Here is a 144,179-nt window from a genome sequence, read left to right on the forward strand (position 1 = left end):
CACAGGACAAAAAAAAGCAAGTCTCTGCCCTCAAGGAAACAACATATACACATGAAGCATGGCACCACCTTGTCAGGGTGAGCATGCGCGGGATTCCCTGAAGCACAACCCTGAGAACAGGAATGAGACATGATTTCTGACTAGTTAATAAATGTTGAGAGTGAGGCCTCATAGCAGCCAAAAATTCATTCAGTTGGTTCTAGATAGTCATGGAAGAAAATATGTGAAGAAAGGAATTTTTGAAATATGTGGAGGAAGGAGAATGACAGTAAAAGGAGATATCGGACTGACGCCCACCAAACCATGGATATATAGGGGAGCGAGACCCATCATGTTCCTGAACTTCAGGTCCTATTGTTCTGAGACTGATGAGAGAGGACCTTCCCTTGGTGGGTGAGACTCCCTCTCTCTACTGATTTGAACTGAGATATAATATTGCTCCCAGCAGAAGAGCTTGTTTAACTCTTGCATTCTGAGGTATTCTAAAACCAAATTGTATTCTAATGTGTAGAGAACATTTTCCGAATACTGTTTACAATTTTGCTTGAATAATAGTTTACTCACCATTGTAATTTATGAAAGGCTTTTGTGTAGCTATTGTTTGCTGAGAAAGGGCTTAAGTTGGTGAGTGTAAGCTAAGGGCTACCCTGTCCCATATGGAGTGGATCGGGGAAGCAGCTTTTCTTTTGCATCCACTCATTCTTAGACCAGAGATATCTGAGGGGTGGCAGATAGATATAATTCCAGTCTGATAACACTCTTGGAAACTGGAAGAGAGATCACTGAGCCTTGACATTCCAAGGCCTTTCCTTCCCTTCCCCTTGCTTATCATGCTGCTGGTATGGGCACAGTCTTTCTCCTACTGTCCATAAAGGTAGACTAGACCACAGACCCTATCTACCCTACTGCTACTACTAGTAGTACCCTTGAGTTAGTCTACATATTTATACAAACCATACTAATACATCTTATATAAGGAAAACACTATATATGTGTGTACATACATGTGCCTAATAAATACCCAAAAAAATGTGGGGGAGGGGACAGATAGGACCAAAAAACTAGAACAATCAGGAGGAAAAAAAAACTTCTATGGAATATAGCACTTCAGACAAACCCTGAAGGAAGTTACAGAATTTAAGGGGTAGAAATGAGGAAGGAATAAAATCCAGGGATGAGGAGGGTACAAAAATATATTTTGGGGGTCCAGGGCCTCCCATTCTTTTGTTCTGCCTGCCCCCAGCAGGATGCCAAGATCCATAATTATTGGGTTTTTTGATAGATGCTGGTAACTCATATTTAATGCTTTATCATTTGCATAATGATTTTTCTTAATAATCCCCCTGTGAAATATCATTTTCCCCATCTCATAAAGAAACAGTAAGACTCAAATAAAATGTAAGTGGCTTCCTCTTCATTTACCAGCTATTAAGTGTCAGAACCAAGACTTGAAACAAAGTTTGAGTCAACCTGACACCAAGCTGCCTCATTGTTAGAGTTGGGAGGAATTCTAGAGATCACTGAGGAGAAGCTCTTCATTATAAAGAGGAGGAAACAGAATTCAGAGGGAGCAAGTGACATCAAAATATATTTGTTCCACATGCCATCCCTTCAGGACCTTCTCTTAAGAGAGCTAATAACTAATCTGATAAATGCCATCATGTCAATGGGACAGAGGTAGCCCCTGTCACCCTTTTCTCCAGGTAACATATGTGTGTTTCAATAGGTTGCCCTTGGGAACAAAATATCTTCTAGCATTGTTGCTTAGAGCAAAAAAAAAAAAATGAATCTAATCAAGCCAAGTAGATACTGGTGCCACCCTGACTCCAGGGGCATCTTAGGTCTTGTGATATGGAATTTGAATATAAAAAAATTAAGAAATTTAATTAATTAATTAAATTAAAGAAAGAGAAGCAAAGTATAGCTTATATATAACTCTTTTCTTTCATTTTTCAAAAACAGCAGCAGAAATAAATGGCCATTCTTAATTAAATGAAACAGGAGGTAGCTTAGTGAATAGAGTATGGAATGGGAGTCATTAAAACCAGTGGAATTCCTGACTCTGACATTAGCTGTGTGACTTTGGGCACTTCTCTCAGATTCAGTTTCCTCATCTATAAAATGGGGATAACAATGTTACCATCCCCACAGGGTGGTTGTCAGTATCAAATGAGACAACACATGGAAAGTATATTGCGAGCATTAAAGCAATATCTAAATGGTAATGATTACTACATAAATGTTAGCCATTCATTAACAGTCAAAGAGCAATGCACATAAATATGGCATGTATGGCACGTAAATTTGTCACTACTATGACAAAATTAGTTTTGCTCAAATTTATTGAACTTTGAATCAAATTTGAGTCAACCAGAGATTCAGAGCTAGAAGGAACCTTAGAGGCTGCCTACTCTAATCCTCTTGGTCTTACAGGTCAGGTGAGTGAGGTCTAGAAAGGTTGAATTATTTGCCCAAGGTCAGGCAAGTAGTAAACTGGGATTTAAACTAAGGTCATCTGAGAATTCTGGAGGTAGACCCAAGATGGTGGAGTGAAGCCAGCAAGCTGCCTGAGCTCTCCCAAATTTCCCTCAGAAACAATGTTAAATTAAGCTTCTCATGGATTCTGGAGCTGCAAAATCTACAAAGATGGAGTGAAACAGTCTTCTGTCTTAAGATAACCTATAAGGTCTTCAGGAAAGGTGTGTCTCATCTGGGTAAAGGAGAGCACAGACACTTGACACTTACTAGCTGTGTGACCCTGGGCAAGTCACTTAAGCCTCATTGCCCCCCGCAATAAAAAAAGAAGAAGTTTGGACAGTGACAATGTACCCCAGGAGCAGAACCTCAACTTTCAAAGGCATGAAAGGGATACAATATGACTAAGAAACAGAAAAAACCCTCACCATAGATAATTACTATGACAACAGGGAGGATCAAGACATAAACTCAGAGGAGGACATAAAATGTCAAACACGTACATGTGAAGCCTCAAAGGGGAAAGAAGAATATATTAGTCTTAAGACCAAAAAGCCTTCTTGGAAGAGCTCAAAAGGAATTTTATAAATCAAATTTGAGAGGTAGAAGAAAAATTGGGAAAAGAAATTAGAATTATGCAAGAGAAAGTCAATAGCTCAGGAAAGAAAAAAAATGCCTTAAAATGCACTTGGACAAATGGAAAAGGAAGTGCAAAAGATGACTGGGGAAAATAATCCTTAAGAATCAGAATCGGGTAGATGGAAGCTAATGACTCAATGAGACAACAGGACAAAGTAAAGCAGAATAAAAAAATATAAAAGTAGAAGAAAACATAAAATACCATTTCAGAAAAACAACAGACCTGAAAAATAGGTCCAGGAGGGAAAATTTAAGAATAACTGGATTACCTGAGGACCATGATCAAAAAAAGAGCTGGACAGAATATTTCATATCATTATGAAGAACTGCCCCCAATGTCTTAGAACCAAAGGGAAAAAATTGTCATTGAAAGAATCCACTAGTCACCTCCTGAAAGAGACCCCCCCAAAAGGAAAACTCCAAGGAACATCATAGCAAATTCAGAATTATCACATAAAAGAGAAAACACTGCAAGCAGACAGAAAGAAACAATTTAAATATCAAGGAGCAAAAATCAGAATTACACAGGACCTGGAATCTTCAACATTAAAGGATCAGAGGGCTTGGAATATAATATTCCAGAAGGCAAAGGAAGTTGGATTAATAACAAAAATGTACTTCCCGCAAAATTAATCATAAACTTTCAAGGGAAAAGATGGGCATTCAACAAAATTGGGACACTTTGAAACTTTCTTGATGAAAGGCCCAGATTTAAACAGAAAATTCAATCTACAAATACAAGACCCTAAGAGAAGCATAAAAAGGTAAAACAGGAGGGGAAAATATGTTATTCAATAAAGTTTAAATGTCTACATCCCTTGTATCTCTTGAGAACTGTATCTTTATTGGGGACAGATGGGAGGAGTACACATAGACAGAGGGTGAAGATATAAGTTTATTTTGATGTGATGATACTAAAAAAACATTAAGGATGACACAAAGGGATAGGGAAGGCAGAATGGAATAAATCACATCACATGAAGAGACACAAAAGACCTATTACAATACAGGGAAAGGAGGGAGGGGTAAGCATCATGTCAACCTTACTCTCATCTGACTTGGCTCAAGGAGGGAATAACATACACACTTACTTGACTATAGAATTTTATCTTTCTCTATAGGGTAGTAAAAAGGAAAAGGGGAAAGAAAAGGATGGGGTGCTAATAGAAGGTAGGGTAAAAGTAGGAGACAAAAAAAGAGAGATGGGGCTGATAGAAGGGAGGGTAGATTGAGGGAGGTGGTGGTTAGAAACAAAACACTAGGGAGAAAGAACAAGGGAAAGAGAAAAGTATAAAAAAGGGGAAAAACAGGATGTAGGGAAATCATAACTGTGAATGTGAATGGGATGAACCTTCCCATAAAACAGAAGCAGATAGCAGAGTGGATTAAAAAACAGAATCCTACAACATATTGTTCTATGGAGAGGGGAAGAATCTGTGACCAAAAATGAGAAAAAGAACATTATGAAATCCTAAATGGATCATTTTGACTACATTAAAATTAAAAAAAAAAAACCTTGCACAAACAAAACTAATGCAAACAAAGATTGGAAGGAAAGCAGAAAGCTGGGAAAATTTTTACAGCCAGTGTTTCTGATCAAGGCCTCATTTCCAAAATATAAAGAGAACTGAATCAAATATATAATACAAGTCATTCTTCAGTTGAGAAATGGTCAAAAGATATGAATAAGCAGTTTTCAGATGAAGAAATTAAAGCTATATATAGCCCTATGAAAAAATGTTCTCAATCACTACTGATTAGAGAAATGCAATTTAAACTACTCTGAGGTACTATCTCACACCTATCCAACTGGCTAATATGACAAGAAAGGAAAATGATAAATGTTAGAGGAGATGTGGGAAAATTAGAACCCTAATTGCACTGTTGGTGGAGTCCTGAGCTGATCCAATCATTCTTGGAGAACAATTTGGAACCATACCCCAAAGCCTACTTTTGCTTAACCTTATACCCAGCAATACCACTAATAGGTCTATATCCAAAGAGATCATTAAAAAGGGGAAAGGACCCACAAGTACAAAAATATTTATAGCTGCTCTTTTGTGGTGGCAAGAATTGGAAATTTAGGGGATACCCATCAATTGGGGAATGGCTGAACAGGTTATGGTATATGAATGTAATGGAATATTATTGTGCTGTAAGAAATGGTAAGCAGGCAGATTTCAGAAAAACCAGGAAAGACTTACATGAATTGATGCTGAATGAAAGAGCAGAACCAAGAGAACATTTACACAATATCAACAACATTGTGTGATGATCAACTATGATAGACTTAGTCTTCTCAGCAATAGAATGATCCAAGACAATGCCAAAAGACTCATGATGGGAAATGCTCTCCATACATAGAAAAAGAACTATGGAGTCTGAATGCAAATTGAAGCATACCATTTTCACTTTTGTTGTTCTTGTTTCTTTCTTGTGTTTTTTCTCTTTTGTTCTGATTCTTCTTTTACAAACATGGACCTAATATGTAAATATGTTTAACATGATTGTAATGTATAACCTATATCAGATTGTTTGCTGGCTTCAGGAGGGGGGAGGGAAAGGAGAATGGGAGAAAAATTTGGAACTCAAGATCTTACAAAAGTGAATGTTGAAAACTACCTTTACATGTATTTGGAAAAAAATTAAGGACTGGAAAAATAAACTAAGGCCATCTGATTCCAAATCCTATACCCTTTTCCCTGACTCTTCACTTTAGGAAAACAGCAGAACACTAGTTGATGTTCAGTCATTTCAAATATGTTTGGCTTTTCATGACCCCATTTGGGGTTTTCTTGGCAAAGATACCGGAGTGGTTTGCCATTTCCTTCTCCAGATCACGTTACAAATGAGGAAACTGAGGCAAATAAGGGTAAGTGACTTACCCAGGGTCACACTGCTAGTAAATATCTGAGGCCAGGTTTTAATTCAGGAAGATGAGTCTTTATGTACTTTATCCACTGTGCTACCTTGCTACCCTAGAACATTAAATTGAGAATCAAAAGGACACTGGATTCTAGTCCTTCCTTGAGAATTTTTATCTGTATGACTCTGGACAAGTCAATTAACCTCTCTGAATATTTAGTTTCCTTATCTTCAATGAAATACCTTTTCTCCTTCACAGGTTATTAGGAGAATCACGTTTAAATCATATGAAAAGTGCTCTGTAAACTCTAAAGCACTATATTCATGTATTATCTTCCTCATAATTTTATTGACATATTTTGTTTTAATGTCACTTTCATTTCTGAATATACCATTCCATGCCTTTCCTCCTACATACATATCTATTCAGCAAGTCATCCATTATGCTGTCGGTAATTCAGATGTGTCTGACTTCTTCATCACTCTATTGACCATACTGTCTATAAGGTCTTCTTGGCAAAGAGACTGGAGTGGTTTGTCATTTCCTTCTCCAGTGGATTAAGGCAAACAGAGGTTAAGTGACTTACCTAGGGTCATACAGCTAGCTAATAAATGTCTAAGGCCAGATTTGATTCAGGTCTTCCTGCCTCTAGGACCAGCACTCTATCCACTGAGGCATCTAGTTGTCCCTCGTCCTTTAAAGTAAAGGATAAAAGAGAAATAGAAAAAAAAAAAAGACTTCAGAGAAAAATAAACTTCAGGCAGTTGGAGAGGCAATGGAAATTCAGACATTAATGCACTATTGGTAGAGGTGTGAATGGTCCAACTATTCTGAAAAGCAATTTGGGAGCATCTAGGTGGTGGCAGTGGATAAAGCACCAGCCCTGGATTCAGGAGGACCTGAGTTCAAATCCGGCCTGGCCTCAGACACTTGACACTTACTAGCTGTGTGACCCTGGGCAAGTCACTTAACCCTAATTGCCCTTCAAACAACAACAACAACAACAAAGCAATTTGGAAATACATCTCAAAAGTCACTATACTACATATCCTTTGACCCAGCAATACCACTAATTGGCATATATACCAAGAAGTGAAAGAAGTAGAAGCTAGAGAGAAAAGAGGCATATGTACCAAAGTATTTATAGTAAGAATTTTTGTTTAGTGGAGAAGAGGTAGGTTTTAAAGAGTTTTCCTATAAATTAGAAAAGCAAAGAAGAAATTCCTCAATCAACCTGATGATACTATAAATTGTAGGCCATCAGATGAAAACAACGAATACCTAGGGTCCTTCAAATGAATGGCTTCCTGACGGATGAGCCACACACTTGCGGCCCTTAAAAAGTGACAGCTGGCTCTGTGGGCTGGGAATAATAGAGAAAAGAGTCAGATGTAGAGGAGGAATTCATCAACCGAGGCTGCGTGTACCTTTCCCTTTGTGAGTCTCACATAGTGTAACATGGTGGGGAATGAGATTATCATCAGCAATGATGTCTTGCAAACAGAAGCACAAACAGAGTCTGACTATGGAGATGAGATGAGCAAGTAAGTGAGAAGAGTTGGGAGTCCTGTGCTCAGGCCTTGGATTCTCCTTAGGAGATGATAGGCCCTCATTTCTCAAAAATGTAGGCAACCGGGGGAGCTAGATGGCGCAGTGGTTAAGCACCGGCCCTGGATTCAGGAGTACCTGAGTTCAAATCCGGCCTCAGACACTTGACACTTACTAGCTGTGTGACCGTGGGCAAGTCACTTTACCTCCGTTGCCTGCAAAAAAAAAAAAAAAATGTAGGCAACCGAGTCAAATTTATAAGAGTACAAGTCATTCCCCAATTGATCAATGGTCAAAGGATATGAATAGGCAATTTTCAATTGAAAGATATCTATTACTATATAAAAATGCTCTAAACCACTATTGATTAAAGAAATACACATTAAAATAATTCTGAGGGGAAGCTAGGTGGTGCAGTGGATAAAGCACTGGCCCTGGATTCAGGAGTACCTGAGTTCAAATCTGGCCTGAAACACTTACTAGCTGTGTGGGCAAGTCACTTAACCTTCATTGCCCCATCCCACACACACACACACACACACACACACACACACAAAAAAAACCAACTCTGAGGTACCACCTCATGCCTATCAGATTGGCTAATATGACAAACAAGGAAAATGATAAATGTTGGAGAGCATGTGGGAAATTAGGACACATGCTCTGTTGGTAGAGTTGTGAACTGATTCAACCATTCTGAAGAGGAACTTGGAACTATGCCCAGAGGGCCTTTTGATCCAGCAATATTACTACTAAGTCTGTATCTCAAAGAGATCATAAAATGGAAAATGACCCACAAGCACAAAAATACTTATAGTAGCTCTTTTGTGGTGGCAAAAAATTAGAAATTGAGGGGATATCCATCAACTGGGGAATGGCTGAACAAGTTGTGATATATGAATGTAATGAAATACTATTGTGCCTATAAGAAATAACAAGCAGGAAAATTTCAGAAAAACCTGGAAAGACTTACATGAACCATGCAAAGTGAACCGAGTAGAACCAGGAGAACACTGTACACAATAAAAGCAACATTGTGTGATGATCAATGATGAAAGACTTAACTCTTCTTAGCAATACAAGGATCTATGACAATTCAAAGGACTCATGATGGAAAATGCTATCCATATCAGAGAAAGAACTAATGCAATCTAAAAGCAGATCAAAGCTTACTATCTTCACTTTCTTGTGTTGTTTTTTTTCTTTTGGTCTGTTTCTTCTTTTCAGAACATAACTAACATGGAAATATGGGCAGCTAGGTGGCACAGTGGACAGTGCACTGGCCCTGAAGTTGGGAGGACCTGAGTTCAAATCTCACCTCAGACATTTGCTAGCTGTGTGACCCTGTGCAAGACATTTAATCCAATTTGCCTTAAAAAATCCAGGGCCATTTCCCAGTTGTCCTGATATATATCTTGCCACTGGACTCAGATGGCTCTGGAGGAGAGAGTGAGGTTGGTGACTTTGGACAGCCTTCTCCACAAAATCCAATTCACTGCAAGTCATGACATTACCCAATGTCATGGTCTTCTTTGAGAACGAAGGACAAACAAACAACAATATGGAAATATGTCTTACATGATCATACATATATAAGCTATATCAAATTGATTTCCATCTTACAGAGTGTGTAATTTAAGATTCTAAATGTGGATTCTAATCTGTTCCCCCAGTTTGGGGGGAAACTGACTAAAATCACTGATAAAACGAGTTTAGGTTTTTAAGGGTTTATTGGAAAATAGAAAAGAAAAAGATTGAGAACAGAATTCCAACAGCCTGGCATTCCTATCTTTCCTCAAATTTCCTGTGAAGTCCTCTGCCGCCACCACCATCGAGTCAGGAACCCAAAAAGCCCCAGAGCTCTCTGTGCAGGCTCCCTTTCCTCCTTCCCTGTCTCCTCCCAGACCATAGGAGGCTCCTCAAGTTGATTGGCTGGTAGCCTTGATAGACAGCACCCATGAGCAAACGTCATTTCCTGACGCCAGGAAAAGCCACATGCCTCTGAGGCATTTTCCTCATGGCAAGAGCTTTTCCCACAGTGAGTCTCCAGAGGTGGCATCATTCCAATCATTACAAGAGGGAGGAAGGGGAGAGAGGGAGAAGAACATTTGGAACTCAAAATTTTTAAATGAACGTTAAAATGTGTTTTTACTGTAATTGGAAAAATTTTAATACTGTTTAAAAAGATTTTTTTAAAATCTTTCATTTATATCATTATATCCATTTGCATGTTTGTTCACTTCTTTCTGTTTACTTCACTCTGCATCAGTTCATATAGGTCTTCCCCATACCTTTCTAAAATAATGATACTATAAATGTTGTTGTTAACACAGCTTAACAGGAAACAAGGAAAATGTGCGGCCCTTTCCCAATGCTGATAGTTTCAAAGGAAACTATACTGTGAGATAGGGCAGCTAGGTAGCACAGTGGATAATATTGGGGCCTGAAGTCAGGAAGACTTATCTTCATGAGTTCAAGTCCAACCTCAAACACTAGCTGCATGACCTTGGATAAGTCACTTAGCCTGTTTGCCTCAGTTTCTCATCTTTAAAATGAGCTGGGAAGGAAATGGAAAACCACTTCAGTATCTTTGCCAAGAAGACCCCAAAGGTGGTCATGAACAGTCAACCACAAGAAAAATGCATTGCATACTTCAGCAGACTCTATGGATTGTCATTGTAATCATGTACCATAGTACACTGAAGACAAGTCTAATAGTACAAGTTGGCAGTCTGGGAATAGACAGGGGCAAGCCAAGCCAAATCCAGTAGTATAGTGGCTTTGGATTTGACAAGTGATTTCTCAGGCCTGAAGGTCAAGAAGCTGAAAATTCATCTTTCCATCTTTGAGAACCAAGCATATGACCAAAATACAAACTGACATCAAGAATTTTTTTTTCTGGAAAGCAAATTCTGAGGAGTCCATGACCATGCAGTTGTAGTTATGTTAGAGTAGCAAATATAAAAGGTAGTGAAGGTATAAGCGAAGAGCATTAAATTGAAGTCAGAGGATCTGAGTTCAAATCCTGACTCTGCTGCTTTATTATCGTACCTAGGCAAGTCACTTGACAAACTCTATGAGTTTCAGTCTCCTTACATATAAAATTGAAGGTTGATCTAGATGACTACTAAGTTCTCTCTCTACTTCTAAACCCTCTGAGTAGATGTTCAAAATTATAGAATGTTTGAGTTATAAGGGAATGAAGAGATTATTGGAGACTAATTCTCTCATTAAAAATAGCAATAAAATACACATTAAATGGGGTTCAGTATACTTTGTTTAAGAAGGCAGGTGAAGGAGTTTGGGGACTGGCAGGAATGTAAGGAAAAAACTTCTAGTTCCCCTGCAGTATTGCTAAATTAAGCTCTGGGAGGGTAATTTGTATGATATTCCATGGGGGATGCAGGGCAGAAATAACAATATTTAAAAGACAATGTCTTATAGGAGCAGCTAGGTGGCACAGCAGATAGAGGGCCAGGCCTGGAGTCAGGAAGACTCATTTTTCTGAGTTCAACATACTTCCTAGCTGTGTGACCCTGGGCAAGTCACAGAACCTGTTTGCCTCAGTTTCCTCATCTGTAAAATGAGCTGGAGAAGGAAATGGCAAACCACTCATATCTTTGCTAAGAAAACCAAGAACAGGGTCACTGCAGAACTGAAAACCCCTGAACAACAACCATATCTTAGAATTTCTCAGATTGAGCTAATCCACTGTTGGTGGAGTTATGAATTGATCCAACTATTCTGGAGAGCAATTTGGAACTATGCCCAAAGGGCTATAAGACTGTGCATCCTGTTTGATCTAGCAATACCACTGCTAGGTTTATATCCCAAAAATTCCCAAAAAAGAGAAAAATACTTATTTGTACAAAAAATATTTATAGCAGATCTTTTTGCGGTGGCTAAGAACTGGAAATCAAAGGAATGCTCATCAATTAGGGAATGGCTAAAAACAAGATGTGATGAAATATTATTGTGACATAAGAAATGACAAGCAGGACAATTTCAGAAAAACCTGAAAAGACTTATATGAACTGATGTATAGTGAAGTGAACAGAACCAGGAGAACTTTGTGCTCAGTGACAGCAATATTGTTCAATGAAGACTGTGAATGATTTAACTATTCTCAGCAATACAATGAATGATCCAAGACAATCTCAAAGGACTAATGATAAAGCATACTATCACCTCCCAAGAAAAAACTGATATTGATAGAAGACAGACTGAAACATGCTACTTTTCATTTTCTTTCATTTTTCTCTTTTATTCAAGTTTCTTATAAAAATGACTAACATGGTAATGTTTTACATAATTGTACATGTATAACCTATATCTGATTGCTTACTGCCTCAGGGAGGGATAGAATTTGGAACTCAAAACTTTAAAAATGTTATTATTATTAAAAAACAACCCTCAAATTGGCTTTGGAAATGAATCACAAAGAGTTGACACCTCCCCAGAGGGTTAACTAGCTGATTGACTTCTCTCCTATAGGAAAAGGCTTCAATTAAGTAGCTAACCAGCAGAGAAGCACCAAGCTAACAGAGAACAACTCAGCCAAGACAGCTTCACAGCAGAATAGATAGACCAGAAGATGCCAATAGTGTGCAGCAGGGGAGAAAGCTGCTCACAGCCTAATGATGTCACCAGATGAGAACTGGGAACAAAGGCATATTCTAATGAAGAGGCAGAGGGCTGCTCCAGTGTGGATGCCAAACAAGAAATATTATTGCCTGGTTATGTGAATTCCCAGCTTTACATGTTCCCTTGCTCCATATGTTCTCTACACTTATTCCCTCTCTGACATGTCATCTATACATATATTTTCTCCAAGTATGTTCTAATATAGTGCCTAGCCAGAGAAGTTACCTGTGTATTTTTCCCTTCACTGTAACTTGTAAAAGAGTAGATCCCTGTGTGGAGGGAGAACTTTTCCTAGTCATGTATTTTGCTATGCTATTTAAGTAAATGTTTTTTGCCTTGAACTAGTAGGACTAGTAAAAGAAATGGCATTAGGGAGCAGGGTGGGAAGGGGGTGAGGGGGGAGTGATGGAAATGAGCTAAGATGCTTCCTCAAAGCATGCATTCAACCTGGGGTAGTTTCTCTTTGTGACCCAGGTTATGCAAGAGATTGTTGATACAAGACTTCCATTAAAAAAAAGGGGAAAAAAATCAGTATTAAAATGGTTAAATTCTAGCTATTAAGGAAACCAACAGAGGAACTTACCATTCCTAAGCAATTCTGGATAATTAAGCTTTTAATGCGCTTAGTTTTGTTATTCTATTGGTTTCTTTTTTGTCTGTTTTCAAGTGGGGCGTGTTCAAAGGCTTTGCATTATTTTAGTTTTACATTACTCTCCTAAGGCTAGCAGCCCACTCGGAAAGGCAAAAAGAGCAGGAATACTGAGTCTCAGTTCCCTCTCTTACACTTGGACAACTTATTTGCCCTCTTTAAACAATGAGTTTCCTCACTTGCAAAATGAGAAAAATAGCATTTGAAATGCCCACACCTCACAGAATTATTGTGAGGGAAAAAATTATAAATCATAGAGCCAGTATTTAAACCTTAATCTTCTAATCTAGCATGCTTTCCATTATCTCTGCCAAACGCCAGATGCCTTTTCTCACTGAATGGCAGAAACTTTATGGCTGAAGTAGACGTCTTAACTGTGATCTGGTTTTCCGCTGTTTCTCTAGCACCTTTTAACAATGGTACATAGGAAGCAGTAAGAAGTGTTTAATAAATGTTTGTTGATTGATCAGGTAGAAAACCTTGTTAAAATTGCCTCAAAAATAAACTACAACTAGTAGATAAAAACAGGAAACGACTCAGTTATACAGAAATTCAATGGAATTCAAAAGGCATTTACATCATTATAGGGGGATAATTGATCAAGACAGTTTCCTAGTCAACTTGATGAGTTTACAGGGTAGTAAACCTTGGAGATTAATTGTATCTTCCTACAGAGAGTAAGAGCAAGTCTGTAGATACCTACTAGGGGACGTTTTTTCACTGATGGAGGTTGCCTCCAAGGCTCAGACAGCTGTGGATTGAGCATTCTGTGAGGAACCACCCAATCCAATCCAATAAACACTTATAAGTACCTACAGTGTGCTAGGCCATGGTGCCAAGTACTGGGGGGGGTGGGGGGCTACAATTATTAAAAAACAGTCCTTCCTTGCTCTCAAAGAGCTTACCATCCACTTGGGAAGGAGAAAGTCTTCTAACCATGTAACAACCACAAAGAGTAAATAGCATGATCTGGAGAGTTCCCTCAGTGTCTGACAAAGAGGTGGTCCTTCTTGCCAAGGACCAACTTGTCTAGACATGCTGAATCCTCCTACCCATGCTCCGTGTTCTCCCAGCAGGGGGAGTACAGAATTCATTCATCTCCTTTATCTCTTGAATCTTCAATCTTGATCTACTGACTTCCTTCCCCTACTGTCTTTCAATATGTTCACTTCTGTCCCACTTAAAAAAAACCCTCGGGGCAGCTAGGTGGGCAGTGGTGATAAAGCACCAGCCTGGATTCAGGACTCCTGAGTTCAATCCAGCCTCAGACACTTGACACTTAACTAGCTGTGTGGACCCTGGGCAAGTCATTAACCCTCATTGCCCTGCCCCACAAAAAAAAAAACCAAACCAAAACAAAAAACCCCTACTAGACCCTACCATCCCTTCTCAACTCCTTGAAATAACAGCCTATACTCACTGCCTTCCTTCTCCTCTCCTCACTCCTCACTCCTTTTCAATCTGGCTTGTATTCAATTGAAATTATCCTCTCCAACAGTTATCAGCAATCTCTCTGTTGCCAGATGGGATGGTTTTTCCTCAGTCCTCACCCATTTGGACTTTTAGCACTATTGACTACCTTCTCCTCCTGGATATTTCTCCTATCTGGTTTATGGTTCTCCTACCTGTCTGCTATTCCTCAGTTTCCTTTGCTCATCATCATCCATCTCATATCCCTAACTGTGGTTGTTTCCAAGGTTCTGTCTTGGCCTTCTTCTCTTTCCCCCCCCCCCCCATGGTCTCTCTTAGTAACCTCATCACTCCCATGGATTTAACTATCATCTCCATGCAGATGACTTCCAGACTCACTTTTCAGCTCTATTCAGCTCTACCCTCTCCTTCAGACCCACATAACTCATTGCATAATGGATACTTCAAAATGGATCTTCTAGAGACCTCTACATCTCAACATGTCCCAAAATGAACTCTTTATCCTTATTCCAAAGGAAGATCCATTTTCTAAATGCCCTCATTTTGGTCAAAGGTGCCACCATCTTTCCAGTTTTCTAGGTTCAAAATCTTGGCATTATCCTTGAATCTTCATTCTCCCCTCCCCACCCACCCACCCCGCAACACACACACTTAGGAAATAAGTTTTCAAACTGTATTGTTTCTACCACCATAACATCTCTCACATTTGATCCCTTCTTGCTACTCACACAGTTCCCACCTTGGTTCAAATGTTCATCAATCTTAACCCAGATTATTGCAACGCTTCCTAATTGGTTTCCTTGTTTCAAGTGTCTCAAAACTCCATCATATACATGTCTACCAACGTAATGTTCTTTTTTTTTTTTTTTTGCGGGGCTATGGGAGTTAAGTGACTTGCCCAGGGTCACACAGCTAGTCAAGTGTCTGAGGCCGGATTTGAACTCAGGTACTCCTGAATCCAGGGCTAGTGCTTTATCCACTGTGCTACCTAGCTGCCCCCCCAAAGTAATGTTCTTTAAGCATATATCTGTCCATGTGACTCCCCTTCTCCATCAACTCCAGTGACTCCCTATTACCTCTAGGATAAAATATAAAAATATAATATGATATAGAAATACATAAAATTTAAATTCTTTTGTTTAGATTTTCAAGTTATTAATAACCAGATGTCTCTCATTCTACAAGTCTTTGATAAAGCCAAGTTGGTCTTCTTCCCGTCCTCACATACAACAGTCCACTTCTAGTCTCCATGCCTTTGTAATAGTTGTTCCACGTTCCCGGAAAGAAGACCCTCTCTCATCTTCACCTTTACCTTATGGAGTCCCTGTACCTGTAAAAAGCACCTTAAATCCATCTTCTGCATGAAACCTTTCCTGATTTCTCTAACAGTGAATACCCTCTTTCAAACTACCTTGTATTGAACTATTTTGCATATTTTCATATTATATTATGTGTGTGTGTGTCGGGATTGTTTCATTTCTTTGTACTTGTATCCCGGTGCCTAACATAGTGCTGATACATACTTATAATGCTTGTTGATTGATTGATTAATTAATTGTTCTTTTGTAGTAAACACAGCAGGAATACAGGACTATATTTTGATAATCTGGTAAAATGAGAGATTTAAAAATTTCATTTTAACAATGATACTAGCATTCTAAAAAACAGCAAAGCAAAACTTTCTATATCCCAAGCCCCTAGATATTTATAGCTTAGGTTATAGATAGCTTAATGCCATCCACAATCAGGGGTTATGATAACCATCACGGTAACCATAGGAGCAAGCGGAGCAGCATGGGACATCAGACCCTGAAGTACCGCTTCTCCTATTTGCTCAGTGCTGCCATTTGAAAGAAACCACAAGAAAACATTTATTTTTAAATGTCAAAAGTCCTTTTTTACCTCTTTTCAGTTGCTTTCCTCCTTTCAGTTTGTTAGAGGAAACCCCAAAAACCCTGGAGTTTTAAAAGATGACAAAAACAACTATTTCTGGTTTTCTTTTTATAGAGGAGAAAGCAATGAGAAACAATCATGAAGCAAATAAAAATACACATCCCTTATTTACACGTAGTACCTCCTCAAAGCTGTCTTCCAACTTGTACTTGAATTCATGGGTTACGTCTCCAGAGTATCATCTACTCTTGATGGAGGAGGCTAAAGGGTTAACAGATAACATATCAATAGTAGCTAAAAGGAGTTAACAGATAACCTAAGATCAATAGTACCTAAAAGGGTTAACAAAGAAACTTAGGTTTGTGTTCTTACAGTAACCCAGAGGGTTTGTCCCTATCAACCCTCACCATCAACAGAGACAGTAACCAGGGACCATTAACCATTAATAGCCATCAATATTCTAGATGACAGGACACCTAGAAACCAAATCTTAAGAGATATCATAAACACAGAGCCCTCTGGATCTGACAAGTTTAAGCATATCTTTAGGAACATGCGCAGAAAGACCAAATGTGTCCTTAGGTTCACCTTATGACATGTATACCCAAAAATATACCTCCAAGAAAAAAAGGGACCCTCCCTGGAGGTTGTTTTAGGACCCCAGGAAGTCCAAATTAGGATAATACCTCCCATGAACCTCCCACAAGGAGGAGATTATGATAATGAAGAAAGAATAAATTTTTCCTTGCTCTAAATATAACCATCTTTCTTTTTTCAATTGAGATACCTTTCCTATTTTCCTATGGTATTCTCCATGTGGCCTCACAGTATTCTAATAAAATTTAGGAAACTGAGTCACTGAGTCTTGTAATTCTTTGGGGATGCCTCACAATCAATCTGATCAATTAAACCTATCCCCTACATCACTCTCAAGGGAAATGGGTTGCTGTGGAAGGAGCAGTGGCACCATCCTTCTAAATCTTCTCCTGAAGAATGGGGCTCTTAAGTTACAAAATATCACTCCGAAGCCTGGAACACATTCTCCAGTACTACTAATAGTAACAATCCATAGGAAACACTCATGGGCAAGTCATTTCATCATTCTAAACAGCCATAAGACATCCTTTGTCTTTGCAGAATCTCTGTGAAGGGTCTCTCTCCTCTGCAGTGGGCTATGACCTCCAGCCTCAAGCTCATCTGCTTACCCACAGCTCTTCAGACAAAGCTCTTCTAGCAACTAGAAGTGGTAGCGTCTCCAGTTTTTTCAGGGTTAGGGTTCCTGAGGCTTGTCATCTCCCAGGAAGGAAGGAAGAGAGCATCCTTATATTAGCATTACTTTGACAGTTCTTCCTGTTTTAAGTCTGGGCCCTTTTGATGAGAGACTTCACCCTAATTTATGGTGACCATCCAGTACATTTCTCAATTCTGTATCTCTGTAGGCTGGTAGATTACCAGGCAATGGATATTTTGCCCAATAATAACCAGCTTTAGGATTCAGGGTTGGCTTTTTTATTTTAACTTTCAGGTTCTCTTTTCATCTCTGCAAATTGATGGGTTAATAAAAAGGTACAGAAGCCCAGGGACAAATCTCTACCCTAGGGACAAATTATTGTCCCAGTTGTTCTTTTTACATGCAAATAAGACACTCAAAATGTCTTATCCCTTACTGGAATAGAATAATCTGCTCACAAAATAAAGAAGTTCTCTAGTGACACTGTACAAATTTAGTCAGTGGAATCTACTCTTACATCTCATTAATCTCAGCAAATTTTCTGAAATCTAAAAGGATCATCCTTTTAATATTTGTAAAGGCCTTAGCACAGTGTCCTAACACATAGTAAAAGCTTAATAAATAACTTCCCTGTCCTGCCCTTCTTCCCCTCCCTTTCTCTGACACACGACGAACGAGGGTTCCAAAAGTTTTCTCTCTTGTCTTATTTAGACACAAGTCACATCACCGAACCGAAAGAAAAATTTACACAATATCCATAATGTCAAGGAAACCAATCCTTAGAGTGCCCACTATATGCAGGCACTGGGTTGAGCACTGGGATACAATAGAAAAGATATTCTCTGCCTTCAAAGAGCTAATGGTGAGGAAGTGATATGCAAAAGGAAACTACAAGACCAAGCCGAGTAGATGATGGAACATGCAGTTAGTTGGAAAATTCTGAGCTTTTTATAAAGGAAGGTTATTGGGAGGAGTTTATATGTTCTACCCCTGTTATGGTTATTCAGTCCTATCTGACTCTTTGTGACCCTGTTTGGGGTTTTCTTGGCAAAGATATTGGAGTGGTTTGCCCATTCCTTCTCTAGTTCCATTTACAGATGAGGAAACCTGAGGCAAACAGGGTTGAATGATTTAGCTCAGGGTCACACAGCTAGGGTAGTGTCTGAGGCCAGATTTGAACTCAAGTCCTCCAGACTCCAGGGCAGGCAATCTATCCACTGTGCCACCTTGCTGCTTCACTTCTATCTACTCTGTATATATCTTGTACATACCTAGTTGTTAGTATATCATTTTCCCCTTTATACTGTAAGCTCCTTAAGGGGAGGAATTATTTTCATTTTTCCTTGGTACAGTGCCTGGCACATAATAATCAATAAAATGCTTATAGATTTATTGAACTGAATCTTTTGAAAGGATCACTAGATTTGTTATCTTGACTATTTTATTTTATTATTTTTTTTTTGCAGGCAATGGGGGTTAAGTGACTTGCCCAGGGTCACAAAGCTAGTAAGTGTCAAGTGTCTGAAGCTGCATTTGAACTCAGGTACTCCTGAATCCAGGGCCGGTGCTTTAACCACTGTGCCATCTAGCTGCCCCTTATCTTGACTATTTTAAAAGGATCTATCCTTAGTGAAGGGTCATGGATAACCGAGAAAGCTAACAATTCAGGTATAATTGAGCATTAGTCTCTGCTATCACCACCTCTGTTCATATCCAGTTATCATAGTCTAATCTGTTAGGAAAACAAACTCCTTTTTCCACCCACACCCCCCTCATATAAGAGAAACCAGCAACTTCAGTCTGGGTCAGAGTTTTGTGCATATCAGAAGTCCCTTTTACTGATTCTTGATGGTAAGCTGAATGTCCAGCATAATTTTTAAGATGTTTCTATAAAGGAGATTTCTTCCAAGTTAATAGAAGGATCTTTCGAGGACTGGTGGGAAAAGAGCAGCTGTAATGGGGATATCAGAGGAGCCCAGGGGATGGTTAATAGGAAGGTAAGGTGGGACATAAAGGACACAGTAGAGTTCAGATAGGAATGGATGATAAATAATAAAAGCCAGTGAGATTGATGTTAGACTTCTATTCATGTTGTGATTTTTAAAAATGTTAATAAATGCTTTAGGGCAGCTAGATGGCTCAGTGGATAGAGCACTGGTGCTGGAGTCAGGAGTACCTGAGTTCAAATCCAGCCTCAGATACTTAATACTTAACTAGTTGTGTGACCCTGGGCAAGTCACTTAACCCCAATTGCCTCACTAAAAAAAAAAAAAAGAAAGAAAGAAAGAAAGAATAAATGCTTTACAGATTTTTTTGTTTTTGTTTTTCAGGGCAATGAGAGTTAAGTGACTTGCCCAGTGTCACACTGCTAGTGTCAAGTGTCTAAGGCCAAATTTGAACTCAGGTCCTCCTGAATCAAGGGTCGGTGCTTTATCCACTGTACCATCTAGCTGCCCCCAATGAGACAATACTTGTAAAGAGCTTTGCAATAACAATGGAAAAGCTAGCTATTGTTGCTTATTTCATGGGCTATAAGTCTCACAGTAGAGTTAGTGGGCTACAATATATGGACAGTTTAGTCACTTTTCTTTTAATTCAAGTTGATTTTCAGAGCAGTGTAGAAGAAGGCACTGAGTGTATTAGAAAAGGCACTGGGTTTTGAATCAGGAAGGCAGGGTCCTCAAATGTTCTCTACCTCTACATTTCTGGGAAAAGAACAACTTAAAAATAAGTTTGAGAAATTCAATAGATCAGGTGCATAGTATACAAAAGAAAATGATTATAGTAACCATGGGTTCAATAAATCCAAAGACCCCAAGTATGGGGCCAGGATGCTGGGGCATCTAGGTGCCTCAGTTGGATAGAGTGCCAGTTTAGGAGTCAGGAGGATCTTCAAGTGTGGCCTCAGACACTGGCTGGGTAACCCTAGGCAAATTACTTAACCCTGTTTGCCTCAGTTTCCTAATCTGTCAAATAAGCAGGACAAGGATATTGAAAACCACTCCAGTAAACTTCATTAAGACTATGGGAAGGGGCAGCTAGGTGATGCAGTGGATAGAGCACTTGTCCTGGATTCAGGAGGACCTGATTCAAATCCAGCCTCAGACACTTGACACCTACTAGCTGTGTGAGCCTGGGCAAATCACTTAACCCCAATTGCCTCACAAAAAAAAAAAGTTAAATAAAAAAGACTGGGGAGAAGATAATGAGTTCAGTTCTGGATATATTCAGTATAAAATGCCTACAAGACATCCAGTTCAATATATCTAAAAGATGGGAGACTGGAACTCAGGAGAGAGGTTAGAGAAGATACATAGATCTGGGAACCATTTGCACAAAGATGGTAATTGACTCTAATAGACTTGATGAGTTTACCAAGCAAGATAGTATGGAGGGAGAAGAGAAAAGAGCTCAGAACAGTCTTGGGGTATACCCACAGTTAGTAGGTGCACCCTGGATGAAGATACATCAAAAGAGACCAAAAAGTGGTTAGACCGGTTAGAGAAGAACCAAGAGAGAGTGCAGTGTCATGAAAACCTAATATGAGGAAGCATCCCAGAAATACAAGGTGTTCAGCAGCATCAAATGCTATAGAAGTTGAGAAGGATGAGGATTTGGGGGGAAAATACTTGGCAATTAAAAGTAGGGAAATGAGGAAGGGAATAAGCACTTTTATAGTGCCTACCATAATGTCATGCACTGTGCTAAGCACTTCACAAATATTATTTCATCTATTCCTCATAACAAGCCTGTTGTAAAGTAGGGACTGAACAATGATAACTTTGGGAGACAGACTATAGAGTGTTAGAAGTGTTAGAAGAGAATGAAAAGGGAGAATTTAGAGGTACCTGGTATGGATAGATCACTTTCTCAAGGAGTTTAACCGCAAAGGGGTAGAGAAATAAAAGATGAGGGATAGCAGGGGTGTTATGATTTGCTGACGGTTTTTAAGGATGTGGAGACAGGGGCATATTTGTAGGAAGCAGGAAAGGAGCCAGTAGAAAAGGGAGAGATTGAAGATAAGAATGGGGATAGTGGGGACAATCTGCTGGAAGTCAGAGGGGTTGGAATCAAGGGTGCATGTGGAACAGTTGGTTTTGGCAAGTAGAAGGACCTCCTCTTTATCAGAGGGCAGAGTAAAGGAGATTGTGGGTGAAAATGTTTGAAATGATGTGATTGGAGGAAGAGGGGATAAGAGGGAACTTACAGTAAATGGCCACAGTTATTTTTGGTGAAGTATGAAGTAATAACTTCAATTGAGTATAAGAAGAGAGGGGGAGGTTTAGAAGAGCTATTGTGGGGAGTGGGATATTGTTGTTGGGTCAGTCATGCCCCCACCATTTAAGGTTTCCTTGGCAAAGACACTGGAGTGGTTTGCCATTTCCTTTTCTTGTTCATTTTACAGACAAGGAACCAAGGCAAAGAAAGTTAAGTGACTTGCCCAGGTCTTTCTGACTCCCAAGTCCAATCTTCAAGCAAGTGCATCAACACAGATCACCCACCTGGGTGGGTGGAAATGGACCTGCCTAGGCTCTCCCAGATACCTTGCCTAAGTGGAAAGGAAAGACTGCTTTAGGGCAGACAGTAAAATACTATTTTTATTGACTTTTTACAAAGACAGAAATGGATTCTTTAAAAAAAATACACCCTCTTTATGACAGATGGTATGTTAAAAAATTGTTTTCACTGAGTTTAAAAACAATACCATGCCAGTGACAATTGTGTAATGTGCTGCTTAATTGGTAAGTTGGCAAACGAGATGAGTTTCAACATATATAAGTGAAAGCACTTCCCAGCAGAGAAGTGCCTGGAGGATTGTTTTCTTTATTTCGGCGACTTTGATAACTTTGCAGCATTAAAGAAAGACGTTTGTATTTAGTAGTGTAATACTCCTCCTAGTGGAGCAATCGGTAATTCTACAAAAAGTTGGGTTTTTAAAAAAAAATCCCTTTTAATTCAAACGATTTTAAGGTTTAGAAAAGATCTTACACATCATCTAGTCCAGGACTTCTTAAACTTTTGCTACTTGCAACCCCTTTTTGCCCGAGAAATTTTTATGCGAGCCAGGGTATATAAACAGGTATACATAGCCTTTTACTGTTGCCAAATTTTTCGTGACCCCCACATTCCATTATGTGACCCTGCAAACCACAGTTTAAGAAGCTAGAAATCTAGTTCACTTCCCTTACTTTGCAGATGGATAACTGAGCCTCATAGAGGTCAAGGAATTTGTCTTCATTATCTCTCACCTGGACTTTTGCATTAGCTTTTCTAATTGTTCTCCCATGTGTGGAAATGGGATGTTGCATAGCTCCACTCTCCAGTTCGTTTTCTATCAAAGCTGCCAAAGTGATTTTCCTAAAGCACAGGTCTGATCACGTTGCTCCCATTACAGGATCCTTTATTACTTCTACAATCAAATACAAATGCCTCTGTTTGGCCTTGAAAGCCCTTCACAAACTGGGTCCAATCTGTTTTAAGAGTCTTATACTTTATTTCTCTTGTACTCCATGGTTTATCCAAACTGGATTTCTTGCTGTTCAACACACATGGCATTGCATCTCTCATCTCCCATGCCTTGGTATAGACTGTCCCCCAAGCTTAGAATTCATTCCTTCCCTATCTCCACCCTTAAAATCCTTTAGCTATCGTCAAAGTTCAGTTTAAAAGTCACTTTCTGAGGCAGCTAGGTGGCACAGTGAATAAAACACTGGCCCTAAATTCAGGAAGATCTGACTTCAAATCCAACCTCAGACACTTGACACACACTACCTGTGTGCCCCTGGGCAAGTCACTTAACCCTCATTGCCCTGTTTAAAAAAAAAAAGTCACTTTCTACACCAGGCTGATTTCCTTAGCTGCTATGGCCTCTACACAAATTACCCTGTCTTTACATTTCATATATTTTGAACTTATGTATGCATGTATATATTCATTCATATAAGTCTTTCCAGGCTTCTTTGTATTTATCATAATCATAATTTCTTACATCACTGTAAAATTCCATCACATTCATTTACCACAATTTGTCTAGCCATTCCCTAACTGAAAGGCACCTACTTTGTTTCCAGAACTTTTATGCCACAAAAAGTGCTGCTATAAATATTTTGGTGTTTTCTCATTGATCTCTCTGAGGTACATGCCTAACTGTGAAATATAGGGAACAAAGGGTATTGACATTTTAAGTCACTTTCTTTGCATAATTCCAAATTACTTTTCATAATGGTATATAATCATGATAATGAATATACTGAACTTACCCATAAAATAACAGTGATAAAAGACAGAAAATGAAATATAAAACAGAACTCAACTGTGATAGGGCCACTATCTACAAGGGTACCTCCTTCACCCCCACAATATGAATTAGGCTAGTTGTTTCCAGAAGGGCAATAAGCTGCCCCTGAGACTTGCTTGGCCCAAAAAACTAAGACTCAAATGGCTCCTCCCTTGACCCAGCTTCCTGGTAGCCTCTGGCTGTGTTGACATGGCTTCCTGATAACATAAGGATATAAAAGACCTACCCACGGGGAGCCAGGGCCCATCAGACATGACAGATGTCCCAAGATTATTCAAGTTATCACACCGTACCTGACTCTGTGTGTGTGTGTGTGTGTGTGTGTGTGTGTGTGTATGTGGAGGGGGGAGGGTTGACAATTTCTACCCAAACTAAGTAGTGTCCTTATTGAATATTCTTTCTTTGGCATAGCTAAGCAAAAACATATTTTTGTTAATTATTGAATGCTACCTGTCTTGTTTTGTTCTAATATTAATGAACCTAAACTGAACAGGGTACCAGCTTGCTCATCAAACCAAAAATTTTCTGCAAACAAGAAACACACCCAAAACAAAAACACGTTAAAGAGTTTAAATGATTGTAATGTGGAAAAGATTATGATGCTTCTGGTGAATTAAAAAAAAAGTAGAAGTATCAATCATGATTTGGGATAAGGCAAGTAAAAATAAATTTCACCAAGAGAGAAAAGCACTATGCTTAAAGACAACATAGATAATGGATATTCATATTCAATATTAAGTTTATTGTACCAAATGGCACAGTACTTAATTAGATAAAAATAAAGTTAAGAAATAGAATTTTTTTTTAAAAAGGACCATGATAATAGCAACAGCCCTCACCCCATCCTATAACATGCAAGCTCAGTGATCATTCATGATGACAGTGTGGAAGCTTAGGGTGAGCCAGCTTCCAGCTTCTCATTACTGAGAATCCCCTAACTGGCTACTAAGTCAGATGTGGCAAAACAATGGAATTTGGTAGATGCTCAGGGGTCCAACTTGATTGATTTAGTAGTGTTTGAATTGGGTGTGAATGAGAAAGCACTAAGTACCCACTTAAGATGATTAGATCTTGAGCCACACCTGGCCCACCCTGTCAGACCTTAGTCTAAATTTAGCCAAGCCTGAGAAGGAGTGTCCTCAGAGGCTGTGGACTGCATTATCAACAGAGAACCAGTCTCAGTCACGACTACTTGAAGGACCTCCCCTTTGGGGGAGGGAGAAAAGGTAGAAAAGAGGACCCCAACAGGAAGTAAGAGACTCTCACACTTTTTCTCCCTCTGGCTTCAGAGCTGACTAGGGACTGGCTGCTGACTCCCATAGAAACTACAGACCCCTGGTAGTGAGTTAAATCCAGCCCTTTGAATTAGCTGAGCTGGAATTGAGTTTGGGGATTGTATAGGTTTTTATTAGAGCCAGGAAGATTATCCATTTTCCTTTTTCTCTATTAATTTCACCTTTGCTGTGTATTTTATTCCCATTAATAAAACCTGATTCCATTGTGGAAAAGAGGCTGTTAAGCTCCTTTATTATTGGCCTGGGAGAAATAACTAAAAAGGCAGTTCGGAGGGGAGGAAGTTTTGGACCTAGAGGTCCCTCATTATTTTCTGAACCCCAATATTATGGCAAGCCACCCAATGAACTCTCCACATATTAAATTTGGCCCCTACACAGAGGAGCTGATTATTCTGGGGACTTGTTAAATGAAGAGACAGTTTCTAGTTGGAGCCTCTTGTTAGTGGCTTTCCAGGTAATAAGATGAAATTCCATTAAGAAGTGAAGGAGAGGGGGCAGCTAGGTGACACAGTGGATAGAGCACCGGCCCTGGATTCAGGAGGACCTGAGTTCAAATCCTCAGACACTTGACACTTACTAGTTGTGTGACCCTGGGCAAGTCACTTAACCCTCATTGCCCCACAAAAAACCAAAATCAAACAAACAAACAAAAAAAAAGAAGTGAATGAGTATATGGAGTAATGGCTTTCCAAGAGGGCTTGTCACATGGACTGTTGGCAGCTTTTGCCTTTTTGTGTCTGTTTTCTCCTGATTATAAATGAGTGAGTTTTCTGAGGGTCTTAAGAGTTTGGAATATCCTGAGGCCTCATCAGAGGTCACCAAATGGCAGCAACAGTGATATCCAAAGTGACAATGACCAGGTGTAGCACCTACATAAGAGAGAAAGGCCACCAGAAAAAGGAGAGAAAAAAAAAACTACCAAAAAACTTGACTGTTTGATCAAACAGTAAGCAGTGACTGGGTGAAATGTGAAATGACTACTTCTAGGTTACAGTCAATTTGAGTTCAATTAGGACAATAATTGTAGATGACTTTGACATTGTCCTCTAAGAACAAGAACAAATATGGGAAAAGGAAAAACCCAGAATACTGGAAAAATAAATCCGATATATCTGTGGTGACTATTGAATGGAAAATTGGACTATATTTATTTTAAAGAATTAATCAAACATTTATTAAGCACCTATCATATGTCAGGTGCTGAAGATACAAAAAGAGTCACTAGGGATACAAAAAGAATCAATGATATGTTTATAAAAATTGATTATACACTAAGGCTTTAGGAACTGAGAAATAAATAAATTGGAAAATATTAAACACCATCTTTGTATAAAAATCAATGAAGGACATATAAGCAAAAAATAGAGTCATGTAGTCTGACCCACACATTTTGCAGAAGAGAAAACAGAGGCCCAGAGAGGTTGTTATTTATCCAAAGTCACATAGGCAGTAAGTTGTAGAACTAGGATTCTTACTTGGTTCTTATAAACCCAAGCTAAGCACTCTGTAGGGGAATACAACCTGAAAGTGTTACAAAAACAACAAACATAAAGAGCTATATGTTAAAGATTTTCAGTGCAACATTGTATTTAATTTGCAACAAAAACAACTTACATGTTTACTAATGGGGACATAGTTAAACAAATTGTAGTATATCAATGTAATGTAATACTCTAATGAAATTAAGATCACAGTCTTGAGAAATATAAAGCTTTTTAAAATAATGCAAAATGAATTTGGAACTATGTCCAAAGGATTATAAAATTGTGCATACCCTTTCATCCAGCAATACTACTGCTAGGTCTCTATACCAAAAAGATTTTGAAAAAAAAGGAAAAAAAGGGAAAAGGACCTATTTGTGCACAAATATTTATAGCAGCTCTTTTTGTGATGGTTAAGAATTAGAAATTGAGAGGATGCTCATCAATTGGTAAATGACTAAACAAACTGTGGTATATGATTATAATGGAATATTACTATGCTATAAAAAATGACAAGCAGTACACAATACCAGCAATAGTGTTCAATAAACAACTGTGGATGACTTAGCTATCCTCAGCAATACAATGATCCAAAACAATCCCAAAGGACTTCATTGTTATGAAGCATACCATCAGCCACCAGAGAAAGAACTGATATTGTTTGAACAGAAACTGATGCATGTTATTTTTCACTTTCTCTCTTTTATTCTTTTTTATTTGTCTTCTTGTACAAAATTACTAATATGGAAATGTTTTATGTGATTGCATACCTATCACCTATATATGATTGCTTACCATCTCAGGGAAGAGGGAAGGGAGGGATAGAATTTGAAACTCAAAACTTTTTTAAAATGTTAGGAATTTGTTTTAATGTGAAATTGGGGAGATTATTTATAGATTATGTTATAGATTATATATAATATATTGTTACATTATTTTAAAGTATGTATTATAGATAATACAATCTATAATGTTGTATGATATTATATATCATATATATGTCATATATATATCAAAATGAAAAAAGTAGAACTAGAAAGATGGGATATATACTAACTGCTCATATAAGAGGAAAAGTGAATGACAATGATTGGATTAAAAATACTCAGGATGAGTAGGGTCAACTAAAAAATTGTTTTGGTACTTTTTGCACTGAAATTTATTTGCATATAATTATTACTAATAATAGGATTTTTACTAAGTTAAGTCAATGATAATTATTTAATAAAATAATTTGTTTTAAAACATAATAAATTGAAGGGAAATATTTCTGTAGAAAACTCAGATTTAGATTCAGAATTTAAATTCATGAAGAATATATGATAATTTACATTACTAGAGTCCTTTAAGGTTTATAAAACTCCTTCCTCACAATAACCCTTTAAGACAGAGATTGAAAGTATTATCATCTATACTTGCCTCTTCTCAGCAGTGCAACAATCCAAAACCGTTTCAAAGAACTTATGATAGAAAATGTTCTCAACATCCAGAAAAAGGAACTGTGGATTATGAATGCAGATGGAACCATACTGTTTCTACTTTGGGGCTGTTTTTTTTCCTTCTTTTTTGAGGTTTTTCCTTTGTGCTCTGATTCTTCTTTCACAAGATGACTAAAGCAGAAATATGTTTAATGTGATTGTACATATATAACCTATATCAGACTGCTTTCTGTCTAGGGGAGGAGGGAGGAAAGGGAGAGTGGGAGAAAAATTTGGAACTAAAAATCCTATGAAAACAAATGTTGAAAACTATCCTTATATGTAACTGGAAAATAATAAAATACTTTTTTTTTAAAAAAAGAAAGTATTATCATCTTCATTTTAAAGATGAGGAAACCGGGATTGAGGATGCCAAGATGGGGGAGGAGAGGCTGTGACTCCCACAAACTCCAGATAAGCCCATCCATTCATGCCCAAATAATGCGGTAAAAAATCAAAACCCAGAACAGCCTAATGCACATAAGAACAGAGTGAGACTATTTCTCTGCAAAAGAGGGCAATTCTGATCACCTACTAATCAGGCTGAACAGCTCAGCACGTGGTCTGGACCCAGCCAGGGACACTGCTTCCAGAGCATGTCAGTCTTCAGCACCAGCAGCTTCTGAGGCTCTGATCACGGAATGGTGAGGGGGTTCAGTGGTGGGCCGGGGTGAAGTGGAGGCAGTATCTACTGGAGTTGGGGCAAAGGGCCCTGGGTCTGAACCAGTGGTGGTGGCCCAGTGGGGGAGGGGAAAAGCACACCAAGCTTCCGACCATAGAGAATCAGAGTTCAATCAGACTTCTGTTTCCGGGTCAAAGAGAAAGCAGCTGTGATTACTCACAAGCCAGGCAGGCTGAGAAGAAGCCCAATCACCCCCTGGGCCACGCTGTAGCATGAACAGTGTGTCCTGGAAGCAGCACTACACTTTAAGGAGTAAAAAACCAAGAAATAGTAAGCCAGGATGAGTAGGCAGAGAAAGCAGAAGACCATCGAAAACTTCTTTGGGGGAAAGGTAGACCACAATATATCCTCAGAAGAAGAAGATAATAACAGGGTCAAAGCTCCAACATCCAAAGCTTCCAAGAAAAATATGAACTGGTCTCAGGCCATGGAAGCTCTCAAAAGGGACTTTGAAGAGAAAGTAGGAGAGATAGAATGAAGATGTAGAGAAAGAGAGGAAGGAATGGAAAGAGAAATGAGAGCAATGCAGAAGAGTCATGAGAAAAAAGTCAACAGTTTGAAAAGCCAAATGGAAAAGGAGATTAAAAAACTGTCTGATGAAAATAACTGCCTAAGAATTAGGATTGAACAAATAGAAGCTAGTGACCTTATGAGAAACCAAGACACAGTAAAGCAAATCCAATTAAATGAAAAAATAGAGGGCAATGTGAAATATCTCCTTGGAAAAACAGCTGACCTAGAAAATAAATCTAGGAGAGAGAATTTGAAAATCATTGGACTACCTGAAAACCATGACCAAAACAAGAGCTTAGACACCATCCTCCAAGAGATTGTGAGGGAAAATTGCCCTGACATTCTAGAAGCAGAAGCTAAAATAGAAATTGAAAGAATCCACCGATCACCTCCTGAAAGAGATCCCAAAAGGAAAACCTCCAGGAATATTATAGCCAAATTCCAGAACTCCCAGGTCAAGGAGAAAATATTGCAGGCAGCTAGAAAAAAGGAATTCAAATACTGTGGAGCTCCAATAAGGATAAAGCAAGATCTAGCAGCTTCTACATTAAAGGACCTAAGGGCATGGAATATGATATTGCAGAGGGCAAAGGAAGTGGGACTTCAGCCAAAAATCACCTACCCAGCAAAACTGAGTATAATTTTTCAGAGGCAAAAATGGGATTTCAATGAGAAAGAGGTCTTTCAAGCATTTGTGATGAAAAGACCTGAACTGAATAGAAAATTTGACTTTCAAATACAAGATCCTGGAGAAGCATAAAAAGGTAAACAGGAAAAAAGACTTCATGAGGGATATTAAAAGATCAAACTGTTTATATTCCTACATGGGAAGATAATACTTCGAACTCATAAGAACTATCTCAGTAAGGAATTAACAGAGGACACAGGTCTGAACTGAATACAAAGGGATGATATCTGTAAAGCATTTATGTTTTGTTCTTTGTGGGGTGTCTTATGTCTGGGGCTAGATTTGGGCTCCTGGGTCCAGGGCTGGTGCATTGTCCACTGTGCCACCTAACTAACCCATAATGACATCTTTAAAATAGGGTTGAGGTGTAGGAGAAATAGACTGGGGGAGGGGGAAGGGGAAAGATGGTTTGGGGAGAGGTTGTTCACATGAAGGAAACAAGAAAAAAGCTTATGGAAGGGAGGGGAAGAGGGGGAAGGAATTGGGGAGTGAGTGAACCTTAGTATCATCAGAATTGACTCAAAGAAGGACTAACATACATACTTAAGTGGGTATAGTAATATATTTTTGCCCTGAGGGAGGGGAGGGAGATAAGGGGGGAGGGGAGAGGGGAAGGAGGGAAGGGCAGACTGGGGGAGAGAGCAGTAAAAAAAGCAAAATACTTTCAAGGAAGGTAAATATGTTCTGCATAACTGTACAAGTATGACATAGTGAACTGCTTGATTTCATAGGGAGGATTGAGGAGAGAGGGAGGAAGAAAATTTGGAACACAGAATTAGCTCAAAGACCTTAAACTCATCAGAGTTGGCTCATGGAGGGAATAACATTCACACCCAGATGGGAGGAGTAATGTATTTAACCCTACAGGAAAGTATGAGGGGAAGAGGATAAGGAAGAGTGAAAAAAAAGGGAGTGCAGAGTAGGGGAGGGGACAGTCAGGAGTAAAACACTTTTGAGGAGGAATAGTTTAAAAGAAGATAGAAAATTGAGTAAATACCATGGGAAGGGAATAGGATGGAGGGAAATAGTTATGATGATTGAATATAATGGCAAAACATATGGTACCTACTTTGCTGGACTAATATGAAGAAAATTCTTTGTCAAGTTTAAGGTACTTTATTTAGATTATGATGAACAGGATACTATCAGAAAAACCTGGAAAGACCTACATGAACTGCAGCAGAGTGAAAGGTACTGTATACAAAATAACAGCAATCGTGTAAGATGATCTGCTGGGAAGCATGTGGTTATTTTCAGCAAGGCAATGATCCAATATAACACTGAAGGACTTATGAAAATGGCAACCCATCTACAGAGAAAGAAGTGATAGTATCTGAAAATAGATGGAAACACAATTTTTTTATTTTATTATTTTTGTTGTTGAGGCATTTGGGGTTGGGTGGCTTGCCCAGGGTCACGCAGCTAGTGAGTGTTGAGTGTCTGAGGCCAGATTTGAACTCAGGTACTCTTGGTTCCAGGGCCGGAATTCTGTCCACTGCGCCACCTAGCTGCCCCATGAAACACATTTTTAAGAATTTTTTTTTTCTCTGACAATTCCTCAATCTGAAGTTTTTGGAAATTTTTGACTGTTTTCTCTCACAATCTTGCTAATGTGGGAATGTTTTCCATGACTACTCATGTATAACTTATTTTGAAATGCTTGAGTTCTAGTGGGTGGGGGGTAGGAATGGAGGAGCAAGAGAATTTGGAACGCAAATTTTTTAAAAACTGATGTTAAAATTTTTTTATATATATTTTGGAAAATAAAATTCTATTCAATAAATTTTTTTTAAAAAGATGAGGAAACTGAAGCACAAAAAGGTTGAATTACTTACTCAGGGTCACAAAGCTAGGAAGTACTAGAGCCTGAATTTTAACTCAAGTTATCTGCGTGTTTTCTTTAACAGCCAAGCAGCTGCCACATTGATTCAAATCAAAAGACATTTAATTAAGAAGCATAGCAAAATAAATGAAAAGACAGATTGCTCCCTCACCACAGAGATGCAGTGGTAATACAGGTTTTTACTGAATTTACAATGGGAAAAGGGACAAAAATTGGGAATGCACATAGGCAGGGCAACTCATGCTGCCAAAGTAGTATAGCTGTCTTTTTGCTGCCTTTCGTGCTGATGCTTGTTCCTGGTAGAATTGTCAATGGTCCTATGATACAAGCTGCTTTCTTTAAAGACCTTGCTAGGGTCCTTGGCAGTTCCATCCTTTCCCTTGCATTCAGCCAGTATTTCCACTGAGCTGCTCTCTGCTGCCATCTGTTGGCAGCTGAATTCAGCACAGTCAGGATCTTACCACCAATTTTAGCTCAAGTCAGGGAGGGACATTCCAACTCTTCGGTGAGTCCAGACTACAGTCAGCTGCACCCAAAAAACTAGTTAGAAAAGAAGAACTCCAATGCTCCAGGTTTAGACCTCTCAATTTAAAATCTTATTTGAATTATGATCAACAAAGTCCTTTTAACTCCTGTAGTATCTCTGGTTTCTTGCAAATCATGCTAGAATTATGTTGAGCAAAACAACCAAGGAGACAGGTGGAACCACAGTATTCATCAAGTGTCTATTATGTGACCAAACATAATTCTAGATACTAGAGATGGACAATGGGCTATCCAAAGAGGGCAAGTCCTGTGGGCAATTGGTGATTTGCTACAGGAACTCAGAAGAGAGATGAGAAATGAATATGCAGATTTGGGAGTAATCTGGAAGAGAATGTTAATGAAACCCATGACAGCTGATGAGAGTACATAAAGAAGAAGACCCAGGAAGAACCTTCAGAGTATCCATACATAGGGAGCAAAATATGGATAATTCAGCAAAGGAGATAGAGAAGGAGTTGATATAGAATAAAGATGGAGGTAAGGGAGTAAGGAAGCTGATGAACTGGGAAGCCAAGGGACATCAAGCTTGAAGGGATAGAAATTCATACATTGAAGTCCCCTATATGAGTCCCCACAATATCTCACTGTGACATCTCATCCTAGTAAGGAAGTAACAATTCAGGGGCAGCTATACTGCTGAAGAAATAAACTGATTCATATCACTCTTAACGAATATCCTCAATATAAATGAAACTAGAAGGATATTGTAGCCATATGAAATGATGGAGTTAATTAAATTGTTTTTTTCATATGCCTGAAGACAACATGAAACACTATTCCTGGGAGCATTTTGGTCATTTCATATCGCAGTACTCTTAATCATTAACAAAAAGACCACCATGAAAATAATTGTAGCACAAGACACCAACATTGGTTGCATAAAATGAAAAGAAAGAGAAACTCTATGAAGAATTCAAAAAAATACCTCAAATATACATAGATTTTTATATTTAATAATTTCAAGGCAGAAGTGAGAAGAAGTATTGATGGTGAGAAATATACTGGAAAATACAATTCAAGGAAAAGGAAAGTGAGAGGCCAAAGACTTTGTTGGCTACACAGAAGTCTCACATATTTACATCATGAATATCTCCTTTGATGCTGGACATGGTGAAAACCAAATATCATTTTGAAAATGGAATTGGATTATATTTTAACAGACAAGAAAAGACATTATTGATGAGTAGTTATCTCCTAATCAGCTATCTTTGTAGTTACAGCACCAATTTGTTAGAACAAAGATTGGAAATAGTAAAAACAGAAAAAAATTAGAAAAAGATATGTCCCACAACTGAAACAAACTCAATTCCAAATAATTTAAATGTACAATTGATTATGAAAATGAGTGATTGGCAATGGTGTGCTTAATAACTGACTCTGGGGAAAATGTATACACAACACACTTTTAAGGTTAATCATTATTAACATTTTCCCATTGCTTAACCATAAATAATCAGAAAAACAATAAATTAGCACTGATTTTTATCAATTTCAGAGGTGTAAGTTCTGAAGTTGAATTTAAATCAGCTTTTGCAAGATGGGTTGAGCTGGATCCAGCACATCCAACAGCAGAAATGACAATTAGTAATTATAATAATTTTAATACAGAAATTTAACCCATGTAAATCAATTGCTAAACAAGACCAAAAGAGCCCAAAGAGTACCTTAGTTAGTAAGCGCTTGACTAATTTGCAAAGAGAGAATGGTGGTACCCAAAGGAAGTATCAATTTAGAAAATAGACTCATTTGTAACATCTTATAGAGATGATTATAGGCAGTATGATCTCATAAGGCAGAAAGAATCAGTGGAGGGTAAACCAACTGACCAGAGTGACCCAAAGGGTCACAGAAGAGAAAGTAAACAGTAAGAAAATAGAAATTATCCAGAAACTATTTTCACCATGAAGAACAGAGTTCCAAGTGCTCACAGAAGAGGTAGAAATTGTACTCAAGAGAACCGAAATAGGAAAAGCAGATAGATGAGACCAAGTCTACATGGAGGAGACATAGCTGGGAGGGCATTAAGAGACTAGTTTATAAGGTGGGGAAAGAGGAAAGATAATCAGGTTGTGGAAAATTCACATTTTATTAATACTGGGGAGGGGTAAAAGGTGATTGAGAGAACATCAACAACCAATTGCCTCTATGTCTACTTTCCCATTTATACAAAATCTTTTTTTAGAGTCCTCTCTCTCTCTCTCTCTCTCTCTCTCTCTCTCTCTCTCTCTCTCTCTCTCTCTCTCTCTCTCTCGGTATCCTCAGAGAGCATAGATACAGAACAAGCAAAGTTTTTCATGTAATATTCTGCAACATACTACATCTTTACCATCACATATTGACTAAGAGACAAAACACTGCTATACTTATTTTTAGTTGATTATGAAAAAAGTATTTGGTTCAACATAGCAAAATATCACCTTTAAAAGCTCTCTTCCAAAAAGACATCTTCCAATCCATGTCAAAATCACTGAAGATTCTTTAACAACAGAAATAGCCTTGTTTAACCATTCCCTGATTATAAACATCAGGTACTACATTAAACAGGAAAATGTATGCTTGCCAAAGGCATTTGCTATTATGATGAAGGAGATCTAATGCAGGCTTCAACCTGAAGAGGGATTCCTTGTGGACAGTGAGTTTGCCCTAAAACCACCCTTTGTGAATGACATTGTCCTGGTTGCAGCAAGTCCTAGAACATGAGAGAGGCTTCCAGAAGAGATCTGCAACACTCAAAAAAGTCTGGCTTGACATACACTGGAAAGAGCAAATGGATAAGGAATGCCTTTTGCCTATGTAATAACATTCTATTGGAAGAACAAACCATTGATCTTAACCATTAATTTCTCTCTCTTTCTGTCTCTCCTCTATCTCTCTCTCTTCCTCCTTTTCTCTCCATCTCTCTGGCAGACATAGTAAATGGACAATGAGTTGGGTCCAGAATTAAACAGGAGGAAAAGTAGATTGAACTGTCTTCAGAAAATGGCAGTTTCTTTAATGACTCTAAACTTCTTGAAAAAAAAGTCCAGTCATTTTAATATTACTATTCCATCAATGTTGTATGGCTAAGAGTCATGGAGCACTACAATTTTGGAAGAATTAAAAATGCATTGCATTCAGAGGGCAATGGAGAGGCACATGTATAATATGAGTAGGCTCTAACAAAAAATAAAAAGGGAATTTTGAAGTAGAGTAAGAGATATCATCAAAGAAATATATGATCAAAAAATTTGCTAGCCACATGGCAAGAGCAAGGGATAATCAACTCATGTACTTCCCATTTAGAAAATTAGCTCCTTGAAAATAGGCATCATTTTAATCTTTGTATCCATATCCCTAGTGGGATGTGGAACGATAGCTAGTGGGTTGAATGGATCTCAAGCAAGGAGTTTTTAAGGATAGGAAAGACTTGGGCATGTTTGTAGAATGTGGGAAAATTGCTAGTGGACAGAGAGATTAAAGATGAGTGAGAGAATAAGGATGATAGAGGGGTCAATCTGTTGGGGAAGATGGTTTGGAATGGGATCACTTGTTCACATTTGCCATGGTAAAGAGAAGGGTCACCTTATTATGTGAGACAGGAATAAAGGTGGAAATATTTGCAGAAGCTATCTGGGAAGTTGTCATTTGAGGAGGAACAGGAAAGAGGAAGCTCTTATCAAATTACCTCCATTTTTTTCAGTAAAATATGAGGAAAGGCTCTTACCTGAGAAGTTAGGTCAAGGGGAAAGCATGGAAGGTTTGAGGAGAGATGAAGATTCTGAAAAACTACTCTGGTGAGTGGGACAATGAGTCAACTAAGGATTGCCTTGCCACAATGAAGGCACAGGTGAGATTATGTAACATTTGTACCATATTCAGTTAGCATGATTTTGCCATGTTTTGAAGCTTCATTCAGCAGCAAGTGAGAAGGAACAAAGGTAGCAAATGGTGGGAGTTATCCAAGCATAAGATTTGGTGGTTCAGTGATAGCATAAAAGTACAAAGGACTAGAGAGAAGAGGACAGAACAGAGTCTAACTGGTTCATCTAGGGTTCAAGATGGGGAAGGAAGAAGAATGCAGACAGTGCAGAGGTAATGGGTTCCTGGGAAGGAACTAAGGGATGAATAGGAACTAGGGGATAGGCAGAGAGAGAAGAGGAATGACAATAGGCTATAATGAGGTGGAGTGGAAAGGAGATTAGGGTGTTTGAGGGATTATCAATATATGTGTTGAAGTAAGGTTTCCAGGAGAAGCTAGAGATACTGAATTTGTTGAGGAAAGAAGGGTGACATTCTGGGGGGTCAATAGACAAGAGTTATCAGAAATTTGATCGGTGATACGGTTAGAATGAATTTCAAAGGAGCTCGGTGAGAGTCCTAAAATAGACAGATTGGAAAAGTAAAAGATTTAAGATACAGGCAAATTTGTTACTTATGGAATGGGCATTCCAGAAAACAGTGGAAAGGGTGTATAACTTTAAACTGGGACATTGGAGGGTTTGAGATTGGAATAACTAAGAGGGTAGTGAGATTTAAAACTGAGTTTGAATAAGGATAGCTGTGAGTTCCTAATCACAGTAATGGGGAAGGTGTGAGAGGGTGGGTCTTTGTTAATTTTGAGAAATGAGTTCAGGTAGGTTATCAATAGCCCTAGGAGTTCGGCCTCAGCGTAAAAACCTTTCAGGATTAGGTAGTTCAAAGGAAGGGGACTAGTAGGGGGCTGAATGGGTCACTGCACAGGGAAAGAAGTTTTTCTCCACAAGAGAGGCAGGAACAGGCCTCACCTGGAGATAGGCATGGAGGGAGGCAAGATGGGAGGCAGTTTCTCTGTCACCCACAAGGAAGAGGAGGGCAAGTGTGAAGATTTCCTTTATCACTAAAAACAATGTCCTTTTTCTACCCAGACCTCCATACTGACCACTCTGGATTGACATTGTTAACCATTATTTGACTTTGTTTTTTGAAATTCTTCTCCCTTGGTTTCCATAACATGTTCTCTACCTCAGACATTCTACTTTGGCCAGTTCCTGATCCTCTTCCTGCCTTTTAAACATTGGTGTCTTCTGTTGTTTGGCCTCCCCCCTCTTACTTCCCCATTTAGTGATTTTATTAACTCCCATGGTTTCAATCATCACATTCATTTAAATGACTCCCAAATCAATCCATAATCTCTAGTCTATTTTCAAGAGCCTGCTGAATATTTCCACTTGAATGTTCCAAACTGGTCTCATTCTTGCTCCACTCACTACTCCTAAACCTACTGGCTATATTCTAATGTTTACACCATTTCCCCATCAACCAAATTCATTATCTCAATTATCTTTAACCCTTCCCTCTCTCCCCTCATCCAATCTGTGGTCTAGTCCTATTGATTCTATGTCAACATCTCTCATACCAACTCTGTCTTTCTATTGTCATTAGAAGTCTTAGTTCAACCCATCATCTCTTCTCTATTACCTCATCTATAAAATGAGATTGAAACAGGACTCTGAGGTCCCTCTAAGCTGTGGACCAAAAGTTCTTAATCTTTTTTTGTATCATGGACCTCAGTAGAGTTCTAGTGAAGCCTATAGATTACTTCTCCGAATATTTTTTAAATGAATAAAAATATATATGAAAACCAATTATATCGAAATAATTTTTTCTCTTAATTTCATGCCCCTCCCCTGGCCAAATCCACAGACTTCTTTAAGATTCATATACTCGATCTAGATTTATGATTCTATGATATAAGAATAAAAAAGGAAGCTGCCAATGTCCAGGGGCCAGGCACACAAATCTTTGCATAAAAAATATATAAGGGTTTGACATCTTAGATATATAAGAAATTGACATAAGTACATAAAACCAAAAGCCATTCTCATTCCAGAATGGATAAGTGGTAAAAGAAAATGAAAAAATATTTCCCAAATGAACTGCAAGCAATAGCTAAGTAGAAGAATGCAGCAAAGGAGTCATAGGAGAAAGTGCAAATCAAACTAACTCTGACATTTCTTCACACTGAGCACACACTGGCAAAGTTGGTTGGGGTTTGGAGACAAATGTCACTGTTGGAGCTGCTAACTGGATAAGCAAAGGAATTGGAGTAAAAAAAAAAAAACTAACTAAAATATTCATGCCCTTTGAGCTACAGATGCCACTAGTAAACAAATATCCCCAAGAGGGAAAGGTTTGATATATAAGATGCCCATAGATTTTGGAATGGATAAAAATTATGGCACACAAATGTAAATGAATCTTACTGTTATATGAAATAATGAATGTAGAAAAAAAAAGAATTATGGGAACTTATATGGACTGATATAAAGTGAATAGAGAGAAAACAATATAATCCAAATGTAAATGGAAAAAAACAAACTAAAATAAGAACCGAACAATTATGATGACCCAGGATGTTCCATTCTTCACATAGATGGGAGGCAGCCCACACCCATCAGACTTGATGCTTTTTATTTTTTTTGGGGGGGGGTGAGGGGGCAGCTACAAGAGATGCCTCACTATGTATCACTGAGTTGAGGAGGCAGGAAGGATATATTTGGAAAAGTTAATACTAGAACAAAAGATGTTCATACAAAATTTTAAAAATATGAAAAATGAAATCTGAAGGGTATATTAGTCTATTGGTCAATATTATAATGAATGATTCTAGAATTAAAACTGAATTCAGTCTTCACTTTATTATCCGGGGGAAAGGAAAATAAAAGATAAAGAATATAATGCTTTTGAAAAGTTTTTATTGTGAAATATTGGATTTAGAAAAAAGTACAAAATGTCAACAGTCAGATGTGTGCAAGTACAGTATTTCAAGAGTCTATACATGTGAACAGCTCAACAGCTTCACTGCAAAATGCATATTTAGACCAATACTATCTAAAAAGGACTGCAATATTAACAGGCTTAAAGTACATAAATAACTTGAGCCAAAGTGGCTATCACTGGTCAATACTAATGAACAGCTGAAAACAAGCTAAAAAGCACAATACAGCACACAATAGTATCTCCTTACAGATCCACAGTTAAAGAACATCAGGCCATTTTGTCAATATACTACAGATCCAGGACATGAGGGTCTAGAACTCAATGTACTTTACAATCTTAAAAATTTAGATTTTAAAAAGAGGTCATGGAATTTAAAAAAAAAAGGTATATTTAAATTAGGACTAAAGACTGTGAAGCCCCTAAAGGTTTTAGCATTAGGATTTACAAAGCTGACATATTTCAATTGAATTTCAAGGTGTTCCTTAAAACAAAAACAAAAATAAAATAATTTTAAATTGCAGCAACTTCCAGAAGTTTGAATGATTATTACTAAAATGGATGCTTTGCTTAAAATCCATAATGACCACTGGAGAATGAAAAATATATATGAAATTGGAAAAATACCAGGTATGAAAGATTTAAAATGAAAATAAAGGTCTTTTGATTTAGTAAATTTCTTCAGCATTAAAATGCACTACAGCATAGTACAACTAGGGCAGAAAATGCTAATTAAAAGCATAGCATGTTTACTAAATGTATGAAGACTACTAAACTTAGTGTAGCTATATATATGTATATATACATACATACATATACATATACTTTTTTAAACTTGACGAAAATAAATTGATGCTTTTTTTTCCCAAGTTAGATATATTCGAGCTACGTTTTACTTGAAAACTACCATAACTTTGTACTTCTAAATAGGGTATCAAAGAATGAGTGTGATCCCATACTGAACAGCTGTAGGAATAAGCTACTAAAACACACGCCATTTCAAAAAGAATAGCACCACCCACAACCGTACTTGAGAAAGCCATCCTTACCAAGGGCAATGAAATTCAAATGTTGGTTTAGATCATACTTTTAAAACATGAAAAACTTTTACAATGATATGTCCAGTAATAAAAATGTGGTGGGCAGAAGTAGTTTGCCCAGAGCAGAGTTAAGCTGGTTTAACCTGTAAGATGTTGGGGGAAAACTGTCGATTTCATTCTATGTAAACAGTGAACCCAATTTGGTACTTGATTATTTTTTATGTTTATGAACTAAAAGGTTGAAATGATACTTTTTTTTTTTTTTTGTGGGGCAATTGGGGTTAAGTGACTTGCCCAGGGTCACACAGCTAGTAAGTGTTAAGTGTCTGAGGCCAGATTTGAACTCAGGTACTCCTGAATCCAGGGCCGGTGCTCTATCCACTGCGCCATCTAGCTGCCCTGAAATGATACATTTTTAAAGCAGACCAATTCCATTAAAGCCTCAAAATCACTTTTTTTAAAAAAGGCGCTCTCTCTCTCTATATATATGTGTTACACTAACATCATACATACCTCAATCATCCTATACTATCCTTTAGAGAACAATGATTTAAGATGTTGGGACAGTTTGCTTTGTAAACACCACTGGAATCTACTAGTAGTTCCAATTTATTCAAAGAAAAATATACAATAGTTTCAAAGGAAATTTAACGCAAATTTAGAAAACTTTAGAATTCATCCAATTATGCAATGGTGACCAGTGAAATGAACAGTATTAGTAAGATAAAAGTAGGGAAAGTAGTAAAGATGTTTTGAAAATATTAATATTCAACCAAGAATAAATATGTAGAACTATATATATGTATATATAGCTATACATGCATATTTCTGCACGCAAATACTAAGATTCATTGTGGCAGAATTAAAATATAGTATTGTCAAGAGATTTAAAATGAAATCTTTTGGGAAACGATTGACAAAATACTAGGACCAATACCATCCCTATCCTACAGACACAAATCACAATGACCTAAAAAATGTATATATTCGCTAGTTGTTGCTAGTTCTTAATGCAACCTCAAGCATCTCACTAGCAGTTTACATTTCCTTTTTAATGTCTCCTGTACATATGCATTTATATACAAACATTTATTAAACATGATATTAAAAACAAAACCTATGTACAAAAGACCAGCATTCCTATAAATAAAAACATTAGGTGGCAAAAAGGCACTTGTAAGTAAAAATCTACAGTAGTCTTTACAAAACAAAAACACATATTTTACCTTGGATATTGTACAATAAGTGTTAAATCCTATCACAATAATGAAAATACTAGGCTAGTCATTGACCACTACTAATGATGCAACTATTAAAACATATTTACATATATTTCTGAATTTCATTTAATAAAAGCACCATGATTTCCCTCCTAATTTTACCATGTTTTAATAGAAAGTAAAAGAACAGTTGCCAAAAACTTAAGTGTTCATTATATTCCTTATTTCAAAAATTACATATTCCTAAATTTGAAAACAGATCATCTGAAGTTAGCAGTGTCAAAGAAATCATTGCCTTTAGCTCTTAAAAATGACATCTATTCTATTATTGCATGTTGCGTTTTTAAAAAGAGCAGTTTTCTGTCCTTTTACAACTGTTTTAATACTATTGCTGGCAAAAAAAGTTCTTGGATATCAAAAAATTAAAAAGGTTCTTCAAGCCAGTTGAAGTATTTTATTTGAATACTTTGACAACTAAAAAAAAATGCTGCATTAATTACAAAAGTGAATAGGAAACACGCCAATTCATTGGGTGTGTAAAAATATGTTTTCTACTACACAGAATTTTAAGGGCTTCACAGAATTATTCAAATTTACATTTTAAGCAGAACACTAAATATGAATAATTAATTCCTCAAGGAGATGTTAATATATTTCCACTTTTATCAAACTTTTTACCCTTCGACAGTGCCGCAACCTGTTTGAGTAGTTCTCTATTTTTGGCCTGTAGTAGACAAAAAACACTTGTGATTAAAAATAAGGCTTTTGTAATTAAAAAAAAGAAAGGATAATTCCATTAATACTACATAAACAATAGCATTATTACAATTCACTTAACAAAAGATTACATTAAGAGTATAAGCTAACAAATTTAGATGAATGGATGATAAAAGTTCAAAAGCAATGTAGAAACTCATAGCTCACTAAACATAAGAATGGAACTAGGGAAATGCAGACTATTTTCCTACTCTCTTTGTGTCACTGTTATTCTTAATAATAAATACTATTTTATTCCATATTACACTTTATGATTCACAAAGGCCATTCATATACATCATTTCATTTGTTCCTTACAAGAAATCTTTGGGTAGCCAAGGCAAGTCTTGTTTTATGCCAACTCAGTGTGGCATTTACATTTCTACTATATCACATGTTTTCAAAACACAAATGAATAAATCCTGGCTATGAAGACTAGATCCAAACAAAATGTACTATTTCATACACTTTTTTGGATGCTGAAAACTTTAAAACCAAAATCCATATCCTAATCAATACAAACTCTTCCTGTTTAATGGCTCCAACCCTCATCTTTATCTGATATTACCCAATTTAAATGGCCTCATCTTGTTCTCACAAACTGACATTTTTTTCCTCTTCAAGTACATTCATCCTTCTATCATCTTAAAGCTATTCATAAAAATATTTACTATACCTCAACAACCCAGTTTTTCTTTAGGGAAACTCTGTTTATTTCCTACAAGAAACCTTCTATGACTAATAGGGAACCATTTACTATTTTTGAAATCTTATCACTTCTGGTACTCCTCCCTTTCAATACTTCAAAACTCTTTCTTTCAATATTATCTTTTCAATATTGTTTTTTCTTACTTCTCAATGGTGATAAGCAAAGAGGGCCAAGATCTTGTCAATTTAAACTTTGCAAAATTAAAAATCCCAGAGAGTTCTATGTGTCTTCTCTTTCTGTATGGGGGTGTGTGGGAAATGGGGTAAGAGGGAAACCAACAATTTTAAGATGATGATTGAAAAATAACTAGAAAGCCATCAGCAAACTGGAATTTCATATTATTTAACTAAATTTCTTACTAGCTTATTCTGAGACATTAACTTATTTAAAACTTTAAAAAAAAGCTTCATTGGAAAGTATTGACATAAAACACTGGAAGGTAGGAAATATTTTAATAATAACCATCTCAATGATAAGTAATAGTTTAACCATACAGAAATAGTCAGAAAGTCTAGCAAAGAAGTTTGGCTATAAGGATGCAACACTGGAAAGTTAGCAACCAAGAAAATAGGACAAAGGACTATTAGAACTTTCAGGGTTCTCCAGGAGAAAAAGCTCCATAATAAGACTCTAACTTAAAATAAAACAATCTCTTGCAATTTTTACAACAGGTTGAACAAGAAGCTGCTTGATTCAAGTGAGGTTAATATGAAAATGAATTATCTTAACCTGAATTTGACTCATTTTTATTTCTATTGGGTTTAATTACTGAGTACCTTGCAAAATATTTAGAAACCAGGTAAGAACTCAACATACAAATCCAAGGGATAAAAAAACAGAACCACTATGGTTTTTATTTAAAAAAAATACTCTCTCTCCAAATGTAATTAAAAAAAAAAGGTAAGAAAAGACATCATAAACAAATCTCGATGGGGAGCTTCTTCAGGACAGAGAGAAAGCATTTAGTTTTAAGAGTTGCCCAAATGGTAAAGGGTAAAGACAGCTACTGGAGGAAGACCTGGAATAAGGACCTGATAGTAAATTATTTATCACTTGTTTTCTTCTGTGTTGAAATCTTACCTAGACCATTCTGGAATGAACTCTGGGTTTAGTTTTCTCTCTAGGCAACCTGCTTTATAAATGAACATTATCATGGAATGGATCCTGGAGTTCGAACACCCTTCTTCCCTGCCCTCCATGTTCTTTACCTACAATAAACACTGCTCACTCTTATGGTTGTGGAATAAGGAAAAACAATGGACAAAGAAAGAAAAGAGAGACAGAGACTGGGGAAGGAGAGGAAGTGCATGTGTGTGCCTAGAGCCAATACTTACAAAAGATTTACTCAATGAATATTACAATTTGTACTTTTTGCTCTCTGCTACTCATAGTTTAAGTAAACCATACACTAAAAAATATTTACCTGTAATTGTTCCACAGTTTCCTTGTGAGCTTTCTCCATACTGTTCATTTTTGTTCTCAAATTAGATTCCTGGTACTGGAAGTCTGCTTTCAGTTCGGTTAACTAAAAAAAAATACATCAATATATATGACCTGCATTTACAATTTCTCTACAGCATCATTCACAATTCTATGATCAAAGTGTGCATGTTAAAAGCAATTTCATGAGTTCCATGATCTAATTAATTATACTTTTTCCAAGTAATAATTTGTCAGATCACAAATACTTAGTTTTAATAATCAATTTTAGTGTTACTAAATAGTACATTAGTATGGATTTTAGTTTCAAGGCAGCAACTGAATATGTATAAGGCTTAAAAATAAAACGCCTGCTTTTTGGGGGCCTTATATGGATACAGAAATCTGATAGCACCTACTCTGGCATTTTTTACAAGGAGGAAAGATTATGCAGTATTCTTGAGTTGTGTGATGTACACTGGGAAACACTTCAAATGTTTTTGTTTTTTTAAATAACATATTTTATGTAGCCAGTGACTTATATAACAGATTTTACTTTAAAATAACTGGAAACCTAAAAAAAAAAAAAAGACTTTTAGCTAAAAGCATAACCCGAGAAAAAGAATCTTGTCAAGGTAATTTTTTCAAATATAATAAAATAATGACCTTAGATTTCCTTGCTCATTTTAAAAGATAAAAACAAAGGAACTATCCCCCTAACCCCGCCCCCCAAACCCCAAAGTTTTAAAATAAGCACAGAAAGGAACATTTTAATTAAAAATTGTTTTCCAAATAATCTGAAAAGTTCTATTTTTAAATTTACTCATCACTACTTGATATTCCTTCTTGAACCTGAGATTAGAAATAAGAGTATAGAAGCAGTACTAAAAAGTATATGGATTAATAAAGGGAAGCAGCAAATTTCAAAACTCTTTTTTGAGGTTACTTGATAAAACCATATTTATAAGTCATATATTTGGTTTCTTGTAAGAGCTAGATACTTCTAGCTTAATCAAACGGACAAAAGTCATAAATGTCTACCTGTAAGTATTATCGCATATATAAATATATATATATAAAAGAGAGATTTGGGATAACATTAAACATCTACAAGATTGAAGGAAGCTAGCTACAGGTGAGATTTCAACTATAACACTATTATAACTATGGAATTTTCATCCACACAAAATTAAGTATATCCTAATATACAAATCCTAGCCTTAAAATACAGTCCCTTATGCTATATAATACAGCACAATCATTTAATTACCAAAAAGCTGATAAACTGATGAAAATTAATAGAGAAACGGACAGTCAAAGAGAATTGCTGTGTCCTACATTCTACCTAGTTAAAATCTTTGCCTCTGTTGTAGATTCGAACAGTTCATGTCTTCATCAATTAAAAAAGACTTCTGATCTACTAGTTCAAACCACCTAAGATTGTTAATCTATTCATAGTTAATGAACAGCTGCCATTGAATCAGGTATACATACACTGGTGAATCATGTTTGATATACATGGTTTAGTATTGATGATTTGTAAATCACCAATCACTTTGTTAAATTCTGAAAAAAAATTAAAAACAAAATCAACTAAGTTATCTGCACTGATGTGATGTTATAATGGTGTAAAAATGCAAACAGTAATTAAAAATTCATTTCCATTTTTCTTTGGAGTTACATATTTCTTCAAATGGAAACCTCTTAATTCATGTTCTACATAAACTTATAACAAGTATTGCCCTGTTTTCAATAAAAAAAATATGTAAGGGATTATATAATTTAAAAACTATACAGTTAGTTTAAAATTGGCTATCAAATAACCAATAACCATCCTATATTTATTTTTGCTTAACTACAATTTTTTAATAAAATGGCTCAGTGAGCTCAGAGAGCTGGGCTGGGAGTCAGGAAGACCTGAGTTCAAATCTGGCCTCAGACACTTACTAGCTGTGACCCTGGACAAGTCACTTAACCCTGTTTGCCTCAGTTTCCTCAACTGTAAAATATGCTGGAGAAGGAAATGTCAAACCACTAGTTATCTTTGCCAAGAAACCCCCAAATGGGGTCACAAAGAGCTGAACATGACTTGAAACAACTGTACAATGAAAAGTAGTTTAAACTTGGTGATCAAATAACCAATAACCAATCTATATTTGTTTTTGGTCACATATGAATTTTTATATACTAAGTTTGCAAGGTATCTATATTAAAATGAGCTTTCCCTTTCAGGAAACATAGAATAATGAAGATTCATTAGGATTACAAGAAAAAGAATTCACATAAACACAATTATATGTTAAATTAAATGTACACTTTTTAAAACCAGAGTACTAGAAAACCGGAATAGGTTGAAATGTAATACAGATTTTAAAGAATGTAAATTCATCTAAATATGATTAAGGCACATGATGCATGAACTAAAGAGAATGAGGCTGCCTTAAGATGCTATTCTAATTTCACTGCTAAACAACATTTTCATGTTGTATTATTTATAGCAGAACAACCTGAATCTACAACCCAGTTTGCTAAATGTTGACTCTCATACAGAAGTCTCATGATTATGATTTCTACTATTGATCCTCATTGGCCAGATTAAGAAATGTGACTAATTGAAAAGTAAAGGCTTTAAATTACTTCCCTAAATCACTAACATTCACATAACACTCTTTCTCCACCCACAGAATGAGAGACATTCAAACGAAAATGAGACATTTATAATATATGTCAATAAGTGTATGTGTGTGTGCGTGCATGTGTGTTGAAAGCTAACATTCAAAAATCAATAAAATTCTAACTGGTTACTTCCTTAGAAGGACAAGCTTCTCTACTACTGTTGGTTCCAAGAAAAACTATCATAAGCATTTCTATTTCATACAGAACCACATACAATGACCAGCAAATAATATTATAAACACTATAAAAGAATGGCTAGTCTCCTATTTGCAACTGTCAAGTAAGAGTTAAGACACAACACTGCACCAGACTTCAATGGTCTATGTTCTCACCTTTTTATCTTTTTCTAAAATGGTTTGGTCTCTTTGTTGTAAGAGACGTTTAAGTGACATCACTTCTTCTTTCAGCTGGCTTATAAGGACAAAATTGTCAGTTCCTCCACTATCTGCTGACTGATTTATAGAGCTACTAAAAATAAGAAGTAAAATATAATTAACAAAAGTCCAAGAAAAACAGCATGTGTTCAAAATGCATAAATTAGACAATTCCACAAACATCCTTAAGGCTAATGCAAAAAAATATGTACCTGACAGAAATGGATGCAACTGGCAAATTACCTTACTAATGGCACACATTACAAATACCTGCAGAAATATAATTCAGTATTAGCTTTTAGGGGGTCAATATTTCTAGTGTAAAGCAATAGGCAGCCAATTTGTACAGTAATATCAGTAAATGTTTGGCTAATGTAATATATAATACTTCTAACAAAACTTACAAGTTTAAAAATACTTGAGTCCAAACTTGCATTTCTCTGAAGTGTATCAAAGTAAGAAAATGTTCTTTGAAAGTATGTGGCCTTTTCCAAATTATTTATACTCAAAAAAGACTTTTTGTCTAAACAAAGTAGTAGAACAGAGCAGTTTTCATACTGTTAAATTTTCATTTTAAAATAATCAAACTGATTATAGTCACTGTCCTATGTGATACAAAGAAATTAACAGGAGGATATCAATTTATTTTCCTTTATCGCATAGTTGCAACTATCAACCATCATTGCTCTCTTAGTCTGAAATTTCATAGCACTAAAGACATCCAATTTTACCTATCTCCATTGGATGGCTTGGATTCCAGTTTAGGTTTTTTCTTTGGAGTTTCATTCTGAATTGTTGCAGAGGTTTTATGGCTGAAAACAAAGAACAAACATTAAATACAGTGTAATAGCTACCACAGTATTAACAGTCAATTTAAAAATAAATATAATTTATAATCAATCAATAATAATTTTTAAGTGCATACTATATGCCATGCACTGTGAAAAGTGCTGGTGATAAAAGGCAAAAATACAGTCCCTGTTGTCACAAATGCATTCAAATGGGGAGACAATTGAAAAAAATTACTCTGAGAGCAGAGAAGAAAATAAATCTGGGAAAGGTCTCCTGAAGAAGGTATAAATTTGAGCTGACACTTGAAGGCAGTCATTATATAATCTTAAAAAAAAAAAATCTAACTACTACAGAAGTGGGGGGCTTGGGGGGACGGAGAAAAGGAGAAAGGAGAAGGGGAATGGGATGACAAAAAATATAACAACATAGACCTGAAAGTCAGGAGTTAATAGGATTTTAAATCCTATTTCATCTCTAACTAGCTATCTGACCTCAATGTTCCCCAGCTTCCTTTCATTTGGAAAATGAAGAGTTATAACTAGTCGGTTTAGGTTCAATTTAAAAACACATTCAAATACTATAGTCAAATATTTCCAAAATGGTATATATTTACCTCTGTTTCCATAGTCCTTGCTCTTGTTCTGGACTCAGACTGCTGATTCTGAAATACACACAATTAACATCTAATAATATCTATTAATGATAGCTAATAATATTTGTTACCAATGGAAAATAAAATTAAACTTTTATAAGCATGTTTTTGTCAGCAAAGGAGATTCATTTAAGTTATCAGAATGAAAATTACAATAAAGCCAATTGTGATCCTGTACTTGTCTATAACATTTTCAGACTAAGAGCTTGTGAATTTATGAAAAAAACCATGAAACACAATTTAGTCAAACAACTCCACCAGGCATCTTTAATGGGTTCCTGGAAAGAAAGCATAGCAACGGAGAGCAATGGAAAGGTCTTTATAATTTGTATTTGTTCCATCATCTCCAGACCACAATCTAATATATGGGGCCTTTTAAAAATATGAAGATCACCAGACAAAGTACTATAGCTTCAAAGTTTGAAAGCTACCGACTTAAGACTATGGTTAAGATGGTTAATACTTAACCATCTCAGTTGAAATTTTTACCCTATTTTAAAGATTAAGGTACGCCTCAGTAAAAATCCTGAACCTGTTGAAATTCTTCCTTATTATAAATTGCTTTTGCTGTATTTTAAATTAATATCTGTTTGTCCTAGGGAGTTTGGAAAACATCAATCATCCTCAAGTGGAAAAACTTTTTCCAGACAGTTTTTCAGTTTCTCTAATTCCTCTAACTTTTCCTTGCTTTCCTAAACCATTCTCCCAATTTTCTATACATCTTTTGTTAGTAAGGTGAACTACACACAATCAGCTAGTAAATATTAAGACCATAATTGGGACAGTGAAAGAATTTACAATTCTAATTTATAATACTGTTTATATATCATAGTATTCTTACTTCTTAAACCACTATGATACAGTGCTAACTCACAGCTTGTTACTCATTATGACCTTTGGACTTTTTTTCTGCTGTACTTACACATATCTAGTCCTTCACAATCTTGAATTCATATACTTTAGTTTTTCTTCAAGTACACTATTCTGCATGTGTCCTTACTGAACTGCTGGGAAAAGAGAGTGGCATACAGACCAACCTGGAAGGCAGCAATCAGAAATTAGGTGGGTCTTTTTAAGCAAATGTGAAGAGCAAGCCATAGGTTTAAAGACACAGTTGTGTATAGTTCTGCATAGTGGTTATAACATCAAACCAAAAGAATCTTTACTTGTATTCAGTATGGCAATAAATGCTTTGTTTTTCCTGGCCACACTCAAAATACAGACAAGTATCACCAGTCATTATATTTTTAAAAAAAGAAAAATTTTTTTCTCCATATACTTTGGAAATTATGACCTTACTATATTATGGTGACTCTAGGATCCAACTTGGTCTTTGACTTGAACTTACTTCGCATGCACCTTCTGGTGATTGTTTTACTCTACAAATAGGACCCTATAGTCAGTTGTGTACTCACCTAATAGTTGGGAGGTCTAGACCATATTTTTTCCAGTTTAATGATGAGAATTTCTTGGAGGACAAAATCAAAAACCTCAATGAAATTAAATTTTATTAACATCAACTTCCTTGTGTTAACCTACAAGACCTATCAATCTGTCATAGAAAAAAAAATTGATAAGTCTCATAGAATTTGAACTTTATAAACTACTTGATTCCTTTGTATCTTATCTTCTTGAGATTACCTATTAATATAGGTTAGGGAAAAAAGTATTCTGGTACTGAGCTATGAGTATTCAAGCACTTTGACAATCATGTGTTTGTGGTTTATGTTCACCCACCACCCAGAAAAAAGTAAAACTATGTAAGACCTTAATCCTTTAGACCCTAAATCTAGACAGCTCTGCTGCAAAAGCCATGGGGAAGGATTTCCAAAGAACAGTCATATTTGAAATCACTAGTAAATTCAGGCGCCCCCTGCCTTGTATTGAGAAATTTAAGGCATACTATGAGAATTTAAGGTAAGTAAGAAAGTTGTCATTTTAAGTCTCAGTCTTTTAATTCATCTCATACTGATGAAAATGTCTCCTTTCTAATCTCTAGACCACAACTTTTAACTAAATAGAAATAAGAAACAAATGACAAATGGAGCATAAATTTGACTTTACAAAATATCTCCAAGTCCTAATTCTTTTTTCTACCCATTGAGCTAAATTTCTAATAAGTACTATATACAGATATTTTTATCATTATATGTTCTAATACGTATCCTTTTTTTTTTTTTTTTTTGGTAAATCAAACTGTATCTTCCGTGCCCATGGGTAACTAGCCATTTGAAGGAAACTTGCAGTAAATTTTGAAATGTAAAGAATTTTTAGAAACTAAATCTTCAGTCCATAGTCTTTCAACACTTAGATTTTTTTATATGCTCTTTTCTTATACAATGTGCAGCAAAGATTGGATAATTTTACCTTGTCAAAAAACCTAGAAGTAGAAAAATAATTTTTAAAAAGATACAATATTGTTGGCATCTTTCCCCAATTTTTAAAAAGGCAACTTAAGGATGGAAGGATTTTATTTCCTTTATCTGGGTATAAAGTTCATGCCAATGTTTTTTTTTTAAATAGCAAAATGCTATGATTTTTTTCTACACTTTAATGTCCTCCCAAGTTAATTTATAAATACTCCCATTGCATTCACAAATATTTCAGTTATAAATGGTTCTCAGTTGACTGTACACTTACCAGTCAATACCTGCAGAAATGAGAAAATAAAAACCAACCAGAACACAAAAACTAAAAAAATGTTCATGGTTTTTATTTATGGAAAGACCTTTTTAAAAAATCTCATTACAATGAAATTTTCATCTCCTCAGTGTTTTGATATTTAGTTTTCATATCCTGTATTCTTATGAGAATGATCCTAGCACTAACAGTCCAGAGTAAAATGTATTAACGAAATACTGAAACTTCTTATAATAGCCCAAGTCTATGAACTGATCATTTGTTAACATACTTTTCTTACAACACTACTCTGTATGTACTGCCCTCTTCAATCTGTGATTTGAGAATTAGCTAAAAGCAAATTGTTCTCAGTCTTATCATTAATATCACACAAAGGTTAGTTTAAAAAGATTTAAATTAAAAAAAAAAAGTTATATTGGTGGTAGTGATGGTAGGTAAGAACAGGGACAAGGACACAGTAACCTCAAAGAGTTTACAACCTAGAAAGGAAGAATACAGGGCAAATACCTAACAGATGAGAAATATGAATATCATTGGCAAGGTATTGTCTTATAAGTGCTGAAGGAATTCTTGAATTACATAACTAGATACTGAAATGCTAAGTACTTACTTGTGATGACTACTGCTGTGACGATGGTGGTGGTGATGGTGGTGGTGGTGATGTTTTGAATGGTGCTGGTCTTTTTCAGTAAGTGATGAGGAGGTTGAATTAGAATGTGAAGAACCCAAGCTCTTCCTTTGTTCCTTTGTCTTCTGTAAAACTCTCTTATATGACAGGGTGCAAAGCCAGCATAGTAATTTTCCATCAACCTTTTAAAAGAACATTTATATTAGATCAAATGGGTATTCAAAACTAATTATAAATTAAATCTCTTAAGAAATTCCCTAAATTCAAACTTGGAAAACAGAACTTGATAAGGAATTTTTAAAATAGGCAGTCTAATGCAACAACAGATAGATTTCAGTATTATGTTTTAGTTTAGTTTTTGATGTATTTTTTTTAGTGCCATAAATGGCACCTAATGTTTGTGGAAATAATCTGAAAGGAGAATTTAAGTATAATCCATTAAGGGCAAATTATTCTTCCACTTGTTCCTATAAATTTAAATTTCTGTTCCATTTCTAGAAATATCAGCAAAAGGCACCTGCTTCACCATTAATTATGTTTCTTTCGGTGCATAGTGTATAGTAGCTAATATATAACTACATTATTTTTCCAACAGCAAAACTCTCAACTTTGATTGAAGGAATGGAAAGAGATCCACTCACGCGTCTGTGTAAAATCCAAAATAGATTCAAGATGAAATGTAACTACCAAGTAAAAACATGGGCTCTACAAATATTTAAACTAAGAAATGACTCAAAAGAACTCCAACTACACAAATCATTAAACACCACCCTGACTCCTGGGTTCAATGCTATCCTGACAATGCCTCATAGGGCTGCAAATGAAATCAGCCACTCAGAAATATACAAATATTATCAATTCCACCTTGAGTTCAAATCAGTAATATTATTTATTTCCGTTTGTCACAGTACCATGAACAACAAAAATTACCTTTCTTCTTCCTTCCTCTTTTCGATCAAAAGCACACTGTTGTTTGCACTGTTCACAGGTTTGAGGTGGTCCATATTTCTTTTCTGAATTTGTGCAACGTTGACACTTTGTGCCAATAAACGCTGCAATAATATTACAGTACTGACAAGGCTTGGGCTGAAAGTGATAGAGAAACAACTTTCTTTAAGCATCATAATGCTGAATATCCTCATAATTCTTCAATGTAAAAGAAAAATCAAATTTATTTTTTACATTTGCAAAGTTTTCCAAAGTTATCTGCCAAAACTTGACAACACTGGACCCTGTTTTGGTTTTTTTTTTTGGACTTGGGAAAACAGAAAAAAAATGAACCTAGTAGTAAGGGTTGTTTTTTTAAGCACTAAATACATAAAAAACTGAAAGGAAGAAAAATGCTATAAATGCACACTCCCAACTTCTCAGTCACACTAAAAGAGGAGTCATGTTAATTCAAGACTTATCATATACCCACAGTTTTGAAAGAATTTGTACAGTGCACAAATTATATCAAATATCTTTCCTTAACAAGAAAACATTTCAGAATTTTGAAGCACCTAAGGTCCTCACAATGAACATCAACATACTGTACTGTACTATAGTAGATATTTGTTTAAGATAGGACAGAATTTGTACTAATATGCCATAAAATGGCTCATGAAATACTATAATTTGAGGGGGATGACAGACAAGCAGGTTTCAACTTTCTGAACATTTGGGTTCTGTATAAATAAGAGTACTATATTTGTTTAAATGTTTTTTCCCCAGGAAGTGTGACTCCACAAAGTCTAGATTTAAGATGGACATAGTAGGGGGCGGCTAGGTGGTGCAGTGGCTAAAGTACTGGCCCTGGATTCAGAAGTACCTGAGTTCAAATCCAGCCTCAGACACTTGACTCTGGGCAAGTCACTTAACCCCCATTGCCCCGGAAAAAAAAAAAAAAGATGGACATAGTAACTGTTAGTTTCACAGTAGAAGGCATGATTTCCTCAATCTGTTTATTATACATTTAATTAATGAAGTATGTGTGCTGAAACTATGTACCCCAAATTAACATATATTTTCTATATAAATGCTTTGTCTTTAGTAAGAAACATCATTTGATAGGTAATTTTTCAGTGACAAAGTGAAAATGTAAGGCACAGACTTACTGTCCCAAACTGCTTCACATTTTGCGCACACTTCTTGCAAATTGTGTTAGTTTTGCTGAAAAGAAAAATTCACAGGCCATAATTAAGTTTAAATACAACTTTTAAGTCACTGATACACCAAAGAAATGAACATACACTGACGATTCTAATAGATGGAAAATAGCTCAAACTATGTACTTCTTCAAAGATGTTTTTAAAAAGTGAATATTGTTTTTCAACATTAACTCTTGGTTCTGTCAATAAACATTACAACTTAAATAAATTTGAGATCAATATTTCATAAGAAATAAACACAAAATTGGGATTATTTCCAGTAAAAGTACATCTTGGAGAAAAGTTTTAACTATTTATATACAAACCTCTCCTGTTGAAATTCTGATCTGCAATAAGTACATTTTACAATAGGATGTGCAATCCGACATTCCTGCAAGAAATTAATATAGCAATCAGTGTTTAGCATAGTCTCAAGTCTCTTCTCCAAAGGGTGAAAAAGAATAAAGATATAACCTCCATTAATAATTTCAAAATAAAACTATAATGTCTCTGAAAGTAGATTTGGATTATGTCCCAACATGTAATTGTTCAATTAAAATCTATTGTAGTTCCTTAGCAAAAAGGTGGGTTTCTTTGTGTTTATTAAATTTATGTATGTTACTGATAGGGTTAAAAACGATGGTAACCTGGTAGAGTCAATTTCAAGGTTTTGTAACCAACTGAAAATGCTTCTACTATTTTGCGGTGCTGCTTACAAATGATAGCGTTTGCCTTTAATAGGATCTGAGAAGATCCGAACGAGACCAGTTCTCTGTTCCATTCCCAAATAAGTCACTCTGCTTTTCTGTGCAGAAGAGGTCACTATTCAGTCCCCTCGTGCGGTTTAAAAGTGATCCCTAAATCCAGGAAGGGGAGAGCAGAAAGGGCATAGAACAGGGACAAAAATACCCCCTGTGGGAGACAGGTGGCTGGCAGCCTCGGGGGTTAGCCCCACCCCGGGAGCCCCTTCCGAGATCTCGGCCCGGATCCCAGCCCACCAGGTGGGAGGGGGGGGGGTCTCCCCTCACAGCCCGCGCCGCGCAGCCAGAAAGGTCCTAGACGACGCACTGGGAGCCCAAGACTCCAAGCCCCCGCCCCCACCCCCACTCCCCAGGCGCCGGCGACTGGAGAAAGGAGGCGGAGCGCGGGACACCCAGCCCCCTCCCCGGGCCACGTCCGACCAGACCCCGCCCGGCGCACACGGACCTTGCAGAGCTGCTGCCCCTGGGAAAGCTCCTCGAAGGGATAGCGTTGAGTACACTTTGTGCAGGCGTACAAGGCCGAGGCGGCCATCCTCCTTCTCCGCCGCCCGCTGCAACGCGGGGCCCTGCGGGGTATTCCGGGGCAGCCTGGGCACCCGGTGCCGGCCGCGCGCTCCTCCCGACGCTTCCCCCCAAACCCCCACCCCGTGCCCACAACGACTCCGCGCTAGGACCCAACTACGGTGCCGCCGCCGTCGCGGACTAAACACCAACGCCACAGCCGTCTCCCTCCGCCTTGCTTCGCCACCCACCCTCCCGGCCCCGCAACGGTTCCCGGCCGCTCCCTCTTAGGCCCCGACGGCGGCGGAGGGAGACGAAACGGAGAGTCGAGGTGTAGATTAGCAGCGAGGCGACAGATCCGCTTCCTTCTCCTTCTTTCTGTTCTCCTTCGGATTGGCTGTCGCCGTTTTCACGTCACTCATGCGCCACTCCCCTATCCTCACCCCGGATACGCACAGAGCCCCCACAAAGGAAGAAGGTCCCTAACCAATAGCAGCTCGCAGTTGTCTGCGCGCGAAACTCACTTAAAAACCTTTCCCCTACCCAGAAGCCAGCGCCGCTGGGCTCGCCTAGTGGCCAATCCGGTGTTCGGGGGAGGACTTTCCGATCCAATTGGGTAAATGCCCACCAAAGATTTTTCTCCCCTGCTCTTTTGACTCGGAGTTTCTTGACTCCAATTGGACCGAGTAATTTGAGCGCCTTCTAGACTCCCTTGTCATTGGCCGTACTTGGTAAGCACATCCCTCTGAGAACTGCCCCCAAGCCATTGTCAGACTCATCTCTGAACTTGAGCAAAGAAGGCAATCGGGATATTTTGTCCTCGCGAGGCATTTTACGTCAGTTCGACTTATCGATTTTGGATGGTCATTTTAAGACATCAACTTAAAGTCATAACCGGAAAAGTTTCCTTTGCCCCGATTGCTCTTTAACCAGCTCTCCCCCTTCCAAGGATTGGAATTGTCCTGTTTTGTTATTGACCCTCTTAGCTCTCAATCCTACACCTTGTGGCGTCATCTTGGGGAAGGGGCGGGTTCTTTCCCTCCCACCACTCCTAGACGATGTCCTCTTCTTTGATTGGTTATTTGTGACGCCTGTCTAGGTTTGTTGTCCTTTCGATGTGCGTAGGGTGCGCGCGCGCGAGGGGGGTGGGGTAAATCTCTGGCTTCCTAACTTGTCGCAGTATCCCCAGGCCCCCTCCGCCCTCACCCCGCCGCTGGCTCGGTGGTGGCCCGGGCTCCTATAAGGGGGGGAGGGTCGCCCTCTTGTGGGCGGGGCACGAGCCTTGGGGAGGGGCTGGTGAATCCCGGCAGCCCTCACCGTAGGAGGAGCTTGCTGGCTGGCGGGAAGATGGCGGCTTCGGCTGGTTATTCTCGATGCGCGGTAAGGGACTGTTTGCGTTCGAACGGGACCAGGCACGCCCGTTGCGGCCCTGGCGCCCCCTCCCTGGGTCCCGTCGGATTCCTGGGAAGCCACGTTAGTCCCCCGAGTTCCCTTAACTCCTTCCTCCCCTCTCCCTGCCCTTCCATAGCGTCTCCTGCTTCCAGGTTACCTGGGTGGGTGGAGACCCCTGGAGGTGAAGGTGACCTCTGCCCTATGGCCCGCCCGGGGTCTTTCCCACGCCCCCACGCCCGGGGTCCAGATGCACTGAGGCCAGCTGGGACGTCTGAGGCACCTCATCCCTGCAGCCGCCAGGAGAATTGCTGCGTGGTCCAGTGTCAGGAGACCGGAGTTCTGGCTTCCCCAGACTGGACCGGCGGGAATATTGGTCAGAATGTAATGTGATGCTCAGTAGGGCTGACTTGGACTTTAAAAAAATAAATCCATTTCACAAATGTAAAATGGGGGAATGCATGGTCTGGACGCTAGTTTGTCTGAGGAAGGATTTGGGGCTTTTAGTGGACTCTAAACTCAAGCTGAGTGGTGTGTCATGGTAAGAAAATTAAAGAAGCTTAATAGTCTTATTGAGAGCATCAATTATGAGGGAGGTGATTGTATTTTAACCTGGTTATATCATATCTGTATTCGGTTTTGGATACTACTTAGACAAGAGTTGGCTGGAAAAGAGAATTAATTTGGGCCGTGGGGTGCAGTGGAAAGAGCCTTAGTTTTGGAATTAGAGAAACTGAGCTTGAGTCCTGGCTCTGCCATTCATATTTGTGTGACACTGAGCAAATCAGTATATGTCTCCGAGCCTGTTTCCTCATCTTTCAAATGAAGGTCTTGGCTTCTGAAGTCCCTGCTCTATGATCCTATGAAATATATAAATAGCTGTCATGTGGAAGGGGCATTCATCTTTGCTAAAAGTAGTGGGTATAAAGTAAATAGGACAAACTACATTTGATGTAAGAAAAAACATTTTGCGTGGCAATGAGAGTTAAGTGACTTGGCCAGGGTCACACAGCTAATGTCAAGTGTCAGAGGTTGGATTTGAACTCAGGTCCTCCTGAATCCATCCACTGCACCACCTAGCTGCCCCAAGAAAAAATTTTAAACAATTAATGGTATCAAAAATGGAATGGGAATAATGGGTACTTTTTTTTTTTTTTGGTGGTGCAATGAGGGTTAAGTGACTTGCCCGGGGTCACACAGCTAGTTATGTGTCAAGTGTCTGAGGCCGAATTTGAACTCTGGTCCTCCTGAATCCAGGGCTGGTGCTTTATCTGCTGTTCCACCTAGCTGCCCTTATAATGGGTACTCTCACTAGAGCCGTGGCACTAACTACTAGAGATCTTCTAGCAATTTCACCTTTGCAACTTCTCTCAAATATGCCCAGCTTCTCTCCTTTGACACTGCCACTACTCTGGTGCAGGCCCTCACCTTCTTTTACCTGGATTATTATAATAGCCTGCTGATGGGTTGGCCAGCCTCAAGTCTCTCCTCTCTCCTGTCCATCCTCCATTTAGCCACTAAAATGATTGTCCTAAAATGCAGGTTTGATCCACCCCCATTTCCCCAATAAACTCCTGTGGCTTCCTATTACTTCTAGGATCTACTTGGCTTTCAAAAACCTTCATAACCTAGCTGCCTACCTTCCCATGCTTCTTGCACCTTACTATTCAACAAGTACTCTTTAACCCAACAATGCTGGTCTTCTGGGCTATTCCATAAACAAGACACTCCATCTCTTAACTACAGGCATTTTGTCTGCCCTCCATGCTTGGAATGTTCTCCCTCCTCTCCTATTACTTACTTCCCTAGATGCTTTTAAATCCCAGCTAAATCCCCCTTTCTACAGAAACCTTCCCTAATTCCTCTTAATTCCATCGCCTTCCCTCTTGTTATTTCCTATTTATCCTGCATATAACTTGTTTTGTATGTATTTGTTTGCTTGTTGACTCCCCCTTTCCATTTTAAGAGGCTAGAGGACAAGGACTTTCTTTTGATCCTTTTTCTATCCCCACTGCTTAGCATGGTGCCAGATGTATATTAGGTGTCTGACAAATGTTTATTGATTGATCGACCTGTCTTTTATACTTTAGTGAGTATTCTTGCTCAGATATAGGTTGGACTCTAATAACCTTGGTTTCCCTTGTCTAATTCAAAAATTCTGTGATTAATGTCAAAATCAGAATCACAGAATCTCAGACTTGGAAGAAACCTTGGTAGCCATGTATATAGTCCAGCCTGTATCTGGACAAGTCTCCGATGATGTTTAATGAACAAGTGATAACCAGCCTTTAACTGAAGATCTCCAGTGAGGGAGAAACCACTACCTCCTCATGCAGCTCACTGTTACTGTTAGGAGGTATTTCATTAAGCGTAAATTAGCCTCCTTGCAATTTACACCTATTGCTGCTGTGTTTGTCCTGTGAGGCCATTGATTAACTGTTTGGTCTTGAGCAGATCACTTCTGTTTCTCACCTCATCATTGAAATGAAGAACATGATTATGATTTCTAATGTTCCTTCCAATTTTAGCAAGGGAATTGTGGAATGAGCACTAGATTTGGACTCAGGAGATGCATTTGAATCCTGGTCCAGTCACTTAATGCATCCTCAAAATACTTTCTCTTCCTGGACCCCAGTTTCTTCAGTTGTAATATGAGAAAATTGACTAGATTATCTCTAAGGGCCTTTCTAATTCTGTTTTCTGATCCTGTAAAATCTCTTGGTCAAATATGTACGGTACATCTGGGGAAATTTGCGTACTTCCTGATAGTCACATCATTTAGTTAAGCTAACATGTATTTATTGAAGGGGTTTTACTCCTTCCCACTTTTGCTTATATCCTTTCTCTTTTGTCCGCCAAAATTCTAATTATCCTTCAAGGCCCAGTTGAAATCTCCACTGTAGTGAAGCCTTTCTTGATTATCATCCAGCCTTCTATAGTTATATGACTATGGCATATTTAGCTATGTCTTACTTCTCCTACCAAATTACAAACTTCTGGAAGGGGGCCCCCTTTTATATTTTTTTCATCCTCCATCATGCTTTATAGTCAGTAAACAATTTATTAAGCATCTGCTATGTTCTAGACATTGTGCTAAGTGTTGGTGATAATAATAACTTAGCATATGCCAGATGCTGTAATAAACATTTTACAATTTTTACGATTTTCTCATTTGCCCAGATACTATTATTATTCCCATTTTACAGATGAGGAAACTGAGGCTAACAGATTTAAGTGACTTGCCAGGGGTCACACAGGTAGTAAATGTCAGAGGCCAGGTTTGATTCAGGAGTTTCCTCAATCCAGGCTCAGGGCAGTATCTACTGTGCTACCAAAGGCAAAAGACATTCCCAGCTTTCAAGGAGCTTATAGTCTAATGGGAAAGACAGCATGCAAATATACAAACAGGATAAATTGGAGACAATCAACAGGGAAGGCACTACAATTAAAGAAGATTGGGGAATGACTTCCTGTAGAAGGTGAGGTTTTGATTGAAACTTTAGAGAATTCTGGGCACTGGGGACACCAAGTGAAAATGCCTGGAATCACAAGATTTGGGGTTCTTTTGTGAGGAACAGCAAGGAGGCCAGTGTCAATGGAACACAGACTGGGAGAGGGAATGGAGGGGGTTGAGGCCACTTTATTAAGGGCTTTGAATTTCAAACAAAAGATTTTATATTTGATCTAGAAGTGATAATAAACCACAGGAATGTATCAAATAGAGAAGGTGACATGGTCAGATCTAGTTTTTTTTTCTGTTTAGAATTTTATTTTCTAAATCACATGTAAATACAAATTTTGGGCAGCTAGGTGGCACAGTGGATAGAGCACCCGCCCTGGAGTCAGGAGTACCTGAGTTCAAATCTGGCCTCAGACACCTAACACACACTTACTAGCTGTGTGACCCTGGGCAAGTCACTTAAGCCCAATTGCCTCACTAAAAAAAAAAAAATTAAAAAAAAAATTTTGACACCAATTTCTTAAAACTATCTGTTCCAACTTCTCTTCCTCCTCCCCTCCCACTCCCCACACCCAAGAACTCAAGCAATTTAATATAAGTTATACATGAGTAGTCATGGAAAACACTCTTACATTATCTAGGTTGTGAGGTAAAACATAAAAGCAAAACTTCAGATTAAGGAATTGTCCCCGCAAAAAAATACGTTTCATTCTGTTTTCAGATACCATCAGTTCTTTCTCTGCAGATGGACTGAGATTTTCATAAGTCCTTCAGAGTTATATTGGAGCATTGCCTATATTGGAGCATTGCCTCGCTGAAAATAACCACGTACTTCCCAGCAGATCATCTCACACTGTCGCTATTATTTTATATACAATACATTCCACTCTGCTTAAGTTCATGTAGGTCTTTCAAGGGTTTTTTTGATAGCATCCTGTTCATCATTTTTATATAGTACCTTAAACTTGACAAAGAATTTTCTTCACAATAGCCCAGCAAAGTAGGTACCATATGTTTTGCCATTATAGTCAATCATCATAACTATTTCCCTCCATCTTATTTCCTTCCCATGATATTTACTCTGTTTTCTATCATCTTTTACCCTATTCCTCATTAAGTCATACATGTTCAGTTAGGCAGAACATCTTCACCTTCCTCGAAAGTATTTTGCTTTTTATTGCTCCCTCCCCCAATCTGCCCTTCCTTCCTCCCCCCCCCCCAATCTCCTTCCCTTCCCACTTTCCCTCAGGGCAAAAATATATTACTATACCCACTTGACTATGTATGTTATTCCCTCTTTGAGCCAATTCTGATGATAGTAAGGTTCACTAACTACCCCATCTTCCCCTCTCCTCCATAAGCTTTTAACTTGTTTCCTTCATGTGAGCTACCTCTCCCCTTCCCTCTCCCCCAGTGCATTCCTCCTACCCCTCAACCCTATTTTAAAGATGTCATCATGGGTTAGCCAGGTGGCACAGTGAACAAAGTACCAGCCGTGGACCCAGGAGCCCTCAAGCCCAAATCCAGTCCCAGACATAAGACACCCCACCCTGCTTGCCCCACAAAGAACAAGGATGGACAAAAAAATAAATGCTTTACAGATATCATCCCTTCATATTCAGTTCAGACCTGTGTCCTCTAAGTGTATTCCTTTCAGCTGACCTAATACTGAAAAAGTTCTTATGAGTATTATTTTCTCATGTAGGAATATAAACAGTTTAATCTTTTAATATCCCTCATGATTTCCTTTTCCTGTTTACCTTTTTATGCTTCTCTAGGGTCTTGTATTTGAAAGTCAGATTTTCTATTCAGTTCAGGTCTTTTCATCACAAATGCCTGAAAGTCCTCTTTTTCATTGAAGTCCCAGTTTTTCCTCTGAAAGATTTTCTGGGTACGTGATTCTTGGCTGTAATCCCAGTTCCTTTGCCCTCCAGAATATCATATTCCATGCCCTCTTGTCCTTTAATGTAGATGCTGCTAGATCTTGTTTTATCCTTATTGGAGCTCCACAGTATTTGAATTCCTTTTTTTCTAGCTGCTTGCAATATTTTCTCCTTGACTTGGGATCTCTGGAATTTGGCTATAATATTCCTGGAAGCTTTACTTTTAGGATCTCTTTCAGCAGGTGATCTGTGGATTCTTTCAATTTCTATCTTACCTTCTGCTTCTAGAATATCAGGGCAATTTTCCTATCTCTTGGTCATGGTTTTCAGGTAGTCCAATGATTTTCAAATTATCTCTCCTAGATTTATTTTCTAGGTCAGCTGTTTTTCCAAGGAGATATTTCACACTGCCCTCTATTTTTTCATTCATTTGGATTTGCTTTACTGTGTCTTGGCTTCTCATAAAGTCACTAGCTCCTATTTGTTCAATCCTAATTCTTAGGCAGTTATTTTCTTCAGAGAGCTTTTGTTTCTCCTTTCCCATTTGGCTTTTCAAGCTGCTGTTTTTTTTCTCATGACTCTCCTGCATTGCTCTCATTTCTCTTTCCATTCTTTCCTCCCTCTCTCTGAATCTTCCTTCTATCTCTCCTACTTTCTCTTCAAAGTCCCTTTTGAGTGCTTCCATGGCCTGAGACCAATTTGTATTTTTCTTGCACTTCGATCTTCCTTGTTGCTAAAGAAACTTTTGATAGTTCTAAACTTTCTTTGCTTCCTCATCATGTTGTCTTTTATTTGACTTTTAACTCCCTCTTACAGTGGGACCCTTCTTCCAAGCTATACTGTCCCAAGATTCACAGGGTCCCAGGTGTTTTGGTTTGAGGGAAGGCAGATTTTTCTCTCACCTGGCCTGTTCTCTGGCCTGAAGATAACCTCAAGCCAACTTGCTAATTAACCAGCCAGCAGAACTTTGTGTGCTGTGGTGGTTTTGGGCTTTTATGAGCCTGTGCACTCCCCCACCTGGGCCTCCTACAGCTCAAGATTTCTTCCTGGTTCCCTGCTGGGGTAGGATAGCCGAATTTCTCCTTAAGTCCCTCAGATACCCCTATATTATGCCTACCCCCCCCCCCCCAGCCATTCAGCGCTCTTACCTGACCTTAAGCTTAGTTCCAGAAGACTTTGGTGCTGCAGCTGATTCAGAGACTCAGGGGTAAGTTCCTCTGGTGCAGCCTGCCTTGGGGTCTGTGTCAGCATGATTGCGGGATTGTACTCTACTAGCAGCCCAGCATGGCCCCCTTTAATCTGTCTTTGCATGGAAAAATAATCTCAGCCGTCTCTTTGTGTCAGAGCTAGGCTATAAGAAGATCATTTTGGCAGCTGAGTACAGAATGAATTCAGTTCCATCTCAATTCATGTTCTTGCTTTAAGGGGGAAGAATTATGGCAGGGAAAACCAACAAGCAAGTTATATAACAATATAGACCTTAGTGATGAGAGCCTGCACCAGGGTGGTGCTGTTGTCAGAGAAGAAGAAGAGACTTTAAAAAGAGAGGTAAAATCAACAGACCTTGGTCACAGATTGCTTATAGGGGATGACAGAGAGTGAGAAGTCAAGGATGACACCTATTAGGAAGATTTAGGGGGAAAATTAATGAGTTCAGATTTGGACCAGTTGAGTTTCAATGTTTATAGAAATCTAGTTCTGAGATATTCAATGGGAAGTTGGAGGTGTGAGGCTGGAAGCCAGTAGAGAGGTTAGGGCTGAAGAAGAGATCATAATTGAATTTGTGGAAGCTGAAGAGATAATCAGTAAAATGAAGTAGAGGGGGGCAGCTAGGTGGCTCAGTGGATAGAGAACTGGTTCTGGATTCAAGAGGACCTGAGTTCAAATCCAGCCTCAGACCCTTGACACTTACTAGCTGTGTGACCCTGGGCAAGTCACTTAACCCCAATTGCCTCAAAAAAAAAAAATGCATTAGAGGGGAGAAGGAAAGAGGGCCCAGGACAGAGCTCTGTGATCAAATACTTGTTGAAGGAGTGAATGAATAATTGAGTTCCTGCTTTGTACTTAATATTATGGGGCTTTATAAGAGATAATCTTTTTTTTCAGTATTAATAGTATTTTTTTCCAGTTACACATAAAGATAGTTTCTGACATTTGTTTATATAACATTTTGTTCCACATTTTTCTCCCTCTCTCCCTTCCCCCCTCCCCAAGACAGAAAGAAATCTGATATAGGTTATATATGTATAATCACATTAAACATATTTGTAGGAGATAATTTAATGAGTCTTTGAGCTCACTAATGTTTATATTCCCTTCAGAGGTGCAGATTGTGGCCCATCAGGCTTGCTCATCTTGTATCATTCTTGCCCTTTCCTCCTGTGAAGCTTCCACAGAGGGCATCCACACACATGCTGAGGGGCTTTCCTTGAATTCTTTTGACTTTTCCAGACACCAGAGAAACACACACAACCAGCCCTATCTCATTTTCTGGTTGTGTTATCTCTGATGTTTTTAAGGACTCTTGGTATATACCCTTCTTCATTAATAACAAAACTGTTCCCCATATACTTCATGTAGTGTCTACTCAAGATGTCTGTACTAATGTGCTGGCTTTATTGGATATACATCTAACAACATACCATGGGATAACAGGTATTCTCTATCCACTTGATTTTTTCTATGTATATAGTTTGGCCATATAATTTTTTGAGTGATTAGAAACATATTGTTCCATGCAAACTAGAAGTTCACAATCTACTTATGGAAACAAAATTTATGTATGTGAAACAATTTAAGACCAATGTAAAGTTTGTATATGAGTGCAAAATTGGATAACTAGGTCTATTCCTTTTCTTTAACTGAATAAAATAAACCTATACTCCAGTGCAAATTAGTTTAGCCAACATGAGATTCATTAAGGCAAAGTACCAAAATGATAATAGTTTTACTCTCAGGACAAATTAAGAGAAAGAAGACTTAGTATTCAAATCAATCAATTAACATTTAAGTCCATACTAGGAATCTGTATTAAGTGCTAGGGATACAAAGACAAAAAAAAAAAAAAAGGAACTGCTTCTTTAAAAATCAGGTCAAACCAGACTAACCTTTTATTTTTTGACAGACTTATTGCCTAACAGAAAAATGGAATACTGTAGAGTTTATATTTTAGCAAAGCATTTGACCACATTCAATTTTTGTGGACAAGATGGAGACGTGAGTTAGATCAGTTTCTGTATCTGTAAAATAAAGGAGTTGTACTACATTGCCTCTGAGGTCCCTTCTAGCTCAAATTCTGTAATCCTAGTAGCACAGTTAAATGAATTCAGGATTGATTGAATGGCTAGAGCTGGAGGAAAATCATTGATGTTTCACTGTAGCTTGGAAGTTTGCAGTGGAATGATCTAGGGATTTGTGTTTGGCCATGTGCTATTTGATACTTATCAGTGCTTTGGAGCTGGGTATTGATGTTGATGGCATGTGCAGGTGATAAACAAAGCTAAGAATAATAGCTAACAAATTGGTTGAGACATTTAGGAGCCAAATGCTAGAACATTGGGCCAAAGCTAATACAATTAAATGGAGTACGTAGTCATATAAATAAAACTTTATTATACTGGTTCAAAAAACCAACTTCACAAGTAGATCTAAGGGTTTTAGTGGGCCACAAACGCAGATAATTCAATACTATGATATAACAGAAAAGGTTCTAATAGGTTTTTAGTAATGGCTAAGTATTTTGTGTTTAATTCTCAGTACCTTATTTTGGGAAGGATGTTGGGTAACTTCAGAGCATCAAGAAGAAAACAACCGGGATGGTGAAAAGCTTAAAAATCGTGTTGTAGGGCCATCATTTGAAGAACTGGGGAAGTTTAACTTGGAGAATAGAAGACTTAGGTGACATGATAGCTGTTTTCAAGTATTTAAGATGGCTAGGTGGTGCAGTACAGGGCTTCTTAAACTTTTTCCACTCACAACCCCTTTTCTCCAGAGAAATTTTTATGTGGCCCCAGGTATATAGGTATATAAAATAGGTATACATAGGGGTAGCTGGGTGGTACAGTAGATAGAACAGTGGCCCTGAAGTTGGGAGGATCTGAGTTCAAATATCACCTTAGACACTTAATAGATGTGTGACTTTGGGAAAGTCACTTAACCCCAATTGCCTTAAACATCTGGGGCCATCTCCAGTTGTCTTGTTATATATCTTACCACTGGACCCAGATGGCTCTGGAGGAGAGAATGAGGTTGGTGACCTTGCACAACCCCCCCTCACTTCAATTCAGTGGAAGTCATGACATCACCTGATAGCATGGTCTCCTCTTAGTGAAAGAAGGACCAACAACAACAAGGTATACATAACCTTTTTTTGTGTGTGTGGGGGGGGCAATGGGGGTTAAGTGACTTTCCCAGGGTCACACAGCTAGTAAGTGTTAAGTGTCTGAGGCTGAATTTGAACTCAGGTCCTCCTGACTCCAGGGCCGGTGCTTTATCCACTGCGCCACCTAGCTGCCCCTATACATAACCTTTTACTGTTGCCAAATTTTTTTGCAAGCCTCACATTCAGTTACACGACCCCATATGGCGTCGCGACCCACAGTTTAAGAAGCTTTGGTGCTGTGGATAGTATTTGTAAATGGACCTAAAGTTAAATCCAACCTCAGATACTTAAAAACTATATGATCTTGAGCAAATCAGTTAACCTTTCTGTGCCTCAGTTTCCTCATCTGCCAAATGGGGATAATAATAGTGCCTATCTTTCAGAGTTGTGAAAATGAGATAATATTCATAAAGCATTTTGCAAAACTTAAAGCATTATAAATGCTAGTTCTTTGAAGGGCTATTGTGGGGAAAGGAAATTGGATTTGTTTTGCTTGGCCCCAGAGTATATAGAACTAGGAACGAGGGTTATAAGAGAAAACTTCCTAATAAATAGAACTATCAAAAAAATAGAATGGGCCACACCAGAATGTAGTGTATCCTCCCTCACTAGAGGTCTTCAAGCATATATAGATGGTACCCTTTTGGGATTTATTTTAGAGGGATTCTTATTAAGATACAGGTTAAATAAAATGGCCACTGATGTTTCATTCAGTTCAAACTCTATGATTCTCTAGTGAAAAGCAATACAAGATTTTTTGAGCAAAGTATTAAAGCAATTAAAGTGCACTTTCAGTGGCCTTAGTTTCCTTATACGTTAAATAAAGGGATTTGAGTAGATTGTCTTTAAGGTCTCTTAAAGCTTTAAGTCTATGATTCTAAAATTAATCTAATGACTAGGTATAAAATAGATTGAGAGGAAATGAGGGGTGGGGACCAATTTTTAATTGGGGAGTATTAGCTAAGTGGCCTGCTGAAATATTGGGGCAAGGAAGGAGACCAGCAGCCTCCCTCAAAACAGAGCAGGATTTATTTTAACAGGAATGAACTTAAAAAGAAAAACACAAACAGGATCAGTAGGATCAAGGGAAAGGAAATAAAAGAGGGAAAGGAAATTATACAACCTGAACAACACTACCACCCAGGAATCAGCGGAGAATACACAGCAGCATCCTGTCGCCTTCTAGCTTTAAGCTAGAATGGCGAAAAAAATCTCCCTTCTAGGGGTGCCTAGGTGGCGCAGTGGATAGAGCACCAGCCCTGGAGTCAGGAGTACCTGAGTTCAAATCCGGCCTCAGACACTTAACACTTACTAGCTGTGTGACCCTGGGCAAGTCACAACCCCAATTGCCTCACTAAAAAAAAAAATCTCCCTTCGTCCCAGCAGACCCCAGGCTGACCACACACAGCCCCCAGCCAATTGGCTGGCCACTCTGATAGTCACATGACTGCCCTTACTGGGCTTCCAATCATTATAATTTTGCCAGGCCCATGTAGGCGTTGGCAGGTGGTGCCATGGCTGGCTACAACCGGTAGGTGGAGCACCATGCCATTTGTGGAGCCCCAGAGGCCAGTGCACATGTGAGGTGTTTTTTTTTTTTTTAATTCTAGCCAAAAGATGGGGTCATAAAAACCTCAAATAACAATTAATTCTCTACAGAGGAAAGAGACTGAACACCCTGCCTTCTTAATTTATAAAACCTCATAATTCCCAGAAGGATAATTTTACCTTTAACTGTGCTTCAGTCTCTCCCCTGCCCTCTGTTCTCCCAGTCTGCCACCCAAGCAAAACAAGAATCCCTCCAAAAAAAGTTAATTGTGTTCACAAGGACACACAAGATCCAAATACAGAAGAGAATAACTTTAAAACATCTACAAACAAAGCCTCAAAGAAAAAAAATAGTTTGAGCTCAAATTCAACTAGAATTCCTGGAAAAGATGATGCAGTAGTTGAAAAAAGAGATTAAAATGTTTTTTATCAAAAAATGAGAGTCCTAGAGGAGAAAGAATTGGAAGGATAATTAACAGCTTGGTGCAAGAGGTACCAAACCTTGTCCAAGCAACAAGCTCCCAGAAAATTAGAATAGGACAAATAGAAACCAATAGGAGGAGAAAAAAATTGGACTCATTTTGAACTATCTGGACAATGACCATAAAAAGAGCCTAGACATCATATTTCAAGAATTTTTTTTTAATCTGCTCAGAACTCTTAAAACCAGAGGGCAAAGTGGATAGAAAGGATCCACTAATCACTTCCTGAAAGAAATCATATTAAAATCCAGAGTTTGCAAGTTGAAGATGTAATGATTGGAATGACGCCACCTGCTGGAGACTTACTGTAGGAAAACTCTACCATGAAGAGAAGGCCTCTGAGGGCAAAGCCATGCGGCTTTTCTTTGGCGTCAGGAAGTGATGTTTGCTTGTGGGAGAAAGGGGGGCAAGGCTGATGCTCTGGGTCTCTTTAGTCAGGACTCTGGTGGAGAAGGGAGCCAGAAATGCGCTCTCCCTTTAATAGATAGATGAATCTAGGCCTTTCTCTTTCTCTTCACCAAATTCTTATTCTCCTTAATAAATGCTTAAAACTCTAACTCTTGCTAAAGCTTATAATTTTTATTGGTGATCACTCATTAGATATTTTAGACAGACTAGCTAGAATTTTAGCCCCTTACAAAGAAAAAATACTATAGGCAGCCAGAAAGAAAGACTTCATCATTTAGCAATGAGCAGTATAAAAGGAACAGAGAACATGTAATACAATATTCCAGAAAGCAAAGGATATGAGCTTACAACCAAAAATAACTTACCCAACAGAACTAATTGTAATGTTACTGGGTGAAAATGGAATTTTAATGAAATAGAAGACTTAAAGCATTCCTGATAAAAAAGACCAGAGCTGTGTAGAAACTTTGAAGTTTGAACATAGGAGTTAAGAGAAACTTTAAAAAGTACATAAAAATGAACAATAAGTAATTAAACAAGGATAAACTCCTTACATTTTGGGGATGGGGGTGAGACAATTGGGGTTAAGTAACTTGCCCAGGGTCACACAGCTAGTAAGTGTCAAGTGTCTGAGGCCGGATTTAAACTCAGGTCCTCCTGACTCCAGGGCCGGTGCTCTATCCACTGTGCCACCTAGCTGACCCCTTACATTCTAATATGAGATGATACATGTGAGCACTATCCTCATTAGGGCTCATAGAAGGAAGGAGTCTAATTAGGCAGGGCTTTGGAATGTTTTGTTATATCTTGATGATCTTAAGAATGAAGAGAAAGGAAGAGAAATACACTCAGAAGGATGGAGAAGGAAAAGGAAGGCAAGGGAATACTTCACGTAATCAGAGTATGCAAGTAGACATCTGTACAAACAAGGAGAAGGGGTTGAGGAGTAGCTCCTGACACTTGAACTTCACTTCATCTGAACTGGTCAAATGAGGGAAGAATACATGCACACACAAAAACATATGCATTGGATACAGAAACACATTTTGCTTATTGGAGAAATAGGAGGGAATGTGGGGAGAAGAGGTAGGGGAAACTAGAAGGAGGGTAGATTAAGGGAGTAATGGAATAGTCCTAAACAAAACAAACTTCAAGGATGTACAAAAATATGTTTAGCTCTTTTTAAAGTAGGAAAGGATGGGAATCCAAGGGACTAACCATAAATTGGGGAGTGATTGGAAAAAGTTATAGTACATGAATGTGATAAAATGCTGATATACTGTGAGAAATAATGAGGGGGTGGTTTCAGGCAAACCTGGGAGACGTGTTTGAACTAATGCAGAGTGAAGTGAACAGCAGCAGGAGCATAAGTTAAGCAATAACAGCAATATATTAAAGACAAAACTTTGAAAGAATTAGGAATGCTGATCACCAAAGACACAAGATCCAGAGTACAGAATGAGGCATTTGTTCGTTTGTTTAGCTATTTAACTATTTGCCTATTTATTTTCAGATTGACCAACATGGGCATGCTTTGTTTGCCTATACAAAGATAAAATTGATAGATCTTGGCATATATCCAATATGGGCAATTTTTTTTGCCTGTACAAAGATAAAATTGATAGGTCATGGCACGCGTGCGCGCGCGCGCGTGTGTGTGTGTGTGTGTGTGTGTGTTTATGAGTAAGGGGTTGAAAATGCCACTGAATTGCAAGTTTGGGGGGCAGCTAGGTGGTGGAGTGGATAAAGCACCAGCCTTGGATTCAGGAGGACCTGAATTCCAGCCTCAGACACTTGGCACTTACTAGCTGTGTCACCCTGGGCAAGTTACTTAACCCTCATTGCCTGGGGGGGGATAAATAAATAAATTTCGGTACCCTCAACAGTAATAGGGAAATTAGGAAGAAGAAAGTGTTTGGTGGGAAAGATAATGAGTTCATTTTCTGACATGTTGAATTGGAAGTGTGTATCAAGGTTGAGATGTCCAAAAAGCAATTAGATATGCAAGACTAGAAGTCAGGAGAGAGGTTAGAGCTGGATAAATAGATCTGAGAATCTTTTGCATGATTATTATAATTGAATACCATAAAGCTTAGAGATCATCAAACTATGTAGAGGGCTCCTAACAAATCCTTGGGGAACATCCATGGTTGGGATACAACCCAAATGAAGACCCAGGAAAGGAGACTGAGAAGGAATGATTAGACAAATAGGAGAAGAACCAGGAAAGAGCAGATTTTTTAAGGAAAACCTGAAAAAAACTATCGAAGAGAAGAGGGTGATCAACAATGTCAAAGGCTTCAGAAAAATCAAAAAGGAAGAGAATAGAGAAAAGGCTATTTGATTTGGGGGTGAGGGGACAGGGGTTTATTTGATTTGGGGGTGAGGGGACAGGGGTTTATTTGAATGATGAGGTTGAAGGCCAGACTACAGAGAGTAAAGAGAGAAAAAGAATTGTAAGTACTTATTGTAAATGGAGTTATTATTGTAAATGGAGTTATTATTGTAAAAGGAGTTTAATGACTACAAAAAGGGAAGAGAGAGATTGCACAGTAGCTAGTGGGATGGGCAAATCAGTTGAGGTTTTTTTTTTGGTATGAGAGAGACATAGTGTTTGTAAACACTAAGAAAGTAGCCAGTAGACTAGAAAAGATTGAAGATTGCTAAAAGTGGGGATGATAGGGCAGTCTGCTGGAGAAGACAAGATGTATGGTTTTTAGTGTTTCTTTAAGATTTAGAATTTACAGTGAGATATTAACAAACTTTAATGTTTAACTATATCTCGATAATCTTTCTAACTTTCTAACTATATTGATTATAAGATACTTGAAGGCAGGAAGTATTCCTTAAATTTATTTTGCAGTGTTGGGTATAATAAACACAATAGACATTTATCAAAGAGTTGAGTATAGTATTTTTTTTGTGTGTGAGGCAATTTGAACTCAGGTTCTCCTTAATCTAGAGCCGGTGCTTTATCCACTGTGCCACCTAACTGCCCTGACTATATTATTTTGAAAGTATATTTTTGATCTTTAAAAAAACTTTATAAAAATTAAATGTGTGTGTGTGTGTGTGTGTGTAAAAGCTATAGTTCAAACAAGTCTAACTAGTGTTTACAAGTGGTTTAAGGCTCACCTAATTGTTATATCATTATCTATAAGTAGACATGAAACACCTGGTTAAATGTATGATATAATTATGATAATAATGGAAATGCTGAACTATTTCTACTATATCCAGAGGTAGCAGATGGAAGTACAAATTTGAGCTCTACTATTGCTAAGACTAAAATTATAACTATTTCAAACCCAATTAAAGAAAACCTGCTAATCATTCATCATTAACTAAGCTAAACTGTTTTATTTTTCAGAGCATCCTACCTGAACCACCTCTGTCTACTGCAGCCATGGTTCGGCTGTCTGCATCTTCATATGTAGTCTATCCACCTGATAAGCCTTTCCTTAATTCAGATATACGACGCTCTCCACAAAAACCAACATGTGCCTATCCAGAAAGCAATAGCAGAGGTAAAGTAGGCAAATAATCTTGATTTTATCTGAGGTTAGATTGGGGTTAAAATTGTGTGGTAGTCATGTTTTTCAATTCATTTGCAATAATTAATGAGAAGGGAATGAAATTCTCCTGAAGAATTAACTATTTTCCCTTAAACCTTCATTTCCTCCTACTTTAAAAAAAATGGCTTATATAAATCACTTGTATTTGTAAGTTTGCAAAACCAACAGGAAAATAGAGAATGATATAGTTTTAAATCTAATGCAGACTTGTGGATTTATTCTAGTCTAATCCCTTACCAAAAGATAGGATGTATTTATTCTCTTTCATCCTTAGGATCATAGCTGTACAGCTGAGAGGGACCTCGTTTCAACCTACCCATTATATCAGTTAGAACTTAATTCTGTTAAACTTTCATCATGGTAACATTATTTTTCCTTAAGTAAGGACTCATCACTGAATCTTACTAAATTTGTGTTCCTCTCTGAACTGACTATTTTATCTTTATAATTTATTTTGGGGGCAGCTAGGTGGTGCAGTGGATAGAGCACCAGCCCTGGATTCAGGAGGACCTGAGTTCAAATCTGGATTTAGACACTTAACACTTACTAGCTGTGTGACCCTTGGCAAGTCATTTAACCCCTATTGCTTCACCCCCCCCAAAAAAAAATTTATTTTTATCTTTATTCAGCTTTATCTTTTTTTTCGATGAATTATGCCTTTAATTTACCATAGTCTGAATTCCGCTACTGATTTCTTAGGTATTAGTAGCATTATTCAATTGTATTATCATCTATAGACATAATTTGGATTATCTAATTTTAGTATCTAAATTAATAAAAATGCTAAATAATAATAAACCTTGGGTCTGTATCTATTTTTTCCCTTCTTTTTTGCAGATTTTTGTTTATTGCTTTTTTGATATGAAGCTCCAATTTGTTTTTATTGTATAGAAAGTCCCAAATTTGGAAACAGGTTTTATTCCAGTGGTTAATTTGTAAACCAGTTGTTTGGAACTCAATGTACAGTTTCCCATAGAAGTAATATAATAAATATTTCCTAGACTTGCCTATGATTTCTCTCTCTTGCATGCTCGCTCGCGCTCTCTCTCTCTCTCTCTCTCTCTCTCTCTCTCTCTCTCTCTCTCTCTCTCTCACACACCACACACATGCCAATTTCCAAACATGTTTAAATTCTAATGTAATTAAATGTGGAACTTTAGGGTTAAAAGTAATATATAATCTCAGAGCTGGAAGGGATCTCTGATCTAACCTCTATCTGGAAAACAAATCCCCTCCTCAAAATCCTTAGCAAGTGGCCGTCCATCTTTTGCTTGGAGACCTTAGGTAAGAAAAAAAATTCCACTACCTCCAAGACAGTTTATTCTTCTTTGGGATAACTTGAAATGTTAGGATGTTTTTCCTTTTCTCAGGCTTAAATTTGCATCTCCAAAACTTCACACGTTATTCCTAGTTCAGCCCTCTGAGGCAAAGTAGAGCAAATCTGTACCCACACTCAGCTAAACTATTTCCCTGAAGTTGTCTTTTCTCCAGGCTAAGTAGCTCCTAATTTCTCCAGGTAATTTTCATGTAGGGCGAATTTAAAATTACTTTCTTCTGGATATTCTCCCAAGTTATCAGTTTCCTTACTAAAATGTAGAGAACTAAATTAAACACTATTCTTAGAGTATGGTTCAAACAAGGCATATTGTGGCAGTACTATCACCTCCCTAATACTAGGCTTAGTGATAGTGTCTCATTATGCAGCCTAACATTTTGTTACTTTTCTTGTATGCCATATCAGGATCATGACTTACATTGAGCTTTTAATCTATATAACCTCCCACATCTTCATACAAACTGCTATCTAGCCATAACTTGTCCATCTCTAAGTGATTGTTTGGTGATTGGTTTTTTTGGGGGCTGGGGGTCGGTTTTTTACTGTGAACCTATGAGCTTCTTGGTGTGAGGACTTCCTAATGTGTAAACTTTACCGGGTTTCTTGCAAAATATTGTGACTTCACTTTTAGACTTTTCCTGTGTGAAATGCCCTGTAGGAAGCTGGCAATATGGGGCCATTACCGGAGGTGATGGACAACTCCCTTTTAACTTAGAGTCTTGAAGATTTGGGAGGCTGAATGATTAAATGACTTGATGTTGGTCATGTCGTTAGGATGTGTCAGAGGACTAGAATCTAGGTCTTTTTAAATCCAAAGTTGACCTTCAATTTATCTACACTACTCTGCCTTTAATTTTTAAATCTAAGTTAGTAGATATGGCTCAACATTCTGGTCTGTGTGAATACTTTTACATCCTGACTGTCACCTAATATTTTAGCTATCCCTTCTGATTTTGTGTCATCTACAGAGTTTGTATGTATGACATCTAAAGCTCTATCTTAGAGACATTCTAAATTGGCATTAGAACCCCCATAATAGTTTTGCTTAGCTTTTTTCAAATGAATTTTAACTCAGTCTTTAAGTTCTCCTTAGATTATGCTTATGGGATCATACTATATTTTTTATCCAGCAGACTATAAATTTCTCTGCTTAGGAATTATCTTGTTTTTGTTTTTATGAGCCTGGATCCTATCATAGTGCACATAGTAGAGATAGATATTGGATTGAATTGAATTCATTTTCTATTACCTTACTTTGTTTCCATCAAATATATTGTCTTTTAGGGGAAAAAAATCCTAATTGGTGAGTTTCCATACATCCACGTCAGTCTTTATACAAATCTTCTTCATCAAATTCTTATTCATCAGAATTCCTTCTGTTTGTGCCTTCAGAATTTTGAGAACTTCTCATCCTTCTCATGTAGCGTTTAAGTCCATGGAGACCTACCTGTTCTTTCCCTGAACCTTTTGAAATCTGTTCTTCTAAAATATAAGATTCACGTTGTATTATTCTCTGCTTTTCTTTCCCTCTCTAACATAAATTTTAAGATTGATTGGTCATGGGGGCAGCTAGGTAGCACAGTGGATAAAGCCTGGCCCTGGATTCAGGAGGGCCTGAGTTCAAATCCAGCCTCAGACACTTGACACTTAACTAGCTCTGTGACCCTGGGCAAGTCACTTAACCCCCATTGCCTGGCCAAAAAACAAACAAACAAAAAGATTGATTGGTCATCTCTCCCCCTCCCCACCCCAGATTTCTTTCCTTTAAAATGCAGTTCAGTACATATTTGTTATTAAATGTCTAGCATATATGAGGCACTGTGCTTAATGCTAGAGATACCAAGAGAAAAATGCAAGTTTTCTGCCATAAAGAAACTTACATTCTACTGAGAGGGAAACAACATGTACACAGATTAGGAAATACAAATTAATTTCAAGATGAAGAGAAGTAGAGGCTAAGGACGGGCCCCATGTAGAGGAGGGGACACTGGAGCTGGGATCTGAAGGAAACTTGGGATCTTAAGAGGTAAAGGTGAGGAAGCCATGCATTCTTTTTTTTTTTTTTTTTTTAGTGAGGCAATAGAGGTTAAGTGACTTGCCCAGGGTCACACAGCTAGTAAGTGTTAAGTGTCTGAGGCCAGATTTGAACTCAGGTACTCCTGACTCCAGGGCCGGTGCTCTATCCACTGCGCCATCTAGCTGCCCCAAAGCCATGCATTCTTAACACAGGCAACCACTTGGGCAGAAGCAGAAGTGGAAAAACAGGTCGGCTTGAAGAGTAGAAAGTGTATGAAGGGGAATATAGTAAAGTAATACTGGAAAGGTGAGAGTTATCTTCTAGAAGGCTTTAAGTGCCAGACTAAGGATTTTGTATTTTATCCTAGAGGCAAAAGGAAATCATTAAAGATTTTTACATTAGAGAATGGCAATGTAAAATTGATGTTTTAGCAATAGCAATTTGGCAGCTATGTGAAATTTGGTTAAGAGGACAAGACTGAAAGCAAGGAGTCCAATTAGGCACTATTACAATACAGCAGGTAAATAGTGAAGAGAACCTAAGCTCTGGTCAACCCTATGAGTGTAGAGAAGGCTTGTGTACAAGAAATGTTATAGAAATAAAAGCAATTACACATAAAACTCAGTGGATCTGAGTGTGAGGGAGAAGAAAGAGTCTAGGATGATGAAGAGGTTGTGATCCTAGGTGTAAAGAAAGGTATAGGTCCCTCAATAGAAATAAAGACATTAAAAGGAAGGATGGGTTTCTTGCAAAATATTGTGACTTCACTTTTAGACTTTTCCTGTGTGAAATGTCCTGTAGGAAACTGGTGATATGGGGCCAAAGCTGAGAATAAAGACTATATAACTCTCAGGGAATCTTGAATGAATGAAAGAAAAAAAAAAACATTTATTCAAGGCTTACTGAGTGCAAAGTACCATACTAAGTACTGGTGATACTGATAGAAAAGAGTCTTTGATCTCAAGGAGATCATATGCTAATGGGGAGAGAAGGTTTCAGCTACATGTCCCAGAATTAGACAAGAAGCACAGAGCTATTTTAGTTCCTGTTGTCTTTTCTAGGGTTGTTTTTTTTCCTTCAGTCTAAAGATGTTACTGCCACATTGACAATTTCCGTTTTGAAACAAAAACGTTTAAAAATCGAAATTATTTTATTCTACTCTATTTTTTTATTCCTCTGGTTGGTAAACTGTCTTTATAATGTTTAATGGTAAATTTTGTTTTTACTTTCAATTCCAAATATATCCTTCTGCTTAGACAGCCATCCCTTATTACAAAGAAGAAAAAAGGCATTTGAGCAAAGTAAACCATTTTAGCTGAATGATAGTATCTGCAGTGTTCTTTACGCACAGTACCCAATTTGCAATAAAGTAAGGAAGGTTAGAGTTTTTAATCTTGGCCAGTAGAATTACATACATACAAATTATAGCTATCTGTTTTAGGTTTTGTTTTTTATTTTTGTTCTTCCTATTTACATGGTTCTTGTCATTTATTGTTTTTCTGGTTTAGCTTACTTCATTTTTCATTAGTTCATATATCTTCATGTATTTTTCTGAATTTATTCTTATGGCACAGGATATTTTATTACATCAGTGTACCACAATTTGTTTAGCCATTTTGTAGACATCTACTTTGTTTCTATTTTTTTCTTACCACAAAAAGTGCATTTATGATTTTTTTAGTATAGTATATGGGATCCTTTCTGTTTTTAACATTCTTGTGATATATTCTTATTAGTAGAATCTGAGTCAAATGATAAAGACTTTTGTAGCCACTTTCTTGGTATAGTTCTGAATTGTTTCTCAAAATGGTTGGATCACTGTCCAGCTCCACCAATCCTATAATTATTGTGTCTCTCTCTTACATATGATATCTTGAGGGGGTGGCAAAGTCAAGTGAAGGTGTGTTTTAAGGTTGTGGGAGACCTGGGCGTGTGTGTTAGCCAAAGAGATAATCATAAGGAGAAATGGAAGATTATATTAGCTTGAAGGAACTTCAGTTTTCAAAACTGAAGTTTTTAAGGAGAAGGCTTTTCCTTAGAAAGGAGAGGAACTGTTTCTTTGTCAGAAACTGAAGCAAGGGAAGAGAAAAAGTGGGGCAAGAAAGAGGTGGGATTGAGAGTTGGGATGTTGTGGAGAGAATTTTAGATGTAGAATTTGGTAGAAGTCTACAGATGAGAGAGTTGGCCTTAGATAACTTTTTTTTTTTTTTGGTGAGGCAATTGGGATTAAGTGACTTGCCTAGGGTCACACAGCTAGTAAGTGTTAAGTGTCTGAATCCAGATTTGAACTCAGGTCCTCCTGAATCCAGGGCCAGTGCTCTATCCATTGTGCCACCTAGCTGCCCCGGCCTTAGATAACTTTTAGTGTTTCATTTATGATGTATAGAAATTTTATATACTCTAGAATTTCTTTTAAAATTCGTATCTTTGCTTGGTATCTTTTTGTTTACATCACTTTCAATTCCAAATATATCCCTTTCCCTACTATCCAGTGAACCATTCTAAGTAATAGAAAATTGAGGGGAGGGAGGGAGTTCAGCAAAACTAAACAGTACATCAACTAAGTGTGACAGTAGTTTCAATATTCCAAACTCACTACCTCTACAAAGAAAAAAGGGGAAGTAGATTTTTCTCATCTCTCCAGGGCCAAGCTTGGTCATTATAGTGAAGCAATATGAACTGCTTCTTCCCTCCCAACCTCCTCCTCTATCCATTTTTATTCTTTACTATAAAGGATGGTTCTCTAGGCCAAATATATATTGGGACATATGGGTGGTATTAAAACAAAAGATAAATGTTATATAAAGGAACAAGTTGTATAATATTTCTTTTTTTCCTCTTGATTTACTATTGTTATGATTCATTTATATATTATTTCCTGGTTCTACTTCTGTCACTTTGCATTGGTTCACTAATCTTCCCATGCTTCTCTGAATTCATTATTAGTTTCTTATAATACAGTAATATTTCATCGTATTCATGTACCACAGTTTAGCCATTTAGCCAGTTGATAGGTATCTACTTTGTTTTATAGTTCACTTCTACCTACCCTTGCTATTCTACTACTCTGATTGAAATCTTTGATCCCTTAGGGATATATGGCTAGTGGTAGGATCTCAGGATCAAAGAGAATGGACATCTTAGTCAATTTAAAAAACATAATTCCAGATTTTTTTTTCCCCAGGGTTTGACCAGTTTACAGTTTTACCAACATTTTATTGGTGTTTCTTCCTTCAACCCCTCCAACATTGGCTTGTTTGTGATCTTTGCTAATTTTCTGAATATATGATAGAACTTTAGAATTTTTTTTGATTTGTATTTCTTAGTGATTTGAAGTAATATTTATATGGTTATTAATAATGCGCAGTTCTTTTGAGAACTGATGATACAAATCCTTTACCATTCATCCATTAGGAATGGCTCTTGGTCTTAATATTTGTATTAGTATTGTTTATTGACTATCTGACCTTTATCAGAGATGCTTTGCAAATATTTTTACCAATTTACAACTTTCTTTATCCTAGCAGCACTGATTTTGTTAGCGCAAAAATGGTTCAATTTTATTTAACTAAAATTATCTATTTTATCTTTTTTTTCATTTCTTTATATTCCTTGTTTAGTTATTCTGGTATTTCAAAGATGAAGCTCTAGTAGGAAGTTGCTCAAGTTCTGAGATAGATAGATAGATAGATAGATAGATAGATAGATAGATAGAAAGAAAGGAAGGAAGGAAGAAAGAAAAGAAAGAGAGAAAATAAGCAAGTAACTATCAAAGAGCCACCAAGTCGGCCTCTATTTACAGATTTTTGGAACACGTTTTAGGCTCCTTTCTGCATTTACTCTATAATCAGCTTAGCTTACTACCTTCTCAGGGCCTGCTTCTGAATTCTTGATGAACAACTACATGATAAATGGAAGAAGCAGAAGCTAGGTTCCCATTAGAACATTTGGAATATGAGGCAGAGCAGCAAGGGCAGGTAAGGTTATATCTAGTTGGATAGCAAAAAAGGAAAAGCTGCCCATCACAATCAACTGTAAGGAGATAATGATAGTTTGGGGTTGGTTTCTGGGTTGGTTTTTTTGTTTTGTTTAATTCTGTGGAGTAAAAAGAAATGTAGCCATTTTCAAAACATACCATTTTGACTTGAAGTTTTAACTTTTGTTCACTCATTTTATTAAACTTAAAAAGTTTAAAAGAAGAAAATTGGCAGCCACAGACTTGCTCCAGAATGTTATTGTGTTGATATTTTCTGTTTATTTAACTATATATGTACATTTATAAAATTCCTAGAAGTCCTTGGTCATTGTTTTACTGAGTACTAATGCAAATGCTAATTATTTTAGAACACTTTTTGAAAATTCATTTTTTAAATATCTTATTACATTATACTTAGAAACTATTATTGAAGTCAAAGGAAACAAGATTTTAAAAATTTTAAATTCTTATAAATATTTAATAACCCACAAATGCTGTTTTTTATTTGTTTTTGGGTTTTGTTTTGTTTTTTGCAGGGCAATGGGGGTTAAGTGACTTGCCCAGGGTCACACAGTTAGTAAGTGTCAAGTGTCTGAGGCCAGATTTGAACTCAGGTACTCCTGAATCCAGGGCCAGTGTTCTATCCACTGCGCCACCTAGCTGCTCCCACAAATGCTGCTTTTAATTATCAGTAAATGTACCTTACAGTTAATTTCCTTTGGTGACTAGTTCTAGAGTGAAATCAGTACATTATCTTATGTTAATGATTTCTGTTCATTTTGTCTTAAAAGAAGTGTCGTAAACTATTCACTTGGGGTTTAAAGGATGATAGGAATGCTCACTTTAAACTTATGTTTTCTTTTACTATTATCTGCCTTATAATACATGACTTTCCTTTTTCACTCTTTCTATTGCATTCATTGAGACCTGGCTCTCTCTTGATGACACTGCATGATTCCCTTCATCTAGCAGTTTTTTCCCAAGCTATCATCTCCCCTACTACATTAGCTACACTGTCTTTCCTTCCATATCTCTAATCTTTGGTATATCAGTTGAACTCTACATTTGAAACCCTTGTCCCCTTGTCTTGTCATTGTTAATGCCTTGCCAAATCCAAGTCTTGAATTATTCCCATCATCTGCCTCTTTTGTTCCCATTTAATGGGAAGAACGAAGGGAGGGAGGAAGTTTTTAAGTGCTTACTATATGGCAAGCACTGTGCTGAGTCCCAAGGATAAAAATAGAAAAAAGAGAGTTTCTGTTCTCAAGGAATTCATATTCTATTTGAAGAGGAGACAATACATAAAAGAAAGTTCTGCTGAAAAGAAAAGAAAAAACTGAGATATCTGAAAAAGCCCAGAGATCCTAAGGGTATAGTAGTGCTGCTAAATGGAACTGGGGCAAAGCAGAAATCACAGAATTATACTGATTGATTACACTATAGACTCCTGCTATATTATCTCAATTGGACCCTCACGGCAGCAAGGCAATTCTTTTATACCACCTCCTGAATGGTTTGCACTCACTATAGTGACTGATGAAACCTTTCCATCACTCCTCAAGCCTCTCACAGTACCCCTTCCCCCCAATATCTCAACAGAAGACCTCAGTTCCCTCTTTATCAAAAAAAAAAAAATATTGAGGACTTTTACTGAGAGCTCTAGGTCTTTCCTCCACTTCTTCCTACTTCGCCTCTATCTTGCATGGAGAAGGAATGACACTTCTTGTCAAAGCTGATCCCTCTACAACTAGTTTTGATCCCCTATTCAGTAAGCTCCAAGATCAAATATAAATATTTGGCTTTTCGAGCTCTTTATAACTTGTCTCCTTTTTCCAGTCTTATATTTTACTTCTCTCTTATGTACTCTGTGATCTAACTACTTGGCCTTCTTGCTATTACTCATACATGTAGCATTCCATCTTCCAACTCAGTGCCTTCGCATTGACTGTTACTTATACCAGCAACGCTCTCCCCCTCCTTATCTCTACCTCCTGGCTTTCCTGGCTTCCTTCAGGACTCAAGAGAGCTTTCCTGGTCCTCTCTTCCTTCTCTTTCTTTTCCTCCTTTGATCTAAGATTACTTTCTATATACATTGTATATAATTTGTATGTATATAGTTCTTTGCATATTGTCTCCACCATTACAATCTGAGCCCCCTCCGTGCTTAATATGGTATCCGGCATGTAATAAGTACTTAATGCTTGATGCCTGTTTGACTAGAATGTTAATTATTTTTTAATTTGTTCTCTAGCAAATTATAGTAAAACACCAGGTTACAAAACTGTAATAGGCTTCAAGACTTTAAGAAACAGCATTAACTAGGCTCATGAGATTTAAAAGTGAAATGGTCCAAACCCTTCATGTTGTTGTTGTTGTTGTTCAGTCATGTCCAACTCTTTGTGACCCTGTTGTTTTCTTGACAAAGATACTGGAGTGGCTTGCTGCCATTTCCTTCTCAGCTCATTTTACAGATGAGGAACTGAAACAGACAAGGTTTAGTGACTTGCTCAGAGTCTAGCAAGCGTCTGAGGTTAGATTTGAATTCAGGAAAGTGAGTCTTCCTAACTCTGAGGTGTGATACTGTATCTGCTGCATCACCTAGCTGTCCCAAACCCTTCATTTTACTGAAGCAGAAACTTAAGGGCAAAGAAATTCATTGGTTTTGCCCACTCAGGTAATGTGCAACAGAGCTTGGGGTTCAAGTCCAGGTATTTTTACTCGTAGACAATATTCTTTCCACTACAGCAGTGGTTTTGAAGTCAAATATAAAGGGAATCCTGTGAGATGCATATTGACTTAGAAAACTACAAATTTACATTGTATGTGTTGTATGTGCTTTTATTTATTTTGTTAAACATTTCCCAATTACATTTTTTAACACTTTTTTTTTTTGCAGGGCAATGAGGGTTAAGTGACTTGCCCAGAGTCACACAGCTAGTAAATGTCAAGTGTCTGAGCCCGGATTTGAACTCAGGTCCTCCTGAATCCAGGGCTGGTGCTTTATCCATTGCGCCACCTAGCTGCCTCCTCCCAATTACATTTTAATCTGGTTCTTCCTCTTACTGGGAGCTGCATGAGTTAACAACTCTCCACTACACTGTTACTTCTAAAAGTGTAGCTTTTAATACTGCTTCAAAACCTTACTTGCTTTCAGAGTTAATCAGTAATGATGCAGTCCTTTTTTTTTTTAATGCCAGTTGTATAAAAATGGTATATTTGGGGCAGCTAGGTGGCGCAGTGGATGGAGCACTGGCCCTGGAGTCAGGAGTACCTGAGTTCAAATCCGGCCTCAGACACTTAACACTTACTAGCTGTGTGACCCTGGGCAAGTCACTTAACCCCAGTTGCCTCACTTTAAAAAAAAATGGTATATTTATTAAAAGACCCCAAACTAAGAAATAAAATAGTCATAGATAAAATAAAATAGAGTATGTCAGTGTTCAGCTGTGAAATTATTCACATAATTCTGAAAGCAGCTGAAGTTGCCATTCAGGTGATCATAATTATACTGCCATGGAAGTATACTTGGGAAGATATGATAGTTTGGTAGTATCTACTTCTTTGGAGCTAATACTTAGTAATGTCCTATTATAAAAAGATAAAATGATAAGCACTTCACCAAGGAAGAAGGCAAAAAAGGTGGCCTTACTAGTAGAATAATCATAGAATAATTAAACTTTAGAAAACAAACAGCAAAAGAAGATTTTAAAACTGTTAAGAAGAGCAAAAGATAATCCTGCTGCTTAGGACCAGGGAATATGATAGAAACAGATAATTCTAAGAAGGGTGACTGTCAGATATGACGGGGTAGAACAAACATGGCTAAGAAAGCAAGGAAGCTCAGGGTCTTCCAGGAGATTATAAGAAAAATGTCTAACTGAAATCAGTGTACAGGTATACAGAGTATTCATATTAAATTTTAGATTACAAAAAGAATTCAGTATCTTTCTCCTCAACCCCTCCCCTTAATTTCCTGTTTACTATTAAGGGCACAACTACCTTCCCAGTCAACCAGGCTTGCAAACTCCTCACTCTCCCCCTCCATATCCAGGTTGCCAAGTTCTGTTGAATGTATGGTTATTTTATTCATAGATACTCCTTTCTCTTCTCTACCACCGCTGCTTCAGGCCCTCATCCCCACCTGTATGGACTGCTGTGATAACCTTCTGGGTAGTTTTTTTCTAAGTCTCTTCCCATTCCAGTCCATCCTCTGCACTCAGCTATTTGATTGATCCCAGTTTTGACCATGTTACTTCCCCCACCCTTCCTATTCCATAAACTCTATTGCCTGCAGGAACAAATATAAAATCCTCTGTTTGGTTTTTAAAGTCCTTAAAGTATGTTTCTAAAATGCTTCTTAAAGTGTCTGACCTCTTCCCTTTTTTCTAGTCCTTACTCCCTACTCCCAAGCCCCAGACATTTTTCTATGATCCAGTGACACTGGACACCTAATTATTCCTTATAGAAAATATTCCTATCTCCTGAATTTGTGAATTTCCACTGGTTGTGCCCCATTGTCTGGAATGATCTCCTTGCTTATCACAATCTCCTGGCCTCCCTGGATCCCCAGATAAAATCTCACCTTCTGCAAGAATCTTTTCCGGATCCCCTTAATGCTGGTGCTTTTCCTCTGTGATTATCTCCAGCTTTTTTTGCCTATATCTACATAGTTGTTTGCATGTTTTCTCCCCATTAGACTGAGTTCCTTGAGAGGGGGGATTTTTTTTCCTTTCTCTGTGTATCTTGCACTTAGCACAGTGTCTGGCATATAGTAGGTGCTTAATCAGTCAGTTTTTATTTTGACAGACAGCAAGAAGTAGGAAGACTAAGGTGATTGGCAAATATCTCTCAATCTCCCCTTTTTAAATAACATTGTGACTTTAAAATCTGCTAGTGAGTTTGACCTTTTGATACCTTGCAAAATTCTAGAACTGATTATTAAATGGTAGGACTATGAACACTTACAAAGGAAAAGAATGAATCCTAAAAGTTTAGAGATGGAAAGACCTTGGTTCAAGAATATATATTAAATACTAGACTCTTCTCATCTGTGACTGGACCTTCTGAGGAAGAAATAGTTGCTAATGGGTAAAGGTAAATACTTCAAAGTAAAAAATGAGAAGTTAACATCTCTAAGAAGATAGTGTTAGAAATTGGGAATGGCTTTTTAGGCAATGGTCACTTCTTCAGAAAGAATATATTTAACTTGGGTTAATATACCTGGTTTATTGTTGTGACGAGTAAAATCTAATGTGTAGTTGCCATATTCTTGTCTCAAATGTAGGGAAAACTAGCTGGGGTTTACTTATAAATTAGAAGCACCAAGTTTGGCATTAAGCATTTATTAGTGAAAAAAGAGAACACCTGGGTCAGAGAGCCAGGAAAAGACCTATCTAATGTAGCATCTTCAGCTTCACCTACCAACAGCCTGACCTGGTTCTCCTCTCTAATCTCCTGCCACCATCTCGAGGTTCCAGCAACAAACTGAGAGGAAACCCCACTTCCTGTGTCGCCCCAGAAGAGTGGGGAAGAGGACTGCTTCAAGCTGATTGGTTATCGTCACCCAAGTCCATTGGTTCACTGGACTTGAGGGTAGTCCTGTTGTTGAGTTCAAAGTCCTTAGCTTCTGAGAACAATATCCTCTTGAGGGCCAACCAGGGGCGGTTTCAATTTAATTAACTTTAAGTGGGTTAATCAGAAAAGTCAATCACTCTCATTCAGTCTCACTTAATTCAATCAATCTAAATCAATCTCCTCTGGTTGGGGTCTTTGGATGTTGACAAAAGCCCATTATTTTTTACATTGTGCTGCAAGCTGCAAGCTGTCAGAGATAATTAAAAATGATACTCATGCCCTTAAATGTGTGTGTGTGTGTGTGTATGGATAATAAAGTGAACTTTTAGTGCTAATGTGGTGAGATAAATTTGACCTCATAGAGACTTAAGATGTGACTCATGACTGACATAACAATAAAAGATTCAAAATAGCAACAGATCATACAGGAAGGAGCAGTGAAGCACATCAAGAAGATATCCACCTGTGTGAAAATCCATGAACCTGATCAGAAAGACATGATGAACATTTGGCTTAAAGATCAGAGGAAGGAGAAATAGGTAAAATCGTAGTGGGAGTATACTTTAGGAAACTGTTGAAGAAAATGAATGATGGTTCTTAATATGTATCAAAAATTTGACAGGGTAAATAGTAATAGTAATTTGACTAAAGCAGTTAACACATTTTAGATTCTAAGATAATAGAAGAATTATCAGGGGAACTACTATGGTGGGACTGAATACAATCAGAAGAAATTATTGGCAAAGTGGAATTAATGATGCCATCTTGAAATTTGTGATAGCAGAAAGGAGTGGTGGCCATAATCTGATTTTTACTCTATAATTTAGGAATACAAATTTTAAAGAATTAAGAAATAAAATAGGTAGAATCCCTTGGCCTTTGACTTTAAAAGGAAGACTCTAGGGTGATATGCTGAGTGTGTATGTTATTCCCTTTTTGAACCCATCCCAGTGAGAGTAAAGTTCAAGTGTTTTCTCCCTCCCTATCTTTGTCTCCCCTGTAAAAACTCTTTCATGCATCTTTTATATGAGATAATTTACCCTATTCTGCCTATTCTTTTCCCCTTCTCCCAGTGCATTTTTAGATCATCCTGTCAAAGTCAACTTACACCTATGCCCTCTATCTTATAACTGCCTTAATAGTGATTAAAGTGTTTAAAAGGTATAGGTATTATCTTCCCATGTAAGAATATAAAAAGTTTGACCTTATTGAATCCCTTATGATTTCTCTTTTCTGTTTACCTTTTTATGCTTCTCTTGAGTCTTATATTTGAAAGTCAAATTTTCTGTTCAACTCTAGTCTTTTCATAAGGAATGCTTCAGGGGGCAGCTAGGTGGCGCAGTGGATAAAGCATTGGCCCTGGATTCAGGAGGACCCAAGTTCAAATCTGGCCTCAGACATTTGACACTAGCTGTGTGACCTTGGGCAAATCACTTAACCCTCATTTCCCTGTAAACAAAAAAGCAAAACAAACTAACAAAAACCACACATCAGCAATGCATCAAAATTCTCTCATTAGTCCCATCTTTTCCCCTCAAGGATCATACTCAGTTTTGCTAGGTAGGTTGTAATCCTCGCTCCTTTGCCCTTCAGAATATCACATTCCAAGCCCTCCAGTCCTTTAATGTAGAAGTTGCTAAGTCTTGTGTCATCCTGACTGACACCACAGTACTTTAATTGTTTCTTTCTGGCTTCTTGCAATATCCTTGACCTTCAAGCTCTGGAATTTAGCTTTAGTATTCCTGGGAATTTCCATTTTGGGATCTTTTTCAAGAGGTGATAAGTAGATTCTTTCGATTTCTAGTTTACCTTCTGGTTCTAGGATATCAGGGCAGTTTTCCTTCATAATTTTTTTTTTTAAGTGCGGCAGTTGGGGTTAAGTGACTTGCCCAGGGTCACACAGCTAGTAAGTGTTAAGTGTCCAATGCAGGATTTGAACTCAGGTACTCCTGACTCCAGGGCAGGTGCTCTATCCACTGCGCCACCTAGCTGCCCCTCTTTCATAATTTTTTGAAAGGTGATGTCTAGGTTCTTTTTTTGATCATGCCTTTCAGGTAGTCCAATAATTCTTAATTATTTTTCCTGGATCTATTTTCCAGGTCAGTTTTTCCAGTGAGATATTTCACATTGTCTTTTTTTTTTATTCTTTTGACTTTGTTTTATTGTTTCTTAATATCTGGTTTGTGTAAAACTGCTAAATTCTTCAATGAGATTTATTGAAAAAACAAATTTGTAGCCTAATTAAAGAACGTTCACTGCCTAAATATCTCCACTTCTCAAAATAATCAATTATGAAATTAGTCCTTTTAATGATGCCTTTTCTTACTCCTTTGTGTAAAATAAGATGGATACCATTATTGATAAAATATAAAAATCACTAAGGAAACATTTTCTTACAATCAACTAAGTGTTGAGTACCGACTTTAGATAGAAAAGAAGTTGTATAAGCTATGGTTCTTGTCCTAGAATCATAGATTTAGAGCTAAAAAAATCTATAAACTGTGTAATCCAACCCTTTCGTGTTACAAACAAGGATCCTCAGATGCCTCAGGAAAATTGTGAATTTCTTATTGCCACACAGCTAGTAAATAACTCAGTCAGGATTTGAACCTAGGTCCTATTGTTTCCAAATCCAGTGCTTCCCACACTATCTTAGAAGACAGAACTTTTCTACTTCCCAAAATAGATCTTTTATTCATTCACTTAAAAGTTAGTGCCCATAAGGTACCATGCCAAATACAAAGTTGAAAAATGGAGTAGGTAAGATGTGCACAGATGTTTTACACAAAGAATTATCAGTGGAACTACTATGGTGGGACTGAATACAACCATAAGAAATTTTAAAAGTAGATAAGTTGCAGTATAAGTAGAATGAACTGAGCCCTAGAGAGGGTCATCATAGATCATCAATCTAGAGCTAAGAGTTTGTCAGAAGTTATGTAGTCCTTTCTTCTTTTTCTGCAATTAAGGGAATTAATCCCCAAAAGATCAAGTGGCTAGCCCCACAGCTACATAGGCAGTTATCGATTCACATAAATTCACATTATACGAACACACAGACAGCTGCTCCTGGATCCTGGCTTGATGGCTTAACTTGAGACCTCCAGTGCCAAGAGAGGAGACTCTTTGCCCCATTTTGCTCACCTTGCTGCATGTCTGGCCCCCATGTGTTTTGTCTTCTGGCCATTTGCTCTCAGGTACCTCGTATCTGGCCCTGGCCCCTCCTTGTTGCCTATCCTTCCATATGCCCTCTCCCCACATGTTCTTTTTCTTGGTTCCAGCCAGGCAGACCCCCACATGACTGGCCCTGGCCCCCATGTGTTCTTTCTCCTGCTCTTATTTCTCTGCCTCTCCCTAGGCATGCAGCTTCCTTCCTTCTCTCTCACTGCCTTTCCCACATCAGCGGGCAAATTTAATTTACATAAAAATTATTTCATGTATAGGTCTCTCAAATAGTCTACTTAAGTAAATCGAGAATTGTTTGTACTTACATAGTAAATGACAGAGCTAAAATTTGATATCAGGTTCCATAAATCCATGTTTAGCAGGAAAGTATTGTACTCTTTATATTTACCCTGTGATAAGCTCCCTCACTAATCACGTCTAATTTGGGGTGATTAGGGAAGACATCCAAGAGGTGGCAATATGTGTAAATGGGAACTTTGAAAGGAAGAATGTGGTGGATATTCTATGGGAAGTTTACATAATCCGAAAAAAAACCCTCAATTTTCAGTTCCTTTGTTGAAATTTTATATATAAAGAATGTCTAGTACAGCATCATTTAGTAGCTTTTAGCACCTGCTTATATGGGTGGTATTTTGGTTTGGGGTTTTTTTGGTACTGGTCAGTGCTCATTGTGTCACTATTAGCACTATTGGTAGACACCATGTGCCATTTGATGTGTGGAAGTTGAAAGTGATGCTGAGAGATCACTGACATCAGCCATACTTCTAAGAGTTCATTGCTCACAAAGAACTAAAGTCTCAAATATCATATGTATTAGTGTCTTCTAATGGCAAAGTGTTTAATTTGACAGCTATATTTTCTGCACTGAAGAATCTTCAAGAGAAGATTCGACGTTTAGAGCTTGAACGGATTCAAGCAGAAGAAAGTGTGAAAACCTTGTCTAGAGAAACAAGTGAATACAAGAAAGTGCTGGATGAACAAATACAAGAAAGGGAGAACTCAAGGAATGAAGAGTCAAGACACAATCAAGGTTTGTTTAACTATGAAGATAGTAATGAACATCACAGGTCATAATTGGAAAGTTATTCCAAGGTCCTGTTTTAAAGGCCTTGACAACATTCTGCAGAACTTTAGTAATTAATGGTTCTCTGATTTTATATAGGTATTCTGAAATTATAATGAACCAGGTACATTTTATTTATTAAGGACTTAGGATATAAGATTGTATTATAAAGCTGTTGCTACCTTATTGCAACAGAGGATTGATTAGAGTACAACTGATGACCTATAGTAATTTGGAAGTAGCTTTCTAGTACCATTGGGTAATATTTATGATAAATGGAACTACAGTTTCATTACTTATACTTAAACTGCATCAAGACAAGTAGACTAATACCAGTTTTTCTTCTGTTCCCTTTAGAACTGACGTCCCAGTTGTTAGCTGCAGAAAGCAAATGTAATCTTCTAGAAAAACAATTGGAATACATGAGAGACATGATAAAGCATGCAAAAAATGAGAGGACAACTGTCTTGGAAAAACAGGTATAGCCATGTGCTCTTCTCAATCTGTCCAGCTGTTAAGTTGTAAATGTAGTTGACACTAATTTATTTTTCCTTAATGAGAATTAGTTGTATTAATTTTGGTGAAGTTTAACAGTAACAATAGAGTGGAAGAGAACCTTGAAGAGAAGTCTTAATTTTAGTTTTCATGCATTCAACAAACAATTGAATGCCTACTATGGACATTCATAGCACATTTCCAGGTGTTATGAAGACTCTCCTAGCTTCTTAGCACAGAGACTGTGCTAATTAAATGCTTAATGAATTCTTCTTAAAAGTGCTAAGTAGGGGGCAGCTAGGTGGTGCAGTGGACAGAGCACTGGCACTGGAATCAAGAGGACCTGAGTTCAAATCCGGCCTCAGACACTTACTAGCTGTGTGACCCTGGGCAAGTCACTTAACCCCAATTTCCTCACCTCCTAAAAAAAAGTTCTAAGTAAGGGGGCAGCTAGGTGACGCAGTAGATAAAGCACCAGCCCTGGATTCAGGAGGTCCTTAGTTCAAATCCGTCTTCAGACACTTGACACTTACTAGCCATGTGACCCTGGACAAGTCACTTAACCCTCATTGCCCTGCCCCACTCCCCCCCAAAAAAAGTTCTAAGTAATGAATAATAATACACATAGATTTAAGAGCATCGATGTTCTGAGAACATCTACAGAAGCAAGCAAATATTACCAGTTTGGAAGAAGAGAGTACTAGAATAATGAAAGTTTCATGGAATTTGGTCTTAAATTAGTGAAAAGCAGGTAGAGAAGACAACATGGGGAGCACACAGTAAAGACATCAAGGCAGAACTGAGTGTGACATGTTAACAGGAACAGTGGAGAAACTGTTCTGTTAAAATGGAGTGCTTAGGTCGGAGACTGTAGGGAAAATAGATTAGGATCAGATAATGGAGGCCCTTGAATGATTGACTAAGAAATTTTACTTTTATCCAATGCATTATGAAAGTCAGACTAAAGAATTTCGTTTTTATTCATTGCAACACAACAAACATTGAGCACTTGCAATGCTCAAGCACTAAGGGATATACAAAGAAGTAGTTCTTGCTCTTAAAAGTAAAATCTGGTAAGAGGGACGTCTAAGATATCTGTAAATAATTTAGATAAAATATAGTAAATTAATACTTTAAATAATATTTATCCTAAAAATATTGTAAAACTAAGAGAATTTTGAGAAGGGAAAGATTCTTTGTTGGTATGGAGGAAAGAGGCAGTTGAGCTTGGGGTTGAAAAATAAAAAAAAAATTTGAATAGTCAGTTCAAGGTGTGGGATGGGAAAGAAAAGGTATTTCAAAAAGCACAGGGACAGTTCAAATTAAGGAGCAACCATTTCTTTAGAAAAATATTTTCTGGATTCCACAGATTATAGGCTTTGCAATTTACTTTGTTCTTCCCTAATTCTTTTTGTTTGTTTCTTTTTGTGGGGCAGTGAGGATTGAGTGACTTGCCCAGGGTTACACAGCTAGTAAATGTCAAGTGTCTGAGGCTGGATTTGAATTCAGGACCTCCTGAATCCAGGGCTGGTGCTTTATCCACTGTGCCACCTAGCTAGCTGCCCCCTTCCCTAATTCTTTAGCAGAATTTGTCACACTCATTTCTCTGCCCTCCCAATCTTAAGACTATTATTTCTTTCCTTGCTACCTATATAAAACACATGCCCCACCCCCAGGCACATACATATATGTGTACATACAAGGCCACTAGACCCTGCTGTTTTCATATCTCCTTTAAAAACCAAACTCCTAAGCTGTCTATACTTGTTGCCTCTCCTCTCACTTGTTTCTCAGTCCTTTGCAAATATGGCTTCTGACTTGATAACTCAAACTCCTCTCTCCAAATTTCCCAGTAATTTCTTAATTACCAGTTCTGATGGCCTTTTCACAATCTCATCCTCCCTCACCTTTTTGTAGCATATCATAATGTTGACCACCTAGATCAGTAGTCAGATTCAGATAGAAATGACAGCCACTAAACTGCACAGAAGGATCTTTGTAGGCTTCATATTGACTTATTTTGAAGATGAAATACGATGTTTTATTGTATTTTCATTTATTTTGTTAAATATTTCCCAGTTACATTTTAATCTGGTTCAAGCTGCACTCAGTAATGTTGTGGGCCCTATTCAGCATGCAGGCCATGTGTTTGATTACTTCTGACCTAGATAATCTTCAACCCAGAGCTCACAAAATGTTCCTCCCAGCAGGGGGCATTATTCCAACTCTCATAGTGTCCCTGTTTCTCCAACAGTTCCTCCAACCAGTATGCTTTTTTTTTTTTTTTTGCATTTTTGCCAATATGATGAGTACAGGTTAAGCCTCAAAATTGTTTAAATTTGCAATTTTCTTATTGTGATGTGGAACATTTTTCATGTAGTTGATAAATTTTGTAATTCTTCTTTTGAAAACTACCTGTTCATATTGTTTGATTATTTCTGTTCAGGGTCTTTGACCATTTGTCTGATAGAGAATTTTTTTTCCTTATACATTTATTTCAATTTTCCAGATATCTTGAATATCTGACCTTTATCAAAGGACCTTGCTGCAAAGATTTTTTTCCCCTTAGTTAACTGTATACCTTCTAATTTAATTGATTTTGTTTGTACAAAAAAGTTTCCAATTTCATGTTACTAGAATTGCCCATTTTGGATAATTGTCCCAAAATTAAATGGTCATAGGAAAGTGCTTAATTTCCAGGGTAGCCCTATCTTTCCTGGGTCATCTTTTCTAGGTAATATACTGTTATTTACTTTTGTGTATATATAGATTCTATAGTCTTTGTGGTTCATCCATGTCTGGTTTTATATTTCCTTGTGTTCCAAGTTCTTAACATAGTAGGTAATAGTAGGGACCTGTTCAACAAATTTTAAAGGTGAAACTAGTTATTTTTTCACATAATCTTACAAAACTATGTGAATTGGAGGGAGGTACATGTTTTAAAACAAAACTAATTAGGTCGAGAATGGTGGATCTTTTGGTTTTCATTTTAATTGGGTTTAGAGTGATGTGCCACATATGCTGAAAAAAGGGGAAGCGTATTCAGTAACCTTTCATTAAGCATGTTCTCTCTAAGAGAGCCTATAAATATTATAAAAGATTTCCCTCTACCATCTCCCCCACCCCCAAATTGAGGATACTTCTGTTAAGGATTGACTTTGGGAGAGGTTTTCCCATTATTCAGATTCAACAAGTATTTATTAAGCACCTACTATGTGCCGTGCAGTATGCATACCGTGTGTGTGTGTGTGTGTGTGTGTGTGTGTGTGTGTGTGTGTGTGTGTCTCTGTGTCTGTCTGTCTGTCTGTCTGTCTCTCTCTCTCTCTCTTTCTCTCTTCTCTCTCCCTCTTGTAGATACTGGTATTGCCCTTAAAGTAGGAAACAGTGGGAGTGTGTTCCAAGAGAAAGTGACAAAATGATCAAATCAAATCCATAAATGTAGGAGTAGAGTAGAGTAGTATGTATTCTCACTAGAGAGTAGTGAGAAATCAAGTTGAAAAGGCAAGAGTAGGGTTGATGGATTTAAGACTAGTTTTAGGATGTTGGATTTAATCTATTAAGTAATATAGGTCGCCACTGGAAGATACTTGAAGAGTAGAGTAATTATATTTTTTTAAACCCAGTGTTTTAGGAAGATTAATGAGATAGCAACTGTTCTAATAGCTCTCTGAAAACTTAGCATGAAAAAGAGGTTATACATTTCTTTCATATATTTTTTATGAAGAATAGTAAATAACCAAAACAAAAATGTCCTAGAGATATTGATTTGTGTGGAGAAAAACTATTGTAAGCATATGTTCTATACTGTTTTTTGTTAAAGAATTCATTGAAGATGCATCATAGCATCATTTATCCTGTCATCTGTCAGCACATAGACATAACCTTGCCCTTTGGAACAGGTTTTCAGTAAAGATGGCATTCCACCATTATGTTATAATGTATTAAATGAAAACCACATTTTCATCTTGTTACTGGTTGTTTACCTACAGTCAAAATTATCTTTGAATTAGAAACGTATAGTTAACTTTTTGCTAAACTTACATTGTATTTTATAAAACATTCACATATATTTATTTCTGTGTTTTAATGGTCACATTTTCAATTTTCTTTGATTTTTGTTTTTCTGACATTCTTTCTAGAATTCGATAGAGAGAGACCAGCAGCAGGGCCACACGCATGTTGAGAACCAACTTGAAAAACTGGATATTCTTGAGCAGGAATATAACAAACTTACTGCCATGCAGGCTCTTGCAGAGGTCAGCCAATGACTTTATATTCATTAAGATAAAATTTCTTTGTTTGAAAAAGGATATTACCAAGTATTCTTCTTTACTCAAATAAATCTAAAGGATCTTAATAGAAGAAAATACTTGGGCATAGGAAAATCAAAAAATAATTTTGTAACCCTAGTTGAGGATTTATTTTCTGAGACCATTGGGAGAAACCTTTTTAGCTCTTTTAAAAGTTGGTACTTTAAAAAGTGTAACAAAGTTTTCCCTTGGTTTTTTGGTTATTGCTCATTTCCAATAATACTGAGATCCCAGGTTCTGACTTTATTTTGGCCACATATTTACCTTTTTCAGAAAATTTTTTTTTGCTTCGTTATTAATCCTTTTGTCCTCATTACTAGAAAAAAATGCAAGAACTGGAATTAAAACTCCGTCAAGAAGAACAGGAAAGGAAACGTATGCAAGAAAGAGCAGCCCAGGTATCTAAAATTTTTTTAAAAAGTAGGTTTTACTCTTCTTTGTTTAAAAATCATATTTATACTTAGGTAAGTGCTACAACTTGTCTAAAAGACACTAGAACAATTGTCTCCTATAGTAGGGTCATTACTTATAATTGCAAGAATAACATACTAAGAACAACCTAATGTGGATCATTGTGGAAAAGTTATGTACACAGTCAGAGTACATAATTCAGATCTTTTTTAGCCTAATTAGACCATAAAGAATGATTAGTTGGCTTTTTAATTTATAATATCTGTAGTTGTCTGAAATAAAGAGATAGGCAATACTTCAATAACGATACTAAAACACTGCTTTGGCATGTACTTATAAATAATTTTTGCTGAAATAATATAACTTTGTATTAGGTTTGTCCCTTTAAATGTACCAGTTAGTAACAACATAACCATTATATTTTAGGCACTTTTTAAAAAAGAACTTTTTCAAGAACTTTCCAAGACCCTTCTTGGGCCACCTTCTGGCCTTTCTTAGATTCGTTGTCCTCAGATGTCTGAGCTGTTAGAATATTATCTTCCTCCTTCATAAGACCATAAAAATTTTATAGGGAGTAATTTTCTAACAAGCCTTCTAAGAACATGGCCAGAGTCTACCTCTGGGCAAAGGAAAATTGGCCACATGAGATATCATACAAAAAACTGACTGGAAGAGCAGTCTGTCTCATCCATCCTAGCCAATTCCTTGCTGTATTTTTGTTTTCACCTGGATCTGGGGGTGAGCTCTCAAGGGGTTTGTAGCCTGGTCTAACTCAGCAGCCAGATTTAGCCATTTATTAAAGGCCTTGAACCATTGACTTAGTTAACTTAGAGAGCTGCAATCTATTTAGTAGATGAAGCTTCCGTATCCTACCTTTTTCCTTTTCTTCAGACCATTTAAAAAAAACACTTTATTCTAAACTTAAACACAAAGAAAGTATTTCCATGTATATAGTATAGTAAAACACAAAAGAGGATTGTATATGAAACCATAAGCTTTTTTTAAGTATATAGTAAATTCAACACATTACTTTTTCTCCCCCCCCTCGTGGCAATGAGGGTTAAGTGACTTGCCCAGGGTCACGCAGCTAGTAACATTACTTTCAAAGCAGTCTTGCTTGTCTATGTATACTTCTGTTCTGTGCATTTTTTAAAAAAAATTTTCAGTGACACACTTTCATATTTTTTGGATGGCTATCACTATTGTTGATTGTTCCCTTTATCCCCCTCCCCACACAAACATCTCCCATCTATCCCTCCCTTCCCGTTACAAAAGAAAAAAGACATTCTTCTAACAAGTAAGCAAAACAAATCTATACAGGAAGGAAACAAGCATTTATTAAGCACTTGTCATGTGCCTGTCACCATGGTAAGCTTTACAAATATTATTTCATTCAGTCCTCACAACAGCCCTGTGAGGTAGGTACTATTCTTTTTACCATTTTACACTTCAGGAAACTGAAGCAAACAGCAGTTAAGTGACTGGCCTAAGATCACACAGTATGAGTCTGACCAGATTTGAATTCAGGTTTTCCTTACTCCGGTCCCAGTGCTCTATCCACTGCACCACCCAGCTAGGATAGGCGCCTGTCTGAAAATGTCCTTCTGCACCTTGAGATGGCACCTCTTTTGTCCAGATAAGGGTGGCATGCTTCATCATCATCTGGATTTATGTTTGATCATTGCTATGACCAAAGATCTTAAGTCTTTCAAAGTTGTTTTTCTTTACCATGTTGTTGTTCCAGTATAAATTGTTCTATTTCTGCTCACTTGACTTTGTATCGGTTTATATAAGTTTTCTTGAGATTCTCTGAAAACTTCTTTCATCTTTTCCTACAAGACAACAATATTCCATTACATTCATATACCATATGTGTCCAGTTCTTCTTCAATTGATGGGCACCCTCTTAGTTTCTAGTTCTTTTCCTTTCCTTTTAATTTCTCCTTTAGGATACACCATTGGAATCTGGAAACAAGAAAAGACCTCCTTCATGAGGAGGATTTAAGCTGAGTCTTGAAGCCAGGAGGCAGAGGTAATGAGAAAGAGAATTCCAGGTATGAGAGATAATCAGTGAAAAGGCACAGAGATATAAAAGATATGGTGTGTCATGTGCCGGGAATAGCAAGAAGACCAGAATCATTAAATGTTAGAGGACTGGGAATGGATAAAGACCAGAAAGTCTGGAAAGATGTGACAGTTTTTAAATGCAGAGGAATTTATATTTGATCCCAGAGGTAATAGGAAGCCACTGGAGTTTATAGAAGGAGTTGGCATGATCAGAGTTGGCCTTTAGGAAAATCAGTTTGGCAGCTGTATGGCAGATGGATTGGACTGGGGAGACTTGAGGCAGGTAGACCAGTTAGAAAGTTATTGCAGTAGTTAGAGCATGAGGGGATGAGGGCCTGTTCCATGATGGTGGCAATGTCAGTAGAAAGAAGGGGAAAAACTTAGCAACAGGTTGGATATGTGGAGTAAGTGAATGGGGTCAAGGATAACATCGAGATTGAAAGCCTGGGGGACTGGAAGGATGCAATTAATAGGGAAATTTGGGGAAAGGGGAGCATATAGGGCAGAAAAATAATTAATGCTATTTTGGACATGTTCAGTCCAAAGTAGGTCTAATTATTTTTTCTTCCCCAATGGTCTAGTGAGCATGACTTGGAGGAAGATCTAGCAAAGGAGACTGAAAGTGATCAGACAGAAAGAACTAGGAGAAAACCAGTCATGAAAACCAGGAAAGAAGAGATTATAAAAGAGAAGATAGTACTCTACACTGTCAAAGGATCCAGAAAGGTTAAGAATGATAATAAGGATTGAAAAAAGATTATATTGTGTCAGTTATGATAATTTTGAAGAGATTATACAGTTCCTGAACTGAGCTCCACCTCTTTGGGTTAGCCCCATCCTGTATTCTTGCCTTTCAAAGCACTGGACCTTCAACCTTTAGGGAACTCTGAAGATAGCTTAGGACCTAGTGGGCACTTTGCCTTTTGATCTAGGTCAGTTCTAAGGTTTCTGACAACATGGGCTTTTTAAGGAAAACTAGTACACTTTACCTCAGAATACAGGGCCTTGCAGACTATAAGTTTTTCACTCTATTTCTGATCCTTCATGGGGTTGCACTCTGGTTTGCCTGTTCTGGCTTTTCTGGCTGGTCCTGTGCACTTGGCTGAAGCCTGTGGACTTCTGACTGGCTTTTTATTCTAGGGTAGATGAAGTCAGTTGCTGTACTTTTTTAATGGATTTCTTTATTATTCAGTCTAGTTCTCTTTGGGATTTTTTTGTTGAAAAGGTGGTGGGAACTAGATTGCCTGCCTTTGTTCAGGAAGCCATCTTGGACGAACCCCCATCCCTCCTTTTCCTCTGCAAAACATTCCGGGTATCATTTGCAGAGCTATGTAGGACACTGACATTTGTCATCCTCTGATCTTACACTTTTGTTTCTTTAATTTTTTTCTCAATATCTTTACAAATCCCAGGATTATAAGAGGAAGAAAAAATCTCTAAGGTTCTGATTGTATCTTTCACCAAATCAGTTCACTTTACTAGTTAGGATCAGTTCCAAAATAGCAGTTCCCCAGTGTTTTCCTCTACTTTCCAAGGGATTCAATTATCTATATGTTAAGTATCTGTTAGCTATTCTGATTTTAGCAGAGAGAAAGCTCCAGCAGATGTCCATTTAGTTGAAGTGTTCCCCATCATGGCTACACTTTACATCTGCCAGCTTTATCTTTTTTATCAAAAAATTGTCGCTTATTTCTTCCAGGTAGCCTAGTTATCTGTGTTATGTGGTCACAATGATAGTCCCCCATTTCCCCTTCTTTGATCTTCACCTTGTTTAATGTTCCAATAGGATAATGTGATTTAAAGTGCTGTATAAATATCAAGTGTTCTTATTGTTTGGGCATCCTAGGGTAGTTAGGTTTCAAAGTAGATGGAGTGCTAGAAAGACCTGATTGTAAATCCTGCCTCCAACACTTATTGACTGGATGGCCCCAGGCAAGTAACAGACCTCTGACAGCTTGTTTCCTCATCTGTAAAATTGACATAATAATAATACTTATCTCAGGTATTGTGAGAATCATATAAGATAATACAATAATATATTATATAGAATTGTTATTAATTATATGTATACTTGAATTGGAGGGATTGGAGAACATTCTGAGAACTAAGAACATAATGAGACTCAAGGCAAGAGGGAGAGGTGGAATTGACAGCAGATTATGATCAGATAATGGAATTTCAGATTTCATGCACATGGAAAAACTTAACTCTTCTTCTAATATTAACTTCTTAGCCAGTTATTCACTTCATGCATCCTACTTTCTGTTCTGAAATTCCTTCTTTAAATCAACACGAGTGAATAAAATAACCACCTGTGCCCATAAATCCTTCAGTTTCTGGTCTTGATCTTCATAGTCTTTAATGAGTCTTTACAAGTTCCTTGCAGCAGTATTAACGATTAGTTTCTGCATGATTTAAAAAGTATAGGGGCAGCTAGGTGGCACAGTGGATAGAGCACCAGCCCCAGAGTATCAAGAAGAAGAGGGTGATCAACAATGTCAAAGGCTGCAGGGATGTCAAGAAGGATGAGGACTGAGAAGATGCCACTGGATTTGACAACTAAGAGATCATTAGTCGGGGCAGCTAGGTGGCACAGTGGATAGAGCACAGGCCCTGGAGTGAGGAGTACCTGAGTTCAAATCCGGCCTCAGACACTAGCTGTGTGACCCTGGGCAAGTCAACCCCAATTGCCTCACTTTAAAAAAAAAAGTATAGTAGCCCCAGGTGTTCAAGTTTTATATGAGATTATCTCTCACCATCCAAATGACAACTGGGGAAGATAGCACACTTCATGATTGCTTACCTTAAGTCCACATTTGGCTTCCTCGGTGGCTTTGACTTGCCACCAGAAAGGGTGTCTTTATTCTTCCTTGGGTAAGTAGTGAATGTTCTCAATCTCAGTGTTGTCTGGATCCCTCCTCATCTTTCCCTGAAGAAAGAGACACTGCTTTGTCTTTAGATTGTACTGACACTTATCCTCAGTGGAAAGAACTTTGCATGCATTTGCTCTAGCTGCTTAGAGGCCCTTCTTTAATTTAGATAAACAGACATGTATTAAGTGCCTACTCTCCACAGAACTCTCCTTGGTTTTCTCACTATCATTTTTCCACTTTCCATCCTCTTTGTTGCACAGCCCTTCCTCACTTAAATCTAATTCATTGCCAGTCATAACATCTGTCATGGTCCTCTTCGAGGACAAAGAGGGCAAACAACAAAAATCCTCTTATAATATGCCTGTTTTGGACTTCCCTCTGTCTCTTGAGAATTTTTTTTTCCTTCATTTTCTCCTGAGTCTTTTTATCTGTCCTACTGGGAATCCTCTCTTCCCTTCCCTTCCCATCCTTCCTCCCCCCAATTATTTTATGTTCACCTGTGTATACCCAGCACCTTGCATACATAGTAGTTGGTACTTAGCATGTGGAATAAATACTCAGCAAATGGAGTGAATACTTCATCCTCCCTGATAAACTGGAAAGTATTCTTCTAAACTCTTTATCTTCTCTAACAGGAAGACCAGTTTTCACTTAGTGCACATATACTCATTGATTACCTGTGGCACATTGCCAATACATTTGCCTGTTGGCTGGCAGAATGATTTCATCACTTTTTAAAATTTAGTTTAATTATTTTTTAACTTTGATTTCGTTGCAGTGGAAAATGTCCTTCACTGACAGCAACTTAAGATTGTCTTAAGGGAATTGCCTTGAACAGTGAAAGGTTAAGTGACTTGCCCTTGCAGGATTTGAATTGGGCTTTCCTCATTCCAGTCCTGGTCTCAACATGCTACCTTCTCTTATGCTCCATTCTACAGAAATTGAGATTCTGTTTTTCTGTGACTTACCTTCACCTTAATATGCTTATAGCCCAACTGTACTCATGCTTGTGAACTAAGGAGCCCTAACTTTGATAGGTCATCAACTGCTCTTTTGAACTTCCCTCCCAACCTAATCTAATTGAGTAATAATTTTATCAATGTCTTAATTAATTGAAGATTGTAGTCTCGATACAACCAATGGCCTAAATGATAGGTTATCTTGAGAAAGCCCAGCTGGAAAATTTCTAAATTCACTCACGTCCCCCATTATCCTCTTTCTTGCTGCCTGTTTGAGATACATATAATAAATGGTTTTCATAATTGTATGGAATTTTCAAGAGATGAAGACATTTCTTTTATATTCATTGGAAAGAGAAAATACTCCAAGATATATTTTGAGTTATTGTATTTCAGAACTCAGTTTGATAAAAGGAACTGCAACTAAAACTAACAGAGTTGAAGTATCCATAAGTAAAATAGTAAGAAAAAAAGAGTAGATAATAAAACAATAATACCAATTAGGAATAAGATGCCAAACAGGTATAACTGGAGTATAGGTTTATAATAGTACAATTATGACTTTGATCCATTTTAGTAGATGATTCTGATGATTCTTTTTCATTCCTAGATACTGTCAATGACTTTTCTGGGTTTTGGTTGGCAAGTCACAGATTTGACTTTTCCTGCTTTTCTTTGTAAAATAACTAGTCTTTTATATTTCCCAGTTGCAGACTGGAATAGAAACAAATAGACAGTTGTTTGAGGAAAAGATACCATCGTATTCTACCAGTGTAAGAAGAATGAAGAAAAAGAAAACAAAACAGCCAGACAAGGTAATGTGGGGCCTTATTAATCCTTATTTTTTTAAAAAGTGTTTTTATTCATGTCTCTTTTTTTACATCACCACAATTTCCCTATTGTTCTTCCTCCTCTCAGAGAGCCATTCCATATAACAAATAGCATTTTTTTTTTAAAGATAAAGAAGAAGAAATAAAAGTCAAAAAATATATGCATCAGTGGACCTCCCATCTCTGCAAAGGGATTGGGAATTGGGTGTGTATCTTTTCATCTCTTCCTTTGAGCCATGTTTATTATTCTTGATAATTTTAAAACCTTGCTTGATTTGCTTGGGGGCAGGGGTGCTCTTTTTTTTTGCATTGTCCCAGTCATTGCTTATATTATTCTGGACTCTGCTTAATTAGTGCATCAGTTCAGGTAGATCTTTCCAAGCTTTTCTGTATTCATCACATTTATCATTTCTTTCAGCACAGTAGTTCCATTGATATACCACAATTTGCTTAGTTATTGCCCACTTTATGGTCATCTACTTTTGTTTCCAATTCTTTGCAGTCACAAAAAGTGCTCCTATTAATATTTTTGTATATTTGACGACTTCTTATCAGTGTCCTCCAGGTATAACCCTAGTAATAGAATCATTGGATGAAAAGGTATGGGTATTTAATTACTGTATTTGGATAATTCCAAATTGCTTTTCAAAATGATTCTGCCAATTCACAGTTCTACCAACAATGCAACCCTTCCAACACTGACTATTCCCATCTTTCGTCATCTTTGCTTTTTAGGATATGAGGAGAAGCTTCAGGGTTGTTTTGATTTGCATTTTACTTAATGATTAGTGATTTGGAGCATTTTCTCATGGTGGTTAATAGTTTACACTTCTTTTGAGAACTTTGTTTATATTCTTTGATCACTTATATATTTGATTGTTTCTCTCTATGTGAATTATTTTATATATCTTGGTTACTGAAACTTTATCAAACAAATTTAATTTAGAAATTTTTTTTCCATTCAACTAATTTTTCCCTTATCCTAGGGACATTAATTTTGTTGGTATAAAAGCTTTTTAGTTTCATGTAATAAAAGTTTTTTTTTTTATACAAAATGACTGATATGGTAATGTTTTACATAATTGCACATGTATAACCTATATTTGATTGCTTACCTCCTCAGGGAGGAAGGAGGGAAAAGAGGGATAAAATTTGTAATTCAGAATTTTAAATGAAAATGTTTATTATTTTAAAAAGAAATAAATAGATAAATTCTTGCCTCATACATAGATCTGACAAGTAAAATTTCTAATGCTCCCCTAATTTGCTTACAATGTCACCCTTTGTGTTTAAAATTAAATGGATAAGGGGCAGCTAGGTGGTGCAATGGATAGAGCACTGGCCCTGGAGTCAGGAGTACCTGAGTTCAAATCTGGCCTCAGACACTTAACACTTACCAGCTGTGTGACCCTGGGCAAGTCACTTAACCCCAATTGCCTCACTTAAAAAATAAATAAATAAAATAAAATGGATAATTTTTGTTACATTAAATTAAAAAGGGGTTGAATAAACAAAACAAATGCAGCCAAGATTAGAGGGAAAGCAGGAAACTGGGGCGGGGGGAGGGGGGAAAGCAAATTTCTATGATAAAGATAAGCTTATCTTGGTATACAGTGTGAAAGGTTGGTCTATACTTAGTGTCTGCCAAGCTGCTCTCTAAATTTCCCAGAAATTTTTTTCAGATAGTGGGATCTTGTCCCAAAAGATTGAATGCTTGAGTTTATCAGAGGCTAGATTACAATACTCATTTACTACTGTGTATAGTGTACAAATAATTCATATGGACTATTTGTGCCCAAGCTTTGCCAGAGCCTTCCAAGCTCATACTGGTCTGATCAGTCACAGCTGGACACATTTTACTGTGGCCCCAACATGGTGGTGTCATTTCAGTCCTCTTCAGGAATAAAGGACAACCACCATTGTATACTTGAAGATCCTCTAAATATACCATTATACCATTATATCATGTGCAAAGAGTGATGGTTTTGTTTCTTCATTGCCTATTCTAATTCAAATTTTTTCTTCTCTTATTGCTATAACTAGCATTTCTACTACAGTATTGAATAATGGGGATCTTTGCTTCACCCCTGATCTTTTTGAGAAGGCTTCTAGCTTGCTGATGGATTTAGATAGATGCTATTTATCATTTTAAGGAAAGCTCCATTTATGTTTTCAAGTCTTTAATATGAATGAGTATTGTTTTTTGTAAAAAAAAATTTCTACATCTATTGAGAGATTTATATGATTTTAGTTGTTTTTGTTATTGGTACAGTCAATTATGCTGATAATTTTCCTAATATTGAACTGTATTTGCATCTTAAAAGGAATTTGGTAGAATTCCTTCTTTGTTTATTTTTTCAAATAGATTATTTAGTATTGGAATTAAATGTTTGGTAGAATTCACTTGTGAATTGATCTAGTCCTGGGAACTTTTTCGTAGAGGAGCTTATTTATTACTTGTCCAATTTCTTTTTTTTTTTTTTTTTTGCAGGGCAATGGGGGTTAAGTGACTTGCCCAGAGTCACACAGCTAGTAAGTGTCAAATGTCTGAGGCTGGATTTGAACTCAGGAACTCCTGAATCCAGGGCCGGTGCTTTATCCACTGCACCACCTAGCTGCCCCCAATTTCTCTTTTTTAAATATTTTTTTTAAAAGCTATGCATACCCTTTGACCCAGTGGTACCACTATTAGGTCTTTCCCAAAGAGATCATTAAAAAGGGAAAAGGACCCACATGTACAAAAATATTTATAGCTACTCTTTTTGTGGTGGCAAGGAATTGGAAATTGAAGGGATGCCCGTCAATCAGGGAATGGCTGAACAAGCTGTGATATATGAATGTAATGGAATACTGTTGTGCTGTAAGAAACAATGTGCAGGAAGATTTCAGAGAAACCTTCAAGGACTTACATGAAGTGATGCTGAGTGAGATGAGCAGAACCAGGAGAACATTGTACACAGTATCAACAACATTGTGTGTTGATCAACTGTGATAGACTTGACTCTTCTCGGCAATACAGTGGTCCAAGATAGTTCCAAAGGACTCATAATGGAAAATGCTCTCCAGATCCAGAAAAAAAGACTGTCGAATCTAGATGCAGATTGAACAATACTATTTCTATTTTTTTTTCTTTTTTGAGGTTTTTCCTTTTTGTTCTGATTCTTCTTTCACAGCATGACTAATGCAGAAATATGTTTAATGTGATTGTACATATATAACTTATATTAGATTTCTTGCTGTCTTGGGGAAGGGGTAGGGGGTAGGGAGGGGAGGAAGGGAGAAAAATTTGAAACTAGAAATCTTATAAAAACAAATGTTGAAAACTATCTCTACATGTAACTAGAAAATAATAAAATACTTTTATGAAAAAAAAACACAAGAGTTAAGAATAAAAAAGGTACACACAAATGAACCAACAATCATAAAGTACTAAGCAAGGATAAACTTCTTAAATTCTAATATGCAGAGGTGATACATCGCCATCAAGGTTCATAGAGTCAAATTGTTCAAGGCCTTAGAGTAGCTCTGTTACGTATTTTGATGATTTTTAAAACAGAGAGGGAAGAAGAATACACTAGGAAGAAAGGAAAGGATGGTTTCGGGAAATTGTCTCATACTCAGGGTGGGAAAGTAGACATCTATATAAACGGGAGGGAGTAATACAGATTGGGTGAACAACTCACACAGAGTTGGGAACACAAATTCATTTTGCTCAATGGGGAAATAGGGGAATTAGAAAGATTAAGAGATTAAGGGAGAGATTAGTTTAAGGAAAATAAACTATTAATTATATACAAATGTAAAAACTATTTGTGAGGTGGCAAAGAATGATAATTTGAAGCAATATCGACAGACTGAGTGTTGGTTTAAGTTATGGTATACAAATGTGATGGATCATTATTGTACTGGAAGAAATAATGTAGGAAAGTGTTTCAGAGAGAACAGATGCAGAAACAGCACCAGGAAATGGTTTATTCAGTGACAATAATATGGAAATGGCAAACAACTTTCAAAGAATTAAGAACTCTTCTCAGTGTAATGAACAACCATGATTCTAGAGAGCTGTTGATGAAACTGCTTGATAGAGAAACAAAAGAATCAGTGTGTAGAATATAGACAAAAAAATTTTTGGACATGACCAGTGTGGAAATTTGTTTTGATTGACTATACATGTTTGTAATGCTTTTCCTTTGTTCTCCATTAGGATTTAGGGCTAGGGTGAAGGAGAATGAGAAAAAGGGTTTTTGCTGATGAATTACAGTATAATTTTTTTAATTTAAAAAGAAAGGTATATAATCTTTTCTGATTTCTTCAATAGTATGATCTTGAAAATTAAGGTCACAAATATCCAATTTAGAATATATGTGCAATATGATGTAAAGTGTTACTCTAAGCTGAAGTTTTTATATTTTCTGGTTTTTATTATTTTTGTTTTTATTTTATGAAATTCTCTACATCCTTTTATTAGTTTTATTGGTTCTTGTATTAAAACTGTAAGTTAACTTTGATAACTATCATTTTCCTTTTTAGTATATTTGCACAGCACAGCCATGGCACTAAAATATACTTTCACCTGTGTAAGTTGTTTGTTTTATATTTAATGGATCATTTTTAAATTGAATTGGGCAGTTAAGTGGTGCAATGGAAAAAGTGCTGAGCATGAAATCAGGCAGACCCATCTCCCTGAGTTCAAATCCAGCCTTAGACACTTACTAGCTTTGCGATCCTGGGCAAGTCACTTAACCCTGCTTGCCTCAGGGTTCCTCATCTGTAAAATGAACTGGAGAAGGAAATGGTATGTCTGCCAAGAAAACCCCAAATAGGGTCATGAAGATTTGGACACAACTTAAAGGACTGATGAACAACTTTGAATTAAATCTGTATAAATATTTGGTATTCTTTGGTAGATTTATGTCTAGATATTTTATGCTCTTTTTTGTTTTTGTTTTTGTTTTTTTGTTTGTTTGTTTTGCGGGGCAACGGGGGTTAAGTGACTTGCTCAGGGTCACAAAGCTAGTAAGTGTCAAATGTCCTAGGCCGGATTTGAACTCAGGTACTCCTGAATCCAGGGCCGGTGCTTTATCCACTGTGCTATCTAGCCGCCCCTATTTTATGCATTTAAAAAATTATTTGCAATGGAATTTTCCCTTGTATTATTGTCTTTTGGATTTTGTCATTATTATATAGAAATGTTATTGGTTTTCGAGGGTTTGTTTTGTAGTCTGCAACTTTAGTGATGCTATTAATTGTCTCAACTTAGTCTTTGCTGATTCTCTAAGATTTTCTAAGTAAACTTAAGTGTATGGAACCTTTTAAAAAGACAGGTGACTAAGTTACAGAGCAAATATCACTACTTTTTTTTTTCCTTAAAAAAAAATTGGGGGCAGCTAGGTGGCGCAGTAGATAAAGCACCAGCCCTGGATTCAGGAGGACCTGAGTTCAAATCTGGTCTCAGACACTTGACACTTACTAGCTGTGTGACTTTGGGCAAGTCACCCCCATTGCCCTGCAAAACAAACAAAGAAAGTAGGTTTAATTGATAACTTTTATTCCCATGTCACATTCATTTTAAAATATATACCTTTTGTAACAAAAAGAAAATAAGAAAAAAGCGGTGTGAAAACCAACATGCTAAAAAAATGCAATATTTTATACCCACAGTCTCCCTTTTCCTTGTTTGGTTGGGTTTTTTGTTGTTGTTGTTTGTTTGTTTTTGAAAGGAGGTAGGGTGTGGATTTTTTGTTTCATTTTAAACTAAACATCTGATTTCATCAGCTACTGCAGATAGGTGTCCTTCTCTGAAGCTTATAATCTTAGATTGTTGCCTTGGGTACTGCTGTTCATCAGTCACTTGTCCAGGGTCACATAGCCTAGAGGGATATCTGAATTGGGACTTGAACAAAGGTTTTCTTGAGTCTAAGACCATTACACTTTGCAGCTTCTCTTAAAATGTTGTTTTTAAAATATCAAAATATGGATTATTAATTATAGTTGTCTATATAACTATCATCTAGATTTTTTAGTTTTTTTAATTCCATTCACTCCTTTACTTTCATTTTCTCAGCAGCTTTTTACTCATTAGCGTTACATTAATTTGTATTTATATTACTTTGGAAATCTTAAAGAGTTGTGTGTGTGTCTGTTTGTCTATTTTGCCCCTTCAAGAGTAGGTAGATACCAGTCTTCTCTTTCTGTGTAGTTTTCTAGTTAGGATGCAGTATTTGTTGACTGATTGTTCATTAAAATGTTAGACTGCCATGTGAATAAAGAGCTGAAGCAAGTTGTCCAATAGGAATAAACTCAGGTTTTAGGTGAATTGTATGGATTAAAAACCAGAATCCTACAATATACTGTTTACAAGAAACACATTTGAAGCAGAGAGATACACACAGAATAAAGGTAAAAGGTTGGAGCAGAATTTATTATGCTTCAGCTGAAGTCAAAAAAGCAGGGGTAGCAATCCTTATCTCAGACAAAAGCAAAGGCAAAAATAGATCTAATTAAAAGAGATAAGGAAGGAAACTACATCTTGCTAAAAGGTACTATAGATTATTAAGTATAATATCAATACTAAACATGTATGCACCAAGCAGTTTAGCATCTAAATTCTTAGAGGAGTTGAATGAGTTACAAGAAGAAATAGACAGCAAAACTATACTAGTGGGAAATCTGAATCTCCCCCTCTCAGAATTAGATAAATCTAGCCAAAAAATAAATAAGAAAGAAGTTAAAGAGGTGAATAGAATGTCAGAAAAGTTAGATATGATAGATGTCTGGAGAAAACTGAATGGGGTTAGAAAGGAATATACCTTTTTCTCAGCAGTACATGGCACAAATTCAAAAATTGACCATGTATTAGGGCACAAAAACCTCGTAGTCAAATGTAGAAAGGCAGAAATAGTAAATGCATCCTTCTCAGATCATGATGCAATAAAAATTACATGTAATAAATAGAGCCATGAAAAGGTAGACTGAAAATTAATTGGAAACTAAATAATTTCATTCTAAAGAATGAGTGGGTCTAGCAACAAACCATAGAAACAATCAATAACTTCATCGAAGACAATGACAGTAATGAGACAACATACAAAATCCATGGAATTCAGCCAAAGCAGTGCTTAGGGAAAATTTTATATCTCTAATAAATGAAAAATAAATCAAAAAATCCATCAATAAAAAAGAGAAAGAGGAGATCAATGAATTGAGCATTCAACTTAAAAAGCTAGGAAAAGAACAAATTAAAAATCCCCCAATTAAATACAAAATTAGAAATCCTGAAAATTAAAGGAAAAACTAATAAAATTGAAAGCAAGAAAACTATAGAATTAATCAATAAAACAAAGAGCTGGTTTTATGAAAAAACAATAAAATAGATAAACCATTAAGATTTAAAAAAAGAAAGAAGAAAACCAAATTACCAGTGTCAAAAATAAAAGGGGTTATTTCACCACCAATGAAGTAGAAATTAAAGCAATAATTAAGAACTATTTTGCCCAACTGTATGCCAATAAATTTGACAATCTAAATGAAATGGATAAATATTTACAAAAATACAAACTGCCCAGGTTAACTGAAGAGGAAATAAAATCCTTAAATAAGCCCATATCAGAAAAAGAAATTGAACAAGCCATTAATGAACTGCCTAAGAAAAAATCTCCAGGGCCAGATGGATTTACAAATGAATTCTACCAAACATTTAAAGAACAATTAATTCCAATATTATTCAAATTATTTGGAAAAATGGGTGAAGGAGTTTTACCAAATTCCTTTTATGACACAAATATGGTGCTGATACCAAAACCAGGCAGAGCCAAAACAGAGAAAGAAAATTATAGACCAATTTCTCTAATGAATATTGATGCAAAAACCTTAAATAAGATATTAGCAAGGAGATTACAGCAAGTGATCACCAGGATAATACACTATGACCAGGTGGGATTTATACCAGGAATGCAGGGCTGGTTCAACATTAGGAAAACTATTAACATAATCAACCACATCAATAAGAAAACTAACTAAAATCATATGATTATTTCAGTAGATGCAGAGAACGTTTTTGACAAAATACAGCACCCATTCCTAATAAAAACACTAGAGAACTTAGGAATAGGTGTTTTCCTTAAAATAATAAGCAGTATTTACCTAAAACCATCAGCAAGCATTATATGTAATGGAGATAAGTTAGAGGCCTTCCCAGTAGCATCAGGGGTGAAACAGGGATGTCCAATATCACCTCTATTATTTAATATTGTACTAGAAATGTTAGCTTTAGCAATCAGGGAAGAAAAAGGAATTAAAGGAATTGGAATAGGCAAGGAAGAAACAAAACTATCACTCTTTGCAGATGATATGATGGTATACTTAGAAAATCCTAGAGAATCAACTCAAAAATTACTTGAAACAATTAACAACTTTAGCAGAGTAGCAGAATATAAAATAAATCCACATAAATCATCAGCATTTCTATATATGACCAACAAAGTCCAGCAGCAAGAGACAGAAAGAGAAATTCCATTTAAAGTAACACTAGACAGGGGGCAGCTAAGTGGCACAGTGGATAAAGCACTGGCCCTGGATTCAGGAGGACCAGAGTTCAAATCCAGCCTCAAACACTTGACCCTTACTAGCTGTGTGACCCTGGGCAAGTCACCTAACCCTCATTGCCCCTCAAAAAACAAACAAACAAAATAAAATAAAGCAATGGTAGACCATGTAAAATACTTGTGAACTCTATGAACACAATTACAAAACACTTTTCACACAAATCAAATCAGATCTAAATAATTGGAAAAATATCAATTGCTCATGGATAGGCCAAGCTAATATAATAAAAATGACAATTCTACCTAAATTAATTTATTTATTCAGTGCCATACCAATCAGACTACCTAAAAATTATTTTATAGAGCTAGAAAAAATAACAAACTTCATTTGGAAAAACAAAAAGTCAAGAATATCAAGGGAGATAATGAAAAAAAATGCACAGGAAGGTGGTTTAGCTGTACCAAATCTGAAGCTTTACTATAAAGCGGTAGTCATCAAAACAATCTGGTACTGGCTAAGAAATAGAGTAGTGGATCAATGGAATAGGTTAGGCGAAGGAGACACAGTAGTAAATGATTTTAGTAATGTATTGTTTGATCACCCCAAAGACTACAGCTTCTGGAATAGGAACTGCTGGGAAAACTGCAAGATAGTATGGCAGAAACTAGGCATAGACCAACATCTTACACCTTATACTAAAATAAGGTCAAATTGGGTACATGATTTAGACATAAAAGGTGATACCATAGGTAAATTAGAAGAGGAAGGAATAGTTTACCTCTCAGATCTTTGGAAAGGAGAACAGTTTATGACCAAACAAGAGATAGAGAATATTATGAAATGCAAAATGGATGATTTTAGGTGAATCGTATATAATTTAGACAACTCTAAATTCTTGATGAATGGATAATTGATTCATTGCCCTTTTTCTTTTTTTTTTTTTTTAAACCTAGAAATCTCCTAGGAACCATTTTCATGTACAGCCACATTACAGATTGTGCTTGGGTGACATGCCGTTTGTAGCTGGAAAGGTGAGTTGGATAAAAGGGAATTTATGTTCTCTTGCTGAAATCCTAGTACTTTTTTGAAGCTAAGATCCTTTCATTGGAACTTATAATTTACCTGGTCTGTCAGAGTACAGGTGGAGTTTTTTGCTTCTGCTTCTGAGGATTATCTAAGTGGTTTGCTAATATCCTGAAAACAGAAAATAGGCAAAGGGGGGTGGAAAGGGAGTCTAGGACACAAAGCAGGAAGCCCTTAGGGAGCAGTAATCTAGGCAATGCTGTAGAACAAGGGAGGGAAATTACTAAGAGAAGGGGAGACAGGACCTGAAAATGAGGAGCAGCCCACTAGATTTGGAAGTAGGACTTTGGGTGAGTTTCTGGCACTGCAACTTGCTTCTTTTGTGATATTTGGCAGATAATCTTTGTGGGCTTCACTTTCCTTATCTCTGAAATGAAGGGGTTGGACTAGATTAGGGCTTCTTAAACTTTTTCCACTCATGACCCCTTTTTGCCTGATAAATTTTTATACAAATCAAACACGCACTGCCAATTTTTATTTATTTATTTTTGCAACTCCCCACATTCAGTTATGTAACTCCATATGGGGTTGTGACCCACGGTTTTTAAGAAGCTTTGAACTAGATCAAGGTTCTTAACCTTTGATCTATGAACTTGGTTATTTCCAGACCATTTTTTTAGATTGACTATATCTGTCTTTCCTATTTTATCTTCTCTTCTAATTCTGTTGTTTTGCTCTAATCAGCCTAACTAACTTGAGCTCTTTCAGCAGTTCTTGTGTTGTGTTCTTGTGGTTTTTCTTTGTCCTTTTGTGAAACATTTTTTGATAACTGTTTCAATATAATTGGTTTCCTTTGCAGTTCTGGCTATTTTTATTTTGTGCATTTACAAACATTACTTTGAAAAAGAGTCCACAGGTTTTGTCATACTGCAAAAGGAAATGCAAAAAAATTTTAAGAACTTCTGATCTAGAATTAGTATGATGTAATAGATAGGAAACTAGACTTGGAGGCAGGAAGACTATTCAAAATCCTGTCTCAGTTACTTAGCAGCTATGTGACCCTAGGCAAATCACTTAGCTTCTCTGGGCCTCAGTTTTCTTATCTGTAAAATATAGGAGTCTTATTAGATGGTCTCTCAGGTTTCTTCCTGCTCTAAATAGCTGATCCTATTTATATATATTCATATCTTCTGCTTCTAATATCTTCCTGTTTACTAGGGAGTCCATGTTCTTTGAGACCATAGGGTACTTCTGTAGATAGTCACCTGCCTCTCTGAAACATAGAATCTTGCATTTGTTACTATTTTTTGGTAATATGTCACCATCCAGTGAAAGTTCATAGAGGAAAGGAGCTGTGTTGAAGAGGCACATCCATCATTGCATTATTATAGGTAATATTTATTAAACCCTTTAAGGTATGCCAAGTGTTTTTATGTACAATCTCATTTGATTCTCACAACTCCTTGAGGTAGGGGCTGCTGTTATTTTCATTTTACTATTAAATGAATAAACTGAGGCTGAATGGTGAAATTAATTGTCTAGGGTCATATAGATAATGTCTAAGGTGCTTTTATTTACTCTTCCTCCATATTTCTTATCACTCCAGCTAGCTGCTCGTTTTTTTATTTGATCATCACAGTGATCCTATAATGTAGGCAGAGTAGATAGTTTTATCTTCATTCATGTGATCTTGATCAAGTTTAGTGTTTTAAGGGGGGGAGGGTCAGTCTAATATATAAAAAAAGGATTATTTTGTATCTTTTAAAATTTATAATATACATAAAAAATAATTTTTTTTCTGTTTTCTTCCCTAAGTCCACTACCCCTAGCCATGCAGTGGTAGCCAATGTACAACATGTGTTACATTTAATGAAGCAACATAATAAGGCCTTATGCAATAACCGTGTGATCAACAATGTTCCCTTGGCAAAGCAGGGATCTCCTCGAAATGGTAAAGGCAGGAAGTTATCAGCATCATCCTCTTCTTCCTCCTCCACCTATCATGAAGAGCTATTTGAAGTCTTACAGACATTACAGGATGAATTTGGACAGATGAGTTTGTAAGTTTTTATTTTGATATATTTTGTTTTTACATTCTAAATATAAGATGTTCCAATGGTCTTAGTGCATTTTTAAGGTTTTAATGCTTTTTGGAACACCCTGTGTGTCCCCTCCTCATTTCTTTATCCACTAAGACATCCCCCATAACAGAGAATTAAAAAGAACAGCGGTGTTTGGGGGAACAGTTCTGCGAAAAAACAAGTCAGCCTGGTCTTGACTATATTTGCTGGGTTTTGTGCTTGTGATACTCTAACTCTGAAAAGAAAGGACAGTGGTACAGGGTTCAAAGTTCATTCTCATTTCATAAAATTCATTTTCATCTCCTGTTATCATCCTTTACATTTATAATATTGTAGTCTAGTATATTACTTTCCTAGTTCTGATTATATCATTTTATATCAGTTCATATGGATTTCCTTCCTTTTTTGTATATTGTCATTTCTTACAATTCAAGAATCTAATACTTTCATGTACCGCAATTTTTTTAGTCATTCACTACTTTTGCATATATTTTGTTTCCTTTTTTTTTCTGCTGTGGGAGGTGATAATATACATATTTTTATGTAAATGGAATCTTTCTTTTTAATTATTATCCTGGGGAGGGTTAAATGCTTACAAGCATTTAATCTGAGTCAAAGGTTGTATGAGCATTTTAGTCAGTTTTGGCAGAATTCCAAATTGCTTTCCTGAATGGTTGGATTAATTAATTGCTCCAGTAATAGTGTATTAGTCTGCCTTCATCTTGCTACAACTCTGCCAACACTATTTTCATCTTGTCATTGTTGCAAATTTTCTAGGGAAATAAAATCTCTCAGGGTTCTTTCTCAATGTTGTATACTTTTCTTATTGTTAATAGGTTGCAGTTCTTATGTTGAGAATTTTCTTCGTATCCTTTGACTATTTATTCTTTGCTCGTTGGCTTTTTTTTTTTTTTTTTTTGGTGGGGCAGTGAGGGTTAAGTGACTTGCCCAGGGTCACACAGCTAGTGAGTGTCAAGTGTCTGAGGCCGGATTTGAACTCAGGTCCTCCTGAATCCAGGGCCGGTGCTCTATCCACTACAGTACCTAGCTGCCCCCCAGCTCATTGGCTTTTAATACACATTTGTGTCATTTCCCTCTATATCTTGGATATTAGGTGGCACAGTAGAGGACTGGGCCTAGAGTCAGGAAGACATGAATTCAAATTTGCTGTGTGACCCTAGGCAGGTCACAAGTCACTTAACCTCTATCTTCCTCAGTTTCCTCGGCTGTAAAATGAGGACGATAATAGCACTTACCTTCCCAGGCTGTTAGGAGGATCAGATTAAATACTATTTACATAGTGCTCAGCACAGTTCCTGCTACATAGTAGTGATTTATAAATATTTATTCCCTACTCTTATCAGGTATATGATGCAAATTTTTTTCCTCATCCCACAACTTCTTTTCTTATCCTAGGTGCACTGATCATCTATTTTGTCTTTTCTCATTTGTCTTTTGTTTGGTTAAGGCCTTTTCCTCATCAATATAGTGGTTAAAAGTACTTGACCTAATTCTTGTACTTCTGTATGGTGTCAATTAACAAGCATTTATGAAGCACCTACTCTGAGGCAGTCACTGTGCTTGACAGTCTAGATACAAACTTTAAAAAATGAAACATCCCCTATTCTCAAGGACCTTACATTGGGACAGAGGATGGTATGACCTTTACTATTCAAGTCATACATCCATTTTGAGTTTATTTTGGTACATTGTATAAGATATTTGTCTAAATTTCATTTCTGCTTTGCTGTTTTTAGTTTTCTCAACAATTCTCGTTCAGATGGGAAGTTTTTCCCCAAATAATTAATGTTCTCAGATTTATTAAATGTTAAATTTATATTGCTTTAAATTCCCAAAGTTAATGGTTTTGTTTAGAAAACATATTTCATTAGATACAATTAGAATGTATATACTTAAAGTTCTACTTTTATAAGTAAAGAATGATCCAACTTCTTTTTACAGGTTTAAAAAACCCTCCCTTTTTCTTTTTAAAAAATGTTATATCATTCATTTAAATACCAAAGTCTATGTTTAAATTTTATTTTGGTAGTCTGACAGTTGGTGCAACAGGGTGCTAGTAAATAAATGACTATAAGAGGAAATAACATATTTAAGTGATTATTTTATACAAAACCAGGAACAATAAAGAGAATGTAATCAACCCTTATTTTTCTTCATTTAAAGTGATCACCAACAGCTAGCCAAACTTATCCAGGAAACACCAACTAATGAACTGAAAGAGGACCTTGAACGAGAACTTGAGGAATTAGTGGAAAGGATGGAAGCTAAGGCTAATCAGATAACTAAAGTTCGAAAACATCAGACCCGGGTAAATCATTTTACCTGCATTCAACTTTCTTTAAAAATGTCTGGTTTTAGTACATTATTCAGGTGGAACTAAAAATCTTTTTGTAAATTGTGATCAACAGGATGTCTTCCTTTACCAAAACCCTCATTTATTAAATATCTGCTGTGCTTCAGTGAGTAAAACATATTTGTAAATATTACTTTGTGAGTCTTCTGAAAGAGAGAGAAGAGAGTGTGTGTGTGTGTATGTGTGTGTGTGTGTTCTCTCTAGTGTACTGAGGGTAGCACAGAACACATTGAGTACTCTTTAAGGAGCTAACAAGTTCCTGGAGATAAGATTTCATCTTAGATACAACCCTAAAATGTAAACACTTCATCTAAATGGTCACACTAATTACCTTTCTTCTAAGTTGAGTGCTGTTTCTAAAGGGTTAAACGAATCATCCTACTAAATAATCTTTAGCTAAGGTTTAGCATTTAGGAATTATGTTATCAAGACAGCTGCCTGTCCTCTGGCTCTGTGTCTTCTTGGCAGGTCTTGGAGTGGATTAGCAGTACTATAATTGCATGACTTTATTCCTGCATTAATTTCTTTCCCACCTTCCTTTACCCTCCCCCCCACCAGTGCTAATTTCTACCTGCTTTGAAGCAGGGTTATTTAGTGCATATTTCTAAATTTTAATGCATGATGATATTTTAAAACAGCTTTTCCTTTGAACATTTAGAATACTAGATTTTGAGAAAAAACAAATGGAAATCTTAGGATTGTAGGTATGACCTTCAAGCCTCCCTTTATGTACCTTCAAAATAAATAGCAGCATGGTCATGAGTCAAAAGTTTGGTCTTCAAGGCATTTACACCTGCTCAACCCCTCCTGTCTCTGTAGTTACAGCCATGGCTAATGTTCACTCATTCATTCATTCAGGAGATTTTAAGTGTCATATCTTAATCTTGGCAATTGAAATATTCCTTACATAAGGGGAAAATTGGTATATCAAATAAAGAGCCTTAATGTTTGAATATGGGCTTCATTTCTTCCAGTATCCTTTGAATTGATGATAATTAGAGAAGCATGCCCCTTGGTCATCAGTTGGAGAGATACCATGAGAATGCAGGTCACTATTTTCAGCTTCCAGGAATATAATATGAAGGGTTGGGGGAGATTTCATCCTTTGAACCCTCCCTGTTAACTACTTGTAGTATGTAAAATTAAGTAGACCCTCTCCCATTTTGGCTTTATTATATTACTGTTATATGGTGCATTGATGGAGAATATGAAGCCTAAAGCAGAAGCTATCACACACTTCATGGTTTTAAATCCTTGAGCTTTGAAGGGCCTCTGCTCTCAATAGTCTTGTTTTTTAGATCAGAGTTCAGTAGGTTTTGAAATTACATGTTTATATAAGGACAATAAAGGTGAGCTAGGTATGAAAAGTGAACATATTCTAAGTTATGAATTAGTATACTTGATTTTATTCTTCTAAAAAGAACATAAATATGCCAGAAGCATCCTTGAAATAGCATTCTTCCACATTTTCTTGTAATCCTAGGAAAAACTAATAAGGATGGAACAAATACTTTGGAAAATCCTCTTCATAGTAATACTAAAATGTGTTACTAGTGACACGATTGTTTTGGGGTAGGTGGCTCTTTTTAGTAAAGGACAAAAGGTAAAGTGGAAAATGCTAACACTCATCTTCATTTTTTCTTTTGGCTGCTTTGTAGCTGGAGAGACAGATGAAGGAACTAAAGGGTAGCAAAAAGTGTTTGGAAGATCAAGAAGGCAACAGCAAGCTTTATTCTGGAGTCGTTGGGAGCTCCCCTAAGAAGGACTCTAGTTCTGTGAAACGGAAACCTGGAGAGAAAAGCCGTCGAAACCTTCAGTTGTTGAAGGACATGCAAACCATACAGACTTCAATTCAAAAAGATAACCTAGGTTGGGAATATTGATTGTTGTACTAGGTTGAATGTTTTATTCATATAATTTATATTTTGTCACTTGTTGACAGCTCACATATTAAAAAATAGAATATTCTTATACTTTTTGAGGGACTAATAGCTGTGTTGAGGACCACAAAACTTAACAGCTCTAGTAAAGGCTGATCAATTTTACTGGAAAACATAAGCCACATTTTACTGAATTCCCTTTGGCAAATCTTCCTGTACTTGTGCAATGCACTTTGCAAACAAACTTCCAGGTTTTATTTGTGGATGTTTTTTAAAATAGTGTCTATTATACCTGAATTAAAATTAAGTTTAAATTATCTAAAACACAAGGCTAAAACCCTGTATGTTGAGAGTTATCAGCACTGTCTGTCTGCTTGAAAAGTCTCATAAATCTCACCCCAAGGGATTTTCTCTGCCTCCATCCCCCAAAAAGTGCTTTATTTTTCACTACTGATGGAGGCTTTCTGAATTTTAAGTCTTTTGAATATTTTCTTCTGCCAATTCATATTGTAAAGTAGAACTTTGTCCATTAATGATTAAAATAATTTTTCTCCCCTCTCCCACTGATGTGTTATCTCAGTAGCTAATTAGTTTTTTTAAAGCAAAAACTCAGTTTTTTAAAACCAAAACAATTTGAGTTTCTAGTCAGTTTTAAGTGAAATTAGTGTTGCTTTTCAATTCATCATAAAACAAAATTATTATTCCTCTAATTTTCATTCCAGAAAACCCAAATAATAATTTAAGGTAGTTGCCTATAAATAGAACATGAGGTTAGCACAATAAGAAAATTACCTGAGTGTTTTTCAGTGTGTGAACAAATGTTGATGTGAAAATAGATAATGAGATTTAGAAATAAAGTAAAAAACCAACAGGGGTGGGGGAGGTGGGAGAGGTGGGGGCAGGGTATTAAAAAAGCATGTACATTTGCTGTTTTTAAATATTTCTTCTTCATAATCATGCCATTCAATCCTGGCAGTGTGTTTTTTATCTTGAAATAGTTACTGAACACCTTGGATATTCACCTTTATTAGTGTTCTGTACATAAACAAAATAAACTGTACACAGCAACTGTTATTTATTATGCTAATGATGTAAAAAAATTCTTCCTATTTTGGAATATACAAAAACATGTTAATTTTCTATAAATGTGCCATTAAAGTCAATAAAGCCAGCTTTGTTTTAAGGAAATGCTGAAATTTTCCTTAAAGCCTTCAGTAGCAGGCTTATATTATAGATTTCGTTTTTTGTTTGTGTTTAGTTAACAAGAAAGAAAACATAAAATTTTAGTTACGATTAGCAGGAGTAACATAGTTACTCTCATACATTTCCTTTGGTATTCTCATAATAAAACATTGAAAATGGGATTACCTAAGCATTAATAAGGTTATGAGAAGTACTAAATCTAGGTATGCATCTTAGCAGTTTTTGAGAACCTATTAGTTAAAATTCTGAATTGCTAAGCACACCGTTCAGGGAAACTTATCATTCATCTATTTCATATTTGTTCTAACAGAGTTTACTCCAGTTAATCATGGTTTTAATATTTGGTGATGGCAGCCACTCCCAGGGCTCTCATAGGTTAATACCCTCATATCAATGTTCCATCATTGTTTTGTTAAAAATTAATACTTTTCTAGAAGTCAGATTCATATGCTGTAAGATCCAGTGAGGAAACAACTGAAGGCATGGACTCTTGTGAATTAGTAAATGAAAAATAATGTAGTAGAGAAAATGTTGGAATAAGGGCCTTGTATTCAAATTCCCCCTCTGGACATTTATTGGCAGTGCGGCCACAAGGAAAATAATAGCACCTACCTCACAGGGTTGTTGTGAGGACCAGCTGAGAATGGATGTCTGTAAACTTTGAAAACCTTAAAAGTGCTAGATAAATGTTAGCTATTCTTGGTCTTAAGGAAATAAGGAAAATATCTTTTTCCTTCATGATTGGGTGATGGGGCTGGGGTGTTAATGAATTGTTTGGGTGCTGGGAGATACGCACTATAAGTTGGAACGGATCCTAAGATCAACTCAATTTCTCATCTGTCAAATATGGATTATAATCTGTTTCACTTAGCTCACAAGAAGTGTTGGAAAGATTGGATAAGTAATCAGTTTTCCTATGAAGACACTGAAGTGTACAGTGGTATTGTATCTCACCCATGAAAAAGATAAGAACATATGGTGTGCTGAAAGTAACTTTTAAAGCCAAGGTGACTTGTATTGGAATTGCCAGTGTGATGTGTTTTCAACTTTTGCCTCTTTTTATCAGGTGGCTGCCCTTCTAAGATCATGTTTTAAATACATCTCTCTTAAAGCTATGACTGGATTTAAAGAGAGAGAGATTTAAAAGGTTACAGAAGTTAGTATTCATTAGGGTCCTTTCCAGTACCTGGGATGGTTTCTTTTTTTTTCTACACATACTTATTGAACCTCTGGACCTCAGTTTCTTCATCTACTATGTAAGACCACCTACCCCACAGTTTTAAGGATCAGGTGCTTTCAAAACTTTGCTAAATTAGCACTATGTAAATGTCAGCTATTATTGCTACAGATAACTATAAAAAGCAAGTGAAGGGGGTCTGGTGTTCTAGGAAAAGGATGTTTGGATCAACTACTAAGCTTGGTAGAAAACTTTGTACACATTTATATAGAACAATCAGTTTGGTTACAGAGGTTAGGGTGGGATGAAGCCTTTTCAGTTCTTTCTCTTTACATTTGTACAAAATAAGACATAAAACTTGCCACAAAGTTTAAAAGTCAGTTGAATTCTGTTTTAATTAAAGACCCATGAGGCAACAAGCTCGTTTTTGTTACAGTACATTACATTATACATGGCTCTTAGTAAAGTGGACAGCAGGGAGTCAAGTATTTATACCAGTGCTGAAATCTTATTATAGCCGACTAAGAAATCAAGGTTACATTGAGATTGTAAAATAAATACATGTTTTTACATGCAATAGTTTCTTTGGTTGGTAGGTTTAATCATTCAGTAGAATTATTGATTTCATGGGAAAAAGTAGTTAAGTACTTGGTATAAACTTGGTATAACACTGATCTCACAAACTATACATAAAACTTGGTTCTATTAGGGTAGAGGGGAGGGGTGTCAGTCTTAGGAAGAATTTCAGACTGTAGCTTTACACCTACCAGTTACCCCAATATTGCCTCTGACACAAAAATTAGTATTAGAACCAACGTGGGATAAATTTGTTTTCAAAATCCAAACAGCTTAGTCTTTTCATGATCCTGTTTCTGGTTTAATTAATAAAACTGGTAGGAGATGTGGGTAAATGGAGTAAAAACTTGGAAGAGCTGTCACTTAACTGAACTTCTAGGAGTCATCATATTTTCCATAAGGCCTCATTTTAGAATCCGATAATCTTACACCATATGTAATGTTTAATAATCTGTGGCGGGCATCACCCACCCATAACAGCATCAAAACTTGGTCTTTCACATTCTAAAAAAAGAAGGGCAAGGAAGAGATCAAAATGGACAAGTCAGAGGCTAGTGCTAGTCTGACGAGGAAGAGAAGCATCCAAAAGTTGGAGCTCTGTGCCCATCAATCAATGGTTCGGCTGTCACCAGCCCTGTGATACCCATTAAAGTCTTCTGAGTGTTTACTTGATAGGACTTATGAACTGATTATTCTCTGTAGAGAGGGCTACTTTGCCCCATTCAGTTGTGCTCTTAATGACATACTGTTATACTATTTCCCACTAGATAATGTTAAATTTCCAAAGCAGTATTTTTCTATTAAAAACAAATTTGTTCCCATCTGAATCCAGGGGTGAGCATTCTAATAGCTTTGTAGGTGTCTTGGTAGGATTAGTGTTTATCAGAACATAATCGAAGTAAATTGCATAGGGTGGGTTAGTTTTAAATAAGATACTTGAAGTACTCAAGTACTAATTCACCCCTAGAGAGAGGGCATAATAAATAAAGTGGCTGAGAGCTCTCTCAGATGGGGTCTAAATTCAGAAGACATTCTACTAGAAAAGCTGCCGTGATAAGGGAATCAGTGATAAAGTCCTTTTATACAACAGTTTTGGACTGGAGTGGCACATTGTGCCAGGAGAACTGGCCCTTTCTGAGGAGGAGGCTGAGCGGCTTGAGATCTCTCTCTGTAGTTCCTCCACCTTCTTCTGAAGCTCGGCTCGTTAGCAAGAAGTTCTTTATATCGATTGTGGATAGGGTCCTATGAGGAAAAAGGACCCCCCAACCCAAAAAAAGTCACTTATGAAATTAAACTGAATGAACCACACCCTCCACACACTTGCTACTACTATGGCTTACAACATGTGGTGGTTCTTTGCTTAAACCCTGCTGGGAAGAAAACAACATGTACAATAGTAAAACATGGAGAAATAAGGTTGGGCTGAGCCTCAAAGCTAGTGGTTCTAAAGAAGGAAGACAAGCATCCAGGAATGGGGAAGGGCGACCTATGTGAAGGCACAGGCAAAAAAGTGTATGTCATGGGTAATAAGAAAGTAGGCTAATCTGGCTACAACATAAAACACATGAGGAAAAAGTAATAGGAAAGGCATGATAGCATCAGAGTGCAGGTAAATGATGGTCTGAACCAAAAGTGGTAGCTATGTAAGTGAACATAAAGGAATGAACATGAGAAATATTTAGAGGGCAAATATACAAGCTATGGGCAACTGAATAGATATGAGGGTGCCAGCTATGAGTGATATAAGTCAGATGATTGAGAACCTAGGTGGCTAAAAGTGCCATTGTACAGAACAACAGTTCTACCATTGCCAAAAATAAGGAAGTTAAAAAGGGATAAATAAATTCCATTTTAGACATGTTGAATTTGGGATGGCAATGGAACAGGCAACCCTGTTAGAGATATCAAGAGACAACAGATAAACATACATTTGGAGATCATCTGCATAGATGTGATTGAACCCTTGAGGGCTGATGAGATCACCAATGTTTCACTGCTAACTGGAAATTCTTGTTTTTTTCCACAGAGCATACTAGCTGTAGCTACTTATATAAGAAAAATTAACTTTTAACACCAAAATTCCAAGACTAGCTAAAATTACATGCTTCTTGGGTTTGGTTCTCTTTTTATATAATTCTAAGTTATAAAAATCATCCAGTACACTTCAAAAATATATCAATGGAATTTGATAAAATTTTATATGAAGCAATTTTATAAAACATTTTTTAATCCGTTTAGCAATTATATCTTTATTTGTTTCATTTCCCATATTCACAAGTCCTAAGAAGTACTTTTTCTAATTTGTTTTAAGAAGGAAGAGAGGGACTCATCAAAATTCCTTAAATGGAAAATCCCAGGACATACTTTACAAAGAAATTTTTACCTGTGGTTTCATCATCCGTGGGTTCCATCTGATGTAATATCCCACCCAAAGCTCTAGGTTGGCGCATGCTAGCTACTGGATAAAGCACATGATTGGAGTAGCTCACATACAGGGGATTAGTGAATTCTTCAAGCTGGCTATTTATATAGGACCCACAACGATACAGTTCTTTTGGGGAAGATTCTGTAAAAAGAAAAACTTTTTACCAAATACTATATAAATTCTATATGATTTGTGTGTATATAACATACGGTATCTATTACATATACATATGTATGTGTATACAGCTATTAGTGATAGATGTATTTTTCGCTAATCATTAAAATAAAAATCTTTGTTTGGGAAAAATGTAAATAGTTCATAATGCAGAAGGGATATGACAAGGACTTCTCAGTCATCAATACTTCATGAATAATAAATGCCTGTTATGACTTAAATGATACTGTAGGTAGAAAAAAAAAGGAAAGATACAAATTGTTGCTTATTACAATTTCTTTTTAGAACCAAAATTAGTGTCTGGGGAAAGATACCAATTGAGATCATTATGAAAGATGTTCAGAACCCCAGAACAAGTATTGTGGAATGAGGCACAGGAAGACACTTAGACAAAAGCTTTTAAACTTATTTCAGAAAAACCTAACTGGCAGTTTCACATGAGCTACAGAAAATGATTCTTGATTGACCTGTATTCGTTTAAAATAGGTTGTCTCTCTATCTCAAACTCTGTTTTTTCCACATTTGCCTTGAAGGACTGCCCATACCACAAGTAGCCAACACTGCAGGACTTGGAAGAGATGCAGCTTTAGTTCATTTCCTTCGGGGCATGCTACCACTTACCCCATGAGCCACACTGTTCCACTTCGGCTTACAAACGTAGTGAGCCAACAAAACAGGTTCTTTCAGGCTAATAACAGGGACTTTTTTAATTAAACCATATCCAAATACATTGAAAGAAAGTGGTAATATTATGGCTTAATGTAAGCAGAACTGAGCAACGAATATGATCCATAATATCAACTGCTCAGCTGAAAATACAGTGAAGACAACCAAGTAATAGGGGGAAAGGGACATGTTGGGGAAGGGTCCATCAGCTATGGAAATTCATGGTATTTTACCTCTTTTCCTCTCTGCTGCTCACTGCTACACAGGAATGTCCCAAATAAACAGCTGTATAGGTGGTCCAAAATGGTAATCAGAAAATATTCATTGAATTCAAATTGCTGTGGAAACTGCAACACAATAATGCACATGCACACAAAAATCTTTAGGACTGTTTTCAGGAAAATTAATTTCTGCAAATAATGCATCTGGTTGTTAATAGCTTGACAAATAAAGCTTCAATAAACTGAAAAACATTCAAATACATATTTCTAAAGCATAGCTTGTTTATGTTATCTGGCTGGCTCTCTTAAAAAAAATACATTATCACTTTTCTGAACAGTAGTTTCTGCCAAAGTCTCCTTTACATATTTAGTGAGGAATTTTGAGCAGAAGCCAAGTGGATTGCGGGTCTGACCACTGTGTTATGTACACCCAATATATCTGCTCATCTAAACTTCCATAATCTTTCAATTTGGACCCTCTTCTGGCCTGTTCTACCCTCCATTCTGCCAAAGTTGCCATAAACAATATGATGAGTTAGGTGCAAAATCAGAAAGAGTACATATGAATTTTCTTGATTGTTCAAACAGTACATTTGATTCCAGTAATTACACAAAAATATCAACTACATTCTTTGAAGACCACAATGCTTCAAAGCAAACATCCAAATGCAAATATGTGGATGATTTCCCAAGTTAGCCCACTTTTCTTTTTAAGAATACACATTTTGCCAAAGTGGCCCCAAATACTAGTCATTCACTCTAAATCCAGTATACCCAGGCAGCAGAAGAAACTACTCCTCATCAGAATAGAAAGTTAGCCTGGTTAGATTAATTCTGAATAAAGAAAACAGTTTCAGGCACTAGAAAAGAAACAAAAACCCAATAAAAGAGTGTAGAGAGTTTCATCTTAAACCACCTTATCCACTAGATAAATAAATTTGGAAGTTTCTGTTTAGGCTTGTACCAGTTACAGGACTGTCAAATGGAATTCCCTAAATCTTTAGATGGCAATTTGGGCGAAAGTAAATATTTTCACAGTTTTGATTTCTTAGTTTCCTGCTTAAAAAAGAAAGAAAATAGCTGGAACCCAAGAAGGGGATAAGAGGCTAAGGATTATAAGCAACTCTGGTTAAAATTTTCCTGCAGTTTTAGATAGCAACAAACAGGAAAATCAGCAAACAATCTCTTGGCATGAAATGCTCCTGAACCTCTACAGCTGAGTGTGTGAAAGGGTGTTGGGAGAGGTGGAAAAAGGGAGGAAACATAGAAAGGCAGATGAGGAAAATATAGCCAACAACAAAAGCCTAGTTAGTTTCAGGGAGCATTACCAAAAACAAGTCCATCTTTACTGTTTATACCCTTCTTCAAACTATGACTTGCTCGTGATAGATGAATTTTCTCACATAACCCCCTGCCTGGGTAGGACTGTCATCTTTCCTCACAAAACTATCTACATCTTTCTGAGAAAAAGACCTTAGGGGGAGTTTCCTCAAAGCAAAATAAAAGTACAATCTGCTACTATGGACTTTATTTTATTTTTATCAGTATTAGTTATTTCTTTCTTGAGGAGTATTTAAAATCTGAAGGACCATCATCAACTGTTAGCAGATCCTAAGTGTCTAAACTTGGGGAAAGAACACCTCACTAAGTGATACATTTTGACTCATTTTAATAAATGTATTACTCTTTTCTAAGAATGGTAACATCAACAAAATGCATTACTCTTTTCCAAGAAAGGTAACATGATCAATAAAACAGCTTAGTGAACCATCACTTATATATAGCATTGCCCCCTTTATTAATAAGCAAGTGTCATTTTATTAATATTAAAATTTTTCTACTTTCAGAAAGAACAACTATCACATAGGAACATAATTTAGGTGCTTGAAATGAGACAAACAATGGGATACTGTTTGAAGGCTTGTCAAAGAAATACAAAATTTGAACTGATTTCCCCACAATTTTGTAACATGCTTCAAAATGAGTAGAGAATTATTTGATTTTAAAATAAAAAAACTAAAAACTAAAACTTTCAGACACGAGCAAAGGAAGAAATATAGACCTCAGCAATGGAATCAATATGACCACAAATAAGAAGTGTGATAATAAATAATTTGAATGATTTTTAACAAATATAACAAGCCCTACACATTGAAATGAATGTATTAGCCTGTCAAAGCAGTCATCTCCAAAGGCTATACACTTATTGCAGTAATGCTGCCACTGCTCAAAGCAAATATGAAGCTCACCTCTTTGGGACTTGCCTTTCAAAGCCTGAACCATATTCTTTTCAATATCCTCACTGGTTAGCAAGCCTTTGTCCTTTGGAAGTGTGCTTGGTTTTTAGAATCAGCAAAAGTCATTCTGTGCCACGTATGGCACGTAAGGTGGGTAATCAAACTGGATGATAACATTTGGAAGGAGCAATGTCCCTTCTAAAATAGGATGTTTTGTATATTAGTACTCTAGATGAGGTATGACCAGAGCAGAATATTCTTTGGTCTCTGTTCTGAACATTATGCTTCTATTAATGCAGGTATAGAATCGGTGCCATTTTAATAGGCATTAATAATAAATACTGTTCAAAACAATGGCAATGTCAGTCCTATGGTACTCTGCTACTCTGGTCAAATAGCTAGACTACTATCTAAGTCTGGTTCTGTACACTACATGTAAAAATCTAGGATATGTCCAAACAAAGGTGATCAGGCCAGTGGGATAGATGCAAAATCATGTGATAAAAGAACTCAATATTTAGCCTTGAGCAAAATAAGGCATCAGAGCAAGTGGGGTGGAGGTGAATGAACACAAGAGTAATCTTAAATATGTGAATATTCCACTCTCAAGTGGGACACAATAAGCTTTGCTCTGGTAGAGGGTAGAACTAAAGATTAGTGGAAGTTACTGGGAGGCATATTTCAACTTTGACATAAAGAAAAGAAAACTATCCAAAAAGGGGGATGAGCTCCCAGAAGTGGGGCAGGAGAGAGGATTTCTCCATCAGTAAAGTTCTTCAAAGCAGAAGCCAGAATGACCACTTATCAGAGAGTTTACAGAGGGGATTTCCTAATTTGGGTAGGGGTTGGGTTAGATAATGCTTGACTTTCCTTCCAACTCTAATGTTCTATGATGATTTATTTTTTAAAAACAAAAACAAAAAAATTTGATTAATGAAGTAATGAAACTGCTTTTTTTGTGTGGCTTGTAAACTTGCTCTGAAGGTGATTTCAAAGGAAGAGTTCCAAAAAATATTTTGAGCATCACTGGAATTAGTGTATATAGCCTCCAAGATGACTGCAGAAGAAAGACAAGAAGAACACTGGAATCTGGAATCAGAAGACCTGGATTTGAATCTTGGCTCTGCTCCCTTCTACTACCTGTGCAACTTGGGCCAAAGCATCCGCTATGTTCAGAATGGGCTTTATTTTATCAATTGGAGTTCCTTTCCAGCTCTGGATTCTCTGCTCTAATGAAAACCCATTTGATATATACTTTTATATATGTTTGATTTTTGTAGAAAAAATATTTTGGAGGCACTCCTCATTTTATTAATATCAATGACTCAGCTTCCTACCTTAAAATTAAGGTAACCAAGTTGGAGTTGAAGAAATAACACTGAATATATAAATTATGTACCTCACCTCTAAGTCCTATGTCTTTACACTAATGCCATTTCCCTAAAGTGAATCCAAAAGGAATTATTGCCTCAAAACCAGTCAAGGCTTACAACAATCCAATGTCATGATCATCTAGCAGTCTCTTATCAGGTAGTCTTTGGTCTCAACAAAATTGTCAATACAAAAGTAGCCAGAAGACCAAAAGTCCTAATTTCTGGTTTTTCTTTCACAAGAAATGTAAATTGCATTATTAGAGCAGTTGAAAAAAACTCTGCTTTCTGCCATACTATGTCAGTATATCAAGGACCAACCTGTTATCTGTCATGTTATTGAAAATTGTATAACTAGGTTTTTCATTATTATCTAGAACCTTTCCAGAAATGTTAATAAAGCTTTTAAATAAATTAATTTGTTAACGGTTGATAGTTACTATAAATTATAACTGTCTTTAAATATACAAAAGGATCTGGAGAATTGGACCGATTAACTCCTCCTTTGCAGTGTTTTGGGTCAAAAACTATTTCTTGAAATAGGTTACTTAATTCATACTGGGTTTTATTTTCTTGAATTATCCAGATAACTGCTTTATTTCTTCATGTGAGCATCCAAAAGTTCAATTATTTAACACACTGTCCAAAACAAAGAAGACAATGTCACATCTTTTGGGGGCACAGGGAAGTCACTCAAGTTGAATGTTTATGGAAACAGAATTATCAAGTATGTAACATTACAGTAGATAATGACTTGTTGCTTTCTTAATGTGACAGTGAATAATAGCCCTAACATCCAGAAACCTGATGGAGGAATTTCTATTTCACATGAAACCTGGTTGTACAATACATCTCTTCATTTCCAAGCAAAAGACTTTATGTGGCTATGTTCAGAGAAATATCCTGGAGATTACCTGTCTTGTCATCTGCCAGACACAGTCAATAAACTGAAGAAAAACAGGTGATCTGTCTGCATCTGCATGGTTCTTATCTCCATGGCCAATTCTCTAAAGCAAAGAGAGACAGTAAAAGAATGAGTTACTTTCAGGTAACCACTGAGATAGTCCTGATTGTACTCTGCACTCACTGACAATGGAGAACATTGCTTAGGTGAAGGAAGGTCACTAATCCAACAATCCACTGCAATTTCACTATGGTCATTTCAAATGGTAATCATTTGGGTCATATTTCTTAAGTATGTGTGGTATGGCAGACTAACCTCTCCTGCCTCTGAAGTAAAAAATTTTTTCTAAGAAATCTTTTTGTGTTTAGTGCCCATTTATAACAAGCTAAAAAACATGAGCCATTCTAAGCAGGGGCCCCAGATGCTTTTCTGGCAGTAATTTCATTGAACAGTTCAAGTTCAAAAGAGCATCTATTCCTTCTATTATTTATAATTGTTTCTAGTGTACCCTGGTCACTTTGGGATCCAAAAGGACAAAAAACTGAAGTTAAAATTAGAGACAAACACTCAACCAAAATCTTGCAGAGCTAAAGCATATGTGGAGTGAGTTGAAGACCCTAGATAATTTGCCTGTCCCCTTCCTATTCAACCTAATTTCCCAATATTCTCCAACAAACATCTTTGGCCCAAGCTAAAGAAGTCTCCTTATCATCACCCATATTACGCCATACAGATTCTTAATTCAATACACTTGTTCATTCAGTTGCTTCTGCTTAGAATGTTTTCCCGTCTACCCCTTGCCTACAACATGCAACTCAAGCCCCATCTCCTCAGTGAAGCCATCCTCACTAAAATAAGTCTCTTTTCTGGTCTCCTATTTAACTTTATAGTCAAGATTACACAATTTAAATCATTTAATTGTTCCCCAATTGTACTTTGACTTCCTAAGTAAACTATAAACTCCCTGAGGTTGGTTTAAAAAAAAAAAAATTCCCCCAAAGTTCCTAGTCTCAGTGCTGGCCATAAACAGGCACTCCATATATTTACTGCCCGAATGAATGGTTAAGGTTTAGGGAATAGAGGAAGGAGGAGCCTGGACTGAAGGTAAGATACAGATCTATCTAAGAATGGGCTCCTGGGACCCTGCTATTCTTGAAATCACAATACCTAAAGATTAAATTAATACCTAAAGATTAAAACAATTTGGCCAAAATACAAATTGCTTAGCCTAGTAAGGTGAGAGAAGAAAACATTTTACCCTCATTCATCACAAATTGAAGGTCTACTATGAACATAATATATTAGATAGCAGTTTCAAATAACTCCTTAAACCCAAGAGCCTTGTCCCAAATTTAGTATTTTAAGTTCTACTAAGAATTGAATATACTGGGTAAAATACCTAGGTGGATACTGAACTGTTACATGCCCTTGAAGCGGAGGGTATTTATGTAGCTGCCCCTGACTCTGCACTGTGTGAGAATTAGAGCGCTACCAATATGCTGATAAAGATATTGCAGGGAGGGACAGGTAGGCGGCACAGCGGATAGAGCATGGCCCTAGAGTCAGGAGGACCTGAGTTCAAATCCAGCCTCAGACACTTAACACTTACTAGTTGTGTGACCCTAAGCAAGTCACTTAACCCTAATCGCCTCACCAAAAATAATATAATAATAATAATAATAAAGATATTGCAGGGAAGCTCTGCCATGAGGAGAAAGCATCTGACTTGGCATCCACATGTGACTTAGTATCCAGAAGTTAGTTGTGTCAATCAGTGCTAGCAACCAATTAGCTTGGAGCTGTGTGTGTGGACGGCCTTTTTTCCTGTTTTATAGGAGGCTTCTGGGAGAAGGAGGGAGGAGCGAGTCCTTTCAGTTCCTGACTTGGGCTTGGAGAGAAGACAAATGCTGGGCTCTCTTAGAGATAGATGAAGTTTGCTTTTTACCTCTCTCTCTCTTCACTAACTTTCGATGCACTTTAATAAATACTTAAAAGTCTAAACTCTTGCTAAAACTTCTAACTTAAGGCAACCACTCATTAGATTTTAGACATCATAGCTAGAATTTTAGGCCCTTACAGATTGGCAACCATGAAGAGACAATGGGATTTTATACAACACAACTGAGAATGTAGGCCCTGACTGGACCAGGCCTACAAGGTTCAAATAATAATAGCAACAATAATAATAGCATCTTTACAGCTTCAAAGTTTATAAACCATTTACATGTAACATCTCATTTCATCCTTAAAACAAGCTTATAAACTAGGTGCTGCTGTTATCTTCATTTTTCAGGTGAGGAAATTAAGGCAGAGGAAAGCCAAATGACTGGCACAGGGTCATGCCTCCATCTAGCCTTCTATCCAAAATTTGTTCAAATTTCCTTCTAGGGTCTCTTTAGAAAATATCAAATAGGTGGCAGGTAGGTGGCGCAGTGGATAAAGTACCGGCCCTGGATTCAGGAGAACCTGAGTTCAAATCCAGTCTCAGACACTTGACATTTATTAGCTGTGTGACCTTGGGCAAGTCACTTAACCCTCACTACCCCACAAAAAAAAAATTATATATCAAATAGCAATATTCAATTAACTTAAGAATACAGTGTTTGGGGCAGCTGGGTGGCTCAGTGGATAGAGCACTGGCCCTGGAGTCAGGAGTACCTGAGTTCAAATCCGGCCTCAGACACTTAACACTTACTAGCTGTGTGACCCTGGGCAAGTCACTTAACCCCAATTGCCTCAGTAAAAAAAAAAAAAATTTTTTTAAATACAGTGTTTGGAATCTGAGGCCCTGGGTTCAAGTTCAAGTTCCCACTTACTAGTTGTTTGACACTGATCAACTCAATTTCTCAGAGCCTCATCGGTTTACTAATCTATTGTTGTTTGTCCTTTATTCTTGAAGAGGACCAAGACATCAGGGTGATGTTATAACTTGCACTGAATTGGATGGGATGTGCAAGGTCATCAATTGCACTCTCTTCCAGAGCCATCTAGGTCCAGTGGCAAGATATATATCAGGATGACTGGAGATAGCCTTAGATATTTAAGGCAATTAGGGTTAAGTGATTTGCCCAGGGTCACACAGATAGTGTCTGAGGTAAGATTTGAACTCAGGTCCTACCAACTTAAGGGTCAGTGTTCTATCTACTGTGCCACCTAGTTGCCCTTTCTAATACATAGAATGGAGATAAGTAACACCTGTCTTGCCTAGATTTACTATTGGGATTAAAATATGGCATATACAAAAATACTTTGTAAACTGAAAAATGATGTCAGTCCAATATTTGCCTCTGATTATGGTAGTGACATATGGTTTAGTGGATTATTATTACCATAAATTTTTTTTTAATCTGTTGAGACTGCTTGTTATCACAAAATCCCAATCTTTAACTTCAATTCTTAAAAGAAGAAGAAAGGCATATGATGGGTATAAAAAGGCTATAGCATATTGCCAAAAATGACTTCTATTTGAGAAGTAGGGCAAAAGACATCACCTAACACACATGATGGGAAAAGACACTGACCTAGTCATATCAAGAATGGGATACAACAAATAAGACAAAGTTCTACACCGATAACCCTGAGATCTTAAAAGATCCCTAGTCAAAAGGCATTGTTTGAGATCACATGGAATTGAGAAGGGGCAGAAGAAATGGAAGCCATATCAGTGGAGAAGGGTACCCAGACCAATGAAATCACTGAAATGAAGTGTAAAGTTTATGGAGTCACTCTATAGATGAGCTAAAAATTGTTTTCATTTCCAATTAACATTTGCCAATTTTGCCCAGTGCTAGATACTTTGAAAGATCCACAATTCCCTCAGTGTTGGGTTTCAATCTTTAACATTTCATGAATTACAGTAGATGAAAAAATCATTTAGTATCTAGTATTCTAGTGATCAGCTAGATCAATCAGCTCCCCATTAAAAAGAGCCTTTGGTAGAAGCAGGTCTTTGGTGGAAGGACACAGTCCTTGAATGGTGGATTTTATTTTCCAATCTGAGTTAAAATTGTACTTAGTTAAAGTAAAATTTAGTTTAGACTTTGTCTAAATTATTTTAGACTCTAGGCATATGAGAGCAATACTTTTATGGATAAATGCTTTGAATCAAACTTAAAAAAAAAACAAACATTTTTCCTTTTAGGATTCTAAAAAGTGTGTTTGAATCCTGGCATTATTTATGCTTATATCAAACCTGACTAATAGCTATTGCTACATGTTAATGATCCCAAGAAATTAATGAATCCTGGATTTATGCTTATAACTTGGTTTGGGGCTATAACACGTGTAGAGTAACAGACACATAAGGGAGTGCATGTTAAACATAATATTAAAGATGAAACTCATGCAGAAGATGTAAGATTCATCAACAAAACCAAGTCCCACACTACAGCATTAAGTTCAAATACACTACTGCTTTCCCAAACAAATGAGAAATTTTCTCTTAAAAGATGTCTATGTGTCTTTGAACCAATTAACCAATCAAAAATGCATCTTAAATGAAAAAGAACCTTTTTTCCTCATGCAGTGAGGAGAATCCTATTTTGCCCAAGTTTATTTACTCACTAGTTGAAATCGATGTCCAAAGCTCAACCACTCTTTTTCCACAAGAATTTCAAATCCCCTGATGGTTCGATAATAACCATCCAGCATGAGCATAGCCAAAGAGGTGAGTTGAGCGGTTCGGTCCCAGCCATCACTGCAGTGCACCACCACAGAGGTCTTCCCTGACTCCACCTTGTCAGCAATCCTAAGAGCCCCAGCAAGAATGAGCTGGAAGACAAGTTTGGAAAAAATTACAATAAAAAGAGACAATTGAAGTTCTTCCTGGTATGTGAAATAGACTTCTTAAGGATCAAAGATTTGTCATTTGTAACAATGGCTGAACTCTCACTTACCAATTGGTCCCTTATTTCCCAGGATATTGTCTGAAGATGCTAACCTATGAGAAAGCTTTTATTTTTTTTAATTATAAAAGTATTTTATTATTTCCCAGTTACATGTAGAGATCGTTTTCAATATATGTTTTTGTAAGATTTCTAGTTTCAAATTTTTCTCCTTCCCTCTCCTCCCTCCCCCCTCCCCAAGACAGCAAGTAATCTGATATAGGATATATATGTACAATAACATTAAACACATGAGAAAGCTTTTGAAAGCACTGAACAGAGACATGTGACTTAAAAATATGGTAAAACCTCATTAATTCAGACCCTACTAATTTGGATGAAAGGCTAGAAGGGGATCTCTGCATTATATCTGAAGGGATTTGTTAAACAATAAATTGTGTACAACAAGAAGAATTTACTTAAAAGAACAAACTTAATTACCTTCGAAACTCTTTAGAAGCACCGAGATCAATAGAAACAACTAGTATACTAACTGAAATCATTTTTCTCTTGCTATTCTTTCTTTCCATCCTGGGCAATAGTGAGCCTCTGAACTTCACCGAATAGGAAGGGTAACATAGTCAGACTTAGACTTTAGGAAAATCATTGGCAGCTGAGTATAGAATGAACTGCAGTAGGGAAAGACTTGAGAAACCAACCAACAGGCTATGGCAATAGTCCAGGTGTGAGAAGATGAGGGTCTGCACCAGGATAGTAGCTGTGTCAGAAAAGAGGATATGTGAGAGATGATGATAAGGTGAAATCAACAGAACTTGGCGACACACTGAATAAGCAGATTGAAAGAGAGGGAGAAGTCTAGAATGGCCTCTAGGTTGCAAGCCTGAGTGACTGGGAGGATGGAGGTATCTTTGACAGCAATAGGGGAGTGGAAGGAGGATAATCTGGGTGGAAAGATAATGAGTTCAGTTAAGCATGTGCTTAAAAAGTTTATAGGACATCCAGTAAAAGATGCCCAGCAGGCAGCTGAAGATATGAAACTGGAGATTAACAGAACTTAGTCCTGAATAAGTAGATTTAAGAACCATCAGCATAGAGATAATTGAATCCATAGGATCTAATGAGATCCAAATTATATACTATAAAGAGGGTGCATGACAGAGCCTTGTGGGATACCCAGGGTTAGCAAGTACGACCTAGATGAAGGTCCATCAAAGGAAACTAGAAAGGAGTAGACATATAATTAAGAGGAGAATCAGCATAGAATAGAGTCATCAAAACTTAGAAAGAAGGGAACATCAAGGAGAAGAGGGTGATAAACAATGTCAAAAGCTGCAGGGACGTCAAGAAGGATGAGGACTGAGAAGATGCCACTGGATTTGACAACTAAGAAATCATTAGTAACGGAAGAGAGCAGTTTCAGTAGAAAGATGAGGTTAGAAAACAGACAGTAGAGAATAAAGAGACTGAGAGGAAAAGTACCTATTGTATTGTAGAAGACCTTCTCAAGGAGCTTAGTTGCAAAAGAGAGGGAAGATGTAGAACAATAGCTACTGGGGACTGATGGAACAAGTAAGGGTTTCCTTCCTGAGGATAGAGGAGACATGGGCATATTTTTAGGCAGTAGGGAAGTGGCCAAGAGACAAGGACAGATTGAAGACAAGTGAGAGAGAGGATTAGGATACAGGGGCTAATCTGCTAAAGAATATGGGATGGAATGTATCACTTGTACACGTAGAGCAGTATGCCTTAGCAAGAAGAAGGGCTACCTCATTAGGTGATGTGGATGAGGGCAGAGATAGTGACAGAAAACTTCTGGGAGATGTGAATTGAGGAAGAAGGGAGAAGAGGACGCTATTGGTGAATGGCCTCAATTTTTTTAGGGAAATATGAAGCAAGATTCCCAGCTTGGGGGGGGGGGGAAGGAACCATGGGAGGTTTGATGAGGAACAACAAAGTTTTGGGGGAAAAGCCACGGTGGTGAGTGGGCTAGAGTCAATTAGGGAGGTCTAAAAGGATTGCCCTGCTGCAGCAAGGGCCCAGTTGAGATTGCACGACAAATTTGAAATGGCTCCAGTGTTCAACCACTTCATTTTCTCCAGCTTCATTAGGAAGTATGTGAAAAGGAACAAAGGTGGGAATGATTTAGGCTCAGCCGGGCAATCCTGGAGATAAGGGGGTTAAGGGATTCGAGAGAAGAGGAACTGAATGAAATGAAAGTGCTGCCAGTGCTGGGAAGAGTGGCCAGGGGGCTGTGTCATGAGGAGGGAGCCAGAACTCCGAACCAGAATATGAAAGGAGTGGGAAAGACAAAGATTTTACACGAAAGCAAGTCATTACCTGTGGAACATGTATTTCAGAGAGCACAGTGGAATGGGGGGGGGGAGCTTTGCTGTGTGGACACTGGACGACTAGGTTGAGGGGGGTGGAAAAAGGGAGGATGGTAAATAGAGTTTAATGACATTCAGAGGTTCAGGATCACAGGGATGGGGAGGATATGACCAGGTGGAAGGTTGTTAGTCACTGCCAAATGAGTTCAGAAAAGTTACTAACATCACCAAGGGTTCAGCCTCAGGATGCTGTCTGCTCAGGGTTTTGGTCAGGCCAGGGATGGGGACCAGTGAGGGGGGCTGATAGAATGGCATTTCTCTCCTATCCCTGCAGGAAGAAAGGGTCCCTGAAAGGAGGAAAGAGGACAGGCCAAGGGACCTGCATGAGGTTGAATGGCATCTCTCTGATCCTCTACCAGCAGAAAAAGGCTAGCCCAGGAAACCAGCATGTGATGCCAGAATGGCATTTCTCTGATCTGAAGGAAGGAGAAGCATTTAGCCTGGAAAAGAAAGCTTAGGGAAACCATAACAGCTTCTTCCTTGCAGTTACAAAGTTTACATGTGTTGGAGGGATTTGATTTTTGCCACTTAGCACTAGAAAGCAGCATTAGGAACAACAGGGAAAAGTTGTAATGTGATAGATTTATGTGGAATTTATGTGGGTCATCCAAAAATGGAATAGACTACCTCAGGAGGCAGTGGATTCCCCTACACCATAGGGGACAAACAAATAGTGTAGGACCACTTGTCTGGCATTAAGTAGAGAGGATTCTTATTCAGGTAGCACTTGAGCTAGACGGCCTCTGGGATCCCTTCCAACTCTTTGATTTTGAGGTTCTCATTCTGGATATGAAGAAACAGAACTGAGCTGAAGTAGTCTAGGTTGTTTAGATGTATGATTACTGTCCACTTGCACCCAGGCTCCAACCAAAGGGAGTTCGGTTGACTAGTTAACATATTCATATTTATAGGGTAAGATCATCATTTTACTGGAGGAGACTGTAGAGGCCATTATTCCAAGCTTTTCATTTTACAGAGAAGGAAACAGGCTCCCAATTTGCTGACTTGCCCCAGGTTACGCAGGCAGATTTCAACCCACATTCCTCTAACTCCAGAACCAACACATCTTGTACTGGACCCAATACTTGAGTTGCATTATAAAGCATTCAACACTCAAATTTCATTGCCTGAGTTTCATCTTCATTTCATTTACTAAACATTTTATTATTGTTTCTAACATCTTTATAGCATTCTCTTAGATACTGAGGGAGCTCTTAATGATATGTAAGATATAATCCCTGTCCTCAAGGAGCTTAAACTCTAGTTGGTACCAAGATATACATGAAAGAGAGATAAAAATAAGGCAGTATACAAGTGCTAAGAAAGAAACACAAAAATAATAAGAACTTGAGTATTTAAGTGTTAAGGGCTAAAATTCTAGCTAGTCTGTCTAAAATATCTAATGAGTGGTCGCCAATCAATTACAAGCTTTAGCAAGAGTTAGACTTTTAAGCATTTATTAAGGAGAATAAGAATTTGGTAAAGAGAGAGAGAAAGGCCTAGATTCCTATCTATTAAAGGGAGAGCACATTTCTAGCTCCCTTCTCCGCCAGAGTCCTCGGGAAAGAGACCCAGAGTCAGCGCCAGTCTCTTCCTTCCTCCTCCCACTAGTCTGCGTCACTTCCTCCCCGCCAAAGAAAAGACTCCTGGTCTTGCCCTCAAAGACCTTCGCTTCATGGGCAGAACTCTTCTACAGTAAGTATCCAGCAGGTGGCGTCATTCCAATCGTTACATAAGGAAGTTGTGATCAATATGAACTGGGAAAATAAGGGAACTGGGCACTTGAGCAAGGTCTTGAAAAAAAAAAAGTAGGATATGGATAGATAGAGGAGTAAAGGGCATTCCAGATGGGGACAGCATGAACAGGTAAAAGAAATGAATCCACTTCACCTAAACATCAGAAACTAAAATTGGTCTTTCAAAGCAAAACTGTCTTGGTTCTTTAGTATAAAATTACTAACAATAACAACAATTACAGCATTTATTTATTACTTTAAGGCTTGAAAAGCATATTACATGTGTTACCTCATTTGATCCTCACAACAACATTGTAAAGTAGGTGTTACTAAGACCATTTTACATATGAGAAGACCAAGGTTGGGAAAGGTTAAGTGACTTGCCCATGGTAACACAGCTAGTAAATGTCTGAGGCTGGATTCCAACTTGAGTCTTCCTGATTCCAAGTCCAGCACTCTAGTCACTGTACCACCTAGCTGCCTATTTTAAGAATCACAATAAATTTGGGACCAACCACAGGAGAACAAGACAGATAAAAAAGATAAATATATCTGACACAGTTTTTTTAAATAATAGTACCAGCCCAAAGGCATGTAAACATACACCTACCTTAATATGTTCTAGCCAATGAGTAGATTCCAAGTTAGATAACCAATGAGTTTCCTCAATGTTTGGGTACACAATCTCTTTTAGTTTTCTTAGTGATTCTCTCATGACATGAATATTGTGGATATCCAGAAAAACCAGTTCTGCATTCTGATATGCATCCTCACTCTCATAACCACCACCCTTTGCCTAGAAAGAAAATACATCACAGGAAATCATGAGTGAACACAGCCAACTTAACATTAGCATCACTAAATAGCAATTAGTAGAGAGGACAAAGTTGTTCATCACCAAGATAACCAGTTAAGAAAGTGTGAGTGGCTCAGTCCTCTTACTCCTTTGAAACATCTCTGAAATGTTTGACACTGTTGACTTCCTTCTTGAAACTCTCCTCTCTTGACTTCAGCACTATTCAAGTTCTCCTCCTCTCTTTCTCCTTAGCCTGGAATTCAAGGTCTTCTATAATCTGGTCCCCACCTACCTCTCTATACTCATCTCCAATTATTCCATTACATATACCTTCTGTTCCAGCCAAACTGGTATTCTCACTACCCACAGGAAGGAAAGGAAGAAAGCAAGAAAGTAGAAAAATGATAGGTTACGGTACCTTTCTGAAATCCCATCCCACCTCATATTACAAAAAGTTTTACACTCATTACTGCTTCCTCTAATTTTAATTTTTAAAAGTTCTTTTCAAATCTAGAGAAAGACCAAGGGAAAAAAAAAAACCTGCCAAAACAGCTTGGAAATATATCTAGTCAATTTTGACTAACTTGAACAAATCTAAAAGTAAAGATACAAAATACATATTTTAAAAAACTTAACACTTTAAATTAAATTTTGCTTGACCAGAAATAAAAGCTATGAAATAATGCCCCTTAAGTCACTACCAGAATCATATCAAAAAATATTATCGCAGGCTACTACATTCTTACAAAACTAAGGGACCAAAAGATTTATAATCAACCTTTCAATGCCCATGGAAAAGACAATTCCCAACTAACAACTACAGACCAAAATATGTTTTGTGTTCAGTCTCTTTTAACATGGGGCAGCCATGACTATGTGCATCTTTTTAACATCTAAAGGGAAATGATCTAGTTCAAAACAGCTATATCTAACCACAACATTATGCAAAAGATCACAGAAAACCAACTGAGATATGAAAGTGACCAAACAATTCATAAAACATCACTGTCCTAGGAGCAATAGATTGCAAGCAATATTATTTACCTTCTTCCATGCTTTGCCCTAAATTCCTTTGAACTAGCTTAATTGGAAACAGTCTGGGGATTGCATAGGTTAAGTTTAGAGTTAAGAGTATTTATCTGTATTTCTATTTCCTAATCTTAGATTTTTATTAGTCTTACCTTTGTTGTTTAATTAATTCCCAAGTAATAAAATCTGATCCTTCTGTGAATTAAAGCTGTAAGGTTCCTTTCTTATTGACCTGGGAGAAATACCTAAAAAGGGCAGTTCAGAGGGGTGGGTGAACCTAAAAGGTCCCTCATTATTTCCGGGACCCCAATATTAAGGCGAGTCACCCAAATAACGTTCCATATATCAAATTTTGGCCCTCACAATTCTACACCATCCCCATTCTGCTTTTCTCTCTTCTAGTCTCGGAAAAAGAAGTAAGGTCAGGGGGCGGCTAGGTGGCGCAGTGAATAAAGCATCAGCCCTGGATTCAGGAGTTACTGAGTTCAAATCTGGCCTCAGACACTTGACACTTACTGGCTGTGTGACCCTGGGCAAGTCACTTAACCCCCATTGCCCCGCAAAAAAAATTAAGAAGAAGAAGAAGAAGTAGTAGTAGTAGTAGTAGTAGTAGTTGTAGTAGTAGTAGTTGTAGTAGTAGTAGTAGTAGTAGTTGTAGTTGTTGTTGTAGTAGTAGTAGTAGTAGTAGTAGTAGTAGTAGTAGTAGTAGTAGTAGTTGTAGTAGTAGTAGTAGTAGTAGTAGTAGTAGTAGTAGTAGTAGTAGTAGTAGTAGTAGTAGTAGTAGTAGTAGTAGTAGTAGTAAGGTCCTTCTCGCCAAGGTCAATCCTTTTATTTCTGTTTTGGTTCCATTGCTTCCTGTCTCCTAGGAATTTGCCCTTTGCCTGCCTACCTGTTTCTTTCAAAACACACACACACACACAACACACAAGTGGTATATGAATGTAATGGAATACTATTGTACTATAAGAAATAATGAGCAAGTATATTTCTGAAAAACATGAAAGGACTTACATGAACTGATGCTGAGGGAAGTGAGCAGAATCAGGATAAAGGGCCCAGTTCTTTTGTAAAATGGAAATCTCAAAAGAGTTACCAGACTGTTCCTAAGAGAGCAGTCTGTCCTCCAGCTACATACAGGGAAGACTGCATGAAGATCTTCTGCACTTGCTTAGAGAGGGGCCCTCCGCTGCCATTTCAGGCCTGCATTTGTTGTCTGCGGCAGCAAGGCTAAGAGAACACCACGTTCACTCCAGAAGTTTTGACTGCTTCACCACACTTCGGATTCATATTGAGCATTTAGGGCCCAGATCTCTTTCACATGAACTGCTGCTAGTTGGCCACACCTTTTCCATTTTTTTATGTGTAGAATCTATCTTTTTTAACCCCTGCATACAACTTTGTACTCAGAATTCATGAGGTGAATACTATTATTATCCCCATTTTAGGCAAACAGTAGGTCACACCTAAAAAATGTCTGATTGTTTGCCGCCTCAGGGAGGGGGCAGGGGAGGGAGGGAAAGAGGAATAAAAATTGGAACCCAAAACTATAAATAGAAATGTTTATTATTAAAAAATTAAATTAAATTAAAAAATTAAAAGTATCTGGGACAAGATTTGAACTCAAGTATTCCTGACTACAAGCCCAGTGATCTATCCATTACATCAACTAGCTGCTAGTCTAATAATAACCCTTTACAAAAAAAGTAAAGATAATCCAGTATTTTTGGTTACTCCATGCTGGTTCTTAGTGACTGCCATTTTCCTTCTATAGGTTCACAAACCATCTCTTTAAAAACATACTCCAGAATTTTGCCAGGTTCACTGACCTATAGTTTGAAGAAATCACTTCTTCCCTCTTTTGAAAATGGACAATCTGCCTGTCTTCAGCCCTATACCAACTTTCCCATTCCCTGTTAGCAGCTGAAAAGCCAAACAGAAAGCACCAAAGAGGAGGATTAGATCTTATTCAAAGCCCAGCATCATGAACAACAAGTTCCCCAGCATGCCATTGAAGAGAAAGTTCTATTGATCATTAACTTTTAGTTAAAGGGGATGTTTGATAACTAACTCGTAAACCCTACTTTTCTCTAATATTGTCAATATCACCGTTAGACAGAAAAAGCAAGGAAAAAAGGCAGCTACAAGAAATCCTTTTCCTCAAGATGAAACGCAAGCTATTCATCTCTGATTTAGGTGACTTCTGAGAACCCAAACCTCCACTCCTAAGGCAAGGGCCTACATATAGTGACTCTACTAGTACTAATAAGTAGGCTATAGTTTCATATATCCAGGTAATATGAACCATGTGATTCTTCAAATATAAATGAGAACTCAGACAAAACTCACATTTAGTCAAAAAGACTACACAGCATGAAACAGCTCTTACTCAGCAATGCCTCTTCCTAAACCCTTCAAAATTACATGCAATATACCATAGGTAAATTAGGAGAGAAAGAAATAGTGTACCTATCAGATCTTTGGAAAGGAGAACAGTTTTTGACCAAACATGAGATAGAGTATATTATAAAATGCAAAGTGGATGATTTTGATTATATTAAATTAAAAAATTTTTGTACAAACAGAAGCAATGCATCCAAAATTAGAAGGGAGGCAGAAAGCTGGGAAACAATTTTTGAGGCCAGTGCTTCTGATAAAGGCCTCATCTCTAAAATATATAGGGAATTAAATCAAATTTATAAGAATCCAAGTCATTCCCCAATTGAGAAATGGTCAAAGGATATGAACAGGCAGTTTTCTGATGAAGAAACCAAAGCTATCTATTCCCATATGAAAAAATGCTCTAAATCTCTAATGATTAGAGAGATGCAAATTAAAACAACTCTGAGGTACCACCTGACACCTATCAGATTGGCTAAAATGACAAAAAAGGAAGATAATAAATGTTGGAGAGGCTGTGGGAAAATTGGAACACTAATGCATTGTTGGTGGAGCTGTGAGCTGATCCAACCATTCTGGAGAGCAATTTGGAATTATGCCCAAAGGGCGATAAAGCTGTGCATACCCTTTGACCCAGCAATCCCACTTTTAGGTCTTTTGCCCAAAGAAATCATGGAAGGGGGAAAGGGACCCACATGTACAAAAATATTTATAGCTGCTCTTTACGTGGTAGCAAGGAATTGGAAGTTGAGGGGGTGCCCATCAATTGGGGAATGGCTGGACAAGTTGTGGTATATGAATACAATGGAATACTATTGTGCTGTAAGAAATGATGAGCAGGAAGAGTTCAGAGAAACCTGGAGGGTCTTATGTGAGCTGATGATGAGTGAGATGAGCAGAACCAGAAGAACAATGTACACAGTATCATCAACATTGAGTGTTGACCTACTGTGATGGACTATATTCTTCTCACCAATGCAATGGTACAGAAGAGTTCCAGGGAACTCATGATAGAAGAGGATCTCCAAATCCAAGAAAAAAAAAGAAAGAAAGAACTGTGGAGTATAGATGCTGATTGAACCATATTATTTCTTTTGTTTTGGGTGCTGTTGTTTTTTTTTTCTATTTTGAGGTTTTGCATCACTGCTCTGATTCTTTCTCTTGTAACAGGATTAATGCAGAAATAGGATTAATGTTATTATGTGTATATATATGTGTGTGTATATATATATCTATATGTATATGTATAGAGATATATAGATATAACCTATATCAGATTACCTGCTGTCTAGGGGAGGGGGGAGGGAGGGGAGGGAGGGAGAAAAATCTGAAATTGTAAAGCATGTATAAACAAAAGTTGAGAACTATCTTTACATGTAACAGAAAAAATAAAATATCTCATAAAAAAAAATTACATGCAATAGTTATTATAGTTAACCTAATGACAAAGAGAAAAAGATAATCTCACCTTATTAGCAACAGCATTAACACTTGGTCGTGCATCAAAAATGAAGATTTTATGGGACTGAGCATTAGAATCCATGATAGCCTGAAGATACTTTTCATCCTCTTTGCTTCTCTTTCCACTCACTCCAACCATGGGCTGGCTACATCGTGTGATTGTTGCTTGGCTTTCAGGATGAATCCATGATAAAACCTTAAATAGAGTATGAAGGAAAATAAGGGACAAATCCTTTATATATTTCTCTATTTTCCATTTTCCTGTAAAGTTCAACACTCTGAGCCTCAATTTTCTACACAAAGCCAAACTCTGTTTGTGAAAATATGAATGAAGATGTTCGACACAACCTTTCCTCAGCAAACTGACAGAAAGAAAACAACTTAACATATTATTAATTTATGAGAGTGATAGCTGTGCTGCAGTGTACAAAGTATTACCACTAGAAAAGAAAAAAATAAATAAAATACAAAATAAAAATGAGACAGTCCTAGTCTCAGATTTCCTTTTTCTTTATGCATATGAAGTTTCTGAAATGTAGGGACTTCAGATGTTATGCAAATTGTACTCATAGTTTTTTTTTTTAATTATTCCATCTGATGTTTCTGGAAGTGACATTTGCAATAAAAATGTGTAGAGCCACCTAATAGCTTTCATCAAAAGATCTGGGGCTTAAGGGGAGAGTATTTATCACTGAGGCTAAAGAATGAATTTAAAATAAATAAATTGTGAATAATTCACTGGACTAACTTTGTTTTTGGAGAGACAATACTAGCAATTCTGCATAGGATTTAACAAAAACTATAGTATCCTCCCAGACTGTTTCTTTAATCTAAATTTTTTCTATGGTTTTAGTTTTCCTAAATAACTTGTTATTGAATATTCCTGGCAAATGTCCTACAACTACTTTTGTCCTCCACCTCTGCCTCTGTTTTGATTTTTTGTGTGCGAGATCTCAAGTTCTCCCATTCTCTAATCTTGGCATTATGTATATAGTGCAAAGGCATTTGAAAAACCACATCAAATTTTCAAACTTACTGGAATACGGCCCCTTGATCTGAAAGATGCCACTCTCTTCAGTTCCTCATCTGGAATATTTGCTGGTACAACCAGGAGGGAGGGATATGTATCACACAATTCATAACGTTCATTAATCTTTGTAATTCTCCAACTTTCATTGGGAATTCCCTACATTTTAATAAAACAACTGGTAAGTTATTA

General features: G+C 37.1%; 3 protein-coding genes across 5 annotated transcripts in view; 1 reads left to right on the forward strand and 2 right to left on the reverse strand.

The window, feature by feature from the left end:
• Window positions 1–39,015: 39,015 nt before the first annotated feature.
• On the reverse strand, window positions 39,016–55,629 carry FAM76B (family with sequence similarity 76 member B). 2 transcript variants are annotated; one of them, XM_043995821.1, is made up of 10 exons: window positions 55,177–55,629; window positions 54,297–54,361; window positions 53,938–53,992; window positions 52,772–52,927; window positions 51,824–52,023; window positions 48,535–48,582; window positions 47,861–47,941; window positions 47,088–47,220; window positions 44,084–44,185; window positions 39,016–41,919 (listed from the first exon to the last, which is right to left on the reverse strand). In XM_043995821.1, exons 1-10 carry the CDS (start codon window positions 55,261–55,263, stop codon window positions 41,830–41,832), a joined length of 1,017 nt encoding a protein of 338 aa, XP_043851756.1. In that variant the 5' UTR covers window positions 55,264–55,629; the 3' UTR covers window positions 39,016–41,829. The 2 variants fall into 2 exon arrangements, with proteins under 2 accessions (XP_043851756.1, XP_043851755.1); XM_043995820.1 differs by having other exon boundaries at window positions 47,088–47,223; window positions 55,177–55,628.
• A 731-nt stretch (window positions 55,630–56,360) lies between these two features.
• On the forward strand, window positions 56,361–118,864 carry CEP57 (centrosomal protein 57). Of its 2 annotated transcripts, none has more exons than XM_043996659.1 (11): window positions 56,361–56,612; window positions 72,154–72,310; window positions 89,298–89,477; window positions 89,868–89,989; window positions 94,145–94,261; window positions 94,636–94,713; window positions 101,333–101,440; window positions 110,953–111,030; window positions 112,958–113,082; window positions 115,288–115,432; window positions 117,136–118,864. In XM_043996659.1, exons 1-11 carry the CDS (start codon window positions 56,580–56,582, stop codon window positions 117,358–117,360), a joined length of 1,368 nt encoding a protein of 455 aa, XP_043852594.1. In that variant the 5' UTR covers window positions 56,361–56,579; the 3' UTR covers window positions 117,361–118,864. The 2 variants fall into 2 exon arrangements, with proteins under 2 accessions (XP_043852594.1, XP_043852593.1); XM_043996658.1 differs by having other exon boundaries at window positions 56,362–56,612; window positions 112,838–113,082.
• Window positions 118,865–121,377: 2,513 nt separating this feature from the next.
• MTMR2 (myotubularin related protein 2) overlaps window positions 121,378–144,179 on the reverse strand; it is a 104,502-nt gene continuing 81,700 nt past the window's right edge. The window contains exons 8-14 of the mRNA XM_043994357.1: window positions 143,997–144,146; window positions 142,968–143,156; window positions 137,888–138,073; window positions 132,874–133,080; window positions 128,321–128,413; window positions 123,812–123,925; window positions 121,378–122,879 (exon numbers count right to left, since the gene is read on the reverse strand). Coding sequence (XP_043850292.1) covers window positions 122,838–122,879; window positions 123,812–123,925; window positions 128,321–128,413; window positions 132,874–133,080; window positions 137,888–138,073; window positions 142,968–143,156; window positions 143,997–144,146 — 981 coding nt within the window. The 3' untranslated portion in view covers window positions 121,378–122,837. The remainder of the gene's footprint in view (window positions 122,880–123,811; window positions 123,926–128,320; window positions 128,414–132,873; window positions 133,081–137,887; window positions 138,074–142,967; window positions 143,157–143,996; window positions 144,147–144,179) is intronic.

The sequence above is a fragment of the Dromiciops gliroides genome, chromosome 3 (assembly GCF_019393635.1).
Source record: "Dromiciops gliroides isolate mDroGli1 chromosome 3, mDroGli1.pri, whole genome shotgun sequence".
NCBI lineage: Eukaryota > Metazoa > Chordata > Mammalia > Microbiotheria > Microbiotheriidae > Dromiciops > Dromiciops gliroides.

Bases quoted from the DNA above. Each gene is read 5' to 3' on its own strand.
- FAM76B (XM_043995820.1), bottom strand. From the start codon at position 55,263: ATGGCCGCCTCGGCCTTGTACGCCTGCACAAAGTGTACTCAACGCTAT. The intron at 48,583-51,823 runs GTAAGTACTTAG...TGTGTATTTCAG, and splicing joins CACAGCAGTAGTCATCACAA to AATCAGCAGTCTGAGTCCAG. The intron at 47,942-48,534 runs GTAAATATATAC...CTTTGTTTTCAG, and splicing joins CAAGGACTATGGAAACAGAG to CCATAAAACCTCTGCAACAA.
- CEP57 (XM_043996658.1), top strand. From the start codon at position 56,580: ATGGCGGCTTCGGCTGGTTATTCTCGATGCGCG. The intron at 72,311-89,297 runs GTAAAGTAGGCA...TTAATTTGACAG, and splicing joins TCCAGAAAGCAATAGCAGAG to CTATATTTTCTGCACTGAAG. The intron at 115,433-117,135 runs GTAAATCATTTT...GCTGCTTTGTAG, and splicing joins TTCGAAAACATCAGACCCGG to CTGGAGAGACAGATGAAGGA.